This window comes from Cavia porcellus, unplaced genomic scaffold (genome assembly GCF_034190915.1).
Source record: "Cavia porcellus strain 051 isolate PalLab524CR breed Dunkin Hartley unplaced genomic scaffold, mCavPor4.1 scaffold_22, whole genome shotgun sequence".
Lineage (NCBI taxonomy): Eukaryota > Metazoa > Chordata > Mammalia > Rodentia > Caviidae > Cavia > Cavia porcellus.
Genome location: NW_026947505.1, coordinates 2,486,318 through 2,630,496, shown reverse-complemented (window position 1 = coordinate 2,630,496; position 144,179 = coordinate 2,486,318).

Genomic DNA, 144,179 nt, shown 5'->3' with positions numbered 1-144,179 from the left:
TGGTGCGCATTGTATGGGTGTGTGTTACATTACATTCACTAGTAGGATTGAGAAAAACATCACGGGGTGTTGCGCATTGTATGCGTGTGTGTTACATTACATTCACTAATAGGAGTGAGAAAAACATCACGGGGTTGTGCGCATTGTATGGGTGTGTGTTACATTACATTCACTAGTGGGAGTGAGAAAAACATCACGGGGTGGTGCGCATTGTATGGGTGTGTGTTACATTACATTCACTAGTAGGAGTGAGAAAAACATCACGGGGTGGTGCGCATTGTATCGGTGCGTGTTACATTACATTCACTAGTAGGAGTGAGAAAAATATCACGGGGTGGTGTGAATAGGAGGGTATGAATTAGGCTAGGCAGTGAGTCGCAATGTAGGATGGAGAAAAGCACCACGGGGTGGTCAGCATTGGGAGGTCAGCGAACATGCAGTGGCGATGTAGGATATGTTTCTGAAAAACGTCGTTGGGTGGTGCGCATTTTATGGGTGTGTGTTACATTACATTCACTAGTAGGAGTGAGAAAAACATCACGGGGTGGTGCGCATTGTACGGGTGTGTGTTACATTACATTCACTAGTAGGAGTGAGAAAAACATCACGTTGTGGTGCGCATTGTATGGGTGTGTGTTACATTACATTCACTAGTAGGAGTGAGAAAAACATCACGGGGTGGTGCGCATTGTATGGGTGTGTTTTACATTACATTCACTAGTAGGAGCGAGAAAAATATCACGGGGTGGTGTGAATAGGAGGGTCTGAATTAGGATAGGCAGTGAGTAGCAATGTAGGATGGAGAAAAACACCACGGGGTGGTCAGCATGGGGAGGTCAGGGAACATGCAGTGGCGATGTAGGATATGTTTCTGAAAAACGTCGCGGTGTGGTGCGCATTTTATGGGTGTGTGTTACATTACATTCACTAGTAGGAGTGAGAAAAACATCACGGGGTGGTGCGCATTGTATGGGTGTGTGTTACATTACATTCACTAGTAGGAGTGAGAAAAACATCACGTTGTGGTGCGCATTGTATGGGTGTGTGTTACATTACATTCACTAGTAGGAGAGAGAAAAACATCACGGGCTGGTGCGCATTGTATGGGTGCGTGTTACATTACATTCACTAGTAGGAGTGAGAATAACATCACGCCGTGGTGTGAATCGGAGGGTCTGAATTAGGATAGGCAGTGAGTGGCAATGTAGGATGGAGAAAAGCACCGCGGGGTGGTCCGCATGGGGAGGTCAGGGAACATGCAGTGGCAATGTAGGGTAGATTTCTGAAAAACATCGCGGGGTGGTGCGCATTTTATGGTTGTGTGTTACATTACATTCACTAGTAGGAGTGAGAAAAACATCACGGGGTGGTGCGCATTGTATGGGGGTGTGTTACATTACATTCACTAGTACGAGTGAGAAAAACATCACGGGGTGGTGTGAATAGTAGGGTCTGAATTAGGATAGGCAGTAAGTGGCAATGTAGGATGGAGAAAAGCACCGCGGGGTGGTCAACATGAGGAGGTCAAGAAACATGCAGTGGCAATGTAGGATAGGTTTCGGAAAAACATCGCGGCATGGTGCGCATTGTATGGGTGTGTGTTACATCACATTCACTAGTAGGAGTGAGAAAAACATCATGGGGTGGTGCGCATTTTATGGGTGTGTGTTACATTACATTCACTAGTAGGAGTGAGAAAAACATCACGGGGTGTTGTGCATTGTATGGGTGTGTGTTACATTACATTCACTAGTAAGAGTGAGAAAAACATCACGGGGTGGTGCGCATTGTATGGGTGTGTGTTACATTACATGCACTAGTAGGAGTGAGAAAATCATCACGGGGTGGTGTGAATCGGGGGGTCTGAATTAGGATAGGCAGTGAGTGGCAATGTAGGATGGAGAAAAACACCGCGGGGTGGTCAGCATGGGGAGGTCAGGGAACATGCAGTGGCAATGTAGGATAGGTTTCTGAAAAACATCGCAGGTTGGTGCGCATTGTATGGGTGTGTGTTACATTACATTCACTAGTAGGAGTGCGAAAAACATCACGGGGTGGTGCGCATTCTATGGGTGTGTGTTACATTACATTCACTAGTAGGTGTGAGAAAAACATCACGGGGTGGTGTGAATCAGAGGGTCTGAATTAGGATAGGCAGTGAGTGGCAATGTAGGATGGAGAAAAGCACCGCGGGGTGGTCAGCATGGGGAAGTCAGGGAACATGCAGTGGCAATGTAGGATAGGTTTCTGAAAAATATCGTGGGGTGGTGCGCATTGTATGGGTGTGTGTTACATTACATTCACTAGTAGGAGTGAGAATAACATCACGCGGTGGTGTGAATCGGAGGGTCTGAATTAGGATAGGCAGTGAGTGGCAATGTAGGATGGAGAGAAGCACCGCGGGGTGGTCCGCATGGGGAGGTCAGGGAACATGCAGTGGCAATGTAGGGTAGGTTTCTGAAAAACATCGCGGGGTGGTCGCATTGTATGGTTGTGTGTTACATTACATTCACTAGTAGGAGTGAGAAAAACATCACGGGGTGGTGCGCATTCTATGGGGGTATGTTACATTACATTCACTAGTACAAGTGAGAAAAACATCACGGGGTGGTGCGCATTGTATGGGGGTGTGTTACATTACATTCACTAGTAGGAGTGAGAAAAACATCATGGGGTGGTGCGCATTGTATGGGTGTGTGTTACATTACATTCACTAGTAGGAGTGAGAAAAACATCACGGGGTGTTGTGCATTGTATGGGTGTGTGTTACATTACATTCACTAGTAGCAGTGAGAAAAACATCACGGGGTGGTGCGCATTGTATGGGTGTGTGTTACATTACATTCACTAGTAGGAGTGAGAAAAACATCACGGGGTGGTGTGAATCGGAGGGTCTGAATTAGGATAGGCAGTGAGTGGCAATGTAGGATGGAGAAAAGCACCCGGGGTGGTCAGCATGGGGAAGTCAGGGAACATGCAGTGGCAATGTAGGATAGGTTTCTGAAAAATATCGCGGGGTGGTGCGCATTGTATGGGTGTGTGTTACATTACATTCACTAGTAGGAGTGAGAATAACATCACGCGGTGGTGTGAATCGGAGGGTCTGAATTAGGATAGGCAGTGAGTGGCAATGTAGGATGGAGAAAAGCACCGCGGGGTGGTCCGCATGAGGAGGTCAGGGAACATGCAGTGGCAATGTAGGGTAGGTTTCTGAAAAACATCGCGGGGTGGTGCGCATTGTATGGTTGTGTGTTACATTACATTCACTAGTAGGAGTGAGAAAAACATCACAGGGTGCTGCGCATTGTATGGGGGTGTGTTACATTACATTCACTAGTAGGAGTGAGAAAAACATCGCGGGGTGGTGCGCATTGTATGGGGGTGTGCTACATTACATTCACTAGTAGGAGTGAGAAAAACATCGCGGGGTGGTGCGCATTGTATGGGTGTGTGTCACATTACATTCACTAGTAGGAGTGAGAAAAACATCACGGGGTGGTGCGCATTGTATGGGTGTGTGTCACATTACATTCACTAGTAGGAGTGAGAAAAACATCGCGGGGTGATGCGCATTGTATGGGTGTGTGTTACATTACATTCACTAGTAGGATTGAGAAAAACACCACGGGGTGGTGCGCATTGTATGGGTGTGTGTTACATTACATTCACTAATAAGAGTGAGAAAAACATCACGGGGTGGTGCGCATTGTATGGGTGTGTGTTACATTACATTCACTAGTAGGAGTGAGATAAACATGACGGTGTGGTGCGCATTGTATTGGTGTGTGTTACATTACATTCACTAGTAGGAATGAGAAAAACATCACGGGTTGGTGCGCATTGTATGGGTGTGTGCTACATTACATTCACTAGTAGGAGTGAGAAAAACATCGCGGTGTGGTGCGCAATGTATGGGTGTGTGTTACATTACATTCACTAGTAGGAGTGAGAAAACCATCACGGGGTGGTGTGAATCGGAGGGTCTGAATTAGGATAGGCCGTGAGTGGCAATGTAGGATGGAGAAAAGCACCGCGGGGTGGTCAGCATGGGGAGGTCAGGGAACATGCAGTGGCAATGTAGGATAGGCTTCTGAAAAACATCGCGGGTTGGTGCGCATTGTATGGGTGTGTGTTACATTACATTCACTAGTAGGAGTGAGAAAAACATAACGGGTTGGTGCGCATTGTATGGGTGTGTGTTACATTACATTCACTAGTAGGAGTGCGAAAAACATCACAGGGTGGTGCGCATTGTATGGGTGTGTGTTACATTACATTCACTAATAGGAGTGAGAAGAACATCACAGGGTGTTGCGCATTGTATGGGTGTGTGTTACATTACATTCACTAGTAGGAGTGAGAAAAACATCACGGGGTGGTGCGCACTGTATGGGTGTGTGTTACATTACATTCACTAGTAGGAGTGAGAAAAACATCGCGGGGTGGTGCGCACTGTATGGGTGTGTGTTACATGACATTCACTAGTAGGAGTGAGAAAAACATCACGGGGTTGTGCGCATTGTATGGTTGTGTGTTACATTACATTCACTAGTAGGAGTGAGAAAAACATCACATGGTGGTGCGCATTGTATGGGTGTGTGTGACATTACATTCACTAGTAGGAGTGAGAAAAACATCACGGGGTGGTGCGCATTGTATGGGTGCGTGTTACATTACATTCACTAGTAGGAGTGAGAAAAATATCACGGGGTGGTGTGAATAGGAGGGTCTGAATTAGGATAGGCAGTGAGTCGCAATGTAGGATGGAGAAATCACCACGTGGTGGTCAGCATGGGGAGGTCAGGGAACATGCAGTGGCGATGTAGGATATGTTTCTGAAAAACGTCGCGGGGTGGTGCGCATTTTATGGGTGTGTGTTACATTACATTCACTAGTAGGAGTGAGAAAAACATCACGGGGTGGTGCGCATTGTATGGGTGTGTGTTACATTACATTCACTAGTAGGAGTGAGAAAAACATCACGTTGTGGTGCGCATTGTATGGGTGTGTGTTACATTACATTCACTAGTAGGAGTGAGAAAAACATCACGTTGTGGTGCGCATTGTATGGGTGTGTTTTACATTACATTCACTAGTAGGAGTGAGAAAACCATCACGGGGTGGTGTGAATCGGAGGGTCTGAATTAGGATAGGCAGTGAGTGGCAATGTAGGATGGAGAAAAGCACCGCGGGGTGGTCAGCATGGGGAGGTCAGGGAAAATGCAGTGGCAATGTAGGATAGTTTTCTGAAAAACATCACGGTGATGTGCGCATTGTATGGGTGTGTGTTACATTACATTCACTAGTAGGAGTGAGAGAAACATCACGGGGTGGTACGCATTGTATGGGTGTGTGTTACATTACATTCACTAGTAGCAGTGAGAAAAATATCACGGGGTGGTGTGAATAGGAGGGTCTGAATTAGGATAGGCAGTGAGTCGCAATGTAGGATGTAGAAAAGCACCACGGGTTGGTCAGCATGGGGAGGTCAGGGAACATGCAGTGGCGATGTAGGATAGGTTTCTGAAAAACGTCGCGGGGTGGTGCGCATTGTATGGGTGTGTGTTACATTACATTCACTAGTAGGAGTGAGAAAAACATCACGGGGTGGTGCGCATTGTATGGGTGTGTGTTACATTACATTCACTAGTAGGAGTGAGAAAAACATCATGGGGTGGTGCGCATTGTATGGGTGTGTGTTACATTACATTCACTAGTAGGAGTGAGAAAAACATCGCGGGGTGGTGCGCATTGTATTGGGTGTGTGTTACAATACATTCACTAGTAGGAGTGAGAAAAACATCACGGGGTGGTGCGCATTGTATGGGTGTGTGTTACATTACATGCACTAGTAGGAGTGAGAAAATCATCACGGCGTGGTGTGAATCGGAGTGTCTGAATTAGGATAGGCAGTGAGTGGCAATGTAGGATGGAGAAAAACACCGCGGGGTGGTCAGCATGGGGAGGTCAGGGAACATGCAGTGGCAATGTAGGATAGGCTTCTGAAAAACATCGCGGGGTGGTGCGCATTGTATGGGTGTGTGTTACATTACATTCACTAGTAGGAGTGAGAAAAACATCACGGGTTGGTGCGCATTGTATGGGTGTGTGTTACATTACATTCACTAGTAGGAGTGAGAAAAACATCACGGGGTTGTGCGCATTGTATAGGTGTGTGTTACATTACATTCACTAGTAGGAGTGAGAAAAACATCACGGGGTGGTGCGCATTGTATGGGTGTGTGTTACATTACATTCACTAGTAGGAGTGAGAAAAACATCACGGGGTGGTGCGCATTGTATGGGTGTGTGTTACATTACATTCACTAGTAGGATTGAGAAAAACATCACGGGGTGTTGCGCATTGTATGCGTGTGTGTTACATTACATTCACTAATAGGAGTGAGAAAAACATCACGGGGTTGTGCGCATTGTATGGGTGTGTGTTACATTACATTCACTAGTGGGAGTGAGAAAAACATCACGGGGTGGTGCGCATTGTATGGGTGTGTGTTACATTACATTCAGTAGTAGGAGTGAGAAAAACATCACGGGGTGGTGCGCATTGTATCGGTGCGTGTTACATTACATTCACTAGTAGGAGTGAGAAAAATATCACGGGGTGGTGTGAATAGGGGGTATGAATTAGGCTAGGCAGTGAGTCGCAATGTAGGATGGAGAAAAGCACCACGGGGTGGTCAGCATGGGGAGGTCAGCGAACATGCAGTGGCGATGTAGGATATGTTTCTGAAAAACGTCGTTGGGTGGTGCGCATTTTATGGGTGTGTGTTACATTACATTCACTAGTAGGAGTGAGAAAAACATCACGGGGTGGTGCGCATTGTACGGGTGTGTGTTACATTACATTCACTAGTAGGAGTGAGAAAAACATCACGTTGTGGTGCGCATTGTATGGGTGTGTGTTACATTACATTCACTAGTAGGAGTGAGAAAAACATCACGGGGTGGTGCGCATTGTATGGGTGTGTTTTACATTACATTCACTAGTAGGAGCGAGAAAAATATCACGGGGTGGTGTGAATAGGAGGGTCTGAATTAGGATAGGCAGTGAGTAGCAATGTAGGATGGAGAAAAACACCACGGGGTGGTCAGCATGGGGAGGTCAGGGAACATGCAGTGGCGATGTAGGATATGTTTCTGAAAAACGTCGCGGTGTGGTGCGCATTTTATGGGTGTGTGTTACATTACATTCACTAGTAGGAGTGAGAAAAACATCACGGGGTGGTGCGCATTGTATGGGTGTGTGTTACATTACATTCACTAGTAGGAGTGAGAAAAACATCACGTTGTGGTGCGCATTGTATGGGTGTGTGTTACATTACATTCACTAGTAGGAGAGAGAAAAACATCACGGGCTGGTGCGCATTGTATGGGTGCGTGTTACATTACATTCACTAGTAGGAGTGAGAATAACATCACGCCGTGGTGTGAATCGGAGGGTCTGAATTAGGATAGGCAGTGAGTGGCAATGTAGGATGGAGAAAAGCACCGCGGTGTGGTCCGCATGGGGAGGTCAGGGAACATGCAGTGGCAATGTAGGGTAGGTTTCTGAAAAACATCGCGGGGTGGTGCGCATTGTATGGTTGTGTGTTACATTACATTCACTAGTAGGAGTGAGAAAAACATCACGGGGTGGTGCGCATTGTATGGGGGTGTGTTACATTACATTCACTAGTACGAGTGAGAAAAACATCACGGGGTGGTGTGAATAGTAGGGTCTGAATTAGGATAGGCAGTAAGTGGCAATGTAGGATGGAGAAAAGCACCGCGGGGTGGTCAGCATGAGGAGGTCAAGAAACATGCAGTGGCAATGTAGGATAGGTTTCTGAAAAACATCGCGGCATGGTGCGCATTGTATGGGTGTGTGTTACATTACATTCACTAGTAGGAGTGAGAAAAACATCATGGGGTGGTGCGCATTTTATGGGTGTGTGTTACATTACATTCACTAGTAGGAGTGAGAAAAACATCATGGGGTGTTGTGCATTGTATGGGTGTGTGTTACATTACATTCACTAGTAGGAGTGAGAAAAACATCACGGGGTGGTGCGCATTGTATGGGTGTGTGTTACATTACATGCACTAGTAGGAGTGAGAAAATCATCACGGGGTGGTGTGAATCGGGGGGTCTGAATTAGGATAGGCAGTGAGTGTCAATGTAGGATGGAGAAAAACACCGCGGGGTGGTCAGCATGGGGAGGTCAGGGAACATGCAGTGGCAATGTAGGATAGGCTTCTGAAAAACATCGCATGTTGATGCGCATTGTATGGGTGTGTGTTACATTACATTCACTAGTAGGAGTGCGAAAAACATCACGGGGTGGTGCGCATTGTATGGGTGTGTGTTACATTACATTCACTAGTAGGTGTGAGAAAAACATCACGGGGTGGTGTGAATCGGAGGGTCTCAATTAGGATAGGCAGTGAGTGGCAATGTAGGATGGAGAAAAGCACCGCGGGGTGGTCAGCATGGGGAAGTCAGGGAACATGCAGTGGCAATGTAGGATAGGTTTCTGAAAAATATCGCGGGGTGGTGCGCATTGTATGGGTGTGTGTTACATTACATTCACTAGTAGGAGTGAGAATAACATCATGCGGTGGTGTGAATCGGAGGGTCTGAATTAGGATAGGCAGTGAGTGGCAATGTAGGATGGAGAAAAGCACCGCGGGGTGGTCCGCATGGGGAGGTCAGGGAACATGCAGTGGCAATGTAGGGTAGGTTTCTGAAAAACATCGCGGGGTGGTGCGCATTGTATGGTTGTGTGTTACATTACATTCACTAGTAGGAGTGAGAAAAACATCACGGGGTGGTGCGCATTCTATGGGGGTGTGTTACATTACATTCACTAGTACGAGTGAGAAAAACATCACGGGGTGGTGTGAATAGTAGGGTCTGAATGAGGATAGGCAGTAAGTGGCAATGTAAGATGGAGAAAAGCACCGCGGGGTGGTCAGCATGAGGAGGTCAAGAAACATGCAGTGGCAATGTAGGATAGGTTTCTGAAAAACATCGCGGCATGGTGCGCATTGTATGGGTGTGTGTTACATCACATTCACTAGTAGGAGTGAGAAAAACATCATGGGGTGGTGCGCATTTTATGGGTGTGTGTTACATTACATTCACTAGTAGGAGTGAGAAAAACATCACGGGGTGTTGTGCATTGTATGGGTGTGTGTTACATTACATTCACTAGTAGGAGTGAGAAAAACATCACGGGGTGGTGCGCATTGTATGGGTGTGTGTTACATTACATTCACTAGTAGGAGTGAGAAAAACATCACAGGGTGGTGCGCATTGTATGGGTGTGTGTTACATTACATTCACTAATAGGAGTGAGAAGAACATCACAGGGTGTTGCGCATTGTATGGGTCTGTGTTACATTACATTCACTAGTAGGAGTGAGAAAAACATCACGGGGTGGTGCGCACTGTATGGGTGTGTGTTACATTACATTCACTAGTAGGAGTGAGAAAAACATCGCGGGGTGGTGCGCACTGTATGGGTGTGTGTTACATTACATTCACTAGTAGAGTGAGAAAAACATCAAGGGGGGGTGCGCATTGTATGGGTGTGTGTTACATTACATTCACTAGTAGGAGTGAGAAAAACATCACTGGGTTGTGCGCATTGTATGGGTGTGTGTTACATTACATTCACTAGTAGGAGTGAGAAAAACATCACATGGTGGTGCGCATTGTATGGGTGTGTGTGACATTACATTCACTAGTAGGAGTGAGAAAAACATCACGGGGTGGTGCGCATTGTATGGGTGCGTGTTACATTACATTCACTAGTAGGAGTGAGAAAAATATCACGGGGTGGTGTGAATAGGAGGGTCTGAATTAGGATAGGCAGTGAGTCGCAATGTAGGATGGAGAAAAGCACCACGTGGTGGTCAGCATGGGGAGGTCAGGGAACATGCAGTGGCGATGTAGGATATGTTTCTGAAAAACGTCGCGGGGTGGTGCGCATTTTATGGGTGTGTGTTACATTACATTCACTAGTAGGAGTGAGAAAAACATCACGGGGTGGTGCGCATTGTATGGGTGTGTGTTACATTACATTCACTAGTAGGAGTGAGAAAAACATCACGTTGTGGTGCGCATTGTATGGGTGTGTGTTACATTACATTCACTAGTAGGAGTGAGAAAAACATCACGTTGTGGTGCGCATTGTATGGGTGTGTTTTACATTACATTCACTAGTAGGAGTGAGAAAACCATCACGGGGTGGTGTGAATCGGAGGGTCTGAATTAGGATAGGCAGTGAGTGGCAATGTAGGATGGAGAAAAGCACCGCGGGGTGGTCAGCATGGGGAGGTCAGGGAAAATGCAGTGGCAATGTAGGATAGTTTTCTGAAAAACATCACGGTGATGTGCGCATTGTATGGGTGTGTGTTACATTACATTCACTAGTAGGAGTGAGAAAAACATCACGGGGTGGTACGCATTGTATGGGTGTGTGTTACATTACATTCACTAGTAGCAGTGAGAAAAATATCACAGGGTGGTGTGAATATGAGGGTCTGAATTAGGATAGGCAGTGAGTCGCAATGTAGGATGTAGAAAAACACCACGGGGTGGTCAGCATGGGGAGGTCAGGGAACATGCAGTGGCGATGTAGGATAGGTTTCTGAAAAACGTCGCGGGGTGGTGCACATTGTATGGGTGTGTGTTACATTACATTCACTAGTAGGAGTGAGAAAAACATCACGGGGTGGTGCGCATTGTATGGGTGTGTGTTACATTACATTCACTAGTAGGAGTGAGAAAAACATCACGGGGTGGTGCGCATTGTATGGGTGTGTGGTACATTACATTCACTAGTAGGAGTGAGAAAAACATCGCGGGGTGGTGCGCATTGTATTGGGTGTGTGTTACATTACATTCACTAGTAGGAGTGAGAAAAACATCACGGGGTGGTGCGCATTGTATGGGTGTGTGTTACATTACATGCACTAGTAGGAGTGAGAAAATCATCACGGGGTGGTGTGAATCGGAGTGTCTGAATTAGGATAGGCAGTGAGTGGCAATGTAGGATGGAGAAAAACACCGCGGGGCGGTCAGCATGGGGAGGTCAGGGAACATGCAGTGGCAATGTAGGATAGGCTTCTGAAAAACATCGCGGGTTGGTGCGCATTGTATGGGTGTGTGTTACATTACATTCACTAGTAGGAGTGAGAAAAACATCACGGGTTGGTGCGCATTGTATGGGTGTGTGTTACATTACATTGACTAGGAGGAGTGCGATAAACATCACGGGGTGGTGCGCATTGTATGGGTGTGTGTTACATTACATTCACTAGTAGGTGTGAGAAAAACATCACGGGGTGGTGTGAATCGGAGGGTCTGAATTAGGATAGGCAGTGAGTGGCAATGTAGAATGGAGAAAACCACCGTGGGTTGGTCAGCATGGGGAGGTCAGGGCACATGCAGTGGCAATGTAGGATAGGTTTCTGAAAAACATCGCGGGGTGGTGCGCATTGTATGGGTGTGTGTTACATTACATTCACTAGTAGTAGTGAGAAAAACATCACGGGGTGGTGCGAATTGTATGGGTGTGTGTTACATTACATTCACTAGTAGGAGTGAGATAAACATGACGGTGTGGTGCGCATTGTATGGGTGTGTGTTACATTACATTCACTAGTAGGAGTGAGAAAAACATCACGGGGTGGTGCGCACTGTATGGGTGTGTGTTACATTACATTCACTAGTAGGAGTGAGAAAAACATCGCGGGGTGGTGCGCACTGTAGGTGTGTGTGTTAGATTACATTCACTAGTAGGATTGAGAAAAACATAACGATGTGTTGCGCATTGTATGGGTGTGTGTTACATTACATTCACTAGTAGGAGTGAGAAAAACATCACGGGGTTGTGCGCATTGTATGGGTGTGTGATACATTACATTCACTAGTAGGAGTGAGAAAAACATCACGGGGTGGTGCGCATTGTATGGGTGTGTGTTACATTACATTCACTAGTAGGAGTGAGAAAAACATCACGGGGTGGTGCGCATTGTATGGGTGTGTGTTACATTACATTCACTAGTAGGATTGAGAAAAACATCACGGGGTGTTGCGCATTGTATGGGTGTGTGTTACATTACATTCACTAATAGGAGTGAGAAAAACATCACGGGGTTGTGCGCATTGTATGGGTGTGTGTTACATTACATTCACTAGTGGGAGTGAGAAAAACATCACGGGGTGGTGCGCATTGTATGGGTGTGTGTTACATTACATTCACTAGTAGGAGTGAGAAAAACATCACGGGGTGGTGCGCATTGTATCGGTGCGTGTTACATTACATTCACTAGTAGGAGTGAGAAAAATATCACGGGGTGGTGTGAATAGGAGGGTCTGAATTAGGCTAGGCAGTGAGTCGCAATGTAGGATGGAGAAAAGCACCACGGGGTGGTCAGCATGGGGAGGTCAGGGAACATGCAGTGGCGATATAGGATATGTTTCTGAAAAACGTCGTGGGGTGGTGCGCATTTTATGGGTGTGTGTTACATTACATTCACTAGTAGGAGTGAGAAAAACATCACGGGGTGGTGCGCATTGTCTGGGTGTGTGTTACATTACATTCACTAGTAGGAGTGAGAAAAACATCACGTTGTGGTGCGCATTGTATGGGTGTGTGTTACATTACATTCACTAGTAGGAGTGAGAAAAACATCACGGGGTGGTGCGCATTGTATGGGTGTGTTTTACATTACATTCACTAGTAGGAGTGAGAAAAATATCACGGGGTGGTGTGAATAGGAGGGTCTGAATTAGGATAGGCAGTGAGTCGCAATGTAGGATGGAGAAAAACACCACGGGGTGGTCATCATGGGGAGGTCAGGGAACATGCAGTGGCGATGTAGGATATGTTTCTGAAAAACGTCGCGTTGTGGTGCACATTTTATGGGTGTGTGTTACATTACATTCACTAGTAGGAGTGAGAAAAATATCACGGGGTGGTGCGCATTGTATGGGTGTGTGTTACATTACATTCACAAGTAGGAGTGAGAAAAACATCACGTTGTGGTGCGCATTGTATGGGTGTGTGTTACATTACATTCACTAGTAGGAGAGAGAAAAACATCACGGGGTGGTGAGCATTGTATGGGTGCGTGTTACATTACATTCACTAGTAGGAGTGAGAATAACATCACGCCGTGGTGTGAATCGGAGGGTCTGAATTAGGATAGGCAGTGAGTGGCAATGTAGGATGGAGAAAAGCACCGCGGGGTGGTCCGCATGGGGAGGTCAGGGAACATGCAGTGGCAATGTAGGGTAGGTTTCTGAAAAACATCGTGGGGTGGTGCGCATTGTATGGTTGTGTGTTACATTACATTCACTAGTAGGAGTGAGAAAAACATCACGGGGTGGTGCGCATTGTATGGGGGTGTGTTACATTACATTCACTAGTACGAGTGAGAAAAACATCACGGGGTGGTGTGAATAGTAGGGTCTGAATTAGGATAGGCAGTAAGTGGCAATGTAGGATGGAGAAAAGCACCGCGGGGTGGTCAGCATGAGGAGGTCAAGAAACATGCAGTGGCAATGTAGGATAGGTTTCTGAAAAACATCGCGGCATGGTGCGCATTGTATGGGTGTGTGTTACATCACATTCATTAGTAGGAGTGAGAAAAACATCATGGGGTGGTGCGCATTTTATGGGTGTGTGTTACATTACATTCACTAGTAGGAGTGAGAAAAACATCACGGGGTGTTGTGCATTGTATGGGTGTGTGTTACATCACATTCACTAGTAGGAGTGAGAAAAACATCACGGGGTGGTGCGCATTGTATGGGGGTGTGTTACATTACATTCACTAGTACGAGTGAGAAAAACATCACGGGGTGGTGTGAATAGTAGGGTCTGAATTAGGATAGGCAGTAAGTGGCAATGTAGGATGGAGAAAAACACCGCGGGGTGGTCAGCATGGGGAGGTCAGGGAACATGCAGTGGCAATGTAGGATAGGCTTCTGAAAAACATCGCAGGTTGGTGCGCATTGTATGGGTGTGTGTTACATTACATTCACTAGTAGGAGTGCGAAAAACATCACGGGGTGGTGCGCATTGTATGGGTGTGTGTTACAATACATTCACTTGTAGGTGTGAGAAAAACATCACGGGGTGGTGTGAATCGGAGGGTCTGAATTAGGATAGGCAGTGAGTGGCAATGTAGGATGGAGAAAAGCACCGCGGGGTGGTCAGCATGGGGAAGTCAGGGAACATGCAGTGGCAATGTAGGATAGGTTTCTGAAAAATATCGCGGGGTGGTGCGCATTGTATGGGTGTGTGTTACATTACATTAACTAGTAGGAGTGAGAATAACATCACGCGGTGCTGTGAATCGGAGGGTCTGAATTAGGATAGGCAGTGAGTGGCAATGTAGGATGGAGAAAAGCACCGCGGGGTGGTCCGCATGGGGAGGTCAGGGAACATGCAGTGGCAATGTAGGGTGGGTTTCTGAAAAACATCGCGGGGTGGTGCGCATTGTATGGTTGTGTGTTACATTACATTCACTAGTAGGAGTGAGAAAAACATCACGGGGTGGTGCGCATTCTATGGGGGTGTGTTACATTACATTCACTAGTACGAGTGAGAAAAACATCACGGGGTGGTGTGAATAGTAGGGTCAGAATTAGGATAGGCAGTAAGTGGCAATGTAGGATGGAGAAAAGCACCGCGGGGTGGTCAGCATGAGGAGGTCAAGAAACATGCAGTGGCAATGTAGGATAGGTTTCTGAAAAACATCGCGGCATGGTGCGCATTGTATGGGTGTGTGTTACATCACATTCACTAGTAGGAGTGAGAAAAACATCATGGGGTGGTGCGCATTTTATGGGTGTGTGTTACATTACATTCACTAGTAGGAGTGAGAGAAACATCACGGGGTGTTGTGCATTGTATGGGTGTGTGTTACATTACATTCACTAGTAGGAGTGAGAAAAACATCACGGGGTGGTGCGCATTGTATGGGTGTGTGTTACATTACATTCACTAGTAGGAGTGAGAAAAACATCACAGGGTGGTGCGCATTGTATGGGTGTGTGTTACATTACATTCACTAATAGGAGTGAGAAGAACATCACAGGGTGTTGCGCATTGTATGGGTGTGTGTTACATTACGTTCACTAGTAGGAGTGAGAAAAACATCACGGGGTGGTGCGCACTGTATGGGTGTGTGTTATATTACATTCACTAGTAGGAGTGAGAAAAACATCGCGGGGTGGTGCGCACTGTATGGGTGTGTGTTACATTACATTCACTAGTAGAGTGAGAAAAACATCAAGGGGGGTGCGCATTGTATGGGTGTGTGTTACATTACATTCACTAGTAGGAGTGAGAAAAACATCACGGGGTTGTCCGCATTGTATGGGTGTGTGTTACATTACATTCACTAGTAGGAGTGAGAAAAACATCACGTTGTGGTGCGCATTGTATGGGTGTGTGTGACATTACATTCACTAGTAGGAGTGAGAAAAACATCACGGGGTGGTGCGCATTGTATGGGTGCGTGTTACATTACATTCACTAGTAGGAGTGAGAAAAATATCACGGGGTGGTGTGAATAGGAGGGTCTGAATTAGGATAGGCAGTGAGTCTCAATGTAGGATGGAGAAAAGCACCACGTGGTGGTCAGCATGGGGAGGTCAGGGAACATGCAGTGGCGATGTAGGATATGTTTCTGAAAAACGTCGCGGGGTGGTGCGCATTTTATGGGTGTGTGTTACATTACATTCACTAGTAGGAGTGAGAAAAACATCACGGGGTGGTGCGCATTGTATGGGTGTGTGTTACATTACATTCACTAGTAGGAGTGATAAAAACATCACGTTGTGGTGCGCATTGTATGGGTGTGTTTTACATTACATTCACTAGTAGGAGTGAGAAAAACATCACGTTGTGGTGCGCATTGTATGGGTGTGTTTTACATTACATTCACTAGTAGGAGTGAGAAAACCATCACGGGGTGGTGTGAATCGGAGGGTCTGAATTAGGATAGGCAGTGAGTGGCAATGTAGGATGGAGAAAAGCACCGCGGGGTGGTCAGCATGGGGAGGTCAGGGAAAATGCAGTGGCGATGTAGGATAGGTTTCGGGAAAACGTCGCGGGGTGGTGCGCATTGTATGGGTGTGTGTTACATTACATTCACTAGTAGGAGTGAGAAAAACATCACGGGGTGGTGCGCATTGTATGGGTGTGTGTTACATTACATTCACTATTAGGAGTGAGAAAAACATCGCGGGGCGGTGCGCATTGTATTGGGTGTGTGTTACATTACATTCACTAGTAGGAGTGAGAAAAACATCACGGGGTGGTGCGCATTGTATGGGTGTGTGTTACATTACATGCACTAGTAGGAGTGAGAAAATCATCACGGGGTGGTGTGAATCGGAATGTCTGAATTAGGAATGGCAGTGAGTGGCAATGTAGGATGGAGAAAAACACCGCGGGGTGGTCAGCATGGGGAGGTCAGGGAACATGCAGTGGCAATGTTGGATAGGCTTCTGAAAAACATCGCGGGTTGGTGCGCATTGTATGGGTGTGTGTTACATTACATTCACTAGTAGGAGTGAGAAAAACATCACGGGTTGGTGCGCATTGTATGGGTGTGTGTTACATTACATTCACTAGGAGGAGTGCGATAAACATCACGGGGTGGTGCGCATTGTATGGGTGTGTGTTACATTACATTCACTAGTAGGTGTGAGAAAAACATCACGGGGTGGTGTGAATCGGAGGGTCTGAATTAGGATAGGCAGTGAGTGGCAATGTAGGATGGAGAAAAGCACCGCGGGGTGGTCAGCATGGGGTGGTCAGGGAACATGCAGTGGCAATGTAGGATAGGTTTCTGAAAAACATCGCGGGGTGGTGCGCATTGTATGGGTGTGTGTTACAGTACATTCACTAGTAGGAGTGAGAAAAACATCACGGGGTGGTGTGAATCGGAGGGTCTGAATTAGGATAGGCAGTGAGTGGGAATGTAGAATGGAGAAAACCACCGCGGGGTCTTCAGCATGGGGAGGTCAGGGCACATGCAGTGGCAATGTAGGATAGGTTTCTGAAAAACATCGCGGGGTGGTGCGCATTGTATGGGTGTGTGTTACATTACATTCACTAGTAGTAGTGAGAAAAACATCACGGGGTGGTGCGCATTGTATGGGTGTGTGTTACATTACATTCACTAGTAGGAGTGAGATAAACATGACGGTGTGGTGCTCATTGTATGGGTGTGTGTTACATTACATTCACTAGTAGGAGTGAGAAAAACATCACGGGGTGGTGCGCACTGTATGGGTGTGTGTTACATTACATTCACTAGTAGGAGTGAGAAAAACATCGCGGGGTGGTGCGCACTGTATGGGTGTGTGTTAGATTACATTCACTAGTAGGATTGAGAAAAACATAACGGGGTGTTGCGCATTGTATGGGTGTGTGTTACATTACATTCACTAGTAGGAGTGAGAAAAACATCACGGGGTTGTGCGCATTGTATGGGTGTGTGTTACATTACATTCACTAGTAGGAGTGAGAAAAACATCACGGTGTGGTGCGCATTGTATGGGTGTGTGTTACATTACATTCACTAGTAGTAGTGAGAAAAACATCACGGGGTGGTGCGCATTGTATGGGTGTGTGTTACATTACATTCACTAGTAGGATTGAGAAAAACATCACGGGGTGTTGCGCATTGTATGGATGTGTGTTACACTACATTCACTAATAGGAGTGAGAAAAACATCACGGGGTTGTGCGCATTGTATGGGTGTGTGTTACATTACATTCACTAGTGGGAGTGAGAAAAACATCACGGGGTGGTGCGAATTGTATGGGTGTGTGTTACATTACATTCACTAGTAGGAGTGAGAAAATCATCACGGGGTGGTGTGAATCGGAGTGTCTGAATTAGGATAGGCAGTGAGTGGCAATTTAGGATGGAGAAAAACACCGCGGGGTGGTCCGCATGGGGAGGTCAGGGAACATGCAGTGGCAATGTAGGATAGGCTTCTGAAAAACATCGCGGGTTGGTGCGCATTGTATGGGTGTGTGTTACATTACATTCACTAGTAGGAGTGAGAAAAACATCACGGGTTGGTGCGCATTGTATGGGTGTGTGTTACATTACATTCACTAGGAGGAGTGCGATAAACATCACGGGGTGGTGCGCATTGTATGGGTGTGTGTTACATTACATTCACTAGTACGTGTGAGAAAAACATCACGGGGTGGTGTGATTCGGAGGGTCTGAATTAGGATAGGCAGTGAGTGGCAATGTAGGATGGAGAAAAGCACCGCGGGGTGGTCAGCATGGGGTGGTCAGGGAACATGCAGTGGCAATGTAGGATAGGTTTCTGAAAAACATCGCGGGGTGGTGCGCATTGTATGGGTGTGTGTTACATTACATTCACTAGTAGGAGTGAGAAAAACATCACGGGGTGGTGTGAATCGGAGGGTCTGAATTAGGATAGGCAGTGAGTGGGAATGTAGAATGGAGAAAACCACCGCGGGGTGGTCAGCATGGGGAGGTCAGGGCACATGCAGTGGCAATGTAGGATAGGATTCTGAAAAACATCGCGGGGTGGTGCGCATTGTATGGGTGTGTGTTACATTACATTCACTAGTAGTAGTGAGAAAAACATCACGGGGGGGTGCGCATTGTATGGGTGTGTGTTACATTACATTCACTAGTAGGAGTGAGATAAACATGACGGTGTGGTGCGCATTGTATGGGTGTGTGTTACATTACATTCACTAGTAGGAGTGAGAAATACATCACGGGGTGGTGCGCACTGTATGGGTGTGTGTCACATTACATTCACTAGTAGGAGTGAGAAAAACATCGCGGGGTGGTGCGCACTGTATGGGTGTGTGTTAGATTACATTCACTAGTAGGATTGAGAAAAACATAACGGGGTGTTGCGCATTGTATGGGTGTGTGTTACATTACATTCACTAGTAGGAGTGAGAAAAACATCACGGGGTTGTGCGCATTGTATGGGTGTGTGTTACATTACATTCACTAGTAGGAGTGAGAAAAACATCACGGGGTGGTGCGCATTGTATGGGTGTGTGTTACATTACATTCACTAGTAGTAGTGAGAAAAACATCACGGGGTGGTGCGCATTGTATGGGTGTGTGTTACATTACCTTCACTAGTAGGATTGAGAAAAACATCACGGGGTGTTGCGCATTGTATGGGTGTGTGTTACATTACATTCACTAATAGGAGTGAGAAAAACATCACGGGGTTGTGCGCATTGTATGGGTGTGTGTTACATTACATTCACTAGTGGGAGTGAGAAAAACATCACGGGGTGGTGCGCATTGTATGGGTGTGTGTTACATTACATTCACTAGTAGGAGTGAGAAAAATATCACGGGGTGGTGTGAATAGGAGGGTCCGAATTAGGCTAGGCAGTGAGTCGCAATGTAAGATGGAGAAAAGCACCACGGGGTGGTCAGCATGGGGAGGTCAGGGAACATGCAGTGGCGATGTAGGATATGTTTCTGAAAAACGTCGTGGGATGGTGCGCATTTTATGGGTGTGTGTTACATTACATTCAATAGTAGGAGTGAGAAAAACATCACGGGGTGGTGCGCATTGTATGGGTGTGTGTTACATTACATTCACTAGTAGGAGTGAGAAAAAGATCACGGGGTGGTGCGCATTGTATGGGTGTGTTTTACATTACATTCACTAGTAGGAGTGAGAAAAATATCACGGGGAGGTGTGAATAGGAGGGTCTGAATTAGGATAGGCAGTGAGTCGCAATGTAGGATGGAGAAAAACACCACGGGGTGGTCAGCATGGGGAGGTCAGGGAACATGCAGTGGCGATGTAGGATATGTTTCTGAAAAACGTCGCGGGGTGGTGCGCATTATATGGGTGTGTTACATTACATTCACTAGTAGGAGTGAGAAAAACATCACGGGGTGGTGCGCATTGTATGGGGGTGTGTTACATTACATTCACTAGTACGAGTGAGAAAAACATCACGGGGTGGTGTGAATAGTAGGGTCTGAATTACGATAGGCAGTAAGTGGCAATGTAGGATGGAGAAAAGCACCGCGGGGTGGTCAGCATGAGGAGGTCAAGAAACATGCAGTGGCAATGTAGGATAGGTTTCTGAAAAACATCGCGGCATGGTGCGCATTGTATGGGTGTGTGTTACATCACATTCACTAGTAGGAGTGAGAAAAACATCATGGGGTGGTGCGCATTTTATGGGTGTGTGTTACATTACATTCACTAGTAGGAGTGAGAAAAACATCACGGGGTGTTGTGCATTGTATGGGTGTGTGTTACATTACATTCACTAGTAGGAGTGAGAAAAACATCACGGGTGGTGCGCATTGTATGGGTGTGTGTTACATTACATGCACTAGTAGGAGTGAGAAAATCATCACGGTGTGGTGTGAATCGGGGGGTCTGAATTAGGATAGGCAGTGAGTGGCAATGTAGGATGGAGAAAAACACCGCGGGGTGGTCAGCATGGGGAGGTCAGGGAACATGCAGTGGCAATGTAGGATAGGCTTCTGAAAAACATCGCAGGTTGGTGCGCATTGTATGGGTGTGTGTTACATTACATTCACTAGTAGGAGTGCGAAAAACATCACGGGGTGGTGCGCATTGTATGGGTGTGTGTTACATTACATTCACTAGTAGGTGTGAGAAAAACATCACAGGGTGGTGTGAATCGGAGGGTCTGAATTAGGATAGGCAGTGAGTGGCAATGTAGGATGGAGAAAAGCACCGCGGGGTGGTCAGCATGGGGAAGTCAGGGAACAAGCAGTGGCAATGTAGGATAGGTTTCTGAAAAATATCGCGGGGTGGTGCGCATTGTATGGGTGTGTGTTACATTACATTCACTAGTAGGAGTGAGAATAACATCACGCGGTGGTGTGAATCGGAGGGTCTGAATTAGGATAGGCAGTGAGTGGCAATGTATTATGGAGAAAAGCACCGCGGGGTGGTCCGCATGGGGAGGTCAGGGAACATGCAGTGGCAATGTACGGTAGGTTTCTGAAAAACATCGCGGGGTGGTGCGCATTGTATGGTTGTGTGTTACATTACATTCACTAGTAGGAGTGAGAAAAACATCACGGGGTGGTGCGCATTCTATGGGGGTGTGTTACATTACATTCACTAGTACGAGTGAGAAAAACATCACGGGGTGGTGTGAATAGTAGGGTCTGAATTAGGATAGGCAGTAAGTGGCAATGTAGGATGGAGAAAAGCACCGCGGGGTGGTCAGCATGAGGAGGTCAAGAAACATGCAGTGGCAATGTAGGATAGGTTTCTGAAAAACATCGCGCCATGGTGCGCATTGTATGGGTGTGTGTTACATTACATTCACTAGTAGGAGTGAGAAAAACATCACGGGGTGTTGTGCATTGTATGGGTGTGTGTTACATTACATTCACTAGTAGGAGTGAGAAAAACATCACGGGGTGGTGCGCATTGTATGGGTGTGTGTTACATTACATTCACTAGTAGGAGTGAGAAAAACATTGCGGGGTGGTGCGCATTGTATTGGGTGTGGGTTACATTACATTCACTAGTAGGAGTGAGAAAAACATCACGGGGTGGTGCGCATTGTATGGGTGTGTGTTACATTACATGCACTAGTAGGAGTGAGAAAATCATCACGGGGTGGTGTGAATCGGGGGGTCTGAATTAGGATAGGCAGTGAGTGGCAATGTAGGATGGAGAAAAACACCGCGGGGTGGTCAGCATGGGGAGGTCAGGGAACATGCAGTGGCAATGTAGGATAGGCTTCTGAAAAACATCGCAGGTTGGTGCGCATTGTATGGTTGTGTGTTACATTACATTCACTAGTAGGAGTGAGAAAAACATCACGGGGTGTTGTGCATTGTATGGGTGTGTGTTACATTACATTCACTAGTAGGAGTGAGAAAAACATCACGGGTTGGTGCGCATTGTATGGGTGTGTGTTACATTACATTCACTAGTAGGAGTGAGAAAAATATCACGGGGTGGTGCGCATTGTATGGGTGTGTGTTACATTACATTCACTAGTAGGTGTGAGAAAAACATCACGGGGTGGTGTGAATCGGAGGCTCTGAATTAGGATAGGCAGTGAGTGGCAATGTAGGACGGAGAAAAGCACCGCGGGGTGGTCAGCATGGGGAAGTCAGGGAACATGCAGTGGCAATGTAGGATAGGTTTCTGAAAAATATCGCGCGGTGGTGCGCATTGTATGGGTGTGTGTTACATTACATTCACTAGTAGGAGTGAGAATAACATCACGCGGTGGTGTGAATCGGAGGGTCTGAATTAGGATAGGCAGTGAGTGGCAATGTAGGATGGAGAAAAGCACCGCGGGGTGGTTCGCATGGGGAGGTCAGGGAACATGCAGTGGCAATGTAGGGTAGGTTTCTGAACAACATCGCGGGGTGGTGCGCATTGTATGGTTGTGTGTTACATTACATTCACTAGTAGGAGTGAGAAAAACATCACGGGGTGGTGCGAATTGTATGGGGGTGTTTTACATTACATTCACTAGTAGGAGTGAGAAAAACATCGCGGGGTGGTGCGCATTGTATGGGGGTGTGCTACATTACATTCACTAGTAGGAGTGAGAAAATCATCGCGGGGTGGTGCGCATTGTATGGGTGTGTGTCACATTACATTCACTAGTAGGAGTGAGAAAAACATCGCGGGGTGGTGCTCATTGTATGGGTGTGTGTTACATTACATTCACTAGTAGGAGTGAGAAAAACATCGCGGGGTGATGTGCATTGTATGGGTGTGTGTTACATTACATACACTAGTAGGATTGAGAAAAACACCGCGGGGTGGTGCGCATTGTATGGGTGTGTGTTACATTACATTCACTAGTAGGAGTGAGATAAACATGACGGTGTGGTGCGCATTGTATGGGTGTGTGTTACATTACATTCACTAGTAGGAATGAGAAAAACATCACGGGGTGGTGCGCATTGTATGGGTGTGTGCTACATTACATTCACGAGTAGGAGTGAGAAAATCATCGCGGGGTGGTGCGCACTGTATGGGTGTGTGTTACATTACATTCACTAGTAGGAGTGAGAAAAACATCACGGGGTGGTGCGCATTGTATGGGTGTGTGTTACATTACATTCACTAGTAGAAGTGAGAAAAACATCACGGGGTGGTGCGCATTGTATGGGTGTGTGTTACATTACATTCACTAGTAGGAGTGAGAAAAACATCACAGGGTGGTGCGCATTGTATGGGTGTGTGTTACATTACATTCACTAAAAGAGTGAGAAGAACATCACAGGGTGTTGCGCATTGTATGGGTGTGTGTTACATTACATTCACTAGTAGGTGTGAGATAAACATGACGGTGTGGTGCGCATTGTATGGGTTTGTGTTACATTACATTCACTAGTAGGAGTGAGAAAAACATCACGGGGTGGTGCGCACTGTATGGGTGTGTGTTACATTACATTCACTAGTAGTAGTGAGAAAAACATCGCGGGGTGGTGCGCACTGTATGGGTGTGTGTTACATTACATTCACTAGTAGGAGTGAGAAAAACATCACGGGGTGGTGCGCATTGTATGGGTGTGTGTTACATTACATTCACTAGTAGGAGTGAGAAAAACATCACGGGGTTGTGCGCATTGTATGGGTGTGTGTTACATTACATTCACTAGTAGGAGTGAGAAAAACATCACAAGGTGGTGCGCATTGTATGGGTGTGTGTGACATTACATTCACTAGTAGGAGTGAGAAAAACATCACGGGGTGGTGCGCATTGTATGGGTGCGTGTTACATTACATTCACTAGTAGGAGTGAGAAAAATATCACGGGGTGGTGTGAATAGGAGGGTCGGAATTAGGATAGGCAGTGAGTCGCAATGTAGGATGGAGAAAAGCACCACGGGGTGGTCAGCATGGGGAGGTCAGAGAACATGCAGTGGCGATGTAGGATATGTTTCTGAAAAACGTCGCGGGGTGGTGCGCATTTTATGGGTGTGTGTTACATTACATTCACTAGTAGGAGTGAGAAAAACATCACGGGGTGGTGCGCATTGTATGGGTGTGTGTTACATTACATTCACTAGTAGGAGTGAGAAAAACATCACGTTGTGGTGCGCATTGTATGGGTGTGTGTTACATTACATTCACTAGTAGGAGAGAGAAAAACATCACGGGGTGGTTCGCATTGTATGGGTGTGTTTTACATTACATTCACTAGTAGGAGTGAGAAAACCATCACGGGGTGGTGTGAATCGGAGGGTCTGAATTAGGATAGGCAGTGAGTGGCAATGTAGGATGGAGAAAAGCACCGCGGGGTGGTCAGCATGGGGAGGTCAGGGAAAATGCAGTGACAATGTAGGATAGTTTTCTGAAAAACATCACGGTGTGGTGCGCATTGTATGGGTGTGTGTTACATTACATTCACTAGTAGGAGTGAGAAAAACATCACGGGGTGTTGCGCATTGTATGGGTGTGTGTTACATTACATTCACTAGTAGGAGTGAGAAAAACAACACGGGGTTGTGCGCATTGTATGGGTGTGTGTTACAATACATTCACAAGTAGGAGTGAGAAAAACATCACGGGGTGGTGCGCATTGTATGGGTGTGTGTTACATTACATTCACTAGTAGGAGTGAGAAAAACATCACGGGGTGGTGCGCATTGTATCGGTGCGTGTTACATTACATTCACTAGTAGGAGTGAGAAAAATATCGCGGGGTGGTGTGAATAGGAGGGTCTGAATTAGGCTAGGCAGTGAGTGGCAATGTAAGATGGAGAAAAGCACCGCGGGGTGGTCAGCATGGGGTGGTCAGGGAACATTCAGTGGCAATGTAGGATAGGTTTCTGAAAAACATCGCGGGGTGGTGCGCATTGTATGGGTGTGTGTTACATTACATTCACTAGTAGGAGTGAGAAAAACATCACGGGGTGGTGTGAATCGGAGGGTCTGAATTAGGATAGGCAGTGAGTGGGAATGTATAATGGAGAAAACCACCGCGGGGTGGTCAGCATGGGGAGGTCAGGGCACATGCAGTGGCAATGTAGGATAGGCTTCTGAAAAACATCGCGGGGTGGTGCGCATTGTATGGGTGTGTGTTACATTACATTCACTAGTAGGATTGAGAAAAACATCACGGGGTGGTGCGCATTGTATGGGTGTGTGTTACATTACATTCACTAGTAGGAGTGAGATAAACATGACGATGTGGTGCGCATTGTATGGGTGTGTGTTACATTACATTCACTACTAGGAGTGAGAAAAACATCACGGGGTGGTGCGCACTGTATGGGTGTGTGTTACATTATATTCACTAGTAGGAGTGAGAAAAACATCGCGGGGTGGTGCGCACTGTATGGGTGTGTGTTACATTACATTCACTAGTAGGAGTGAGAAAAACATCACGGGGTGGTGCGCATTGTATGGGTGTGTGTTACATTACATTCACTAGTAGGATTGAGAAAAACATCACGGGGTGTTGCGCATTGTATGGGTGTGTGTTACATTACATTCACTAGTAGGAGTGAGAAAAACATCACGGGGTTGTGCGCATTGTATGGGTGTGTGTTACATTACATTCACAAGTAGGAGTGAGAAAAACATCACGGGGTGGTGCGCATTGTATGGGTGTGTGTTACATTACATTCACTAGTAGGAGTGAGAAAAACATCACGGGGTGGTGCGCATTGTATCGGTGCGTGTTACATTACATTCACTAGTAGGAGTGAGAAAAATATCGCGGGGTGGTGTGAATAGGAGGGTCTGAATTAGGCTAGGCAGTGAGTCGCAATGTAGGATGGAGAAAAGCACCACGGGGTGGTCAGCATTGGGAGGTCAGGGAACATGCAGTGGCGATGTAGGATATGTTTCTGAAAAACGTCGTGGGGTGGTGCGCATTTTATGGGTGTGTGTTACATTACATTCACTAGTAGGAGTGAGAAAAACATCACGGGGTGGTGCGCATTGTATGGGTGTGTGTTACATTACATTCACTATTAGGAGTGAGAAAAACATCACGTTGTGGTGTGCATTGTATGGGTGTGTGTTACATTACATTCACTAGTAGGAGTAAGAAAAACATCACGGGGTGGTGCGCATTGTATGGGTGTGTTTTACATTACATTCACTAGTAGGAGTGAGAAAAACATCACGGGGTGGTGCGCATTGTATGGGTGCGTGTTACATTACATTCACTAGTAGGAGTGAGAAAAATATCACGGGGTGGTGTGAATAGGAGGGTCTGAATTAGGATAGGCAGTGAGTCGCAATGTAGGATGGAGAAAAGCACCACGGGGTGGTCAGCATGGGGAGGTCAGGGAACATGCAGTGGCGATGTAGGATATGTTTCTGAAAAACGTCGCGGGGTGGTGCTCATTTTATGGGTGTGTGTTACATTACATTCACTAGTAGGAGTGAGAAAAACATCACGGGGTGGTGCGCATTGTATGGGTGTGTGTTACATTACATTCACTAGTAGGAGTGAGAAAAACATCACGTTGTGGTGCGCATTGTATGGGTGTGTGTTACATTACATCACTAGTAGGAGTGAGAAAAACATCACGTGGTGGTGCGCATTGTATGGGTGTGTGTTACATTACATTCACTAGTAGGAGAAAGAAAACCATCACGGGGTGGTGTGAATCGGAGGGTCTGAATTAGGATAGGCAGTGAGTGGCAATCTAGGATGGAGAAAAGCACCGCGGGGTGGTCAGCATGGGGAGGTCAGGGAAAATGCAGTGGCAATGTAGGATAGTTTTCTGAAAAACATCACGGTGTGGTGCGCATTGTATGGGTGTGTGTTACATTACATTCACTAGTAGGAGTGAGAAAAACATCACGGGGTGGTGCGCACTGTATGGGTGTGTGTTACATTATATTCACTAGTAGGAGTGAGAAAAACATCGCGGGGTGGTGCGCACTGTATGGGTGTGTGTTACATTACATTCACTAGTAGGAGTGAGAAAAACATCACGGGGTGGTGCGCATTGTATGGGTGTGTGTTACATTACATTCACTAGTAGGATTGAGAAAAACATCACGGGGTGTTGCGCATTGTATGGGTGTGTGTTACATTACATTCACTAGTAGGAGTGAGAAAAACATCACGGGGTTGTGTGCATTGTATGGGTGTGTGTTACATTACATTCACAAGTAGGAGTGAGAAAAACATCACGGGGTGGTGCGCATTGTATGGGTGTGTGTTACATTACATTCACTAGTAGGAGTGAGAAAAACATCACGGGGTGGTGCGCATTGTATCGGTGCGTGTTACATTACATTCATTAGTAGGAGTGAGAAAAATATCGCGGGGTGGTGTGCATAGGAGGGTCTGAATTAGGCTAGGCAGTGAGTCACAATGTAGGATGGAGAAAAGCACCACGGGGTGGTCAGCATGGGGAGGTCAGGGAACATGCAGTGGCGATGTAGGATATGTTTCTGAAAAACGTCGTGGGGTGGTTCGCATTTTATGGGTGTGTGTTACATTACATTCACTAGTAGGAGTGAGAAAAACATCACGGGGTGGTGCGCATTGTATGGGTGTGTGTTACATTACATTCACTAGTAGGAGTGAGAAAAACATCACGGGGTGGTGCGCATTGTATGGGTGTGTTTTACATTACATTCACTAGTAGGAGTGAGAAAAACATCACGGGGTGGTGCGCATTGTATGGGTGCGTGTTACATTACATTCACTAGTAGGAGTGAGAAAAATATCACGGGGTGGTGTGAATAGGAGGGTCTGAATTAGGATAGGCAGTGAGTCGCAATGTAGGATGGAGAAAAGCACCACGGGGTGGTCAGCATGGGGAGGTCAGGGAACATGCAGTGGCGATGTAGGATATGTTTCTGAAAAACGTCTCGGGGTGGTGCGCATTTTATGGGTGTGTGTTACATTACATTCACTAGTAGGAGTGAGAAAAACATCACGGGGTGGTGCGCATTGTATGGGTGTGTGTTACATTACATTCACTAGTAGGAGTGAGAAAAACATCACGTTGTGGTGCGCATTGTATGGGTGTGTGTTACATTACATTCACTAGTAGGAGTGAGAAAAACATCACGTGGTGGTGCGCATTGTATGGGTGTGTGTTACATTACATTCACTAGTAGGAGAAAGAAAACCATCACGGGGTGGTGTGAATCGGTGGGTCTGAATTAGGATAGGCAGTGAGTGGCAATCTAGGATGGAGAAAAGCACCGCGGGGTGGTCAGCATGGGTAGGTCAGGGAAAATGCAGTGGCAATGTAGGATAGTTTTCTGAAAAACATCACGGTGTGGTGCGCATTGTATGGGTGTGTGTTACATTACATTCACTAGTAGGAGTGAGAAAAACATCACGTGGTGGTGCGCATTGTATGGGTGTGTGTTACATTACATTCACTAGTAGGAGAAAGAAAACCATCACGGGGTGGTGTGAATCGGAGGGTCTGAATTAGGATAGGCAGTGAGTGGCAATCTAGGATGGAGAAAAGCACCGCGGGGTGGTCAGCATGGGGAGGTCAGGGAAAATGCAGTGGCAATGTACGATAGTTTTCTGAAAAACATCACGGTGTGGTGCGCATTGTATGGGTGTGTGTTACATTACATTCACTAGTAGGAGTGAGAAAAACATCACGGGGTGGTGCGCATTGTATGGGTGTGTGTTACATTACATTCACTAGTAGGAGTGAGAAAAATATCACGGGGTGGTATAAATAGGAGGGTCTGAATTAGAATAGGCAGTGAGTCGCAATGTAGGATGTAGAAAAGTACCACGGGGTGGTCAGCATGGGGAGGTCAGGGAACATGAAGTGGCGATGTAGGATAGGTTTCTGAAAAACGTCGCGGGGTTTTGCGCATTGTATGGGTGTGTGTTACATTACATTCACTAGTAGGAGTAGAAAAACATCACGGGATGGTGCGCATTGTATGGGTGTGTGTTACATTACATTCACTAGTAGGAGTGAGAAAAACATCACGGGGTGGTGCGCATTGTATGGGTGTGTGTTACATTACATTCACTAGTAGGAGTGAGAAAAACATCGCGGGGTGGTGTGCATTGTATTGGGTGTGTGTTACATTACATTCCCTAGTAGGAGTGAGAAAAACATCACGGGGTGGTGCGCATTGTATGGGTGTGTGTTACATTACATGCACTAGTAGGAGTGAGAAAATCATCACGGGGTGGTGTGAATCGGAGGGTCTGAATTAGGATAGGCAGTGAGTGGCAATGTAGGATGGAGAAAAACACCGCGGGGTGGTCAGCATGGGGAGGTCAGGGAACATGCAGTGGCAATGTAGGATAGGCTTCTGAAAAACATCGCGGGTTGGTGCACATTGTATGGGTGTGTGTTACATTACATTCACTAGTAGGAGTGAGAAAAACATCACGGGTTGGTGCGCATTGTATGGGTGTGTGTTACATTACATTCACTAGTAGGTGTGAGAAAAACATCACGGGGTGGTGCGCATTGTATGGGTGTGTGTTACATTACATTCACTAGTAGGTGTGAGAAAAACATCACGGGGTGGTGTGAATCGGAGGGTCTGAATTAGGATAGGCAGTGAGTGGCAATGTAGGATGGATAAAAGCACCGCGGGGTGGTCAGCATGGGGTGGTCAGGGAATATGCAGTGGCAATGTAGGATAGGTTTCTGAAAAACATCGCGGGGTGGTGCGCATTGTATGGGTGTGTGTTACATTACATTCACTAGTAGGAGTGAGAAAAACATCATGGGGTGGTGTGAATCGGAGGGTCTGAATTAGGATAGGCAGTGAGTGGCAATGTAGGATGGAGAAAACCACCGGGGGGTGGTCAGCATGGGGAGGTCAGGGAACATGCAGTGGCAATGTAGGATAGGTTTATGAAAAACATCGCGGGGTGGTGCGAATTGTATGGGTGTGTGTTACATTACATTCACTAGTAGGAGTGAGAAAAACATCACGGGGTGGTGCGCATTGTATGGGTGTGTGTTACATTACATTCACTAGTAGGAGTGAGAAAAACATCACGGGGTGGTGTGAATCTGAGGGTCTGAATTAGGATAGGCAGTGATTGGCAATGTAGCATGGAGAATAGCACCGCGGGTTTGTCAGCATGGGGAAGTCAGGGAACATGCAGTGGCAATGAGGATAGGTTTCTGAGAAATATCGCACGGTGGTGCACATTGTATGGGTGTGTGTTACATTACATTCACTAGTAGGACTGAGAATAACATCACGCGGTGGTGTGAATCGGAGGGTCTGAATTAGGATAGGCAGTGAGTGGGAATGTAGAATGGAGAAAACCACCGCGGGGTGGTCAGCATGGGGAGGTCAGGGCACATGCAGTGGCAATGTAGGATAGGTTTCTGAAAAACATCGCTGGGTGGTGCGCATTGTATGGGTGTGTGTTACATTACATTCACTAGAAGGAGTGAGAAAAACATCACGCGGTGGTGTGAATCGGAGGGTCTGAATTAGGATAGGCAGTGAGTGGCAATGTAGGATGGAGAAAAGCACCGCGGGGTGGTCCACATGGGGAGGTCAGGGAACATGCAGTGGCAATGTAGGGTAGGTTTCTGAAAAACATCGCGGTGTGGTGTGCATTGTATGGGTGTGTTTTACATTACATTCACTAGTAGGAGTGAGAAAAACATCACGGGGCTGTGCGCATTGTATGGGGGTGTGTTACATTACATTCACTAGTAGGAGTGAAAAAAACATCACGGGGTGGTGCGCATTGTATGGGTGTGTGTTACATTACATTAACTAGTAGGAGTGAGAAAAACATCGCGGGGTGGTGCGCATTGTATGGGTGTGTGTTACATTACATTCACTAGTAGGAGTGAGAAAAACATCGCGGGGTGGTGTGCATTGTATGGGTGTGTGTTACATTACATTCACTAGTAGGAGTGAGAAAAACATCGCGGGGTGATGCGCATTGTATGGGTGTGTGTTACATTACATTCACTAGTAGGAATGCGAAAAACACCACGGGGTGGTGCGCATTGTATGGGTGTGTTACATTACATTCACTAATAGGATTGAGAAAAACATCACGGGGTGGTGCGCATTGTATGGGTGTGTGTTACATTACATTCACTAGTAGGAGTGAGATAAACATGACGGTGTGGTGCGCATTGTATGGGTGTGTGTTACATTACATTCACTAGTAGGAGTGAGAAAAACATCACGGGGTGGTGAGCACTGTATGGGTGTGTGTTACATTACATTCACTAGTAGGAGTGAGAAAAACATCGCGGGGTGGTGCGCACTGTATGGCTGTGTGTTACATTACATTCACTAGTAGGAGTGAGAAGAACATCACGGGGTGGTGCGCATTGTTTGGGTGTGTGTTACATTACATTCACTAGTAGGATTGAGAAAAACATCATGGGGTGTTGCGCATTGTATGGGTGTGTGTTACATTACATTCACTAGTAGGAGTGAGAAAAACATCACGGGGTTGTGCGCATTGTATGGGTGTGTGTTACATTACATTCACTAGGAGGAGTGAGAAAAACATCACGGGGTGGTGCGCATTGTATGGGTGTGTGTTACATTACATTCACTAGTAGGAGTGAGAAAAACATCACGGGGTTGTGCGCATTGTATGGGTGTGTGTTACATTACATTCACTAGGAGGAGTGAGAAAAACATCACGGGGTGGTGCGCATTGTATGGGTGTGTGTTACATTACATTCACTAGTAGGAGTGAGAAAAACATCACGGGGTGATGCGCATTGTATCGGTGCGTGTTACATTACATTCACTAGTAGGAGTGAGAAAAATATCACGTGGTGGTGTGAATAGGAGGGTCTGAATTAGGCTAGGCATTGAGTCGCAATGTAGGATGGAGAAAAGCACCACGGGGTGGTCAGCATGGGGAGGTCAGGGAACATGCAGTGGCGATGTAGGATATGTTTCTGAAAAACGTCGCGGGGTGGTGCGCATTTTATGGGTGTGTGTTACATTACATTCACTAGTAGGAGTGAGAAAAACATCACGGGGTGGTGCGCATTGTATGGGTGTGTATTACATTACATTCACTAGTAGGAGTGAGAAAAACATCACGGGGTGTTGCACATTGTTTGGGTGTGTGTTACATTACATTCACTAGTAGGAGTGAGAAAAACATCGCGGGGTGGTGCGCACTGTATGGGTGTGTGTTAAATTACATTCACTAGTAGGAGTGAGAAAAACATCACGGGGTGGTGCGCATTGTATGGGTGTGTGTTACATTACATTCACTAGTAGGAGTGAGAAAAATATCACGTTGTGGTGCGCATTGTATGGGTGTGTGTTACATTACATTCACTAGTAGGAGTGAGAAAAACATCACGGGGTGGTGCGCATTGTATGGGTGTGTGTTACATTACATTCACTAGTAGGAGTGAGAAAACCATCACGGGGTGGTGTGAATCGGAGGGTCTGAATTAGGATAGGCAGTGAGTGGCAATGTAGGATGGAGAAAAGCACCGCGGGGTGGTCAGCATGGGGAGGTCAGGGAACATGCAGTGGCAATGTAGGATAGGCTTCTGAAAAACATCGCGGGTTGGTGCGCATTGTATGGGTGTGTGTTACATTACATTCACTAGTAGGAGTGAGAAAAATATCACGGGTTGGTGCGCATTGTATGGGTGTGTGTTACATTACATTCACTAGTAGGAGTGCAAAAAACATCACAGGGTGGTGCGCATTGTATGGGTGTGTGTTACATTACATTTACTAATAGGAGTGAGAAGAACATCACAGGGTGTTGCGCATTGTATGGGTGCGTGTTACATTACATTCACTAGTAGGAGTGAGAAAAACATCACGGGGTTGTGCGCATTGTATGGGAGTGTGTTACATTACATTCACTAGTAGGAGTGAGAAAAACATCACATGGTGGTGCGCATTGTATGGGTGTGTGTGACATTACATTCACTAGTAGGAGTGAGAAAAACATCACGGGGTGATGCGCATTGTATCGGTGCGTGTTACATTACATTCACTAGTAGGAGTGAGAAAAATATCACGTGGTGGTGTGAATAGGAGGGTCTGAATTAGGCTAGGCATTGAGTCGCAATGTAGGATGGAGAAAAGCACCACGGGGTGGTCAGCATGGGGAGGTCAGGGAACATGCAGTGGCGATGTAGGATATGTTTCTGAAAAACGTCGCGGGGTGGTGCGCATTTTATGGGTGTGTGTTACATTACATTCACTAGTAGGAGTGAGAAAAACATCACGGGGTGGTGCGCATTGTATGGGTGTGTATTACATTACATTCACTAGTAGGAGTGAGAAAAACATCACGGGGTGTTGCACATTGTATGGGTGTGTGTTACATTACATTCACTAGTAGGAGTGAGAAAAACATCGCGGGGTGGTGCGCACTGTATGGGTGTGTGTTAAATTACATTCACTAGTAGGAGTGAGAAAAACATCACGGGGTGGTGCGCATTGTATGGGTGTGTGTTACATTACATTCACTAGTAGGAGTGAGAAAAATATCACGTTGTGGTGCGCATTGTATGGGTGTGTGTTACATTACATTCACTAGTAGGAGTGAGAAAAACATCACGGGGTGGTGCGCATTGTATGGGTGTGTGTTACATTACATTCACTAGTAGGAGTGAGAAAACCATCACGGGGTGGTGTGAATCGGAGGGTCTGAATTAGGATAGGCAGTGAGTCGCAATGTAGGATGGAGAAAAGCACCACGGGGTGGTCAGCATGGGGAGGTCAGGGAACATGCAGTGGCGATGTAGGATATGTTTCTGAAAAACGTCGCGGGGTGGTGCGCATTTTATGGGTGTGTGTTACATTACATTCACTAGTAGGAGTGAGAAAAACATCACGGGGTGGTGCGCATTGTATGGGTGTGTGTTACATTACATTCACTAGTAGGAGTGAGAAAAACATCACGTTGTGGTGCGCATTGTATGGGTGTGTGTTACATTACATTCACTAGTAGGAGAGAGAAAAACATCACCGGGTGGTGCGCATTTTATGGGTGTGTTTTACATTACATTCACTAGTAGGAGTGAGAAAACCATCACGGGGTGGTGTGAATCGGAGGGTCTGAATTAGGATAGGCAGTGAGTGGCAATGTAGGATGGAGAAAAGCACCGCGGGGTTGTCAGCATGGGGAGGTCAGGGAAAATGCAGTGGCAATGTAGGATAGTTTTCTGAAAAACATCACGGTGTGGTGCGCATTGTATGGGTGTGTGTTACATTACATTCACTAGTAGGAGTGAGAAAAACATCACGGGGTGGTGCGCATTGTATGGGTGTGTGTTACATTACATTCACTAGTAGCAGTGAGAAAAATATCACGGGGTGCTGTGAATAGGAGGGTCTGAATTAGGATAGGCAGTGAGTCGCAATGTAGGATGTAGGAAAGCACCACGGTGTGGTCAGCATGGGGAGGTCAGGGAACATGCAGTGGCGATGTAGGATAGGTTTCTGAAAAACGTCGCGGGGTGGTGCGCATTGTATGGGTGTGTGTTACATTACATTCACTAGTAGGAGTGAGAAAAACATCACGGGGTGGTGCGCATTGTATGGGTGTGTGTTACATTACATTCACAAGTAGGAGTGAGAAAAACATCACGGGGTGGTGCGCATTGTATGGGTGTGTGTTACATTACATTCACTAGTAGGAGTGAGAAAACCATCACGGGGTGGTGTGAATCGGAGGGTCTGAATTAGGATAGGCAGTGAGTGGCAATGTAGGATGGAGAAAAGCACCGCGGGGTGGTCAGAATGGGGAGGTCAGGGAACATGCAGTGGCAATGTAGGATAGGCTTCTGAAAAACATCGTGGGTTGGTGCGCATTGTATGGGTGTGTGTTACATTACATTCACTAGTAGGAGTGAGAAAAACATCACGGGTTGGTGCGCATTGTATGGGTGTGTGTTACATTGCATTCACTAGTAGGAGTGCAAAAAATATCACAGGGTGGTGCGCATTGTATGGGTGTGTGTTACATTACATTCACTAATAGGAGTGAGAAGAACATCACAGGGTGTTGCACGTTGTATGGGAGTGTGTTACATTACATTCACTAGTAGGAGTGTGATAAACATGACGGTGTGGTGTGAATCGGAGGGTCTGAATTAGGATAGGCAGTGAGTGGCAATGTAGTATGGAGAAAAGCACCGCGGGGTGGTCAGCATGGGGAGGTCAGGGAACATGCAGTGGCAATGTAGGATAGGCTTCTGAAAAACATCGCGGGTTGGTGCGCATTGTATGGGTGTGTGTTACATTACATTCACTAGTAGGAGTGAGAAAAACATCACGGGGTGGTGCGCATTGTATGGGTGTGTGTTACATTACATTCACTAGTAGGAGTGAGAAAAACATCACGGGTTGGTGCGCATTGTATGTTTGTGTGTTACATTGCATTCACTAGTAGGAGTGCGAAAAATATCACAGGGTGGTGCGCATTGTATGGGTGTGTGTTACATTACATTCACTAATAGGAGTGAGAAGAACATCACAGGGTGTTGCGCATTGTATGGGTGTGTGTTACATTACATTCACTAGTAGGAGTGAGAAAAACATCACGGGGTGGTGCGCACTGTATGGGTGTGTGTTACATTACATTCACTAGTAGGAGTGAGAAAAACATCGCGGGGTGGTGCGCACTGTATGGGTGTGTGTTACATTGCATTCACTAGTAGAGTGAGAAAAACATCACGGGGTGGTGCGCATTGTATGGGTGTGTGTTACATTACATTCACTAGTAGGAGTGAGAAAAACATCACGGGGTTGTGCGCATTGTATGTGTGTGTGTTACATTACATTCACTAGTAGGAGTGAGAAAAATATCACGGGGTGGTGTGAATAGGAGGGTTTGAATTAGGATAGGCAGTGAGTCGCAATGTAGGATGGAGAAAAGCACCACGGGGTGGTCAGCATGGGGAGGTCAGGGAACATGCAGTGGCGATGTAGGATATGTTTCTGAAAAACGTCGCGGGGTGGTGCGCATTTTATGGGTGTGTGTTACATTACATTCACTAGTAGGAGTGAGAAAAACATCACGGGGTGGTGCGCATTGTATGGGTGTGTGTTACATTACATTCACTAGTAGGAGTGAGAAAAACATCACGGGGTGGTGCGCATTGTATGGGTGTGTGTTACATTACATTCACTAGTAGGAGTGAGAAAACCATCACGGGGTGGTGTGAATCGGAGGGTCTGAATTAGGATAGGCAGTGAGTGGCAATGTAGGATGGAGAAAAGCACCGCGGGGTGGTCAGCATGGGGAGGTCAGGGAACATGCAGTGGCAATGTAGGATAGGCTTCTGAAAAACATCGTGGGTTGGTGCGCATTGTATGGGTGTGTGTTACATTACATTCACTAGTAGGAGTGAGAAAAACATCATGGGTTGGTGCGCATTGTATGGGTGTGTGTTACATTGCATTCACTAGTAGGAGTGCGAAAAATATCACAGGGTGGTGCGCATTGTATGGGTGTGTGTTACATTACATTCACTAATAGGAGTGAGAAGAACATCACAGGGTGTTGCACGTTGTATGGGTGTGTGTTACATTACATTCACTAGTAGGAGTGTGATAAACATGACGGTGTGGTGTGAATCGGAGGGTCTGAATTAGGATAGGCAGTGAGTGGCAATGTAGAATGGAGAAAAGCACCGCGGGGTGGTCAGCATGGGGAGGTCAGGGAACATGCAGTGGCAATGTAGGATAGGCTTCTGAAAAACATCGCGGGTTGGTGCGCATTGTATGGGTGTGTGTTACATTACATTCACTAGTAGGAGTGAGAAAAACATCACGGGTTGGTGCGCATTGTATGTTTGTGTGTTACATTGCATTCACTAGTAGGAGTGCGAAAAACATCACAGGGTGGTGCGCATTGTATGGGTGTGTGTTACATTACATTCACTAATAGGAGTGAGAAGAACATCACGGGGTGTTGCGCATTGTATGGGTGTGTGTTACATTACATTCACTAGTAGGAGTGAGAAAAACATCACGGGGTGGTGCGCACTGTATGGGTGTGTGTTACATTACATTCACTAGTAGGAGTGAGAAAAACATCACGGGGTGTTGCGCATTGTATGGGTGTGTGTTACATTACATTCACTAGTAGGAGTGAGAAAAACAACACGGGGTTGTGCGCATTGTATGGGTGTGTGTTACAATACATTCACAAGTAGGAGTGAGAAAAACATCACGGGGTGGTGCGCATTGTATGGGTGTGTGTTACATTACATTCACTAGTAGGAGTGAGAAAAACATCACGGGGTGGTGCGCATTGTATCGGTGCGTGTTACATTACATTCACTAGTAGGAGTGAGAAAAATATCGCGGGGTGGTGTGAATAGGAGGGTCTGAATTAGGCTAGGCAGTGAGTGGCAATGTAGGATGGAGAAAAGCACCGCGGGGTGGTCAGCATGGGGTGGTCAGGGAACATTCAGTGGCAATGTAGGATAGGTTTCTGAAAAACATCGCGGGGTGGTGCGCATTGTATGGGTGTGTGTTACATTACATTCACTAGTAGGAGTGAGAAAAACATCACGGGGTGGTGTGAATCGGAGGGTCTGAATTAGGATAGGCAGTGAGTGGGAATGTATAATGGAGAAAACCACCGCGGGGTGGTCAGCATGGGGAGGTCAGGGCACATGCAGTGGCAATGTAGGATAGGCTTCTGAAAAACATCGCGGGGTGGTGCGCATTGTATGGGTGTGTGTTACATTACATTCACTAGTAGGATTGAGAAAAACATCACGGGGTGGTGCGCATTGTATGGGTGTGTGTTACATTACATTCACTAGTAGGAGTGAGATAAACATGACGATGTGGTGCGCATTGTATGGGTGTGTGTTACATTACATTCACTACTAGGAGTGAGAAAAACATCACGGGGTGGTGCGCACTGTATGGGTGTGTGTTACATTATATTCACTAGTAGGAGTGAGAAAAACATCGCGGGGTGGTGCGCACTGTATGGGTGTGTGTTACATTACATTCACTAGTAGGAGTGAGAAAAACATCACGGGGTGGTGCGCATTGTATGGGTGTGTGTTACATTACATTCACTAGTAGGATTGAGAAAAACATCACGGGGTGTTGCGCATTGTATGGGTGTGTGTTACATTACATTCACTAGTAGGAGTGAGAAAAACATCACGGGGTTGTGCGCATTGTATGGGTGTGTGTTACATTACATTCACAAGTAGGAGTGAGAAAAACATCACGGGGTGGTGCGCATTGTATGGGTGTGTGTTACATTACATTCACTAGTAGGAGTGAGAAAAACATCACGGGGTGGTGCGCATTGTATCGGTGCGTGTTACATTACATTCACTAGTAGGAGTGAGAAAAATATCGCGGGGTGGTGTGAATAGGAGGGTCTGAATTAGGCTAGGCAGTGAGTCGCAATGTAGGATGGAGAAAAGCACCACGGGGTGGTCAGCATTGGGAGGTCAGGGAACATGCAGTGGCGATGTAGGATATGTTTCTGAAAAACGTCGTGGGGTGGTGCGCATTTTATGGGTGTGTGTTACATTACATTCACTAGTAGGAGTGAGAAAAACATCACGGGGTGGTGCGCATTGTATGGGTGTGTGTTACATTACATTCACTATTAGGAGTGAGAAAAACATCACGTTGTGGTGTGCATTGTATGGGTGTGTGTTACATTACATTCACTAGTAGGAGTAAGAAAAACATCACGGGGTGGTGCGCATTGTATGGGTGTGTTTTACATTACATTCACTAGTAGGAGTGAGAAAAACATCACGGGGTGGTGCGCATTGTATGGGTGCGTGTTACATTACATTCACTAGTAGGAGTGAGAAAAATATCACGGGGTGGTGTGAATAGGAGGGTCTGAATTAGGATAGGCAGTGAGTCGCAATGTAGGATGGAGAAAAGCACCACGGGGTGGTCAGCATGGGGAGGTCAGGGAACATGCAGTGGCGATGTAGGATATGTTTCTGAAAAACGTCGCGGGGTGGTGCTCATTTTATGGGTGTGTGTTACATTACATTCACTAGTAGGAGTGAGAAAAACATCACGGGGTGGTGCGCATTGTATGGGTGTGTGTTACATTACATTCACTAGTAGGAGTGAGAAAAACATCACGTTGTGGTGCGCATTGTATGGGTGTGTGTTACATTACATCACTAGTAGGAGTGAGAAAAATCTCACGGGGTGGTGCGCACTGTATGGGTGTGTGTTACATTATATTCACTAGTAGGAGTGAGAAAAACATCGCGGGGTGGTGCGCACTGTATGGGTGTGTGTTACATTACATTCACTAGTAGGAGTGAGAAAAACATCACGGGGTGGTGCGCATTGTATGGGTGTGTGTTACATTACATTCACTAGTAGGATTGAGAAAAACATCACGGGGTGTTGCGCATTGTATGGGTGTGTGTTACATTACATTCACTAGTAGGAGTGAGAAAAACATCACGGGGTTGTGTGCATTGTATGGGTGTGTGTTACATTACATTCACAAGTAGGAGTGAGAAAAACATCACGGGGTGGTGCGCATTGTATGGGTGTGTGTTACATTACATTCACTAGTAGGAGTGAGAAAAACATCACGGGGTGGTGCGCATTGTATCGGTGCGTGTTACATTACATTCATTAGTAGGAGTGAGAAAAATATCGCGGGGTGGTGTGCATAGGAGGGTCTGAATTAGGCTAGGCAGTGAGTCACAATGTAGGATGGAGAAAAGCACCACGGGGTGGTCAGCATGGGGAGGTCAGGGAACATGCAGTGGCGATGTAGGATATGTTTCTGAAAAACGTCGTGGGGTGGTTCGCATTTTATGGGTGTGTGTTACATTACATTCACTAGTAGGAGTGAGAAAAACATCACGGGGTGGTGCGCATTGTATGGGTGTGTGTTACATTACATTCACTAGTAGGAGTGAGAAAAACATCACGGGGTGGTGCGCATTGTATGGGTGTGTTTTACATTACATTCACTAGTAGGAGTGAGAAAAACATCACGGGGTGGTGCGCATTGTATGGGTGCGTGTTACATTACATTCACTAGTAGGAGTGAGAAAAATATCACGGGGTGGTGTGAATAGGAGGGTCTGAATTAGGATAGGCAGTGAGTCGCAATGTAGGATGGAGAAAAGCACCACGGGGTGGTCAGCATGGGGAGGTCAGGGAACATGCAGTGGCGATGTAGGATATGTTTCTGAAAAACGTCGCGGGGTGGTGCGCATTTTATGGGTGTGTGTTACATTACATTCACTAGTAGGAGTGAGAAAAACATCACGGGGTGGTGCGCATTGTATGGGTGTGTGTTACATTACATTCACTAGTAGGAGTGAGAAAAACATCACGTTGTGGTGCGCATTGTATGGGTGTGTGTTACATTACATTCACTAGTAGGAGTGAGAAAAACATCACGTGGTGGTGCGCATTGTATGGGTGTGTGTTACATTACATTCACTAGTAGGAGAAAGAAAACCATCACGGGGTGGTGTGAATCGGTGGGTCTGAATTAGGATAGGCAGTGAGTGGCAATCTAGGATGGAGAAAAGCACCGCGGGGTGGTCAGCATGGGTAGGTCAGGGAAAATGCAGTGGCAATGTAGGATAGTTTTCTGAAAAACATCACGGTGTGGTGCGCATTGTATGGGTGTGTGTTACATTACATTCACTAGTAGGAGTGAGAAAAACATCACGTGGTGGTGCGCATTGTATGGGTGTGTGTTACATTACATTCACTAGTAGGAGAAAGAAAACCATCACGGGGTGGTGTGAATCGGAGGGTCTGAATTAGGATAGGCAGTGAGTGGCAATCTAGGATGGAGAAAAGCACCGCGGGGTGGTCAGCATGGGGAGGTCAGGGAAAATGCAGTGGCAATGTACGATAGTTTTCTGAAAAACATCACGGTGTGGTGCGCATTGTATGGGTGTGTGTTACATTACATTCACTAGTAGGAGTGAGAAAAACATCACGGGGTGGTGCGCATTGTATGGGTGTGTGTTACATTACATTCACTAGTAGGAGTGAGAAAAATATCACGGGGTGGTATAAATAGGAGGGTCTGAATTAGAATAGGCAGTGAGTCGCAATGTAGGATGTAGAAAAGTACCACGGGGTGGTCAGCATGGGGAGGTCAGGGAACATGAAGTGGCGATGTAGGATAGGTTTCTGAAAAACGTCGCGGGGTTTTGCGCATTGTATGGGTGTGTGTTACATTACATTCACTAGTAGGAGTAGAAAAACATCACGGGATGGTGCGCATTGTATGGGTGTGTGTTACATTACATTCACTAGTAGGAGTGAGAAAAACATCACGGGGTGGTGCGCATTGTATGGGTGTGTGTTACATTACATTCACTAGTAGGAGTGAGAAAAACATCGCGGGGTGGTGCGCATTGTATTGGGTGTGTGTTACATTACATTCCCTAGTAGGAGTGAGAAAAACATCACGGGGTGGTGCGCATTGTATGGGTGTGTGTTACATTACATGCACTAGTAGGAGTGAGAAAATCATCAGGGGTGGTGTGAATCGGAGGGTCTGAATTAGGATAGGCAGTGAGTGGCAATGTAGGATGGAGAAAAACACCGCGGGGTGGTCAGCATGGGGAGGTCAGGGAACATGCAGTGGCAATGTAGGATAGGCTTCTGAAAAACATCGCGGGTTGGTGCACATTGTATGGGTGTGTGTTACATTACATTCACTAGTAGGAGTGAGAAAAACATCACGGGTTGGTGCGCATTGTATGGGTGTGTGTTACATTACATTCACTAGGAGGAGTGCGAAAAACATCACGGGGTGGTGCGCATTGTATGGGTGTGTGTTACATTACATTCACTAGTAGGTGTGAGAAAAACATCACGGGGTGGTGTGAATCGGAGGGTCTGAATTAGGATAGGCAGTGAGTGGCAATGTAGGATGGATAAAAGCACCGCGGGGTGGTCAGCATGGGGTGGTCAGGGAATATGCAGTGGCAATGTAGGATAGGTTTCTGAAAAACATCGCGGGGTGGTGCGCATTGTATGGGTGTGTGTTACATTACATTCACTAGTAGGAGTGAGAAAAACATCATGGGGTGGTGTGAATCGGAGGGTCTGAATTAGGATAGGCAGTGAGTGGCAATATAGGATGGAGAAAACCACCGGGGGGTGGTCAGCATGGGGAGGTCAGGGAACATGCAGTGGCAATGTAGGATAGGTTTATGAAAAACATCGCGGGGTGGTGCGAATTGTATGGGTGTGTGTTACATTACATTCACTAGTAGGAGTGAGAAAAACATCACGGGGTGGTGCGCATTGTATGGGTGTGTGTTACATTACATTCACTAGTAGGAGTGAGAAAAACATCACGGGGTGGTGTGAATCTGAGGGTCTGAATTAGGATAGGCAGTGAGTGGCAATGTAGCATGGAGAATAGCACCGCGGGTTTGTCAGCATGGGGAAGTCAGGGAACATGCAGTGGCAATGAGGATAGGTTTCTGAGAAATATCGCACGGTGGTGCACATTGTATGGGTGTGTGTTACATTACATTCACTAGTAGGACTGAGAATAACATCACGCGGTGGTGTGAATCGGAGGGTCTGAATTAGGATAGGCAGTGAGTGGGATTGTAGAATGGAGAAAACCACCGCGGTGTGGTCAGCATGGGGAGGTCAGGGCACATGCAGTGGCAATGTAGGATAGGTTTCTGAAAAACATCGCTGGGTGGTGCGCATTGTATGGGTGTGTGTTACATTACATTCACTAGTAGGAGTGAGAAAAACATCACGCGGTGGTGTGAATCGGAGGGTCTGAATTAGGATAGGCAGTGAGTGGCAATGTAGGATGGAGAAAAGCACCACGGGGTGGTCCACATGGGGAGGTCAGGGAACATGCAGTGGCAATGTAGGGTAGGTTTCTGAAAAACATCGCGGTGTGGTGTGCATTGTATGGGTGTGTTTTACATTACATTCACTAGTAGGAGTGAGAAAAACATCACGGGGTTGTGCGCATTGTATGGGGGTGTGTTACATTACATTCACTAGTAGGAGTGAGAAAAACATCACGGGGTGGTGCGCATTGTATGGGTGTGTGTTACATTACATTAACTAGTAGGAGTGAGAAAAACATCGCGGGGTGGTGCGCATTGTATGGGTGTGTGTTACATTACATTCACTAGTAGGAGTGAGAAAAACATCGCGGGGTGGTGTGCATTGTATGGGTGTGTGTTACATTACATTCACTAGTAGGAGTGAGAAACACATCGCGGGGTGATGCGCATTGTATGGGTGTGTGTTACATTACATTCACTAGTAGGAATGCGAAAAACACCACGGGGTGGTGCGCATTGTATGGGTGTGTTACATTACATTCACTAATAGGATTGAGAAAAACATCACGGGGTGGTGCGCATTGTATGGGTGTGTGTTACATTACATTCACTAGTAGGAGTGAGATAAACATGACGGTGTGGTGCGCATTGTATGGGTGTGTGTTACATTACATTCACTAGTAGGAGTGAGAAAAACATCACGGGGTGGTGAGCACTGTATGGGTGTGTGTTACATTACATTCACTAGTAGGAGTGAGAAAAACATCGCGGGGTGGTGCGCACTGTATGGGTGTGTGTTACATTACATTCACTAGTAGGAGTGAGAAGAACATCACGGGGTGGTGCGCATTGTTTGGGTGTGTGTTACATTACATTCACTAGTAGGATTGAGAAAAACATCATGGGGTGTTGCGCATTGTATGGGTGTGTGTTACATTACATTCACTAGTAGGAGTGAGAAAAACATCACGGGGTTGTGCGCATTGTATGGGTGTGTGTTACATTACATTCACTAGGAGGAGTGAGAAAAACATCACGGGGTGGTGCGCATTGTATGGGTGTGTGTTACATTACATTCACTAGTAGGAGTGAGAAAACCATCACGGGGTGGTGTGAATCGGAGGGTCTGAATTAGGATAGGCAGTGAGTGGCAATGTAGGATGGAGAAAAGCACCGCGGGGTGGTCAGCATGGGGAGGTCAGGGAACATGCAGTGGCAATGTAGGATAGGCTTCTGAAAAACATCGCGGGTTGTTGCGCATTGTATGGGTGTGTGTTACATTACATTCACTAGTAGGAGTGAGAAAAATATCACGGGTTGGTGCGCATTGTATGGGTGTGTGTTACATTACATTCACTAGTAGGAGTGCAAAAAACATCACAGGGTGGTGCGCATTGTATGGGTGTGTGTTACATTACATTTACTAATAGGAGTGAGAAGAACATCACAGGGTGTTGCGCATTGTATGGGTGCGTGTTACATTACATTCACTAGTAGGAGTGAGAAAAACATCACGGGGTTGTGCGCATTGTATGGGAGTGTGTTACATTACATTCACTAGTAGGAGTGAGAAAAACATCACATGGTGGTGCGCATTGTATGGGTGTGTGTGACATTACATTCACTAGTAGGAGTGAGAAAAACATCACGGGGTGGTGCGCATTGTATGGGTGCGTGTTACATTACATTCACTAGTAGGAGTGAGAAAAATATCACGGGGTGGTGTGAATAGGAGGGTCTGAATTATGATAGGCAGTGAGTCGCAATGTAGGATGGAGAAAAGCACCACGGGGTGGTCAGCATGGGGAGGTCAGGGAACATGCAGTGGCGATGTAGGATATGTTTCTGAAAAACGTCGCGGGGTGGTGCGCATTTTATGGGTGTGTGTTACATTACATTCACTAGTAGGAGTGAGAAAAACATCACGGGGTGGTGCGCATTGTATGGGTGTGTGTTACATTACATTCACTAGTAGGAGTGAGAAAAACATCACGTTGTGGTGCGCATTGTATGGGTGTGTGTTACATTACATTCACTAGTAGGAGAGAGAAAAACATCACCGGGTGGTGCGCATTTTATGGGTGTGTTTTACATTACATTCACTAGTAGGAGTGAGAAAACCATCACGGGGTGGTGTGAATCGGAGGGTCTGAATTAGGATAGGCAGTGAGTGGCAATGTAGGATGGAGAAAAGCACCGCGGGGTTGTCAGCATGGGGAGGTCAGGGAAAATGCAGTGGCAATGTAGGATAGTTTTCTGAAAAACATCACGGTGTGGTGCGCATTGTATGGGTGTGTGTTACATTACATTCACTAGTAGGAGTGAGAAAAACATCACGGGGTGGTGCGCATTGTATGGGTGTGTGTTACATTACATTCACTAGTAGCAGTGAGAAAAATATCACGGGGTGCTGTGAATAGGAGGGTCTGAATTAGGATAGGCAGTGAGTCGCAATGTAGGATGTAGGAAAGCACCACGGTGTGGTCAGCATGGGGAGGTCAGGGAACATGCAGTGGCGATGTAGGATAGGTTTCTGAAAAACGTCGCGGGGTGGTGCGCATTGTATGGGTGTGTGTTACATTACATTCACTAGTAGGAGTGAGAAAAACATCACGGGGTGGTGCGCATTGTATGGGTGTGTGTTACATTACATTCACAAGTAGGAGTGAGAAAAACATCACGGGGTGGTGCGCATTGTATGGGTGTGTGTTACATTACATTCACTAGTAGGAGTGAGAAAACCATCACGGGGTGGTGTGAATCGGAGGGTCTGAATTAGGATAGGCAGTGAGTGGCAATGTAGGATGGAGAAAAGCACCGCGGGGTGGTCAGAATGGGGAGGTCAGGGAACATGCAGTGGCAATGTAGGATAGGCTTCTGAAAAACATCGTGGGTTGGTGCGCATTGTATGGGTGTGTGTTACATTACATTCACTAGTAGGAGTGAGAAAAACATCACGGGTTGGTGCGCATTGTATGGGTGTGTGTCACATTGCATTCACTAGTAGGAGTGCAAAAAATATCACAGGGTGGTGCGCATTGTATGGGTGTGTGTTACATTACATTCACTAATAGGAGTGAGAAGAACATCACAGGGTGTTGCACGTTGTATGGGAGTGTGTTACATTACATTCACTAGTAGGAGTGTGATAAACATGACGGTGTGGTGTGAATCGGAGGGTCTGAATTAGGATAGGCAGTGAGTGGCAATGTAGTATGGAGAAAAGCACCGCGGGGTGGTCAGCATGGGGAGGTCAGGGAACATGCAGTGGCAATGTAGGATAGGCTTCTGAAAAACATCGCGGGTTGGTGCGCATTGTATGGGTGTGTGTTACATTACATTCACTAGTAGGAGTGAGAAAAACATCACGGGGTGGTGCGCATTGTATGGGTGTGTGTTACATTACATTCACTAGTAGGAGTGAGAAAAACATCACGGGTTGGTGCGCATTGTATGTTTGTGTGTTACATTGCATTCACTAGTAGGAGTGCGAAAAATATCACAGGGTGGTGCGCATTGTATGGGTGTGTGTTACATTACATTCACTAATAGGAGTGAGAAGAACATCACAGGGTGTTGCGCATTGTATGCGTGTGTGTTACATTACATTCACTAGTAGGAGTGAGAAAAACATCACGGGGTGGTGCGCACTGTATGGGTGTGTGTTACATTACATTCACTAGTAGGAGTGAGAAAAACATCGCGGGGTGGTGCGCACTGTATGGGTGTGTGTTACATTGCATTCACTAGTAGAGTGAGAAAAACATCACGGGGTGGTGCGCATTGTATGGGTGTGTGTTACATTACATTCACTAGTAGGAGTGAGAAAAACATCACGGGGTTGTGCGCATTGTATGTGTGTGTGTTATATTACATTCACTAGTAGGAGTGAGAAAAATATCACGGGGTGGTGTGAATAGGAGGGTTTGAATTAGGATAGGCAGTGAGTCGCAATGTAGGATGGAGAAAAGCACCACGGGGTGGTCAGCATGGGGAGGTCAGGGAACATGCAGTGGCGATGTAGGATATGTTTCTGAAAAACGTCGCGGGGTGGTGCGCATTTTATGGGTGTGTGTTACATTACATTCACTAGTAGGAGTGAGAAAAACATCACGGGGTGGTGCGCATTGTATGGGTGTGTGTTACATTACATTCACTAGTAGGAGTGAGAAAAACATCACGGGGTGGTGCGCATTGTATGGGAGTGTGTTACATTACATTCACTAGTAGGAGTGTGATAAACATGACGGTGTGGTGTGAATCGGAGGGTCTGAATTAGGATAGGCAGTGAGTGGCAATGTAGAATGGAGAAAAGCACCGCGGGGTGGTCAGCATGGGGAGGTCAGGGAACATGCAGTGGCAATGTAGGATAGGCTTCTGAAAAACATCGCGGGTTGGTGCGCATTGTATGGGTGTGTGTTACATTACATTCACTAGTAGGAGTGAGAAAAACATCACGGGTTGGTGCGCATTGTATGTTTGTGTGTTACATTGCATTCACTAGTAGGAGTGCGAAAAACATCACAGGGTGGTGCGCATTGTATGGGTGTGTGTTACATTACATTCACTAATAGGAGTGAGAAGAACATCACGGGGTGTTGCGCATTGTATGGGTGTGTGTTACATTACATTCACTAGTAGGAGTGAGAAAAACATCACGGGGTGGTGCGCACTGTATGGGTGTGTGTTACATTACATTCACTAGTAGGAGTGAGAAAAACATCGCGGGGTGGTGCGCACTGTATGGGTGTGTGTTACATTACATTCACTAGTAGAGTGAGAAAAACATCACGGGGTGGTGCGCATTGTATGGGTGTGTGTTACATTACATTCACTAGTAGGAATGAGAAAAACATCACGGGGTTGTGCGCATTGTATGGGTGTGTGTTACATTACATTCACTAGTAGGAGTGAGAAAAACATCACATGGTGGTGCGCATTGTATGGGTGTGTGGGACATTACATTCACTATTAGGAGTGAGAAAAACATCACGGGGTGGTGCGCATTGTATGGGTGCGAGTTACATTACATTCACTAGTAGGAGTGAGAAAAATATCACGGGGTGGTGTGAATAGGAGCGTTTGAATTAGGATAGGCAGTGAGTCGCAATGTAGGATGGAGAAAAGCACCACGGGGTGGTCAGCATGGGGAGGTCAGGGAACATGCAGTGGAGATGTAGGATATGTTTCTGAAAAACGTCGCGGGGTGGTGCGCATTTTATGGGTGTGTGTTACATTACATTCACTAGTAGGAGTGAGAAAAACATCACGGGGTGGTGCGCATTTATGGGTGTGTGTTACATTACATTCACTAGTAGGAGTGAGAAAAACATCACGTTGTGGTGCGCATTGTATGGGTGTGTGTTACATTACATTCACTAGTAGGAGAGAGAAAAACATCACGGGGTGGTGCGCATTGTATGGGTGTGTTTTACATTACATTCAATAGTAGGAGTGAGAAAACCATCACGGGGTGGTGTGAATCGGAGGGTCTGAATTAGGATAGGCAGTGAGTGGCAATGTAGGATGGAGAAAAGCACCGCGGGGTGGTCAGCATGGGGAGGTCAGGGAAAATGCAGTGGCAATGTAGGATAGTTTTCTGAAAAACAGCACGGTGTGGTGTGCATTGTATGGGTGTGTGTTACATTACATTCACTAGTAGGAGTGAGAAAAACATCACGGGGTGGTGCGCATTGTATGGGTGTGTGTTACATTACATTCACTAGTAGCAGTGAGAAAAATATCACGGGGTGGTGTGAATAGGAGGGTCTGAATTAGGATAGGCGGTGAGTCGCAATGTAGGATGTAGAAAAGCAAAACGGGGTGGTCAGCATGGGGAGGTCAGGGAACATGCAGTGGCGATGTAGGATATGTTTCTGAAAAACGTTGCGGGGTGGTGCGCATTGTATGGGTGTGTGTTACATTACAATCACTAGTAGCAGTGAGAAAAACATCACGGGGTGGTGCGCATTGTATGGGTGTGTGTTACATTACATTCACTAGTAGGAGTGAGAATAACATCACGGGGTGGTGCGCATTGTATGGGTGTGTGTTACATTACATTCACTAGTAGGAGTGAGAAAAACATCACGGGGTGGTGCGCATTGTATGGGTGTGTGTTACATTACATTCACTAGTAGGAGTGAGAAAAACATCACGGGGTGGTGCGCATTGTATGGGTGTGTGTTACATTACATTCACTAGTAGGAGTGAGAAAAACATCACGGGGTGGTGCGCATTGTATAGGTGTGTGTTACATTACATTCACTAGTAGGAGTGAGAAAAACATCACGGGGTGGTGCGCATTGTATGGGTGTGTGTTACATTACATTCACTAGTAGGAGTGACAAAAACATCACAGGGTGGTGCGCATTGTATGGGTGTATGTTACATTACATTCACTAGTAGGAGTGAGAAAAACATCGCGGGGTGGTGCGCATTGTATTGGGTGTGTGTTACATTACATTCACTAGTAGGAGTGAGAAAAACATCACGGGGTGGTGCGCATTGTATGGGTGTGTGTTACATTACATTCACTAGTATGAGTGAGAAAACCATCACGGGGTTGTGCGCATTTTGTGGGGGTGTGTTACATTACATTCACTAGTAGGAGTGAGAAAAACATCAAGGGGTGGTGCGCATTGTATGGGTGTGTGTTACATTACATTAACTAGTAGGAGTGAGAAAAACATCGCGGGTGGTGCGCATTGTATGGGTGTGTGTTACATTACATTCACTAGTAGGAGTGAGAAAAACATCGCGGGGTGGTGTGCATTGTATGGGTGTGTGTTACATTACATTCACTAGTAGGAGTGAGAAAAACATCGCGGGGTGATGGGCATTGTATGGGTGTGTGTTACATTACATTCACTAGTAGGATTGCGAAAAACACCACGGGGTGGTGCGCATTGTATCGGTGTGTTACATTACATTCACTAATAGGAGTGAGAAAAACATCACGGGGTGGTGCGCATTGTATGGTTGTGTGTTACATTACATTCACTAGTAGGAGTGAGATAAACATGACGGTGTGGTGCGCATTGTATGGGTGTGTGTTACATTACATTCACTAGTAGGAGTGCGAAAAACATCACAGGGTGGTGCGCATTGTATCGGTGTGTTACATTACATTCACTAGTAGGAGTGAGAAAAACATCGCGGGGTGTTGCGCACTGTATGGGTGTGTGTTACATTACATTCACTAGTAGGAGTGAGAAAAACATCACGGGGTGGTGCGCATTGTATGGGTGTGTGTTACATTACATTCACTAGTAGGATTGAGAAAAACATCACGGGGTGTTGCGCATTGTATGGGTGTGTGTTACATTACATTCACTAGTAGGAGTGAGAAAAACATCACGGGGTTCTGCGCATTGTATGGGTGTGTGTTACATTACATTCACTAGTAGGAGTGAGAAAAACATCACGGGGTGGTGCGCATTGTATGGGTGTGTGTTACATTACATTCACTAGTAGGAGTGAGAAAAACATCACGGGGTGGTGCGCATTGTATCGGTGCGTGTTACATTACATTCATTAGTAGGAGTGAGAAAAATATCGCGGGGTGGTGTGCATAGGAGGGTCTGAATTAGGCTAGGCAGTGAGTCACAATGTAGGATGGAGAAAAGCACCACGGGGTGGTCAGCATGGGGAGGTCAGGGAACATGCAGTGGCGATGTAGGATATGTTTCTGAAAAACGTCGTGGGGTGGTTCGCATTTTATGGGTGTGTGTTACATTACATTCACTAGTAGGAGTGAGAAAAACATCACGGGGTGGTGCGCATTGTATGGGTGTGTGTTACATTACATTCACTAGTAGGAGTGAGAAAAACATCACGGGGTGGTGCGCATTGTATGGGTGTGTTTTACATTACATTCACTAGTAGGAGTGAGAAAAACATCACGGGGTGGTGCGCATTGTATGGGTGCGTGTTACATTACATTCACTAGTAGGAGTGAGAAAAATATCACGGGGTGGTGTGAATAGGAGGGTCTGAATTAGGATAGGCAGTGAGTCGCAATGTAGGATGGAGAAAAGCACCACGGGGTGGTCAGCATGGGGAGGTCAGGGAACATGCAGTGGCGATGTAGGATATGTTTCTGAAAAACGTCGCGGGGTGGTGCGCATTTTATGGGTGTGTGTTACATTACATTCACTAGTAGGAGTGAGAAAAACATCACGGGGTGGTGCGCATTGTATGGGTGTGTGTTACATTACATTCACTAGTAGGAGTGAGAAAAACATCACGTTGTGGTGCGCATTGTATGGGTGTGTGTTACATTACATTCACTAGTAGGAGTGAGAAAAACATCACGTGGTGGTGCGCATTGTATGGGTGTGTGTTACATTACATTCACTAGTAGGAGAAAGAAAACCATCACGGGGTGGTGTGAATCGGTGGGTCTGAATTAGGATAGGCAGTGAGTGGCAATCTAGGATGGAGAAAAGCACCGCGGGGTGGTCAGCATGGGTAGGTCAGGGAAAATGCAGTGGCAATGTAGGATAGTTTTCTGAAAAACATCACGGTGTGGTGCGCATTGTATGGGTGTGTGTTACATTACATTCACTAGTAGGAGTGAGAAAAACATCACGTGGTGGTGCGCATTGTATGGGTGTGTGTTACATTACATTCACTAGTAGGAGAAAGAAAACCATCACGGGGTGGTGTGAATCGGAGGGTCTGAATTAGGATAGGCAGTGAGTGGCAATCTAGGATGGAGAAAAGCACCGCGGGGTGGTCAGCATGGGGAGGTCAGGGAAAATGCAGTGGCAATGTACGATAGTTTTCTGAAAAACATCACGGTGTGGTGCGCATTGTATGGGTGTGTGTTACATTACATTCACTAGTAGGAGTGAGAAAAACATCACGGGGTGGTGCGCATTGTATGGGTGTGTGTTACATTACATTCACTAGTAGGAGTGAGAAAAATATCACGGGGTGGTATAAATAGGAGGGTCTGAATTAGAATAGGCAGTGAGTCGCAATGTAGGATGTAGAAAAGTACCACGGGGTGGTCAGCATGGGGAGGTCAGGGAACATGAAGTGGCGATGTAGGATAGGTTTCTGAAAAACGTCGCGGGGTTTTGCGCATTGTATGGGTGTGTGTTACATTACATTCACTAGTAGGAGTAGAAAAACATCACGGGATGGTGCGCATTGTATGGGTGTGTGTTACATTACATTCACTAGTAGGAGTGAGAAAAACATCACGGGGTGGTGCGCATTGTATGGGTGTGTGTTACATTACATTCACTAGTAGGAGTGAGAAAAACATCGCGGGGTGGTGCGCATTGTATTGGGTGTGTGTTACATTACATTCCCTAGTAGGAGTGAGAAAAACATCACGGGGTGGTGCGCATTGTATGGGTGTGTGTTACATTACATGCACTAGTAGGAGTGAGAAAATCATCACGGGGTGGTGTGAATCGGAGGGTCTGAATTAGGATAGGCAGTGAGTGGCAATGTAGGATGGAGAAAAACACCGCGGGGTGGTCAGCATGGGGAGGTCAGGGAACATGCAGTGGCAATGTAGGATAGGCTTCTGAAAAACATCGCGGGTTGGTGCACATTGTATGGGTGTGTGTTACATTACATTCACTAGTAGGAGTGAGAAAAACATCACGGGTTGGTGCGCATTGTATGGGTGTGTGTTACATTACATTCACTAGGAGGAGTGCGAAAAACATCACGGGGTGGTGCGCATTGTATGGGTGTGTGTTACATTACATTCACTAGTAGGTGTGAGAAAAACATCACGGGGTGGTGTGAATCGGAGGGTCTGAATTAGGATAGGCAGTGAGTGGCAATGTAGGATGGATAAAAGCACCGCGGGGTGGTCAGCATGGGGTGGTCAGGGAATATGCAGTGGCAATGTAGGATAGGTTTCTGAAAAACATCGCGGGGTGGTGCGCATTGTATGGGTGTGTGTTACAATACATTCACTAGTAGGAGTGAGAAAAACATCATGGGGTGGTGTGAATCGGAGGGTCTGAATTAGGATAGGCAGTGAGTGGCAATATAGGATGGAGAAAACCACCGGGGGGTGGTCAGCATGGGGAGGTCAGGGAACATGCAGTGGCAATGTAGGATAGGTTTATGAAAAACATCGCGGGGTGGTGCGAATTGTATGGGTGTGTGTTACATTACATTCACTAGTAGGAGTGAGAAAAACATCACGGGGTGGTGCGCATTGTATGGGTGTGTGTTACATTACATTCACTAGTAGGAGTGAGAAAAACATCACGGGGTGGTGTGAATCTGAGGGTCTGAATTAGGATAGGCAGTGAGTGGCAATGTAGCATGGAGAATAGCACCGCGGGTTTGTCAGCATGGGGAAGTCAGGGAACATGCAGTGGCAATGAGGATAGGTTTCTGAGAAATATCGCACGGTGGTGCACATTGTATGGGTGTGTGTTACATTACATTCACTAGTAGGACTGAGAATAACATCACGCGGTGGTGTGAATCGGAGGGTCTGAATTAGGATAGGCAGTGAGTGGGATTGTAGAATGGAGAAAACCACCGCGGGGTGGTCAGCATGGGGAGGTCAGGGCACATGCAGTGGCAATGTAGGATAGGTTTCTGAAAAACATCGCTGGGTGGTGCGCATTGTATGGGTGTGTGTTACATTACATTCACTAGTAGGAGTGAGAAAAACATCACGCGGTGGTGTGAATCGGAGGGTCTGAATTAGGATAGGCAGTGAGTGGCAATGTAGGATGGAGAAAAGCACCGCGGGGTGGTCCACATGGGGAGGTCAGGGAACATGCAGTGGCAATGTAGGGTAGGTTTCTGAAAAACATCGCGGTGTGGTGTGCATTGTATGGGTGTGTTTTACATTACATTCACTAGTAGGAGTGAGAAAAACATCACGGGGTTGTGCGCATTGTATGGGGGTGTGTTACATTACATTCACTAGTAGGAGTGAGAAAAACATCACGGGGTGGTGCGCATTGTATGGGTGTGTGTTACATTACATTAACTAGTAGGAGTGAGAAAAACATCGCGGGGTGGTGCGCATTGTATGGGTGTGTGTTACATTACATTCACTAGTAGGAGTGAGAAAAACATCGCGGGGTGGTGTGCATTGTATGGGTGTGTGTTACATTACATTCACTAGTAGGAGTGAGAAACACATCGCGGGGTGATGCGCATTGTATGGGTGTGTGTTACATTACATTCACTAGTAGGAATGCGAAAAACACCACGGGGTGGTGCGCATTGTATGGGTGTGTTACATTACATTCACTAATAGGATTGAGAAAAACATCACGGGGTGGTGCGCATTGTATGGGTGTGTGTTACATTACATTCACTAGTAGGAGTGAGATAAACATGACGGTGTGGTGCGCATTGTATGGGTGTGTGTTACATTACATTCACTAGTAGGAGTGAGAAAAACATCACGGGGTGGTGAGCACTGTATGGGTGTGTGTTACATTACATTCACTAGTAGGAGTGAGAAAAACATCGCGGGGTGGTGCGCACTGTATGGGTGTGTGTTACATTACATTCACTAATAGGAGTGAGAAGAACATCACGGGGTGGTGCGCATTGTTTGGGTGTGTGTTACATTACATTCACTAGTAGGATTGAGAAAAACATCATGGGGTGTTGCGCATTGTATGGGTGTGTGTTACATTACATTCACTAGTAGGAGTGAGAAAAACATCACGGGGTTGTGCGCATTGTATGGGTGTGTGTTACATTACATTCACTAGGAGGAGTGAGAAAAACATCACGGGGTGGTGCGCATTGTATGGGTGTGTGTTACATTACATTCACTAGTAGGAGTGAGAAAACCATCACGGGGTGGTGTGAATCGGAGGGTCTGAATTAGGATAGGCAGTGAGTGGCAATGTAGGATGGAGAAAAGCACCGCGGGGTGGTCAGCATGGGGAGGTCAGGGAACATGCAGTGGCAATGTAGGATAGGCTTCTGAAAAACATCGCGGGTTGTTGCGCATTGTATGGGTGTGTGTTACATTACATTCACTAGTAGGAGTGAGAAAAATATCACGGGTTGGTGCGCATTGTATGGGTGTGTGTTACATTACATTCACTAGTAGGAGTGCAAAAAACATCACAGGGTGGTGCGCATTGTATGGGTGTGTGTTACATTACATTTACTAATAGGAGTGAGAAGAACATCACAGGGTGTTGCGCATTGTATGGGTGCGTGTTACATTACATTCACTAGTAGGAGTGAGAAAAACATCACGGGGTTGTGCGCATTGTATGGGAGTGTGTTACATTACATTCACTAGTAGGAGTGAGAAAAACATCACATGGTGGTGCGCATTGTATGGGTGTGTGTGACATTACATTCACTAGTAGGAGTGAGAAAAACATCACGGGGTGGTGCGCATTGTATGGGTGCGTGTTACATTACATTCACTAGTAGGAGTGAGAAAAATATCACGGGGTGGTGTGAATAGGAGGGTCTGAATTATGATAGGCAGTGAGTCGCAATGTAGGATGGAGAAAAGCACCACGGGGTGGTCAGCATGGGGAGGTCAGGGAACATGCAGTGGCGATGTAGGATATGTTTCTGAAAAACGTCGCGGGGTGGTGCGCATTTTATGGGTGTGTGTTACATTACATTCACTAGTAGGAGTGAGAAAAACATCACGGGGTGGTGCGCATTGTATGGGTGTGTGTTACATTACATTCACTAGTAGGAGTGAGAAAAACATCACGTTGTGGTGCGCATTGTATGGGTGTGTGTTACATTACATTCACTAGTAGGAGAGAGAAAAACATCACCGGGTGGTGCGCATTTTATGGGTGTGTTTTACATTACATTCACTAGTAGGAGTGAGAAAACCATCACGGGGTGGTGTGAATCGGAGGGTCTGAATTAGGATAGGCAGTGAGTGGCAATGTAGGATGGAGAAAAGCACCGCGGGGTTGTCAGCATGGGGAGGTCAGGGAAAATGCAGTGGCAATGTAGGATAGTTTTCTGAAAAACATCACGGTGTGGTGCGCATTGTATGGGTGTGTGTTACATTACATTCACTAGTAGGAGTGAGAAAAACATCACGGGGTGGTGCGCATTGTATGGGTGTGTGTTACATTACATTCACTAGTAGCAGTGAGAAAAATATCACGGGGTGCTGTGAATAGGAGGGTCTGAATTAGGATAGGCAGTGAGTCGCAATGTAGGATGTAGGAAAGCACCACGGTGTGGTCAGCATGGGGAGGTCAGGGAACATGCAGTGGCGATGTAGGATAGGTTTCTGAAAAACGTCGCGGGGTGGTGCGCATTGTATGGGTGTGTGTTACATTACATTCACTAGTAGGAGTGAGAAAAACATCACGGGGTGGTGCGCATTGTATGGGTGTGTGTTACATTACATTCACAAGTAGGAGTGAGAAAAACATCACGGGGTGGTGCGCATTGTATGGGTGTGTGTTACATTACATTCACTAGTAGGAGTGAGAAAACCATCACGGGGTGGTGTGAATCGGAGGGTCTGAATTAGGATAGGCAGTGAGTGGCAATGTAGGATGGAGAAAAGCACCGCGGGGTGGTCAGAATGGGGAGGTCAGGGAACATGCAGTGGCAATGTAGGATAGGCTTCTGAAAAACATCGTGGGTTGGTGCGCATTGTATGGGTGTGTGTTACATTACATTCACTAGTAGGAGTGAGAAAAACATCACGGGTTGGTGCGCATTGTATGGGTGTGTGTCACATTGCATTCACTAGTAGGAGTGCAAAAAATATCACAGGGTGGTGCGCATTGTATGGGTGTGTGTTACATTACATTCACTAATAGGAGTGAGAAGAACATCACAGGGTGTTGCACGTTGTATGGGAGTGTGTTACATTACATTCACTAGTAGGAGTGTGATAAACATGACGGTGTGGTGTGAATCGGAGGGTCTGAATTAGGATAGGCAGTGAGTGGCAATGTAGTATGGAGAAAAGCACCGCGGGGTGGTCAGCATGGGGAGGTCAGGGAACATGCAGTGGCAATGTAGGATAGGCTTCTGAAAAACATCGCGGGTTGGTGCGCATTGTATGGGTGTGTGTTACATTACATTCACTAGTAGGAGTGAGAAAAACATCACGGGGTGGTGCGCATTGTATGGGTGTGTGTTACATTACATTCACTAGTAGGAGTGAGAAAAACATCACGGGTTGGTGCGCATTGTATGTTTGTGTGTTACATTGCATTCACTAGTAGGAGTGCGAAAAATATCACAGGGTGGTGCGCATTGTATGGGTGTGTGTTACATTACATTCACTAATAGGAGTGAGAAGAACATCACAGGGTGTTGCGCATTGTATGCGTGTGTGTTACATTACATTCACTAGTAGGAGTGAGAAAAACATCACGGGGTGGTGCGCACTGTATGGGTGTGTGTTACATTACATTCACTAGTAGGAGTGAGAAAAACATCGCGGGGTGGTGCGCACTGTATGGGTGTGTGTTACATTGCATTCACTAGTAGAGTGAGAAAAACATCACGGGGTGGTGCGCATTGTATGGGTGTGTGTTACATTACATTCACTAGTAGGAGTGAGAAAAACATCACGGGGTTGTGCGCATTGTATGTGTGTGTGTTATATTACATTCACTAGTAGGAGTGAGAAAAATATCACGGGGTGGTGTGAATAGGAGGGTTTGAATTAGGATAGGCAGTGAGTCGCAATGTAGGATGGAGAAAAGCACCACGGGGTGGTCAGCATGGGGAGGTCAGGGAACATGCAGTGGCGATGTAGGATATGTTTCTGAAAAACGTCGCGGGGTGGTGCGCATTTTATGGGTGTGTGTTACATTACATTCACTAGTAGGAGTGAGAAAAACATCACGGGGTGGTGCGCATTGTATGGGTGTGTGTTACATTACATTCACTAGTAGGAGTGAGAAAAACATCACGGGGTGGTGCGCATTGTATGGGAGTGTGTTACATTACATTCACTAGTAGGAGTGTGATAAACATGACGGTGTGGTGTGAATCGGAGGGTCTGAATTAGGATAGGCAGTGAGTGGCAATGTAGAATGGAGAAAAGCACCGCGGGGTGGTCAGCATGGGGAGGTCAGGGAACATGCAGTGGCAATGTAGGATAGGCTTCTGAAAAACATCGCGGGTTGGTGCGCATTGTATGGGTGTGTGTTACATTACATTCACTAGTAGGAGTGAGAAAAACATCACGGGTTGGTGCGCATTGTATGTTTGTGTGTTACATTGCATTCACTAGTAGGAGTGCGAAAAACATCACAGGGTGGTGCGCATTGTATGGGTGTGTGTTACATTACATTCACTAATAGGAGTGAGAAGAACATCACGGGGTGTTGCGCATTGTATGGGTGTGTGTTACATTACATTCACTAGTAGGAGTGAGAAAAACATCACGGGGTGGTGCGCACTGTATGGGTGTGTGTTACATTACATTCACTAGTAGGAGTGAGAAAAACATCGCGGGGTGGTGCGCACTGTATGGGTGTGTGTTACATTACATTCACTAGTAGAGTGAGAAAAACATCACGGGGTGGTGCGCATTGTATGGGTGTGTGTTACATTACATTCACTAGTAGGAGTGAGAAAAACATCACGGGGTTGTGCGCATTGTATGGGTGTGTGTTACATTACATTCACTAGTAGGAGTGAGAAAAACATCACATGGTGGTGCGCATTGTATGGGTGTGTGGGACATTACATTCACTATTAGGAGTGAGAAAAACATCACGGGGTGGTGCGCATTGTATGGGTGCGAGTTACATTACATTCACTAGTAGGAGTGAGAAAAATATCACGGGGTGGTGTGAATAGGAGCGTTTGAATTAGGATAGGCAGTGAGTCGCAATGTAGGATGGAGAAAAGCACCACGGGGTGGTCAGCATGGGGAGGTCAGGGAACATGCAGTGGAGATGTAGGATATGTTTCTGAAAAACGTCGCGGGGTGGTGCGCATTTTATGGGTGTGTGTTACATTACATTCACTAGTAGGAGTGAGAAAAACATCACGGGGTGGTGCGCATTTATGGGTGTGTGTTACATTACATTCACTAGTAGGAGTGAGAAAAACATCACGTTGTGGTGCGCATTGTATGGGTGTGTGTTACATTACATTCACTAGTAGGAGAGAGAAAAACATCACGGGGTGGTGCGCATTGTATGGGTGTGTTTTACATTACATTCAATAGTAGGAGTGAGAAAACCATCACGGGGTGGTGTGAATCGGAGGGTCTGAATTAGGATAGGCAGTGAGTGGCAATGTAGGATGGAGAAAAGCACCGCGGGGTGGTCAGCATGGGGAGGTCAGGGAAAATGCAGTGGCAATGTAGGATAGTTTTCTGAAAAACAGCACGGTGTGGTGTGCATTGTATGGGTGTGTGTTACATTACATTCACTAGTAGGAGTGAGAAAAACATCACGGGGTGGTGCGCATTGTATGGGTGTGTGTTACATTACATTCACTAGTAGCAGTGAGAAAAATATCACGGGGTGGTGTGAATAGGAGGGTCTGAATTAGGATAGGCGGTGAGTCGCAATGTAGGATGTAGAAAAGCAAAACGGGGTGGTCAGCATGGGGAGGTCAGGGAACATGCAGTGGCGATGTAGGATATGTTTCTGAAAAACGTTGCGGGGTGGTGCGCATTGTATGGGTGTGTGTTACATTACAATCACTAGTAGCAGTGAGAAAAACATCACGGGGTGGTGCGCATTGTATGGGTGTGTGTTACATTACATTCACTAGTAGGAGTGAGAATAACATCACGGGGTGGTGCGCATTGTATGGGTGTGTGTTACATTACATTCACTAGTAGGAGTGAGAAAAACATCACGGGGTGGTGCGCATTGTATGGGTGTGTGTTACATTACATTCACTAGTAGGAGTGAGAAAAACATCACGGGGTGGTGCGCATTGTATGGGTGTGTGTTACATTACATTCACTAGTAGGAGTGAGAAAAACATCACGGGGTGGTGCGCATTGTATAGGTGTGTGTTACATTACATTCACTAGTAGGAGTGAGAAAAACATCACGGGGTGGTGCGCATTGTATGGGTGTGTGTTACATTACATTCACTAGTAGGAGTGACAAAAACATCACAGGGTGGTGCGCATTGTATGGGTGTATGTTACATTACATTCACTAGTAGGAGTGAGAAAAACATCGCGGGGTGGTGCGCATTGTATTGGGTGTGTGTTACATTACATTCACTAGTAGGAGTGAGAAAAACATCACGGGGTGGTGCGCATTGTATGGGTGTGTGTTACATTACATTCACTAGTATGAGTGAGAAAACCATCACGGGGTTGTGCGCATTTTGTGGGGGTGTGTTACATTACATTCACTAGTAGGAGTGAGAAAAACATCAAGGGGTGGTGCGCATTGTATGGGTGTGTGTTACATTACATTAACTAGTAGGAGTGAGAAAAACATCACGGGGTGTTGCGCATTGTATGGGTGTGTGTTACATTACATTCACTAGTAGGAGTGAGAAAAACATCACGGGGTGGTGCGCACTGTATGGGTGTGTGTTACATTACATTCACTAGTAGGAGTGAGAAAAACATCGCGGGGTGGTGCGCACTGTATGGGTGTGTGTTACATTACATTCACTAGTAGAGTGAGAAAAACATCACGGGGTGGTGCGCATTGTATGGGTGTGTGTTACATTACATTCACTAGTAGGAGTGAGAAAAACATCACGGGGTTGTGCGCATTGTATGGGTGTGTGTTACATTACATTCACTAGTAGGAGTGAGAAAAACATCACATGGTGGTGCGCATTGTATGGGTGTGTGGGACATTACATTCACTATTAGGAGTGAGAAAAACATCACGGGGTGGTGCGCATTGTATGGGTGCGAGTTACATTACATTCACTAGTAGGAGTGAGAAAAATATCACGGGGTGGTGTGAATAGGAGCGTTTGAATTAGGATAGGCAGTGAGTCGCAATGTAGGATGGAGAAAAGCACCACGGGGTGGTCAGCATGGGGAGGTCAGGGAACATGCAGTGGAGATGTAGGATATGTTTCTGAAAAACGTCGCGGGGTGGTGCGCATTTTATGGGTGTGTGTTACATTACATTCACTAGTAGGAGTGAGAAAAACATCACGGGGTGGTGCGCATTTATGGGTGTGTGTTACATTACATTCACTAGTAGGAGTGAGAAAAACATCACGTTGTGGTGCGCATTGTATGGGTGTGTGTTACATTACATTCACTAGTAGGAGAGAGAAAAACATCACGGGGTGGTGCGCATTGTATGGGTGTGTTTTACATTACATTCAATAGTAGGAGTGAGAAAACCATCACGGGGTGGTGTGAATCGGAGGGTCTGAATTAGGATAGGCAGTGAGTGGCAATGTAGGATGGAGAAAAGCACCGCGGGGTGGTCAGCATGGGGAGGTCAGGGAAAATGCAGTGGCAATGTAGGATAGTTTTCTGAAAAACAGCACGGTGTGGTGTGCATTGTATGGGTGTGTGTTACATTACATTCACTAGTAGGAGTGAGAAAAACATCACGGGGTGGTGCGCATTGTATGGGTGTGTGTTACATTACATTCACTAGTAGCAGTGAGAAAAATATCACGGGGTGGTGTGAATAGGAGGGTCTGAATTAGGATAGGCGGTGAGTCGCAATGTAGGATGTAGAAAAGCAAAACGGGGTGGTCAGCATGGGGAGGTCAGGGAACATGCAGTGGCGATGTAGGATATGTTTCTGAAAAACGTTGCGGGGTGGTGCGCATTGTATGGGTGTGTGTTACATTACAATCACTAGTAGCAGTGAGAAAAACATCACGGGGTGGTGCGCATTGTATGGGTGTGTGTTACATTACATTCACTAGTAGGAGTGAGAATAACATCACGGGGTGGTGCGCATTGTATGGGTGTGTGTTACATTACATTCACTAGTAGGAGTGAGAAAAACATCACGGGGTGGTGCGCATTGTATGGGTGTGTGTTACATTACATTCACTAGTAGGAGTGAGAAAAACATCACGGGGTGGTGCGCATTGTATGGGTGTGTGTTACATTACATTCACTAGTAGGAGTGAGAAAAACATCACGGGGTGGTGCGCATTGTATAGGTGTGTGTTACATTACATTCACTAGTAGGAGTGAGAAAAACATCACGGGGTGGTGCGCATTGTATGGGTGTGTGTTACATTACATTCACTAGTAGGAGTGACAAAAACATCACAGGGTGGTGCGCATTGTATGGGTGTATGTTACATTACATTCACTAGTAGGAGTGAGAAAAACATCGCGGGGTGGTGCGCATTGTATTGGGTGTGTGTTACATTACATTCACTAGTAGGAGTGAGAAAAACATCACGGGGTGGTGCGCATTGTATGGGTGTGTGTTACATTACATTCACTAGTATGAGTGAGAAAACCATCACGGGGTTGTGCGCATTTTGTGGGGGTGTGTTACATTACATTCACTAGTAGGAGTGAGAAAAACATCAAGGGGTGGTGCGCATTGTATGGGTGTGTGTTACATTACATTAACTAGTAGGAGTGAGAAAAACATCGCGGGTGGTGCGCATTGTATGGGTGTGTGTTACATTACATTCACTAGTAGGAGTGAGAAAAACATCGCGGGGTGGTGTGCATTGTATGGGTGTGTGTTACATTACATTCACTAGTAGGAGTGAGAAAAACATCGCGGGGTGATGGGCATTGTATGGGTGTGTGTTACATTACATTCACTAGTAGGATTGCGAAAAACACCACGGGGTGGTGCGCATTGTATCGGTGTGTTACATTACATTCACTAATAGGAGTGAGAAAAACATCACGGGGTGGTGCGCATTGTATGGTTGTGTGTTACATTACATTCACTAGTAGGAGTGAGATAAACATGACGGTGTGGTGCGCATTGTATGGGTGTGTGTTACATTACATTCACTAGTAGGAGTGCGAAAAACATCACAGGGTGGTGCGCATTGTATCGGTGTGTTACATTACATTCACTAGTAGGAGTGAGAAAAACATCGCGGGGTGTTGCGCACTGTATGGGTGTGTGTTACATTACATTCACTAGTAGGAGTGAGAAAAACATCACGGGGTGGTGCGCATTGTATGGGTGTGTGTTACATTACATTCACTAGTAGGATTGAGAAAAACATCACGGGGTGTTGCGCATTGTATGGGTGTGTGTTACATTACATTCACTAGTAGGAGTGAGAAAAACATCACGGGGTTCTGCGCATTGTATGGGTGTGTGTTACATTACATTCACTAGTAGGAGTGAGAAAAACATCACGGGGTGGTGCGCATTGTATGGGTGTGTGTTACATTACATTCACTAGTAGGAGTGAGAAAAACATCACGGGGTTGTGCGCATTGTATGTGTGTGTGTTACATTACATTCACTAGTAGGAGTGAGAAAAATATCACGGGGTGGTGTGAATAGGAGGGTTTGAATTAGGATAGGCAGTGAGTCGCAATGTAGGATGGAGAAAAGCACCACGGGGTGGTCAGCATGGGGAGGTCAGGGAACATGCAGTGGCGATGTAGGATATGTTTCTGAAAAACGTCGCGGGGTGGTGCGCATTTTATGGGTGTGTGTTACATTACATTCACTAGTAGGAGTGAGAAAAACATCACGGGGTGGTGCGCATTGTATGGGTGTGTGTTACATTACATTCACTAGTAGGAGTGAGAAAAACATCACGGGGTGGTGCGCATTGTATGGGTGTGTGTTACATTACATTCACTAGTAGGAGTGAGAAAACCATCACGGGGTGGTGTGAATCGGAGGGTCTGAATTAGGATAGGCAGTGAGTGGCAATGTAGGATGGAGAAAAGCACCGCGGGGTGGTCAGCATGGGGAGGTCAGGGAACATGCAGTGGCAATGTAGGATAGGCTTCTGAAAAACATCGTGGGTTGGTGCGCATTGTATGGGTGTGTGTTACATTACATTCACTAGTAGGAGTGAGAAAAACATCATGGGTTGGTGCGCATTGTATGGGTGTGTGTTACATTGCATTCACTAGTAGGAGTGCGAAAAATATCACAGGGTGGTGCGCATTGTATGGGTGTGTGTTACATTACATTCACTAATAGGAGTGAGAAGAACATCACAGGGTGTTGCACGTTGTATGGGTGTGTGTTACATTACATTCACTAGTAGGAGTGTGATAAACATGACGGTGTGGTGTGAATCGGAGGGTCTGAATTAGGATAGGCAGTGAGTGGCAATGTAGAATGGAGAAAAGCACCGCGGGGTGGTCAGCATGGGGAGGTCAGGGAACATGCAGTGGCAATGTAGGATAGGCTTCTGAAAAACATCGCGGGTTGGTGCGCATTGTATGGGTGTGTGTTACATTACATTCACTAGTAGGAGTGAGAAAAACATCACGGGTTGGTGCGCATTGTATGTTTGTGTGTTACATTGCATTCACTAGTAGGAGTGCGAAAAACATCACAGGGTGGTGCGCATTGTATGGGTGTGTGTTACATTACATTCACTAATAGGAGTGAGAAGAACATCACGGGGTGTTGCGCATTGTATGGGTGTGTGTTACATTACATTCACTAGTAGGAGTGAGAAAAACATCACGGGGTGGTGCGCACTGTATGGGTGTGTGTTACATTACATTCACTAGTAGGAGTGAGAAAAACATCGCGGGGTGGTGCGCACTGTATGGGTGTGTGTTACATTACATTCACTAGTAGAGTGAGAAAAACATCACGGGGTGGTGCGCATTGTATGGGTGTGTGTTACATTACATTCACTAGTAGGAGTGAGAAAAACATCACGGGGTTGTGCGCATTGTATGGGTGTGTGTTACATTACATTCACTAGTAGGAGTGAGAAAAACATCACATGGTGGTGCGCATTGTATGGGTGTGTGGGACATTACATTCACTATTAGGAGTGAGAAAAACATCACGGGGTGGTGCGCATTGTATGGGTGCGAGTTACATTACATTCACTAGTAGGAGTGAGAAAAATATCACGGGGTGGTGTGAATAGGAGCGTTTGAATTAGGATAGGCAGTGAGTCGCAATGTAGGATGGAGAAAAGCACCACGGGCTGGTCAGCATGGGGAGGTCAGGGAACATGCAGTGGCGATGTAGGATATGTTTCTGAAAAACGTCGCGGGGTGGTGCGCATTTTATGGGTGTGTGTTACATTACATTCACTAGTAGGAGTGAGAAAAACATCACGGGGTGGTGCGCATTTATGGGTGTGTGTTACATTACATTCACTAGTAGGAGTGAGAAAAACATCACGTTGTGGTGCGCATTGTATGGGTGTGTGTTACATTACATTCACTAGTAGGAGAGAGAAAAACATCACGGGGTGGTGCGCATTGTATGGGTGTGTTTTACATTACATTCACTAGTAGGAGTGAGAAAACCATCACGGGGTGGTGTGAATCGGAGGGTCTGAATTAGGATAGGCAGTGAGTGGCAATGTAGGATGGAGAAAAGCACCGCGGGGTGGTCAGCATGGGGAGGTCAGGGAAAATGCAGTGGCAATGTAGGATAGTTTTCTGAAAAACAGCACGGTGTGGTGTGCATTGTATGGGTGTGTGTTACATTACATTCACTAGTAGGAGTGAGAAAAACATCACGGGGTGGTGCGCATTGTATGGGTGTGTGTTACATTACATTCACTAGTAGCAGTGAGAAAAATATCACGGGGTGGTGTGAATAGGAGGGTCTGAATTAGGATAGGCGGTGAGTCGCAATGTAGGATGTAGAAAAGCACCACGGGGTGGTCAGCATGGGGAGGTCAGGGAACATGCAGTGGCGATGTAGGATATGTTTCTGAAAAACGTTGCGGGGTGGTGCGCATTGTATGGGTGTGTGTTACATTACAATCACTAGTAGCAGTGAGAAAAACATCACGGGGTGGTGCGCATTGTATGGGTGTGTGTTACATTACATTGACTAGTAGGAGTGAGAATAACATCACGGGGTGGTGCGCATTGTATGGGTGTGTGTTACATTACATTCACTAGTAGGACTGAGAAAAACATCACGGGGTGGTGCGCATTGTATGGGTGTGTGTTACATTACATTCACTAGTAGGAGTGAGAAAAACATCACGGGGTGGTGCGCATTGTATGGGTGTGTGTTACATTACATTCACTAGTAGGAGTGAGAAAAACATCACGGGGTGGTGCGCATTGTATAGGTGTGTGTTACATTACATTCACTAGTAGGAGTGAGAAAAACATCACGGGGTGGTGCGCATTGTATGGGTGTGTGTTACATTACATTCACTAGTAGGAGTGACAAAAACATCACAGGGTGGTGCGCATTGTATGGGTGTATGTTACATTACATTCACTAGTAGGAGTGAGAAAAACATCGCGGGGTGGTGCGCATTGTATTGGGTGTGTGTTACATTACATTCACTAGTAGTAGTGAGAAAAACATCACGGGGTGGTGCGCATTGTATGGGTGTGTGTTACATTACATTCACTAGTATGAGTGAGAAAACCATCACGGGGTTGTGCGCATTGTGTGGGGGTGTGTTACATTACATTCACTAGTAGGAGTGAGAAAAACATCAAGGGGTGGTGCGCATTGTATGGGTGTGTGTTACATTACATTAACTAGTAGGAGTGAGAAAAACATCGCGGGTGGTGCGCATTGTATGGGTGTGTGTTACATTACATTCACTAGTAGGAGTGAGAAAAACATCGCGGGGTGGTGTGCATTGTATGGGTGTGTGTTACATTACATTCACTAGTAGGAGTGAGAAAAACATCGCGGGGTGATGGGCATTGTATGGGTGTGTGTTACATTACATTCACTAGTAGGATTGCGAAAAACACCACGGGGTGGTGCGCATTGTATCGGTGTGTTACATTACATTCACTAATAGGAGTGAGAAAAACATCACGGGGTGGTGCGCATTGTATGGTTGTGTGTTACATTACATTCACTAGTAGGAGTGAGATAAACATGACGGTGTGGTGCGCATTGTATGGGTGTGTGTTACATTACATTCACTAGTAGGAGTGCGAAAAACCTCACAGGGTGGTGCGCATTGTATCGGTGTGTTACATTACATTCACTAGTAGGAGTGAGAAAAACATCGCGGGGTGTTGCGCACTGTATGGGTGTGTGTTACATTACATTCACTAGTAGGAGTGAGAAAAACATCACGGGGTGGTGCGCATTGTATGGGTGTGTGTTACATTACATTCACTAGTAGGATTGAGAAAAACATCACGGGGTGTTGCGCATTGTATGGGTGTGTGTTACATTACATTCACTAGTAGGAGTGAGAAAAACATCACGGGGTTCTGCGCATTGTATGGGTGTGTGTTACATTACATTCACTAGTAGGAGTGAGAAAAACATCACGGGGTGGTGCGCATTGTATGGGTGTGTGTTACATTACATTCACTAGTAGGAGTGAGAAAAACATCACGGGGTGGTGCGCATTGTATGGGTGTGTGTTACATTACATTCACTAGTAGGATTGAGAAAAACATCACGCGGTGGTGCGCATTGTATGGGTGTGTGTTACATTACATTCACTAGTAGGAGTGAGAAAAACATCACGGGGTTGTGGGCATTTTATGGGTGTGTGTTACATTACATTCACTAGTAGGAGTGAGAAATACATCACGGGTTGGTGCGCATTGTATGGGTGTGTGTTACATTACATTCACTAGTAGGAGTGCGAAAAACATCACAGGGTGGTGCGCATTGTATGGGTGTGTGTTACATTACATTCACTAATAGTAGTGAGAAGAACATCACAGGGTGTTGCGCATTGTATGGGTGTGTGTTATATTACATTCACTAGTAGGAGTGAGATAAACATGACGGTGTGGTGCGCATTGTATGGGTGTGTGTTACATTACATTCACTAGGAGGAGTGCGAAAAACATCACGGGGTGGTGCGCATTGTATGGGTGTGTGTTACATTAGATTCACTAGTAGGAGTGAGAAAAACATCACGGGGTGGTGTGAATCGGAGGGTCTGAATTAGGATAGGCAGTGAGTGGCAATTTAGGATGGAGAAAACCACCGCGGGGTGGTCAGCATGGGGAGGTCAGGGAACATGCAGTGGCAATGTAGGATAGGTTTCTGAAAAACATCGCAGGGTGGTGCGCATTGTATGGGTGTGTGTTACATTACATTCACTAGTAGGAGTGAGAAAAACATCACGGGGTGGTGCGCATTGTATGGGTGTGTGTTACATTACATTCACTAGTAGGAGAGAGAAAAACATCACGGGGTGGTTTGAATCGGAGGGTCTGAATTAGGATAGGCAGTGAGTGGCAATGTAGGATGGAGAATAGCACCGCGGGGTGGTCAGCATGGGGAAGTCAGGGAACATGCAGTGGCAATGTAGGATAGGTTTCTGAGAAATATCGCGCGGTGGTGCACATTGTATGGGTGTGTGTTGCATTACATTCACTAGTAGGAGTGAGAATAACATCACGCGGTGGTGTGAATCGGAGGGTCTGAATTAGGATAGGCAGTGAGTGGCAATGTAGGATGGAGAAAAGCACCGCGGGGTGGTCCGCATGGGGAGGTCAGGGAACATGCAGTGGCAATGTAGGGTAGGTTACGGAAAAACATCGCGGGGTGGTGCGCATTGTATGGGTGTGTGTTACATTACATTCACTAGTAGGAGTGAGAAAAACATCATGGGGTTGTGCGCATTGTATGGGGGTGTGTTACATTACCTTCACTAGTAGGAGTGAGAAAAACATCGCGGGTTGGTGCGCATTGTATGGGTGTGTGTTACATTACATTCACTATTAGGATTGAGAAAAACATCACGGGTTGGTGCGCATTGTATGGGTGTGTGTTACATTACATTCACTAGGAGGAGTGCGATAAACATCACGGGGTGGTGCGCATTGTATGGGTGTGTGTTACATTACATTCACTAGTAGGTGTGAGAAAAACATCACGGGGTGGTGTGAATCGGAGGGTCTGAATTAGGATAGGCAGTGATTGGCAATGTAGGATGGAGAAAAACACCGCGGGGTGGTCAGCATGGGGTGGTCAGGGAACATGCATTGGCAATGTAGGATAGGTTTCTGAAAAACATCGCGGGGTGGTGCGCATTGTTTGGGTGTGTGTTACATTACATTCACTAGTAGGAGTGAGAAAAACATCACGGGGTGGTGCGCATTGTATGGGTGTGTGTTACATTACATTCACTAGTAGGAGTGAGAAAAACATCGCGGGGTGGTGCGCATTGTATTGGGTGTGTGTTACATTACATTCACTAGTAGGAGTGAGAAAAACATCACGGGGTGGTGCGCATTGTATGGGTGTGTGTTACATTACATGCACTAGTAGGAGTGAGAAAATCATCACGGGGTGGTGTGAATCGGAGGGTCTGAATTAGGATAGGCAGTGAGTGGCAATGTAGGATGGAGAAAAGCACCGCGGGGTGGTCAGCATGGGGTGGTCAGGGAATATGCAGTGGCAATGTAGGATAGGTTTCTGAAAAACATCGCGGGGTGGTGCGTATTGTATGGGTGTGTGTTACATTACATTCACTAGTAGGAGTGAGAAAAACATCACGGGGTGGTGTGAATCGGAGGGTCTGAATTAGGATAGGCAGTGAGTGGCAATGTAGGATGGAGAAAACCACCGCGGGGTGGTCAGCATGGGGAGGTCAGGGAACATGCAGTGGCAATGTAGGATAGGTTTCTGAAAAACATCGCGGGGTGGTGCGCATTGTATGGGTGTGTGTTACATTACATTCACTAGTAGGAGTGAGAAAAACATCACGGGGTGGTGCGCCTTGTATGGGTGTGTGTTACATTACATTCACTAGTAGGAGTGAGAAAAACATCACGGGGTGGTGTGAATCGGAGGGTCTGAATTAGGATAGGCAGTGAGTGGCAATGTAGGATGGAGAATAGCACCGCGGGGTGGTCAGCATGGGGAAGTCAGGGAACATGCAGTGGCAATGTAGGATAGGTTTCTGAGAAATATCGCGCGGTGGTGCACATTGTATGGGTGTGTGTTACATTACATTCACTAGTAGGAGTGAGAATAACATCACGCGGTGGTGTGAATCGGAGGGTCTGAATTAGGATAGGCAGTGAGTGGCAATGTAGGATGGAGAAAAGCACCGCGGGGTGGTCCGCATGGGGAGGTCAGGGAACATGCAGTGGCAATGTAGGGTAGGTTTCGGAAAAACATCGCGGGGTGGTGCGCATTGTATGGGTGTGTGTTACATTACATTCACTAGTAGGAGTGAGAAAAACATCATGGGGTTGTGCGCATTGTATGGGGGTGTGTTACATTACATTCACTAGTAGGAGTGAGAAAAACATCGCGGGTTGGTGCGCATTGTATGGGTGTGTGTTACATTACATTCACTAGTAGGAGTGAGAAAAACATCACGGGTTGGTGCGCATTGTATGGGTGTGTGTTACATTACATTCACTAGGAGGAGTGCGATAAACATCACGGGGTGGTGCGCATTGTATGGGTGTGTGTTACATTACATTCACTAGTAGGTGTGAGAAAAACATCACGGGGTGGTGTGAATCGGAGGGTCTGAATTAGGATAGGCAGTGATTGGCAATGTAGGATGGAGAAAAGCACCGCGGGGTGGTCAGCATGGGGTGGTCAGGGAACATGCAGTGGCAATGTAGGATAGGTTTCTGAAAAACATCGCGGGGTGGTGCGCATTGTTTGGGTGTGTGTTACATTACATTCACTAGTAGGAGTGAGAAAAACATCACGGGGTGGTGCGCATTGTATGGGTGTGTGTTACATTACATTCACTAGTAGGAGTGAGAAAAACATCGCGGGGTGGTGCGCATTGTATTGGGTGTGTGTTACATTACATTCACTAGTAGGAGTGAGAAAAACATCACGGGGTGGTGCGCATTGTATGGGTGTGTGTTACATTACATGCACTAGTAGGAGTGAGAAAATCATCACGGGGTGGTGTGAATCGGAGGGTCTGAATTAGGATAGGCAGTGAGTGGCAATGTAGGATGGAGAAAAACACCGCGGGGTGGTCAGCATGGTGAGGTCAGGGAACATGCAGTGGCAATGTAGGATAGGCTTCTGAAAAACACCGCGGGTTGGTGCGCATTGTATGGGTGTGTGTTACATTACATTCACTAGTAGGAGTGAGAAAAACATCACGGGTTGGTGCGCATTGTATGGGTGTGTGTTACATTACATTCACTAGGAGGAGTGCGAAAAACATCACGTGGTGGTGCGGATTGTATGGGTGTGTGTTACATTACATTCACTAGTAGGTTTGAGAAAAACATCACGGGGTGGTTTGAATCGGAGGGTCTGAATTAGGATAGGCTGTGAGTGGCAATGTAGGATGGAGAAAAGCACCGCGGGGTGGTCAGCATGGGGTGGTCAGGGAATATGCAGTGGCAATGTAGGATAGGTTTCTGAAAAACATCGCGGGGTGGTGCGCATTGTATGGGTGTGTGTTACATTACATTCACTAGTAGGAGTGAGAAAAACATCACGGGGTGGTGTGAATCGGAGGGTCTGAATTAGGATAGGCAGTGAGTGGCAATGTAGGATGGAGAAAACCACCGCGGGGTGGTCAGCATGGGGAGGTCAGGGAACATGCAGTGGCAATGTAGGATAGGTTTCTGAAAAACATCGCGGGGTGGTGCGCATTGTATGGGTGTGTGTTACATTACATTCACTAGTAGGAGTGAGAAAAACATCACGGGGTGGTGCGCATTGTATGGGTGTGTGTTACATTACATTCACTAGTAGGAGTGAGAAAAACATCACGGGGTGGTGTGAATCGGAGGGTCTGAATTAGGATAGGCAGTGAGTGGCAATGTAGGATGGAGAATAGCACCGCGGGGTGGTCAGCATGGGGAAGTCAGGGAACATGCAGTGGCAATGTAGGATAGGTTTCTGAGAAATATCGCGCGGTGGTGCACATTGTATGGGTGTGTGTTACATTACATTCACTAGTAGGAGTGAGAATAACATCACGCGGTGGTGTGAATCGGAGGGTCTGAATTAGGATAGGCAGTGAGTGGCAATGTAGGATGGAGAAAAGCACCGCGGGGTGGTCCGCATGGGGAGGTCAGGGAACATGCAGTGGCAATGTAGGGTAGGTTTCTGAAAAACATCGCGGGGTGGTGCGCATTTTAAGGGTGTGTGTTACATTACATTCACTAGTAGGAGTGAGAAAAACATCATGGGGTTGTGCGCATTGTATGGGTGTGTGTTACATTACATTCACTAGTAGGAGTGAGAAAAACATCACGAGTTGGTGCGCATTGTATGGGTGTGTGTTACATTACATTCACTAGGAGGAGTGCGATAAACATCACGGGGTGGTGCGCATTGTATGGGTGTGTGTTACATTTCATTCACTAGTAGGTGTGAGAAAAACATCACGGGGTGGTGTGAATCGGAGGGTCTGAATTAGGATAGGCAGTGATTGGCAATGTAGGATGGAGAAAAGCACCGCGGGGTGGTCAGCATGGGGTGGTCAGGGAACATGCAGTGGCAATGTAGGATAGGTTTCTGAAAAACATCGCGGGGTGGTGCGCATTGTTTGGGTGTGTGTTACATTACATTCACTAGTAGGAGTGAGAAAAACATCACGGGGTGGTGCGCATTGTATGGGTGTGTGTTACATTACATTCACTAGTAGGAGTGAGAAAAACATCGCGGGGTGGTGCGCATTGTATTGGGTGTGTGTTACATTACATTCACTAGTAGGAGTGAGAAAAACATCACGGGGTGGTGCGCATTGTATGGGTGTGTGTTACATTACATGCACTAGTAGGAGTGAGAAAATCATCACGGGGTGGTGTGAATCGGAGGGTCTGAATTAGGATAGGCAGTGAGTGGCAATGTAGGATGGAGAAAAACACCGCGGGGTGGTCAGCATGGTGAGGTCAGGGAACATGCAGTGGCAATGTAGGATAGGCTTCTGAAAAACATCGCGGGTTGGTGCGCATTGTATGGGTGTGTGTTACATTACATTCACTAGTAGGAGTGAGAAAAACATCACGGGTTGGTGCGCATTGTATGGGTGTGTGTTACATTACATTCACTAGGAGGAGTGCGAAAAACATCACGTGGTGGTGCGGATTGTATGGGTGTGTGTTACATTACATTCACTAGTAGGTTTGAGAAAAACATCACGGGGTGGTGTGAATCGGAGGGTCTGAATTAGGATAGGCTGTGAGTGGCAATGTAGGATGGAGAAAAGCACCGCGGGGTGGTCAGCATGGGGTGGTCAGGGAATATGCAGTGGCAATGTAGGATAGGTTTCTGAAAAACATCGCAGGGTGGTGCGCATTGTATGGGTGTGTGTTACATTACATTCACTAGTAGGAGTGAGAAAAACATCACGGGGTGGTGTGAATCGGAGGGTCTGAATTAGGATAGGCAGTGAGTGGCAATGTAGGATGGAGAAAACCACCGCGGGGTGGTCAGCATGGGGAGGTCAGGGAACATGCAGTGGCAATGTAGGATAGGTTTCTGAAAAACATCGCGGGGTGGTGCGCATTGTATGGGTGTGTGTTACATTACATTCACTAGTAGGAGTGAGAAAAACATCACGGGGTGGTGCGCATTGTATGGGTGTGTGTTACATTACATTCACTAGTAGGAGTGAGAAAAACATCACGGGGTGGTGTGAATCGGAGGGTCTGAATTAGGATAGGCAGTGAGTGGCAATGTAGGATGGAGAATAGCACCGCGGGGTGGTCAGCATGGGGAAGTCAGGGAACATGCAGTGGCAATGTAGGATAGGTTTCTGAGAAATATCGCGCGGTGGTGCACATTGTATGGGTGTGTGTTACATTACATTCACTAGTAGGAGTGAGAATAACATCACGCGGTGGTGTGAATCGGAGGGTCTGAATTAGGATAGGCAGTGAGTGGCAATGTAGGATGGAGAAAAGCACCGCGGGGTGGTCCGCATGGGGAGGTCAGGGAACATGCAGTGGCAATGTAGGGTAGGTTTCGGAAAAACATCGCGGGGTGGTGCGCATTGTATGGGTGTGTGTTACATTACATTCACTAGTAGGAGTGAGAAAAACATCATGGGGTTGTGCGCATTGTATGGGGGTGTGTTACATTACATTCACTAGTAGGAGTGAGAAAAACATCGCGGGTTGGTGCGCATTGTATGGGTGTGTGTTACATTACATTCACTAGTAGGAGTGAGAAAAACATCACGAGTTGGTGCGCATTGTATGGGTGTGTGTTACATTACATTCACTAGGAGGAGTGCGATAAACATCACGGGGTGGTGCGCATTGTATGGGTGTGTGTTACATTACATTCACTAGTAGGTGTGAGAAAAACATCACGGGGTGGTGTGAATCGGAGGGTCTGAATTAGGATAGGCAGTGATTGGCAATGTAGGATGGAGAAAAGCACCGCGGGGTGGTCAGCATGGGGTGGTCAGGGAACATGCAGTGGCAATGTAGGATAGGTTTCTGAAAAACATCGCGGGGTGGTGCGCATTGTTTGGGTGTGTGTTACATTACATTCACTAGTAGGAGTGAGAAAAACATCACAGGGTGGTGCGCATTGTATGGGTGTGTGTTACATTACATTCACTAGTAGGAGTGAGAAAAACATCGCGGGGTGGTGCGCATTGTATTGGGTGTGTGTTACATTACATTCACTAGTAGGAGTGAGAAAAACATCACGGGGTGGTGCGCATTGTATGGGTGTGTGTTACATTACATGCACTAGTAGGAGTGAGAAAATCATCACGGGGTGGTGTGAATCGGAGGGTCTGAATTAGGATAGGCAGTGAGTGGCAATGTAGGATGGAGAAAAACACCGCGGGGTGGTCAGCATGGGGAGGTCAGGGAACATGCAGTGGCAATGTAGGATAGGCTTCTTAAAAACATCGCGGGTTGGTGCGCATTGTATGGGTGTGTGTTACATTACATTCACTAGTAGGAGTGAGAAAAACATCACGGGTTGGTGCGCATTGTATGGGTGTGTGTTACATTACATTCACTAGGAGGAGTGCGAAAAACATCACGTGGTGGTGCGGATTGTATGGGTGTGTGTTACATTACATTCACTAGTAGGTTTGAGAAAAACATCACAGGGTGGTGTGAATCGGAGGGTCTGAATTAGGATAGGCAGTGAGTGGCAATGTAGGATGGAGAAAAGCACCGCGGGGTGGTCAGCATGGGGTGGTCAGGGAATATGCAGTGGCAATGTAGGATAGGTTTCTGAAAAACATCGCGGGGTGGTGCGCATTGTATGGGTGTGTGTTACATTACATTCACTAGTAGGAGTGAGAAAAACATCACGGGGTGGTGTGAATCGGAGGGTCTGAATTAGGATAGGCAGTGAGTGGCAATGTAGGATGGAGAAAAGCACCGCGGGGTGGTCAGCATGGGGAGGTCAGGGAACATGCAGTGGCAATGTAGGATAGGTTTCTGAAAAACATCGCGGGGTGGTGCGCATTGTATGGGTGTGTGTTACATTACATTCACTAGTAGGAGTGAGAAAAACATCACGGGGTGGTGCGCATTGTATGGGTGTGTGTTACATTACATTCACTAGTAGGAGTGAGAAAAACATCACGGGGTGGTGTGAATCGGAGGGTCTGAATTAGGATAGGCAGTGAGTGGCAATGTAGGATGGAGAATAGCACCGCGGGGTGGTCAGCATGGGGAAGTCAGGGAACATGCAGTGGCAATGAAGGATAGGTTTCTGAGAAATATCGCGCGGTGGTGCACATTGTATGGGTGTGTGTTACATTACATTCACTAGTAGCAGTGAGAATAACATCACGCGGTGGTGTGAATCGGAGGGTCTGAATTAGGATAGGCAGTGAGTGACAATGTAGGATGGAGAAAAGCACCGCGGGGTGGTCCGCATGGGGAGGTCAGGGAACATGCAGTAGCAATGTAGGGTAGGTTTCGGAAAAACATCGCGGGGTGGTGCGCATTGTATGGGTGTGTGTTACATTACATTCACTAGTAGGAGTGAGAAAAACATCATGGGGTTGTGCGCATTGTATGGGGGTGTGTTACATTACATTCACTAGTAGGAGTGAGAAAAACATCGCGGGTTGGTGCGCATTGTATGGGTGTGTGTTACATTACATTCACTAGGAGGAGTGCGATAAACATCACGGGGTGGTGCGCATTGTATGGGTGTGTGTTACATTACATTCACTAGTAGGAGTGAGAAAAACATCACGGGGTGGTGTGAATCGGAGGGTCTGAATTAGGATAGGCAGTGAGTGGCAATGTAGGATGGAGAAAAGCACCGCGGGGTGGTCCGCATGGGGAGGTCAGGGAACATGCAGTGGCAATGTAGGGTAGGTTTCGGAAAAACATCGCGGGGTGGTGCGCATTGTATGGGTGTGTGTTACATTACATTCACTAGTAGGAGTGAGAAAAACATCATGGGGTTGTGCGCATTGTATGGGGGTGTGTTACATTACATTCACTAGTAGGAGTGAGAAAAACATCGCGGGTTGGTGCGCATTGTATGGGTGTGTGTTACATTACATTCACTAGTAGGAGTGAGAAAAACATCACGAGTTGGTGCGCATTGTATGGGTGTGTGTTACATTACATTCACTAGGAGGAGTGCGATAAACATCACGGGGTGGTGCGCATTGTATGGGTGTGTGTTACATTACATTCACTAGTAGGTGTGAGAAAAACCTCACGGGGTGGTGTGAATCGGAGGGTCTGAATTAGGATAGGCAGTGATTGGCAATGTAGGATGGAGAAAAGCACCGCGGGGTGGTCAGCATGGGGTGGTCAGGGAACATGCAGTGGCAATGTAGGATAGGTTTCTGAAAAACATCGCGGGGTGGTGCGCATTGTTTGGGTGTGTGTTACATTACATTCACTAGTAGGAGTGAGAAAAACATCACAGCGTGGTGCGCATTGTATGGGTGTGTGTTACATTACATTCACTAGTAGGAGTGAGAAAAACATCGCGGGGTGGTGCGCATTGTATTGGGTGTGTGTTACATTACATTCACTAGTAGGAGTGAGAAAAACATCACGGGGTGGTGCGCATTGTATGGGTGTGTGTTACATTACATGCACTAGTAGGAGTGAGAAAATCATCACGGGGTGGTGTGAATCGGAGGGTCTGAATTAGGATAGGCAGTGAGTGGCAATGTAGGATGGAGAAAAACACCGCGGGGTGGTCAGCATGGGGAGGTCAGGGAACATGCAGTGGCAATGTAGGATAGGCTTCTTAAAAACATCGCGGGTTGGTGCGCATTGTATGGGTGTGTGTTACATTACATTCACTAGTAGGAGTGAGAAAAACATCACGGGTTGGTGCGCATTGTATGGGTGTGTGTTACATTACATTCACTAGGAGGAGTGCGAAAAACATCACGTGGTGGTGCGGATTGTATGGGTGTGTGTTACATTACATTCACTAGTAGGTTTGAGAAAAACATCACAGGGTGGTGTGAATCGGAGGGTCTGAATTAGGATAGGCAGTGAGTGGCAATGTAGGATGGAGAAAAGCACCGCGGGGTGGTCAGCATGGGGTGGTCAGGGAATATGCAGTGGCAATGTAGGATAGGTTTCTGAAAAACATCGCGGGGTGGTGCGCATTGTATGGGTGTGTGTTACATTACATTCACTAGTAGGAGTGAGAAAAACATCACGGGGTGGTGTGAATCGGAGGGTCTGAATTAGGATAGGCAGTGAGTGGCAATGGAGGATGGAAAAAGCACCGCGGGGTGGTCAGCATGGGGAGGTCAGGGAACATGCAGTGGCAATGTAGGATAGGTTTCTGAAAAACATCGCGGGGTGGTGCGCATTGTATGGGTGTGTGTTACATTACATTCACTAGTAGGAGTGAGAAAAACATCACGGGGTGGTGCGCATTGTATGGGTGTGTGTTACATTACATTCACTAGTAGGAGTGAGAAAAACATCACGGGGTGGTGTGAATCGGAGGGTCTGAATTAGGATAGGCAGTGAGTGGCAATGTAGGATGGATAATAGCACCGCGGGGTGGTCAGCATGGGGAAGTCAGGGAACATGCAGTGGCAATGAAGGATAGGTTTCTGAGAAATATCGCGCGGTGGTGCACATTGTATGGGTGTGTGTTACATTACATTCACTAGTAGCAGTGAGAATAACATCACGCGGTGGTGTGAATCGGAGGGTCTGAATTAGGATAGGCAGTGAGTGGCAATGTAGGATGGAGAAAAGCACCGCGGGGTGGTCCGCATGGGGAGGTCAGGGAACATGCAGTGGCAATGTAGGGTAGGTTTCGGAAAAACATCGCGGGGTGGTGCGCATTGTATGGGTGTGTGTTACATTACATTCACTAGTAGGAGTGAGAAAAACATCATGGGGTTGTGCGCATTGTATGGGGGTGTGTTACATTACATTCACTAGTAGGAGTGAGAAAAACATCGCGGGTTGGTGCGCATTGTATGGGTGTGTGTTACATTACATTCAATAGTAGGAGTGAGAAAAACATCGCGGGTTGGTGCGCATTGTATGGGTGTGTGTTACATTACATTCACTAGGAGGAGTGCGATAAACATCACGGGGTGGTGCGCATTGTATGGGTGTGTGTTACATTACATTCACTAGTAGGTGTGAGAAAAACATCACGTGGTGGTGTGAATCGGAGGGTTTGAATTAGTATAGGGAGTGATTGGCAATGTAGGATGGAGAAAAGCACCGCGGGGTGGTCAGCATGGGGTGGTCAGGGAACATGCAGTGGCAATGTAGGATAGGTTTCTGAAAAACATCGCGGGGTGGTGCGCATTGTTTGGGTGTGTGTTACATTACATTCACTCGTAGGAGTGAGAAAAACATCACGGGGTGGTGCGCATTGTATGGGTGTGTGTTACATTACATTCACTAGTAGGAGTGAGAAAAACATCGCGGGGTGGTGCGCATTGTATTGGGTGTGTGTTACATTACATTCACTAGTAGGAGTGAGAAAAACATCACGGGGTGGTGCGCATTGTATGGGTGTGTGTTACATTACATGAACTAGTAGGAGTGAGAAAATCATCACGGGGTGGTGTGAATCGGAGGGTCTGAATTAGGATAGGCAGTGAGTGGCAATGTAGGATGGAGAAAAACACCGCGGGGTGGTCAGCATGGGGAGGTCAGGGAACATGCAGTGGCAATGTAGGATAGGTTTCTGAAAAACATCGCGGGGTGGTGCGCATTGTATGGGTGTGTGTTACATTACATTCACTAATAGGAGTGAGAAAAACATCACGGGGTGGTGTGAATCGGAGGGTCTGAATTAAGATAGGCAGTGAGTGGCAATGTAGGATGGAGAAAACCACCGCCGGGTGGTCAGCATGGGGAGGTCAGGGAACATGCATTGGCAATGTAGGATAGGTTTCTGAAAAACATCGCGGGGTGGTGCGCATTGTATGGGTGTGTGTTACATTACATTCACTAGTAGGAGTGAGAAAAACATCACGGGGTGGTGCGCATTGTATGGGTGTGTGTTACATTACATTCACAAGTAGGAGTGAGAAAAACATCACGGGGTGGTGTGAATCGGAGGGTCTGAATTAGGATAGGCAGTGAGTGGCAATGTAGAATGGATAAAACCACCGCGGGGTGGTCAGCATGGGGAGGTCAGGGCACATGCAGTGGCAATGTAGGATAGGTTTCTGAAAAACATCGCGGTGTGGTGCGCATTGTATGGGTGTGTGTTACATTACATTCACTAGTAGGAGTGAGAAAAACATCACGGGGTTGTGCGCATTGTATGGGGGTGTGTTACATTACATTCACTAGTAGGAGTGAGAAAAACATCACGGGGTGGTGCGCATTGTATGGGTGTGTGTTACATTACATTAACTAGTAGGAGTGAGAAAAACATCGCGGGGTGGTGCGCATTGTATGGGTGTGTGTTACATTACATTCACTAGTAGGAGTGAGAAAAACATCGCGGGGTGGTGTGCATTGTATGGGTGTGTGTTACAATACATTCACTAGTAGGAGTGAGAAAAAAATCGCGGGGTGATGCGCATTGTATGGGTGTGTGTTACATTACGTTCACTAGGAGGATTGCGAAAAACACCACGGGGTGGTGCGCATTGTATGGGTGTGTTACATTACATTCACTAATAGGAGTGAGAAAAACATCACGGGGTGGTGCGCATTGTATGGGTGTGTGTTACATTACATTCACTAGTAGGAGTGAGATAAACATGACGGTGTGGTGAGCATTGTATGGGTGTGTGTTACATTACATTCACTAGTAGGAGTGAGAAAAACATCACGGGGTGGTGCGCACTTTATAGGTGTGTGTTACATTAGATTCACTAGTAGGAGTGGGAAAAACATCGCGGGGTGGTGCGCACTGTATGGGTGTGTGTTACATTACATTCACTAGTAGGAGTGAGAAAAACATCACGGGGTGGTGCGCATTTTATGGGTGTGTGTTACATTACATTCACTAGTAGGATTGAGAAAAACATCACGGGGTGTTGCGCATTGTATGGGTGTGTGTTACATTACATTCACTAGTAGGAGTGAGAAAAACATCACGGGGTTGTGCGCATTGTATGGGTGTGTGTTACATTACATTCACTAGTAGGAGTGAGAAAAACATCACGGGGTGGTGCGCATTGTATGGGTGTGTGTTACATTACATTCACTAGTAGGAGTGAGAAAAACATCACGGGGTGGTGCGCATTGTATCGGTGCGTGTTACATTACATTCACTAGTAGGAGTGAGAAAAATATCACGGGGTGGTGTGAATAGGAGGGTCTGAATTAGGCTAGGCAGTGAGTCGCAATGTAAGATGGAGAAAAGCACCACGGGGTGGTCAGCATGGGGAGGTCAGGGAACATGCAGTGGCGATGTACGATATGTTTCTGAAAAACGTCGTGTGGTGGTGCGCATTTTATGGGTGTGTGTTACATTACATTCACTAGTAGGAGTGAGAAAAACATCACGGGGTGGTGCGCATTGTATGGGTGTGTGTTACATTACATTCACTAGTAGGAGTGAGAAAAACATCACGTTGTGGTGCGCATTGTATGGGTGTGTGTTACATTACATTCACTAGTAGGAGTGAGAAAAACATCACGGGGTGGTGCGCATTGTATGGGTGTGTGTTACATTACATTCACTAGTAGGAGTGAGAAAAACATCACGGTGTGGTGCGCATTGTATGGGTGCGTGTTACATTACATTCACTAGTAGGAGTGAGAAAAACATCACGAGATGGTGCGCATTGTATGGGTGCGTGTTACATTACATTCACTAGTAGGAGTGAGAAAAACATCACGGGGTGGTGCGCATTGTATGGGTGTGTGTTACATTACATGCACTAGTAGGAGTGAGAAAATCATCACGGGGTGGTGTGAATCGGAGGGTCTGAATTAGGATAGGCAGTGAGTGGCAATGTAGGATGGAGAAAAACACCGCGGGGTGGTCAGCATGGGGAGGTCAGGGAACATGCAGTGGCAATGTAGGATAGGCTTCTGAAAAACATCGCGGGTTGGTGCGCATTGTATGGGTGTGTGTTACATTACATTCACTAGTATGAGTGAGAAAAACATCACGGGGTGGTGCGCATTGTATGGGTGTGTGTTACATTACATTCACTAGTAGGAGTGAGAAAAACATCACGGGGTGGTGCGCATTGTATGGGTGCGTGTTACATTACATTCACTAGTAGGAGTGAGAAAAATATCACGGGGTGGTGTGAATAGGAGGGTCTGAATTAGGCTAGGCAGTGAGTCGCAATGTAGGATGGAGAAAAGCACCACGGGGTGGTCAGCATGGGGAGGTCAGGGAACATGCAGTGGCGATATAGGATATGTTTCTGAAAAACGTCGCAGGGTGGTGCGCATTTTATGGGTGTGTGTTACATTACATTCACTAGTAGGAGTGAGAAAAACATCACGGTGTGGTGCGCATTGTATGGGTGTGTGTTACATTACATTCACTAGTAGGAGTGAGAAAAACATCACGTTGTGGTGCGCATTGTATGGGTGTGTGTTACATTACATTCACTAGTAGGAGTGAGAAAAACATCACGGGGTGGTGCGCATTGTATGGGTGTGTGTTACATTACATTCACTAGTAGGAGAGAGAAAACCATCACGGGGTGGTGTGAATCGGAGGGTCTGAATTAGGATAGGCAGTGAGTGGCAATGTAGGATGGAGAAAAGAACCGCGGGGTGGTCAGCATGGGGAGGTCAGGGAAAATGCAGTGGCAATGTAGGATAGTTTTTTGAAAAACATCACGGTGTGGTGCGCATTGTATGGGTGTGTGTTACATTACATTCACTAGTAGGAGTGAGAAAAACATCACGGGATGGTGCGCATTGTATGGGTGTGTGTTACATTACATTCACTAGTAGGAGTGAGAAAAACATCGCGGGGTGGTGCGCATTGTATTGGGTGTGTGTTACATTACATTCACTAGTAGGAGTGAGAAAAACATCACGGTGTGGTGCGCATTGTATGGGTGTGTGTTACATTACATGCACTAGTAGGAGTGAGAAAATCATCACGGGGTGGTGTGAATCGGAGGGTCTGAATTAGGATAGGCAGTGAGTGGCAATGTAGGATGGAGAAAAACACCGCGGGGTGGTCAGCATGGGGAGGTCAGGGAACATGCAGTGGCAATGTAGGATAGGCTTCTGAAAAACATTGCGGGTTCATGCGCATTGTATGGGTGTGTGTTACATTACATTCACTAGTAGGAGTGAGAAAAACATCACGGGTTGGTGCGCATTGTATGGGTGTGTGTTACATTACATTCACTAGGAGGAGTGCGAAAAACATCACGGGGTGGTGCGCATTTTATGGGTGTGTGTCACATTACATTCACTAGTAGGACTGAGAAAAACATCACGGGGTGGTGTGAATCGGAGTGTCTGAATTAGGATAGGCAGTGAGTGGCAATGTAGGATGGAGAAAACCACCGCGGGGTGGTCAGCATGGGGAGGTCAGGGAACATGCAGTGGCAATGTAGGATAGGTTTCTGAAAAACATCGAAGGGTGGTGCGCATTGTATGGGTGTGTGTTACATTACATTCACTAGTAGGAGTGAGAAAAACATCACGGTGTGGTGCGCATTGTATGGGTGTGTGTTACATTACATTCACTAGTAGGAGTGAGAAAAACATCACGGGGTGGTGTGAATCGGAGGGTCTGAATTAGGATAGGCAGTGAGTGGCAATGTAGGATGGAGAAAAGCACCGCGGGGTGGTCAGCATGGGGAGGTCAGGGAACATGCAGTGGCAATGTAGGATAGGTTTCTGAAAAACATCGCGGGGTGGTGCGCATTGTATGGGTGTGTGTTACATTACATTCACTAGTAGGAGTGAGAAAAACATCACGGGGTGGTGCGCATTGTATGGGTGTGTGTTACATTACATTCACTAGTAGGAGTGAGAAAAACATCACGGGGTGGTGTGAATCGGAGGTTCTGAATTAGGATAGGCAGTGAGTGGCAATGTAGGATGGAGAATAGCACCGCGGGGTGGTCAGCATGGGGAAGTCAGGGAACATGCAGTGGCAATGTAGTATAGGTTTCTGAGAAATATCGCGCGGTGGTGCACATTGTATGGGTGTGTGTTACATTACATTCACTAGTAGGAGTGAGAATAACATCACGCGGTGGTGTGAATCAGAGGGTCTGAATTAGGATAGGCAGTGAGTGGCAATGTAGGATGGAGAAAAGCACCGCGGGGTGGTCCGCATGGGGAAGTCAGGGAACATGCAGTGGCAATGTAGGGTAGGTTTCGGAAAAACATCGCGGGGTGGTGCGCATTGTATGGGTGTGTGTTACATTACATTCACTAGTAGGAGTGAGAAAAACATCATGGGGTTGTGCGCATTGTATGGGGGTGTGTTACATTACATTCACTAGTAGGAGTGAGAAAAACATCGCGGGTTGGTGCGCATTGTATGGGTGTGTGTTACATTACATTCAATAGTAGGAGTGAGAAAAACATCACGGGTTGGTGCGCATTGTATGGGTGTGTGTTACATTACATTCACTAGGAGGAGTGCGATAAACATCACGGGGTGGTGCGCATTGTATGGGTGTGTGTTACATTACATTCACTAGTAGGTGTGAGAAAAACATCAGGGGGTGGTGTGAATCAGAGGGTCTGAATTAGGATAGGCAGTGATTGGCAATGTAGGATGGAGAAAAGCACCGCGGGGTTGTCAGCATGGGGTGGTCAGGGAACATGCAGTGGCAATGTAGGATAGGTTTCTGAAAAACATCGCGGGGTGGTGCGCATTGTTTGGGTGTGTGTTACATTACATTCACTAGTAGGAGTGAGAAAAACATCACGGGGTGGTGCGCATTGTATGGTTGTGTGTTACATTACATTCACTAGTAGGAGTGAGAAAAACATCGCGGGGTGGTGCGCATTGTATTGGGTGTGTGTTACATTACATTCACTAGTAGGAGTGAGAAAAACATCACGGGGTGGTGCGCATTGTATGGGTGTGTGTTACATTACATGAACTAGTAGGAGTGATAAAATCATCACGGGGTGGTGTGAATCGGAGGGTCTGAATTAGGATAGGCAGTGAGTGGCAATGTAGGATGGAGAAAAACACCGCGGGGTGGTCAGCATGCGGAGGTCAGGGAACATGCAGTGGCAATGTAGGATAGGTTTCTGAAAAACATCGCGGGGTGGTGCGCATTGTATGGGTGTGTGTTACATTACATTCACTAATAGGAGTGAGAAAAACATCACGGGGTGGTGTGAATCGGAGGGTCTGAATTAAGATAGGCAGTGAGTGGCAAAGTAGGATGGAGAAAACCACCGCGGGGTGGTCAGCATGGGGAGGTCAGGGAACATGCAGTGGCAATGTAGGATAGGTTTCTGAAAAACATCGCGGTGTGGTGCGCTTTGAATGGGTGTGTGTTACATTACATTCACTAGTAGGAGTGAGAAAAACATCACGGGGTTGTGCGCATTGTATGGGGGTGTGTTACATTACATTCACTAGTAGGAGTGAGAAAAACATCACGGGGTGGTGCGCATTGTATGGGTGTGTGTTACATTACATTAACTAGTAGGAGTGAGAAAAGCATCGTGGGGTGGTGCGCATTGTTTGGGTGTGTGTTACATTGCATTCACTAGTAGGAGTGAGAAAAACATCGCGGGGTGGTGTGCATTGTATGGGTGTGTGTTACATTACATTCACTAGTAGGAGTGAGAAAAAAATCGCGGGGTGATGCGCATTGTATGGGTGTGTGTTACATTACATTCACTAGTAGGAGTGAGAAAAACATCACGGGGTTGTGCGCATTGTATGGGTGTGTGTTACATTACATTCACTAGTAGGAGTGAGAAAAACATCACGGGGTGGTGCGCATTGTAAGGGTGTGTGTTACATTACATTCACTAGTAGGAGTGAGAAAAACATCACGGGGTGGTGCGCATTGTATGGGTGCGTGTTACATTACATTCACTAGTAGGAGTGAGAAAAACATCACGGGATGGTGCGCATTGTATGGGTGTGTGTTACATTACATTCACTAGTAGGAGTGAGAACAACATCGCGGGGTGGTGCGCATTGTATTGGGTGTGTGTTACATTATATTCACTAGTAGGAGTGAGAAAAACATCACGGGGTGGTGCGCATTGTATGGGTGTGTGTTACATTACATGCACTAGTAGGAGTGAGAAAATCATCACGGGGTGGTGTGAATCGGAGGGTCTGAATTAGGATAGGCAGTGAGTGGCAATGTAGGATGGAGAAAAACACCGCGGGGTGGTCAGCATGGGGAGGTCAGGGAACATGCAGTGGCAATGTAGGATAGGCTTCTGAAAAACATCGCGGGTTGGTGCGCATTGTATGGGTGTGTGTTACATTACATTCACTAGTAGGAGTGAGAAAAACATCACGGGTTGGTGCGCATTGTATGGGTGTGTGTTACATTACATTCAATAGGAGGAGTGCGAAAAACATCACGGGGTGGTGCGGATTGTATGGGTGTGTGTTACATTACATTCACTAGTAGGTGTGAGAAAAAGATCACGGGGTGGTGTGAATCGGAGGGTCTGAATTAGGATAGGCAGTGAGTGGCAATGTAGGATGGAGAAAAGCACCGCGGGGTGGTCAGCATGGGGTGGTCAGGGAATATGCAGTGGCAATGTAGGATAGGTTTCTGAAAAACATCGCGGGGTGGTGCGCATTGTATGGGTGTGTGTTACATTACATTCACTAGTAGGAGTGAGAAAAACATCACGGGGTGGTGTGAATCGGAGGGTCTGAATTAGGATAGGCAGTGAGTGGCAATGTAGGATGGAGAAAACCACCGCGGGGTGGTCAGCATTGGGAGGTCAGGGAACATGCAGTGGCAATGTAGGATAGGTTTCTGAAAAACATCGCGGGGTGGTGCGCATTGTATGGGTGTGTGTTACATTACATTCACTAGTAGGAATGAGAAAAACATCGCGGGGTGGTGCGCATTGTTTGGGTGTGTGTTACATTACATTCACTAGTAGGAGTGAGAAAAACATCACGGGGTGGTGCGCATTGTATGGGTGTGTGTTACATTACATTCACTAGTAGGAGTGAGAAAAACATCGCGGGGTGGTGCGCATTGTATTGGGTGTGTGTTACATTACATTCACTAGTAGGAGTGAGAAAAACATCACGGGGTGGTGCGCATTGTATGGGTGTGTGTTACATTACATGAACTAGTAGGAGTGAGAAAATCATCACGGGGTGGTGTGAATCGGAGGGTCTGAATTAGGATAGGCAGTGAGTGGCAATGTAGGATGGAGAATAGCACCGCGGGGTGGTCAGCATGGGGAAGTCAGGGAACATGCAGTGGCAATGTAGGATATGTTTCTGAGAAATAACGCGCGGTGGTGCACATTGTATGGGTGTGTGTTACATTACATTCACTAGTAGGAGTGAGAATAACATCACGCGGTGGTGTGAATCGGAGGGTCTGAATTAGGATAGGCAGTGAGTGGCAATGTAGGATGGAGAAAAGCACCGCGGGGTGGTCCGCTTGGGGAGGTCAGGGAACATGCAGTGGCAATGTAGGGTAGGTTTCGGAAAAACATCGCGGGGTGGTGCGCATTGTATGGGTGTGTGTTACATTACATTCACTAGTAGGAGTGAGAAAAACATCATGGGGTTGTGCGCATTGTATGGGTGTGTGTTACATTACATTCACTAGTAGGTGTGAGAAAAACATCACGGGGTGGTGTGAATCGGAGGGTTTGAATTAGTATAGGCAGTGATTGGCAATGTAGGATGGAGAAAAGCACCGCGGGGTGGTCAGCATGGGGTGGTCAGGGAACATGCAGTGGCAATGTAGGATAGGTTTCTGAAAAACATCGCGGGGTGGTGCGCATTGTTTGGGTGTGTGTTACATTACATTCACTAGTAGGAGTGAGAAAAACATCACGGGGTGGTGCGCATTGTATGGGTGTGTGTTACATTACATTCACTAGTAGGAGTGAGAAAAACATCGCGGGGTGGTGCGCATTGTATTGGGTGTGTGTTACATTACATTCACTAGTAGGAGTGAGAAAAACATCACGGGGTGGTGCGCATTGTATGGGTGTGTGTTACATTACATGAACTAGTAGGAGTGAGAAAATCATCACGGGGTGGTGTGAATCGGAGGGTCTGAATTAGGATAGGCAGTGAGTGGCAATGTAGGATGGAGAAAAACACCGCGGGGTGGTCAGCATGGGGAGGTCAGGGAACATGCAGTGGCAATGTAGGATAGGTTTCTGAAAAACATCGCGGGGTGGTGCGCATTGTATGGGTGTGTGTTACATTACATTCACTAATAGGAGTGAGAAAAACATCACGGGGTGGTGTGAATCGGAGGGTCTGAATTAAGATAGGCAGTGAGTGGCAATGTAGGATGGAGAAAACCACCGCCGGGTGGTCAGCATGGGGAGGTCAGGGAACATGCATTGGCAATGTAGGATAGGTTTCTGAAAAACATCGCGGGGTGGTGCGCATTGTATGGGTGTGTGTTACATTACATTCACTAGTAGGAGTGAGAAAAACATCACGGGGTGGTGCGCATTGTATGGGTGTGTGTTACATTACATTCACAAGTAGGAGTGAGAAAAACATCACGGGGTGGTGTGAATCGGAGGGTCTGAATTAGGATAGGCAGTGAGTGGCAATGTAGAATGGATAAAACCACCGCGGGGTGGTCAGCATGGGGAGGTCAGGGCACATGCAGTGGCAATGTAGGATAGGTTTCTGAAAAACATCGCGGTGTGGTGCGCATTGTATGGGTGTGTGTTACATTACATTCACTAGTAGGAGTGAGAAAAACATCACGGGGTTGTGCGCATTGTATGGGGGTGTGTTACATTACATTCACTAGTAGGAGTGAGAAAAACATCACGGGGTGGTGCGCATTGTATGGGTGTGTGTTACATTACATTAACTAGTAGGAGTGAGAAAAACATCGCGGGGTGGTGCGCATTGTATGGGTGTGTGTTACATTACATTCACTAGTAGGAGTGAGAAAAACATCGCGGGGTGGTGTGCATTGTATGGGTGTGTGTTACAATACATTCACTAGTAGGAGTGAGAAAAAAATCGCGGGGTGATGCGCATTGTATGGGTGTGTGTTACATTACGTTCACTAGGAGGATTGCGAAAAACACCACGGGGTGGTGCGCATTGTATGGGTGTGTTACATTACATTCACTAATAGGAGTGAGAAAAACATCACGGGGTGGTGCGCATTGTATGGGTGTGTGTTACATTACATTCACTAGTAGGAGTGAGATAAACATGACGGTGTGGTGAGCATTGTATGGGTGTGTGTTACATTACATTCACTAGTAGGAGTGAGAAAAACATCACGGGGTGGTGCGCACTTTATAGGTGTGTGTTACATTAGATTCACTAGTAGGAGTGGGAAAAACATCGCGGGGTGGTGCGCACTGTATGGGTGTGTGTTACATTACATTCACTAGTAGGAGTGAGAAAAACATCACGGGGTGGTGCGCATTTTATGGGTGTGTGTTACATTACATTCACTAGTAGGATTGAGAAAAACATCACGGGGTGTTGCGCATTGTATGGGTGTGTGTTACATTACATTCACTAGTAGGAGTGAGAAAAACATCACGGGGTTGTGCGCATTGTATGGGTGTGTGTTACATTACATTCACTAGTAGGAGTGAGAAAAACATCACGGGGTGGTGCGCATTGTATGGGTGTGTGTTACATTACATTCACTAGTAGGAGTGAGAAAAACATCACGGGGTGGTGCGCATTGTATCGGTGCGTGTTACATTACATTCACTAGTAGGAGTGAGAAAAATATCACGGGGTGGTGTGAATAGGAGGGTCTGAATTAGGCTAGGCAGTGAGTCGCAATGTAAGATGGAGAAAAGCACCACGGGGTGGTCAGCATGGGGAGGTCAGGGAACATGCAGTGGCGATGTACGATATGTTTCTGAAAAACGTCGTGTGGTGGTGCGCATTTTATGGGTGTGTGTTACATTACATTCACTAGTAGGAGTGAGAAAAACATCACGGGGTGGTGCGCATTGTATGGGTGTGTGTTACATTACATTCACTAGTAGGAGTGAGAAAAACATCACGTTGTGGTGCGCATTGTATGGGTGTGTGTTACATTACATTCACTAGTAGGAGTGAGAAAAACATCACGGGGTGGTGCGCATTGTATGGGTGTGTGTTACATTACATTCACTAGTAGGAGTGAGAAAAACATCACGGGGTGGTGCGCATTGTATGGGTGCGTGTTACATTACATTCACTAGTAGGAGTGAGAAAAACATCACGAGATGGTGCGCATTGTATGGGTGCGTGTTACATTACATTCACTAGTAGGAGTGAGAAAAACATCGCGGGGTGGTGCACATTGTATTGGGTGTGTGTTACATTACATTCACTAGTAGGAGTGAGAAAAACATCACGGGGTGGTGCGCATTGTATGGGTGTGTGTTACATTACATGCACTAGTAGGAGTGAGAAAATCATCACGGGGTGGTGTGAATCGGAGGGTCTGAATTAGGATAGGCAGTGAGTGGCAATGTAGGATGGAGAAAAACACCGCGGGGTGGTCAGCATGGGGAGGTCAGGGAACATGCAGTGGCAATGTAGGATAGGCTTCTGAAAAACATCGCGGGTTGGTGCGCATTGTATGGGTGTGTGTTACATTACATTCACTAGTATGAGTGAGAAAAACATCACGGGGTGGTGCGCATTGTATGGGTGCGTGTTACATTACATTCACTAGTAGGAGTGAGAAAAATATCACGGGGTGGTGTGAATAGGAGGGTCTGAATTAGGCTAGGCAGTGAGTCGCAATGTAGGATGGAGAAAAGCACCACGGGGTGGTCAGCATGGGGAGGTCAGGGAACATGCAGTGGCGATATAGGATATGTTTCTGAAAAACGTCGCAGGGTGGTGCGCATTTTATGGGTGTGTGTTACATTACATTCACTAGTAGGAGTGAGAAAAACATCACGGTGTGGTGCGCATTGTATGGGTGTGTGTTACATTACATTCACTAGTAGGAGTGAGAAAAACATCACGTTGTGGTGCGCATTGTATGGGTGTGTGTTACATTACATTCACTAGTAGGAGTGAGAAAAACATCACGGGGTGGTGCGCATTGTATGGGTGTGTGTTACATTACATTCACTAGTAGGAGAGAGAAAACCATCACGGGGTGGTGTGAATCGGAGGGTCTGAATTAGGATAGGCAGTGAGTGGCAATGTAGGATGGAGAAAAGAACCGCGGGGTGGTCAGCATGGGGAGGTCAGGGAAAATGCAGTGGCAATGTAGGATAGTTTTTTGAAAAACATCACGGTGTGGTGCGCATTGTATGGGTGTGTGTTACATTACATTCACTAGTAGGAGTGAGAAAAACATCACGGGATGGTGCGCATTGTATGGGTGTGTGTTACATTACATTCACTAGTAGGAGTGAGAAAAACATCGCGGGGTGGTGCGCATTGTATTGGGTGTGTGTTACATTACATTCACTAGTAGGAGTGAGAAAAACATCACGGTGTGGTGCGCATTGTATGGGTGTGTGTTACATTACATGCACTAGTAGGAGTGAGAAAATCATCACGGGGTGGTGTGAATCGGAGGGTCTGAATTAGGATAGGCAGTGAGTGGCAATGTAGGATGGAGAAAAACACCGCGGGGTGGTCAGCATGGGGAGGTCAGGGAACATGCAGTGGCAATGTAGGATAGGCTTCTGAAAAACATTGCGGGTTCATGCGCATTGTATGGGTGTGTGTTACATTACATTCACTAGTAGGAGTGAGAAAAACATCACGGGTTGGTGCGCATTGTATGGGTGTGTGTTACATTACATTCACTAGGAGGAGTGCGAAAAACATCACGGGGTGGTGCGCATTTTATGGGTGTGTGTTACATTACATTCACTAGTAGGACTGAGAAAAACATCACGGGGTGGTGTGAATCGGAGTGTCTGAATTAGGATAGGCAGTGAGTGGCAATGTAGGATGGAGAAAACCACCGCGGGGTGGTCAGCATGGGGAGGTCAGGGAACATGCAGTGGCAATGTAGGATAGGTTTCTGAAAAACATCGAAGGGTGGTGCGCATTGTATGGGTGTGTGTTACATTACATTCACTAGTAGGAGTGAGAAAAACATCACGGTGTGGTGCGCATTGTATGGGTGTGTGTTACATTACATTCACTAGTAGGAGTGAGAAAAACATCACGGGGTGGTGTGAATCGGAGGGTCTGAATTAGGATAGGCAGTGAGTGGCAATGTAGGATGGAGAAAAGCACCGCGGGGTGGTCAGCATGGGGAGGTCAGGGAACATGCAGTGGCAATGTAGGATAGGTTTCTGAAAAACATCGCGGGGTGGTGCGCATTGTATGGGTGTGTGTTACATTACATTCACTAGTAGGAGTGAGAAAAACATCACGGGGTGGTGCGCATTGTATGGGTGTGTGTTACATTACATTCACTAGTAGGAGTGAGAAAAACATCACGGGGTGGTGTGAATCGGAGGTTCTGAATTAGGATAGGCAGTGAGTGGCAATGTAGGATGGAGAATAGCACCGCGGGGTGGTCAGCATGGGGAAGTCAGGGAACATGCAGTGGCAATGTAGGATAGGTTTCTGAGAAATATCGCGCGGTGGTGCACATTGTATGGGTGTGTGTTACATTACATTCACTAGTAGGAGTGAGAATAACATCACGCGGTGGTGTGAATCAGAGGGTCTGAATTAGGATAGGCAGTGAGTGGCAATGTAGGATGGAGAAAAGCACCGCGGGGTGGTCCGCATGGGGAAGTCAGGGAACATGCAGTGGCAATGTAGGGTAGGTTTCGGAAAAACATCGCGGGGTGGTGCGCATTGTATGGGTGTGTGTTACATTACATTCACTAGTAGGAGTGAGAAAAACATCATGGGGTTGTGCGCATTGTATGGGGGTGTGTTACATTACATTCACTAGTAGGAGTGAGAAAAACATCGCGGGTTGGTGCGCATTGTATGGGTGTGTGTTACATTACATTCAATAGTAGGAGTGAGAAAAACATCACGGGTTGGTGCGCATTGTATGGGTGTGTGTTACATTACATTCACTAGGAGGAGTGCGATAAACATCACGGGGTGGTGCGCATTGTATGGGTGTGTGTTACATTACATTCACTAGTAGGTGTGAGAAAAACATCAGGGGGTGGTGTGAATCGGAGGGTCTGAATTAGGATAGGCAGTGATTGGCAATGTAGGATGGAGAAAAGCACCTCGGGGTTGTCAGCATGGGGTGGTCAGGGAACATGCAGTGGCAATGTAGGATAGGTTTCTGAAAAACATCGCGGGGTGGTGCGCATTGTTTGGGTGTGTGTTACATTACATTCACTAGTAGGAGTGAGAAAAACATCACGGGGTGGTGCGCATTGTATGGTTGTGTGTTACATTACATTCACTAGTAGGAGTGAGAAAAACATCGCGGGGTGGTGCGCATTGTATTGGGTGTGTGTTACATTACATTCACTAGTAGGAGTGAGAAAAACATCACGGGGTGGTGCGCATTGTATGGGTGTGTGTTACATTACATGAACTAGTAGGAGTGATAAAATCATCACGGGGTGGTGTGAATCGGAGGGTCTGAATTAGGATAGGCAGTGAGTGGCAATGTAGGATGGAGAAAAACACCGCGGGGTGGTCAGCATGCGGAGGTCAGGGAACATGCAGTGGCAATGTAGGATAGGTTTCTGAAAAACATCGCGGGGTGGTGCGCATTGTATGGGTGTGTGTTACATTACATTCACTAATAGGAGTGAGAAAAACATCACGGGGTGGTGTGAATCGGAGGGTCTGAATTAAGATAGGCAGTGAGTGGCAAAGTAGGATGGAGAAAACCACCGCGGGGTGGTCAGCATGGGGAGGTCAGGGAACATGCAGTGGCAATGTAGGATAGGTTTCTGAAAAACATCGCGGTGTGGTGCGCTTTGAATGGGTGTGTGTTACATTACATTCACTAGTAGGAGTGAGAAAAACATCACGGGGTTGTGCGCATTGTATGGGGGTGTGTTACATTACATTCACTAGTAGGAGTGAGAAAAACATCACGGGGTGGTGCGCATTGTATGGGTGTGTGTTACATTACATTAACTAGTAGGAGTGAGAAAAACATCGTGGGGTGGTGCGCATTGTTTAGGTGTGTGTTACATTGCATTCACTAGTAGGAGTGAGAAAAACATCGCGGGGTGGTGTGCATTGTATGGGTGTGTGTTACATTACATTCACTAGTAGGAGTGAGAAAAAAATCGCGGGGTGATGCGCATTGTATGGGTGTGTGTTACATTACATTCACTAGTAGGAGTGAGAAAAACATCACGGGGTTGTGCGCATTGTATGGGTGTGTGTTACATTACATTCACTAGTAGGAGTGAGAAAAACATCACGGGGTGGTGCGCATTGTAAGGGTGTGTGTTACATTACATTCACTAGTAGGAGTGAGAAAAACATCACGGGGTGGTGCGCATTGTATGGGTGCGTGTTACATTACATTCACTAGTAGGAGTGAGAAAAACATCACGGGATGGTGCGCATTGTATGGGTGTGTGTTACATTACATTCACTAGTAGGAGTGAGAAAAACATCGCGGGGTGGTGCGCATTGTATTGGGTGTGTGTTACATTATATTCACTAGTAGGAGTGAGAAAAACATCACGGGGTGGTGCGCATTGTATGGGTGTGTGTTACATTACATGCACTAGTAGGAGTGAGAAAATCATCACGGGGTGGTGTGAATCGGAGGGTCTGAATTAGGATAGGCAGTGAGTGGCAATGTAGGATGGAGAAAAACACCGCGGGGTGGTCAGCATGGGGAGGTCAGGGAACATGCAGTGGCAATGTAGGATAGGCTTCTGAAAAACATCGCGGGTTGGTGCGCATTGTATGGGTGTGTGTTACATTACATTCACTAGTAGGAGTGAGAAAAACATCACGGGTTGGTGCGCATTGTATGGGTGTGTGTTACATTACATTCAATAGGAGGAGTGCGAAAAACATCACGGGGTGGTGCGGATTGTATGGGTGTGTGTTACATTACATTCACTAGTAGGTGTGAGAAAAAGATCACGGGGTGGTGTGAATCGGAGGGTCTGAATTAGGATAGGCAGTGAGTGGCAATGTAGGATGGAGAAAAGCACCGCGGGGTGGTCAGCATGGGGTGGTCAGGGAATATGCAGTGGCAATGTAGGATAGGTTTCTGAAAAACATCGCGGGGTGGTGCGCATTGTATGGGTGTGTGTTACATTACATTCACTAGTAGGAGTGAGAAAAACATCACGGGGTGGTGTGAATCAGAGGGTCTGAATTAGGATAGGCAGTGAGTGGCAATGTAGGATGGAGAAAACCACCGCGGGGTGGTCAGCATTGGGAGGTCAGGGAACATGCAGTGGCAATGTAGGATAGGTTTCTGAAAAACATCGCGGGGTGGTGCGCATTGTATGGGTGTGTGTTACATTACATTCACTAGTAGGAATGAGAAAAACATCGCGGGGTGGTGCGCATTGTTTGGGTGTGTGTTACATTACATTCACTAGTAGGAGTGAGAAAAACATCACGGGGTGGTGCGCATTGTATGGGTGTGTGTTACATTACATTCACTAGTAGGAGTGAGAAAAACATCGCGGGGTGGTGCGCATTGTATTGGGTGTGTGTTACATTACATTCACTAGTAGGAGTGAGAAAAACATCACGGGGTGGTGCGCATTGTATGGGTGTGTGTTACATTACATGAACTAGTAGGAGTGAGAAAATCATCACGGGGTGGTGTGAATCGGAGGGTCTGAATTAGGATAGGCAGTGAGTGGCAATGTAGGATGGAGAATAGCACCGCGGGGTGGTCAGCATGGGGAAGTCAGGGAACATGCAGTGGCAATGTAGGATATGTTTCTGAGAAATAACGCGCGGTGGTGCACATTGTATGGGTGTGTGTTACATTACATTCACTAGTAGGAGTGAGAATAACATCACGCGGTGGTGTGAATCGGAGGGTCTGAATTAGGATAGGCAGTGAGTGGCAATGTAGGATGGAGAAAAGCACCGCGGGGTGGTCCGCTTGGGGAGGTCAGGGAACATGCAGTGGCAATGTAGGGTAGGTTTCGGAAAAACATCGCGGGGTGGTGCGCATTGTATGGGTGTGTGTTACATTACATTCACTAGTAGGAGTGAGAAAAGCATCATGGGGTTGTGCGCATTGTATGGGGGTGTGTTACATTACATTCACTAGTAGGAGTGAGAAAAACATCGCGGGTTGGTGCGCATTGTATGGGTGTGTGTTACATTACATTCACTAGTAGGAGTGAGAAAAACATCACGGGTTGGTGCGCATTGTATGGGTGTGTGTTACATTACATTCACTAGTAGGTGTGAGAAAAACATCACGGGGTGGTGTGAATCGGAGGGTCTCAATTAGGATAGGCAGTGATTGGCAATGTAGGATGGAGAAAAGCACCGCGGGGTGGTCAGCATGGGGTGGTCAGGGAATATGCAGTGGCAATGTAGGATAGGTTTCTGAAAAACATCGCGGGGTGGTGCGCATTGTATGGGTGTGTGTTACATTACATTCACTAGTAGGAGTGAGAAAAACATCACGGGGTGGTGTGAATCGGAGGGTCTGAATTAGAATAGGCAGTGAGTGGCAATGTAGGATGGAGAAAACCACCGCGGGGTGGTCAGCATGGGGAGGTCAGGGAACATGCAGTGGCAATGTAGGATAGGTTTCTGAAAAACATCACGGGGTGGTGCGCATTGTATGGGTGTGTGTTACATTACATTCACTAGTAGGAATGAGAAAAACATCACGGTGTGGTGTGCATTGTATGGGTGTGTGTTACATTACATTCACTAGTAGGAGTGAGAAAAACATCACGGGGTGGTGTGAATCGGAGGGTCTGAATTAGGATAGGCAGTGAGTGGCAATGTAGGATGGAGAAAACCACCGCGGGGTGGTCAGCATGGGGAGGTCGGGGAACATGCAGTGGCAATGTAGGATAGGTTTCTGAAAAACATCGCGGGGTGGTGCGCATTGTATGGGTGTGTGTTACATTACATTCACTAGTAGGAATGAGAAAAACATCGCGGGGTGGTGCGCATTGTTTGGGTGTGTGTTACATTACATTCACTAGTAGGAGTGAGAAAAACATCACGGGGTGGTGCGCATTGTATGGGTGTGTGTTACATTACATTCACTAGTAGGAGTGAGAAAAACATCGCGGGGTGGTGCGCATTGTATTGGGTGTGTGTTACATTACATTCACTAGTAGGAGTGAGAAAAACATCACGGGGTGGTGCGCATTGTATGGGTGTGTGTTACATTACATGAACTAGTAGGAGTGAGAAAATCATCACGGGGTGGTGTGAATCGGAGGGTCTGAATTAGGATAGGCAGTGAGTGGCAATGTAGGATGGAGAATAGCACCGCGGGGTGGTCAGCATGGGGAAGTCAGGGAACATGCAGTGGCAATGTAGGATATGTTTCTGAGAAATAACGCGCGGTGGTGCACATTGTATGGGTGTGTGTTACATTACATTCACTAGTAGGAGTGAGAATAACATCACGCGGTGGTGTGAATCGGAGGGTCTGAATTAGGATAGGCAGTGAGTGGCAATGTAGGATGGAGAGAAGCACCGCGGGGTGGTCCGCATGGGGAGGTCAGGGAACATGCAGTGGCAATGTAGGGTAGGTTTCGGAAAAACATCGCGGGGTGGTGCGCATTGTATGGGTGTGTGTTACATTACATTCACTAGTAGGAGTGAGAAAAACATCATGGGGTTGTGCGCATTGTATGGTGGTGTGTTACATTACATTCACTAGTAGGAGTGAGAAAAACATCGCGGGTTGGTGCGCATTGTATGGGTGTGTGTTACATTACATTCACTAGTAGGAGTGAGAAAAACATCACGGGTTGGTGCGCATTGTATGGGTGTGTGTTACATTACATTCACTAGGAGGAGTGCGATAAACATCACGGGGTGGTGCACATTGTATGGGTGTGTGTTACATTACATTCACTAGTAGGTGTGAGAAAAACATCACGGGGTGGTGTGAATCGGAGGGTCTGAATTAGGATAGGCAGTGATTGGCAATGTAGGATGGAGAAAAGCACCGCGAGGTGGTCAGCATGGGGTGGTCAGGGAACATGCAGTGGCAATGTAGGATAGGTTTCTGAAAAACATCACGGGGTGGTGCGCATTGTTTGGGTGTGTGTTACATTACATTCACTAGTAGGAGTGAGAAAAACATCATGGGATGGTGTGAATCGGAGGGTCTGAATTAGGATAGGCAGTGAGTGGGAATGTAGAATGGAGAAAACCACCGCGGGGTGGTCAGCATGGGGAGGTCAGGGCACATGCAGTGGCAATGTAGGATAGGTTTCTGGAAAACATCGCGGGGTGGTGCGCATTGTATGGGTGTGTGTTACATTACATTCACTAGTAGGAGTGAGAAAAACATCACGCGGTGGTGTGAATCGGAGGGTTTGAATTAGGATAGGCAGTGAGTGGCAATGTAGGATGGAGAAAAGCACCGCGGGGTGGTCCACATGGGGAGGTCAGGGAACATGCAGTGGCAATGTAGGGTAGGTTTCTGAAAAACATCGCGGTGTGGTGCGCATTGTATGGGTGTGTGTTACATTACATTCACTAGTAGGAGTGAGAAAAACATCACGGGGTTGTGCGCATTGTATGGGGGTGTGTTACATTACATTCACTAGTAGAAGTGAGAAAAACATCACGGGGTGGTGCGCATTGTATGGGTGTGTGTTACATTACATTAACTAGTAGGAGTGAGAAAAACATCGCGGGTTGGTGCGCATTGTATGGGTGTGTGTTACATTACATTCACTAGTAGGAGTGAGAAAAACATCGCGGGGTGGTGTGCATTGTATGGGTGTGTGTTACATTACATTCACTAGTAGGAGTGAGAAAAACATCGCTGGGTGATGCGCATTGTATGGGTGAGTGTTACATTACATTCACTAGGAGGATTGCGAAAAACACCACGGGGTGGTGCGCATTGTATGGGTGTGTTACATTACATTCACTAATAGGAGTGAGAAAAACATCACGGGGTGGTGCGCATTGTATGGGTGTGTGTTGCATTACATTCACTAGTAGGAGTGAGATAAACATGACGGTGTGGTGCGCACTGTATGGGTGTTTGTTACATTACATTCACTAGTAGGAGTGAGAAAAACATCACAGGGTGGTGCGCACTGTATAGGTGTGTGTTACATTAGATTCACTAGTAGGAGTGAGAAAAACATCGCGGGGTGGTGCGCACTGTATGGGTGTGTGTTACATTACATTCACTAGTAGGAGTGAGAAAAACATCACGGGGTGGTGCGCATTGTATGGGTGTGTGTTACATTACATTCACTAGTACGATTGAGAAAAACATCACGGGGTGTTGCGCATTGTATGGGTGTGTGTTACATTACATTCACTAGTAGGAGTGAGAAAAACATCACGGGGTTGTGCGCATTGTATGGGTGTGTGTTACATTACATTCAGTAGTAGGAGTGAGAAAAACATCACGGGGTGGTGCGCATTGTATGGGTGTGTGTTACATTACATTCACTAGTAGGAGTGAGAAAAACATCACGGGGTGGTGCGCATTGTATCGGTGCGTGTTACATTACATTCACTAGTAGGAGTGAGAAAAATATCACGGGGTGGTGTGAATAGGAGGGTCTGAATTAGGCTAGGCAGTGAGTCGCAATGTAGGATGGAGAAAAGCACCACGGGGTGGTCAGCATGGGGAGGTCAGGGAACATGCAGTGGCGATGTATGATATGTTTCTGAAAAACGTCGTGTGGTGGTGCGCATTTTATGGGTGTGTGTTACATTACATTCACTAGTAGGAGTGAGAAAAACATCACGGGGTGGTGGGCATTGTATGGGTGTGTGTTACATTACATTCACTAGTAGGAGTGAGAAAAACATCACGTTGTGGTGCGCATTGTATGGGTGTGTGTTACATTACATTCACTAGTAGGAGTGAGAAAAACATCACGGGGTGGTGCGCATTGTATGGGTGTGTGTTACATTACATTCACTAGTAGGAGTGAGAAAAACATCACGGGGTGGTGCGCATTGTATGGGTGCGTGTTACATTACATTCACTAGTAGGAGTGAGAAAAACATCACGGGATGGTGCGCATTGTATGGGTGTGTGTTACATTAGATTCACTAGTAGGAGTGAGAAAAACATCGCGGGGTGGTGCGCATTGTATTGGGTGTGTGTTACATTACATTCACTAGTAGGAGTGAGAAAAACATCACGGGGTGGTGCGCATTGTATGGGTGTGTGTTACATTACATGCACTAGTAGGAGTGAGAAAATCATCACGGGGTGGTGTGAATTGGAGGGTCTGAATTAGGATAGGCAGTGAGTGGCAATGTAGGATGGAGAAAAACACCGCGGGGTGGTCAGCATGAGGAGGTCAGGGAACATGCAGTGGCAATGTAGGATAGGCTTCTGAAAAACATCGCGGGTTGGTGCGCATTGTATGGGTGTGTGTTACATTACATTCACTAGTAGGAGTGACAAAAACATCACGGGTTGGTGCGCATTGTATGGGTGTGTGTTACATTACATTCACTAGGAGGAGTGCGAAAAACATCACGGGGTGGTGCGGATTGTATGGGTGTGTGTTACATTACATTCACTAGTAGGTGTGAGAAAAACATCACGGGGTGGTGTGAATCGGAGGGTCTGAATTAGGATAGGCAGTGATTGGCAATGTAGGATGGAGAAAAGCACTGCGGGGTGGTCAGCATGGGGTGGTCAGGGAATATGCAGTGGCAATGTAGGATAGGTTTCTGAAAAACATCGCGGGGTGGTGCGCATTGTATGGGTGTGTGTTACATTACATTCACTAGTAGGAGTGAGAAAAACATCACGGGGTGGTGTGAATCGGAGGGTCTGAATTAGGATAGGCAGTGAGTGGCAATGTAGGATGGAGAAAACCACCACGGGGTGGTCAGCATGGGGAGGTCAGGGAACATGCAGTGGCAATGTAGGATAGGTTTCTGAAAAACATCACGGGGTGGTGCGCATTGTATGGGTGTGTGTTACATTACATTCACTAGTAGGAATGAGAAAAACATCACGGGGTGGTGCGCATTGTATGGGTGTGTGTTACATTACATTCACTAGTAGGAGTGAGAAAAACATCACGGGGTGGTGTGAATCGGAGGGTCTGAATTAGGATAGGCAGTGAGTGGCAATGTAGGATTGAGAATAGCACCGCGGGGTGGTCAGCATGGGGAAGTCAGGGAACATGCAGTGGCAATGTAGGATAGGTTTCTGAGAAATATCGCGCGGTGGTGCACATTGTATGGGTGTGTGTTACATTACATTCACTAGTAGGAGTGAGAATAACATCACGCGGTGGTGTGAATCGGAGGGTCTGAATTAGGATAGGCAGTGAGTGGCAATGTAGGATGGAGAAAAGCACCGCGGGGTGGTCCGCATGGGGAAGTCAGGGAACATGCAGTGGCAATGTAGGGTAGGTTTCGGAAAAACATCGCGGGGTGGTGCGCATTGTATGGGTGTGTGTTACATTACATTCACTAGTAGGAGTGAGAAAAACATCATGGGGTTGTGCGCATTGTATGGGGGTGTGTTACATTACATTCACTAGTAGGAGTGAGAAAAACATCGCGGGTTGGTGCGCATTGTATGGGTGTGTGTTACATTACATTCACTAGTAGGAGTGATAAAAACATCACGGCTTGGTGCGCATTGTATGGGTGTGTGTTACATTACATTCACTAGGAGGAGTGCAATAAACATCACGGGGTGGTGCGCATTGTATGGGTGTGTGTTACATTACATTCACTAGTAGGTGTGAGAAAAACATCACGGGGTGGTGTGAATCGGAGGGTCTGAATTAGGATAGGCAGTGATTGGCAATGTAGGATGGAGAAAAGCACCGCGGGGTGGTCAGCATGGGGTGGTCAGGGAACATGCAGTGGCAATGTAGCATAGGTTTCTGAAAAACATCGCGGGGTGGTGCGCATTGTTTGGGTGTGTGTTACATTACATTCACTAGTAGGAGTGAGAAAAACATCATGGGGTGGTGTGAATCGGAGGGTCTGAATTAGGATAGGCAGTGAGTGGGAATGTAGAATGGAGAAAACCACCGCGGGGTGGTCAGCATGGGGAGGTCAGGGCACATGCAGTGGCAATGTAGGATAGGTTTCTGAAAAACATCGCGGGGTGGTGCGCATTGTATGGGTGTGTGTTACATTACATTCACTAGTAGGAGTGAGAAAAACATCACGCGGTGGTGTGAATCGGAGGGTCTGAATTAGGATAGGCAGTGAGTGGCAATGTATGATGGAGAAAAGCACCGCGGGGTGGTCCACATGGGGAGGTCAGGGAACATGCAGTGGCAATGTAGGGTAGGTTTCTGAAAAACATCGCGGTGTGGTGCGCATTGTATGGGTGTGTGTTACATTACATTCACTAGTAGGAGTGAGAAAAACATCACGGGGTTGTGCGCATTGTATGGGGGTGTGTTACATTACATTCACTAGTAGGAGTGAGAAAAACATCACGGGGTGGTGCGCATTGTATGGGTGTGTGTTACATTACATTAACTAGTAGGAGTGAGAAAAACATCGCGGGGTGGTGCGCATTTTATGGGTGTGTGTTACATTACATTCACTAGTAGGAGTGAGAAAAACATCGCGGGGCGGTGTGCATTGTATGGGTGTGTGTTACATTACATTCACTAGTAGGAGTGAGAAAAACATCGCTGGGTGATGCGCATTGTATGGGTGTGTGTTACATTACATTCACTAGGAGGATTGCGAAAAACACCACGGGGTGGTGCGCATTGTATGGGTGTGTTACATTACATTCACTAATAGGAGTGAGAAAAACATCACGGGGTGGTGCGCATTGTATGGGTGTGTGTTACATTACATTCACTAGTAAGAGTGAGATAAACATGACGGTGTGGTGCGCATTGTATGGGTGTTTGTTACATTACATTCACTAGTAGGAGTGAGAAAAACATCACGGGGTGGTGCGCACTGTATAGGTGTGTGTTACATTAGATTCACTAGTAGGAGTGAGAAAAACATCGCGGGGTGGTGCGCACTGTATGGGTGTGTGTTACATTACATTCACTAGTAGGAGTGAGAAAAACATCACGGGGTGGTGCGCATTGTATGGGTGTGTGTTACATTACATTCACTAGTAGGAGTGAGAAAAACATCACGTTGTGGTGCGCATTGTATGGGTGTGTGTTACATTACATTCACTAGTAGGAGTGAGAAAAACATCACGGGGTGGTGCGCATTGTATGGGTGTGTGTTACATTACATTCACTAGTAGGAGTGAGAAAAATATCACGGGGTAGTGCGCATTGTATGGGTGCGTGTTACATTACATTCACTAGTAGGAGTGAGAAAAATATCACGGGGTGGTGTGAATAGGAGGGTCTGAATTAGGATAGGCAGTGAGTCGCAATGTAGGATGGAGAAAAGCACCATGGTGTGGTCAGCATGGGGAGGTCAGGGAACATGCAGTGGCGATGTAGGATATGTTTCTGAAAAACGTCGCGGGGTGGTGCGCATTTTATGGGTGTGTGTTACATTACATTCACTAGTAGGAGTGAGAAAAACATCACGGATTGGTGCGCATTGTATGGGTGTGTGTTACATTACATTCACTAGGAGGAGTGCGATAAACATCACGGGGTGGTGCGCATTGTATGGGTGTGTGTTACATTACATTCACTAGTAGGTGTGAGAAAAACATCACGGGGTGGTGTGAATCGGAGGGTCTGAATTAGGATAGGCAGTGATTGGCAATGTAGGATGGAGAAAAGAACCGCGGGGTGGTCAGCATGGGGTGGTCAGGGAACATGCAGTGGCAATGTAGGATAGGTTTCTGAAAAACATCGCGGGGTGGTGCGCATTGTTTGGGTGTGTGTTACATTACATTCACTAGTAGGAGTGAGAAAAACATCACGGGGTTGTGCGCATTGTATGGGTGTGTGTTACATTACATTCACTAGTAGGAGTGAGAAAAACATCACGGGGTGGTGCGCATTGTATGGGTGTGTGTTACATTACATTCACTAGTAGGCGTGAGAAAAACATCACGGGGTGGTGCGCATTGTATCGGTGCGTGTTACATTACATTCACTAGTAGGAGTGAGAAAAATATCACGGGGTGGTGTGAATAGGAGGGTCTGAATTAGGCTAGGCAGTGAGTCGCAATGTAGGATGGAGAAAAGCACCACGGGGTGGTCAGCATGGGGAGGTCAGGGAACATGCAGTGGCGATGTAGGATATGTTTCTGAAAAACGTCGTGGGGTGGTGCGCATTTTATGGGTGTGTGTTACATTACATTCACTAGTAGGCGTGAGAAAAACATCACGGGGTGATGCGCATTGTATGGGTGTGTGTTACATTACATTCACTAGTAGGAGTGAGAAAAACATCACGTTGTGGTGCGCATTGTATGGGTGTGTGTTACATTACATTCAATAGTAGGAGTGAGAAAAACATCACGGGGTGGTGCGCATTGTATGGGTGTGTGTTACATTACATTCACTAGTAGGAGTGAGAAAAACATCACGGGGTAGTGCGCATTGTATGGGTGCGTGTTACATTACATTCACTAGTAGGAGTGAGAAAAATATCACGGGGTGGTGTGAATAGGAGGGTCTGAATTAGGATAGGCAGTGAGTCGCAATGTAGGATGGAGAAAAGCACCACGGGGTGGTCAGCATGGGGAGGTCAGGGAACATGCAGTGGCGATGTAGGATATGTTTCTGAAAAACGTCGCGGGGTGGTACACATTTTATGGGTGTGTGTTACATTACATTCACTAGTAGGAGTGAGAAAAACATCACGGGGTGGTGCGCATTGTATGGGTGTGTGTTACATTACATTCACTAGTAGGAGTGAGAAAAACATCACGTTGTGGTGCGCATTGTATGGGTGTGTGTTACATTACATTCACTAGTAGGAGTGAGAAAAACATCACGGGGTGGTGCGCATTGTATGGGTGTGTGTTACATTGCATTCACTAGTAGGAGAGAGAAAACCATCACGGGGTGGTGTGAATCGGAGGGTCTGAATTAGGATAGGCAGTGAGTGGCAATGTAGGATGGAGAAAAGAACCGCGGGGTGGTCAGCATGGGGAGGTCAGGGAAAATGCAGTGGCAATGTAGGATAGTTTTCTGAAAAACATCACGGTGTGGTGCGCATTGTATGGGTGTGTGTTACATTACATTCACTAGTAGGAGTGAGAAAAACATCATGGGGTGGTGCGCATTGTATGGGTGTGTGTTACATTACATTCACTAGTAGGAGTGAGAAAAACATCACGGGGTGGTGCGCATTGTATGGGTGTGTGTTACATTACATGCACTAGTAGGAGTGAGAACATCATCACGGGGTGGTGTGAATCGGAGGGTCTGAATTACGATAGGCAGTGAGTGGCAATGTAGGATGGAGAAAAACACCGCGGGGTGGTCAGCATGGGGAGGTCAGGGAACATGCAGTGGCAATGTAGGATAGGCTTCTGAAAAACATCGCGGGTTGGTGCGCATTGTATGGGTGTGTGTTACATTACATTCACTAGTAGGAGTGAGAAAAACATCACGGGTTGGTGCGCATTGTATGGGTGTGTGTTACATTACATTCACTAGGAGGAGTTCGATAAACATCACGGGGTGGTGCGCATTGTATGGGTGTGTGTTACATTACATTCACTAGTAGGTGTGAGAAAAACATCACGGGGTGGTGTGAATCGGAGTGTCTGAATTAGGATAGGCAGTGAGTGGCAATGTAGAATGGAGAAAAGCACCGCGGCGTGGTCAGCATGGGGTGGTCAGGAAATATGCAGTGGCAATGTAGGATAGGTTTCTGAAAAACATCGCGGGGTGGTGCGCATTGTATGGGTGTGTATTACATTCACTAGTAGGAGTGAGAAAAACATCACGGGGTGGTGCGCATTTTATGGGTGTGTGTTACATTACATTCACTAGTAGGAGTGAGAAAAACATCACGGGGTGGTGTGAATCGGAGGGTCTGAATTAGGATAGGCAGTGAGTCTGAATGTAGGATGGAGAAAACCACCGCGGGGTGGTCAGCATGGGGAGGTCAGGGCACATGCAGTGGCAATGTAGGATAGGTTTCTGAAAAACATCGCGGGGTGGTGCGCATTGTATGGGTGTGTGTTACATTACATTCACTAGTAGGAGTGAGAAAAACATCACGGGATGGTGCGCATTGTATGGGTGTGTGTTACATTACATTCACTAATAGGAGTGAGAAAAACATCACGGGGTGGTGTGAATCGGAGGGTCTGAATTAGGATAGGCAGTGAGTGACAATGTAGGATGGAGAATAGCACCGCGGGGTCGTCAGCATGGGGAAGTCAGGGAACAAGCAGTGGCAATGTAGGATAGGTTTCTGAAAAAAATCGCGCGGTGGTGCACATTGTTTGGGTGTGTGTTACATTAAATTCACTAGTAGGAGTGAGAATAACACCACGCGGTGGTGTGAATCGGAGGGTCTGAATTAGGATAGGCAGTGAGTGGCAATGTAGGATGGAGAAAAGCACCGCGGGGTGGTCGACATGGGGAGGTCATGGAACATGCAGTGGCAATGTAGGGTAGGTTTCTAAAAAACATCGCGGTGTGGTGCGCATTGTATGGGTGTGTGTTACATTACATTCACTAGTAGGAGTGAGAAAAACATCACGGGGTTGTGCGCATTGTATGGAGGTGTGTTACATTACATTCACTAGTAGGAGTGAGAAAAACATGACGGTGTGGTGCGCATTGTATGGGTGTGTGTTACATTACATTAACTAGTAGGAGTGAGAAAAACATCGCGGGGTGGTGCGCACTGTATGGGTGTGTGTTACATTACATTCACTAGTAGGAGTCAGAAAAACATCGCGGGGTGGTGCGCATTTTATGGGTGTGTGTTACATTACATTCACTAGTAGGCGTGAGAAAAACATCACGGGGTGGTGCGCATTGTATGGGTGTGTGTTACATTACATTCACTAGTAGGAGTGAGAAAAACATCACGTTGTGGTGCGCATTTTATGGGTGTGTGTTACATTACATTCACTAGTAGGAGTGAGAAAAACATCACGGGGTGGTGCGCATTGTATGGGTGTGTGTTACATTACATTCACTAGTAGGAGTGAGAAAAACATCACGGGTAGTGCGCATTGTATGGGTGCGTGTTACATTACATTCACTAGTAGGAGTGAGAAAAATATCACGGGGTGGTGTGAATAGGAGGGTCTGAATTAGGATAGGCAGTGAGTCGCAATGTAGGATGGAGAAAAGCACCACGGGGTGGTCAGCATGGGGAGGTCAGGGAACATGCAGTGGCGATGTAGGATATGTTTCTGAAAAACGTCGCTGGGTGGTGCACATTTTATGGGTGTGTGTTACATTACATTCACTAGTAGGAGTGAGAAAAACATCACGGGGTGGTGCGCATTGTATGGGTGTGTGTTACATTACATTCACTAGTAGGAGTGAGAAAAACATCACGTTGTGGTGCGCATTGTATGGGTGTGTGTTACATTACATTCACTAGTAGGAGTGAGAAAAACATCACGGGGTGGTGCGCATTGTATGGGTGTGTGTTACATTACATTCACTAGTAGGAGAGAGAAATCCATCACGGGGTGGTGTGAATCGGAGGGTCTGAATTAGGATAGGCAGTGAGTGGCAATGTAGGATGGAGAAAAGAACCGCGGGGTGGTCAGCATGGGGAGGTCAGGGAAAATGCAGTGGCAATGTAGGATAGTTTTCTGAAAAACATCACGGTGTGGTGCGCATTGTATGGGTGTGTGTTACATTACATTCACTAGTAGGAGTGAGAAAAACATCATGGGGTGGTGCGCATTGTATGGGTGTGTGTTACATTACATTCACTAGTAGGAGTGAGAAAAATATCACGGGGTGGTGTGAATAGGAGGGTCTGAATTAGGATAGGCAGTGAGTCGCAATGTAGGATGTAGAAAAGCACCACGGGGTGATCAGCATGGGGAGGTCAGGGAACATGAAGTGGCGATGTAGGATAGGTTTCTGAAAAACGTCGCGGGGTGGTGTGCATTGTATGGGTGTGTGTTACATTACATTCACTAGTAGGAGTGAGAAAAACATCACGGGATGGTGCGCATTGTATGGGTGTGTGTTACATTACATTCACTAGTAGGAGTGAGAAAAACATCACGGGGTGGTGCGCATTGTATGGGTGTGTGTTACATTACATTCACTAGTAGGAGTGAGAAAAACATCGCGGGGTGGTGCGCATTGTATTGGGTGTGTGTTACATTACATTCACTAGTAGGAGTGAGAAAAACATCACGGGGTGGTGCGCATTGTATGGGTGTGTGTTACATTACATGCACTAGTAGGAGTGAGAAAATCATCACGGGGTGGTGTGAATCGAGGGTCTGAATTAGGATAGGCAGTGAGTGGCAATGTAGGATGGAGAAAAACACCGCGGGGTGGTCAGCATGGGGAGGTCAGGGAACATGCAGTGGCAATGTAGAATAGGCTTCTGAAAAACATCGCGGGTTGGTGCGCATTGTATGGGTGTGTGTTACATTACATTCACTAGTAGGAGTGAGAAAAACATCACGGGTTGGTGCGCATTGTATGGGTGTGTGTTACATTACATTCACTAGGAGGAGTGCGATAAACATCACGGGGTGGTGCGCATTGTATGGGTGTGTGTTACATTACATTCACTAGTAGGTGTGAGAAAAACATCACGGGGTGGTGTGAATCGGAGTGTCTGAATTAGGATAGGCAGTGATTGGCAATGTAGGATGGAGAAAAGCACCGCGGCGTGGTCAGCATGGGGTGGTCAGGAAATATGCAGTGGCAATGTAGGATAGGTTTCTGAAAAACATCGCGGGGTGGTGAGCATTGTATGGGTGTGTATTACATTCACTAGTAGGAGTGAGAAAAACATCACGGGGTGGTGCGCATTGTATGGGTGTGTGTTACATTACATTCACTAGTAGGAGTGAGAAAAACATCACGGGGTGGTGTGAATCGGAGGGTCTGAATTAGGATAGGCAGTGAGTCTGAATGTAGGATGGAGAAAACCACCGTGGGGTGGTCAGCATGGGGAGGTCAGGGCACATGCAGTGGCAATGTAGGATAGGTTTCTGAAAAACATCGCGGGGTGGTGCGCATTGTATGGGTGTGTGTTACATTACATTCACTAGTAGGAGTGAGAAAAACATCACGGGATGGTGCGCATTGTATGGGTGTGTGTTACATTACATTCACTAATAGGAGTGAGAAAAACATCACGGGGTGGTGTGAATCGGAGGGTCTGAATTAGGATAGGCAGTGAGTGACAATGTAGGATGGAGAATAGCACCGCGGGGTCGTCAGCATCGGGAAGTCAGGGAACAAGCAGTGGCAATGTAGGATAGGTTTCTGAAAAAAATCGCGCGGTGGTGCACATTGTATGGGTGTGTGTTACATTACATTCACTAGTAGGAGTGAGAATAACATCATGCGGTGGTGTGAATCGGAGGGTCTGAATTAGGATAGGCAGTGAGTGGCAATGTAGGATGGAGAAAAGCACCGCGGGGTGGTCGACATGGGGAGGTCATGGAACATGCAGTGGCAATGTAGGGTAGGTTTCTAAAAAACATCGCGGTGTGGTGCGCATTGTATGGGTGTGTGTTACATTACATTCACTAGTAGGAGTGAGAAAAACATCACGGGGTAGTGCGCATTGTATGGAGGTGTGTTACATTACATTCACTAGTAGGAGTGAGAAAAACATCACGGTGTGGTGCGCATTGTATGGGTGTGTGTTACATTACATTCACTAGTAGGAGTGAGAAAAACATCACGGGGTGGTGCGCATTGTATAGGTGCGTGTTACATTACATTCACTAGTAGGAGTGAGAAAAATATCACGGGGTGGTGTGAATAGGAGGGTCTGAATTAGGATAGGCAGTGAGTCGCAATGTAGGTTGGAGAAAAGCACCACGGGGTGGTCAGCATGGGGAGGTCAGGGAACATGCAGTGGCGATGTAGGATATGTTTCTGAAAAACGTCGTGGGGTGGTGCGCATTTTATGGGTGTGTGTTACATTACATTCACTAGTAGGAGTGAGAAAAACATCACAGGGTTGTGCGCATTGTATGGGTGTGTGTTACATTACATTCACTAGTAGGAGTGAGAAAAACATCACGTTGTGGTGCGCATTGTATGGGTGTGTGTTACATTACATTCACTAGTAGGAGTGAGAAAAACTTCACGGGTTGGTGCGCATTGTATGGGTGTGTGTTACATTACATTCACTAGTAGGAGTGAGAAAAACATCACGGGGTGGTGCGCATTGTATAGGTGCGTGTTACATTACATTCACTAGTAGGAGTGAGAAAAATATCACGGGGTGATGTGAATAGGAGGGTCTGAATTAGGATAGGCAGTGAGTCGCAATGTAGGATGGAGAAAAGCACCACGGGGTGGTCAGCATGGGGAGGTCAGGGAACATGCAGTGGAGATGTAGGATATGTTTCTGAAAAACGTCGCGGGGTGGTGCGCATTTTATGGGTGTGTGTTACGTTACATTCACTAGTAGGAGTGAGAAAAACATCACGGGGTGGTGCGCATTGTATGGGTGTGTGTTACATTACATTCACTAGTAGGAGTGAGAAAAACATCACGTTGTGGTGCGCATTGTATGGGTGTGTGTTACATTACATTCAGTAGTAGGAGTGAGAAAAACATCACGGGGTGGTACGCATTGTATGGGTGTGTGTTACATTACATTCACTAGTAGGAGAGAGAAAACCATCACGGGGTGGTGTGAATCGGAGGGTCTGAATTAGGATAGGCAGTGAGTGGCAATGTAGGATGGAGACAAGCACCGCGGGGTGGTCAGCATGGGGAGGTCAGGGAAAATGCAGTGGCAATGTAGGATAGTTTTCTGAAAAACATCACGGTGTGGTGCGCATTGTATGGGTGTGTGTTACATTACATTCACTAGTAGGAGTGAGAAAAACATCACGGGGTGGTGCGCATTGTATGGGTGTGTGTTACATTACATTCACTAGTAGGAGTGAGAAAAATATCACGGGGTGGTGTGAATAGGAGGGTCTGAATTAGGATAGGCAGTGAGTCGCAATGTAGGATGTAGAAAAGCACCACGGGGTGGTCAGCATGGGGAGGTCAGGGAACATGAAGTGGCGATGTAGGATAGGTTTCTGAAAAACGTCGCGGGGTGGTGCGCATTGTATGGGTGTGTGTTACATTACATTCACTAGTAGGAGTGAGAAAAACATCACGGGGTGGTGCGCATTGTATGGGTGTGTGTTACATTACATTCACTAGTAGGAGTGAGAAAAACATCACGGGGTGGTGCGCATTGTATGGGTGTGTGTTACATTACATTAACTAGTAGGAGTGAGAAAAACATCACGGGGTGGTGTGAATCGGAGGGTCTGAATTAGGATAGGCAGTGAGTGGCAATGTAGGATGGAGAATAGCACCGCGGGGTGGTCAGCATGGGGAAGTCAGGGAACATTCAGTGGCAATGTAGGATAGGTTTCTGAGAAATATCGCGCGGTGGTGCACATTGTATGGGTGTGTGTTACATTACATTCACTAGTAGGAGTGAGAATAACATCACGCGGTGGTGTGAATCGGAGGGTCTGAATTAGGATAGGCAGTGCGTGGCAATGTAGGATGGAGAAAAGCACCGCGGGGTGGTCCGCATGGGGAGGTCAGGGAACATGCAGTGGCAATGTAGGGTAGGTTTCGGAAAAACATCGCGGGGTGGTGCGCATTGTATGGGTGTGTGTTACATTACATTCACTAGTAGGAGTGAGAAAAACATCACGGGGTTGTGCGCATTGTATGGGGGTGTGTTACATTACATTCACTAGTAGGAGTGAGAAAAACATCAAGGGGTGGTGCGCATTGTATGGGTGTGTGTTACATTACATTCACTAGTAGGAGTGAGAAAAACATCGCGGGGTGGTGCGCATTGTATGGGTGTGTGTTACATTACATTCACTAGTAGGAGTGAGAAAAACATCGCGGGGTGGTGCGCATTGTATGGGTGTGTGTTACATTACATTCACTACTAGGAGTGACAAAAACATCGCGGGGTAATGCGCATTGTATGGGTGTGTGTTACATTACATTCACTAGTAGGATTGCGAAAAACACCACGGGTTGGTGCGCATTGTATGGGTGTGTGTTACATTACATTCACTAATAGGAGTGAGAAAAACATCACGGGGTGGTGCGCATTGTATGAGTGTGTGTTACATTACATTCACTAGTAGGAGTGAGATAAACATGACGGTGTGGTGCGCATTGTATGGGTGTGTGTTACATTACATTCACTAGTAGGAGTGAGAAAAACATCACGGGGTGGTGCGCACTGTATGGGTGTGTGTTACATTACATTCACTAGTAGGAGTGAGAAAAACATCGCGGGGTGGTGCGCACTGTATGGGTGTGTGTTACATTACATTCACTAGTAGGAGTGAGAAAAACATCACGGGGTGGTGCGCATTGTATGGGTGTGTGTTACATTACATTCACTAGTAGGATTGAGAAAAACATCACGGGGTGGTGCGCATTGTATGGGTGTGTGTTACATTACATTCACTAGTAGGAGTGAGAAAAATATCACGGGGTGGTGCGCATTGTATGGGTGTGTGTTACATTACATTCACTAGTAGGAGTGAGAAAAACATCACGAGGTGGTGCGCATTGTATGGGTGCGTGTTACATTACATTCACTAGTAGGAGTGAGGAAAATATCACGGGGTGGTTTGAATAGGAGGGTCTGAATTAGGATAGGCAGTGAGTCGCAATGTAGGATGGAGAAAAGCACCACGGGTTGGTCAGCATGGGGAGGTCAGGGAACATGCAGTGGCGATGTAGGATATGTTTCTGAAAAACGTCGCGGGGTGGTGCGCATTTTATGGGTGTGTTTTACATTACATTCACTAGTAGGAGTGAGAAAAACATCACGGGGTGGTGCGCATTGTATGGGTGTGTGTTACATTACATTCACTAGTAGGAGTGAGAAATACATCACGTTGTGATGCGCATTGTATGGGTGTGTGTTACATTACATTAACTAATAGGAGTGAGAAAAACATGACGGGGTGGTGCGCATTGTATGGGTGTGTTTTACATTACATTCACTAGTAGGAGTGAGAAAAACATCACGGGTTGGTGCGCATTGTATGGGTGTGTGTTACATTACATTCACTAGTAGGAGTGAGAAAATCATCACGGGGTGGTGTGAATCGGAGGGTCTGAATTAGGATAGGCAGTGAGTGGCAATGTAGGATGGAGAAAAACACCGCGGTGTGGTCAGCATGGGGAGGTCAGGGAACATGCAGTGGCAATGTAGGATAGGCTTCTGAAAAACATCGCGGGTTGGTGCGCATTGTATGGGTGTGTGTTACATTACATTCACTAGTAGGAGTGAGAAAAACATCACGGGTTGGTGCGCATTGTAGGGGTGTGTGTTACATTTCATTCACTAGTATGAGTGCGAAAAACATCACGGGGAGGTGCGCATTGTATGGGTGTGTGTTACATTACATTCACTAGTACGAGTGAGAATAACATCACGGGGTGGTGCGCATTGTATGGGTGTGTGTTACATTACATTCACTAGTAGGAGTGAGAAAAACATCACGTGGTGGTGCGCATTGTATGGGTGTGTGTTACTTTACATTCACTAGTAGGATTGCGAAAAACACCACGGAGTGGTGCGCATTGTATGGGTGTGTGTTACATTACATTCACTAATAGGAGTGAGAAAAACATCACGGGGTGGTGCGCATTGTATGGGTGTGTGTTACATTACATTCACTAGTAGGAGTGAGAATAACATCACGCGGTGGTGTGAATCGGAGGGTCTGAATTAGGATAGGCAGTGAGTGGCAATGTAGGATGGAGAAAAGCACCGCGGGGTGGTCCGCATGGGGAGGTCAGGGAACATGCAGTGGCAATGTAGGGTAGGTTTCTGAAATACATCGCAGGGTGGTGCGCATTGTATGGGTGTGTGTTACATTACATTCACTAGTAGGAGTGAGAAAAACATCACGGGGTTGTGCGCATTGTATGGGGGTGTGTTACATTACATTCACTAGTAGGAGTGAGAATAACATCACGCGGTGATATGAATCGGAGGGTCTGAATTAGGATAGGCAGTGAGTGGCAATGTAGGATGGAGAAAAGCACCGCGGGATGGTCTGCATGGGGAGGTCAGGGAACATGCAGTGGCAATGTAGGGTAGGTTTCTGAAAAACATCGCGGGGTGGTGCGCATTGTATGGGTGTGTGTTACATTACATTCACTAGTAGGAGTGAGAAAAACATCACGGGGTTGTGCGCATTGTATGGGTGTGTGTTACATTACATTCACTAGTAGGAGTGAGAAAAACATCACGGGGTGGTGCGCATTGTATGGGTGTGTGTTACATTACATTCACTAATAGGAGTGAGAAAAAGATCGCGGGGTGGTGTGCATTGTATGGGTGTGTGTTACATTACATTCACTAGTAGGATTGAGAAAAACATCACGGGGTGATGCGCATTGTATGGGTGTGTGTTACTTTACATTCACTAGTAGGATTGCGAAAAACACCACGGAGTGGTGCGCATTGTATGGGTGTGTGTTACATTACATTCACTAATAGGAGTGAGAAAAACATCACGGGGTGGTGCGCATTGTATGGGTGTGTGTTACATTACATTCACTAGTAGGAGTGAGATAAACATGACGGTGTGGTGCGCATTGTATGGGTGTGTGTTACATTACATTCACTAGTAGGAGTGAGAAAAACATCACGGTGTGGTGCGCACTGTATGGGTGTGTGTTACATTACATTCACTAGTAGGAGTGAGAAAAACATCGCGGGGTGGTGCGCACTGTATGTGTGTGTGTTACATTACATTCACTAGTAGGAGTGAGAAAAACATCACGGGGTGGTGCGCATTGTATGGGTGTGTGTTACATTACATTCACTAGTAGAATTGAGAAAAACATCACGGGGTGGTGCGCATTGTATGGGTGTGTGTTACATTACATTCACTAGTAGGAGTGAGAAAAACATCACGGGGTGGTGCGCATTGTATGGGTGTGTGTTACATTACATTCACTAGTAGGAGTGAGAAAAACATCACGGGGTGGTGCGCATTGTATGGGTGCGTGTTACATTACATTCACTAGTAGGAGTGAGGAAAATATCACGGGGTGGTGTGAATAGGAGGGTCTGAATTAGGATAGGCAGTGAGTCGCAATGTAGGATGGAGAAAAGCACCACGGGGTGGTCAGCATGGGGAGGTCAGGGAACATGCAGTGGCGATGTAGGATATGTTTCTGAAAAACGTCGCGGGGTGGTGCGCATTTTATGTGTGTGTTTTACATTACATTCACTAGTAGGAGTGAGAAAAACATCACGGGGTGGTGCGCATTGTATGGGTGTGTTTTACATTACATTCACTAGTAGGAGTGAGAATAACATCACGCGGTGGTATGAATCGGAGGGTCTGAATTAGGATAGGCAGTGAGTGGCAATGTAGGATGGAGAAAAGCACCGCGGGATGGTCCGCATGGGGAGGTCAGGGAACATGCAGTGGCAATGTAGGGTAGGTTTCTGAAAAACATCGCGGGGTGTTGCACATTGTATGGGTGTGTGTTACATTACATTCACTAGTAGGAGTGAGAAAAACATCACGGGGTTGTGCGCATTGTATGGGGGTGTGTTACATTACATTCACTAGTAGGAGTGAGAAAAACATCACGGGGTGGTGCGCATTGTATGGGTGTGTGTTACATTACATTAACTAGTAGGAGTGAGAAAAACATCGCGGGGTGGTGCACATTGTATGGGTGTGTGTTACATTACATTCACTAGTAGGAGTGAGAAAAACATCGCCGGGTGGTGCGCATTGTATGGGTGTGTGTTACATTACATTCACTAGTAGGAGTGAGAAAAACATCGCGGGGTGATGCGCATTGTATGGGTGTGTGTTACATTACATTCACTAGTAGGATTGCGAAAAACACCACGGAGTGGTGCGTATTGTATGGGTGTGTGTTACATTACATTCACTAATAGGAGTGAGAAAAACATCACGGGGTGGTGCGCATTGTATGGGTGTGTGTTACATTACATTCACTAGTAGTAGTGAGATAACCATGACGTTGTGGTGCGCATTGAATGGGTGTTTGTTACATTACATTCACTAGTAGGAGTGAGAAAAACATCACGGGGTGGTGCGCACTGTATGGGTGTGTGTTACATTACATTCACTAGTAGGAGTGAGAAAAACATCGCGGGGTGGTGCGCACTGTATGGGTGTGTGTTACATTACATTCACTAGTAGGAGTGAGAAAAACATCACGGGGTGGTGCGCATTGTATGGGTGTGTGTTACATTACATTCACTAGTAGGATTGAGAAAAACATCACGGGGTGGTGCGCATTGTATGGGTGTGTGTTACATTACATTCACTAGTAGGAGTGAGAAAAACATCACGGGGTTGTGGGCATTTTATGGGTGTGTGTTACATTACATTCACTAGTAGGAGTGAGAAAAACATCACGGGGTGGTGCGCATTGTATGGGTGTGTGTTACATTACATTCACTAGTAGGAGTGAGAAAAACATCACGGGGTGGTGCGCATTGTATGGGTGCGTGTTACATTACATTCACTAGTAGGAGTGAGAAAAATATCACGGGGTGGTGTGAATAGGAGCGTCTGAATTAGGATAGGCAGTGAGTGGCAATGTAGGATGGAGAAAAGCACCGCGGTGTGTTCAGCATGGGGTGGACAGGGAGCATGCAGTGGCAATGTAGGATAGGTTTCTGAAAAACATCGCGGGGTGGTGTGCATTGTATGGGTGTGTGTTACATTACATTCACTAGTAGGAGTGAGAAAAACATCACGGGGTGGTGTGAATCGGAGGGTCTGAATTAGCATAGGCAGTGAGTGGCAATGTAGGATGGAGAAAACCACCGCGGGGTGGTCAGCATGGGGAGGTCAGGGAACATGCAGTGGCAATGTAGGATAGGTTTCTGAAAAACATCGCGGGGTGGTGCGCATTGTATGGGTGTGTGTTACATTACATTCACTAGTAGGAGTGAGAAAAACATCACGGGGTGGTGCGCATTGTATGGGTGTGTGTTACATTACATTCACTAGTAGGAGTGAGAAAAACATCACGGGTTGGTGCGCATTGTATGGGTGTGTGTTACATTACATTCACTAGTATGAGTGCGAAAAACATCACAGGGAGGTGCGCATTGTATGGGTGTGTGTTACATTACATTCACTAGTAGGTGTGAGAAAAACATCACGGGGTGGTGTGAATCGGAGGGTCTGAATTACGATAGGCAGTGAGTGGCAATGTAGGATGGAGAAAAGCACCGCGGTGTGGTCAGCATGGGGTGGTCAGGGAGCATGCAGTGGCAATGTAGGATAGGTTTCTGAAAAACATCGCGGGGTGGTGTGCATTGTATGGGTGTGTGTTACATTACATTCACTAGTAGGAGTGAGAAAAACATCACGGGGTGGTGTGAATCGGAGGGTCTGAATTAGCATAGGCAGTGAGTGGCAATGTAGGATTGAGAAAACCACCGCGGGGTGGTCAGCATGGGGAGGTCAGGGAACATGCAGTGGCAATGTAGGATAGGTTTCTGAAAAACATCGCGGGGTGGTGCGCATTGTATGGGTGTGTGTTACATTACATTCACTAGTAGGAGTGAGAAAAACATCACGGGGTGGTGCGCATTGTATGGGTGTGTGTTACATTATATTCACTAGTAGGAGTGAGAAAAATATCACGGGTTGGTGTGCATTGTATGGGTGTGTGTTACATTACATTCACTAGTATGAGTGCGACAAACATCACGGGGAGGTGCGCATTGTATGGGTGTGTGTTACATTACATTCACTAGTAGGTGTGAGAAAAACATCACGGGGTGGTGTGAATCGCAGGGTCTGAATTAGGATAGGCAGTGAGTGGCAATGTAGGATGGAGAAAAGTACCGCGGGGTGGTCAGCATGGGGTGGTCAGGGAACATGCAGTGGCAATGTAGGATAGGTTTCTGAAAAACATCGCCGGGTGGTGCGCATTGTATGGGTGTGTGTTACATTACATTCACTAGTAGGAGTGAGAAAAACATCACGGGGTGGTGCGCATTGTATGGGTGTGTGTTACATTACATTCACTAGTAGGAGTGAGAAAAACATCACAGGGTGGTGCGCATTGTATGGGTGTGTGTTACATTACGTTCACTAGTAGGAGTGAGAAAAACATCACGGGGTGGTGTGAATCGGAGGGTCTGAATTAGAATACGCAGTGAGTGGCAATGTAGGATGGAGAATAGCACCGCGGGGTGGTCAGCATGTGGAAGTCAGGGAACATGCAGTGACAATGTAGGATAGGTTTCTGAAAAATATCGCGCGGTGGTGCACATTGTATGGGTGTGTGTTACATTACATTCACTAGTAGGAGTGAGAATAACATCACGCGGTGGTATGAATCGGAGGGTCTGAATTAGGATAGGCAGTGAGTGGCAATGTAGGATGGAGAAAAGCACCGCGGGATGGTCCGCATGGGGAGGTCAGGGAACATGCAGTGGCAATGTAGGGTAGGTTTCTGAAAAACATTGCGGGGTGGTGCGCATTGTATGGGTGTGTGTTACATTACATTCACTAGTAGGAGTGAGAAAAACATCACGGGGTTGTGCGCATTGTATGGGGGTGTGTTACATTACTTTCACTAGTAGGAGTGAGAAAAACATCGCGGGGTGGTGCGCATTGTATGGGTGTGTGTTACATTACATTCACTAGTAGGATTGAGAAAAACATCACGGGGTGATGCGCATTGTATGGGTGTGTGTTACATTACATTCACTAGTAGGATTGCGAAAAACACCACGGAGTGGTGCGCATTGTATGGGTGTGTGTTACATTACATTCACTAATAGGAGTGAGAAAAACATCACGGGGTGGTGCGCATTGTATGGGTGTGTGTTACATTACATTCACTAGTAGGAGTGAGATAAACATGACGGTGTGGTGCGCATTGTATGGGTGTGTGTTACATTACATTCACTAGTAGGAGTGAGAAAAACATCACGGGGTGGTGCGCACTGTATGGGTGTGTGTTACATTACATTCACTAGTAGGAGTGAGAAAAACATCGCGAGGTGGTGCGCACTGTATGTGTGTGTGTTACATTACATTCATTAGTAGGAGTGAGAAAAACATCACGGGGTGGTGCGCATTGTATGGGTGTGTGTTACATTACATTCACTAGTAGGATTGAGAAAAACATCACGGGGTGGTGCGCATTGTATGGGTGTGTGTTACATTACATTCACTAGTAGGAGTGAGAAAAACATCACGGGGTGGTGCGCATTGTATGGGTGTGTGTTACATTACTTTCACTAGTAGGAGTGAGAAAAACATCACGGGGTGGTGCGCATTGTATGGGTGCGTATTACATTACATTCACTAGTAGGAGTGAGGAAAATATCACGGGGTGGTGTGAATAGGAGGGTCTGAATTAGGATAGGCAGTGAGTCGCAATGTAGGATGGAGAAAAGCACCACGGGGTGGTCAGCATGGGGAGGTCAGGGAACATGCAGTGGCGATGTAGGATATGTTTCTGAAAAACGTCGCGGGGTGGTGCGCATTTTATGTGTGTGTTTTACATTACATTCACTAGTAGGAGTGAGAAAAACATCACGGTGTGGTGCGCATTGTATGGGTGTGTTTTACATTACATTCACTAGTAGGAGTGAGAATAACATCACGCGGTGGTATGAATCGGAGGGTCTGAATTAGGATAGGCAGTGAGTGGCAATGTAGGATGGAGAAAAGCACCGCGGGATGGTCCGCATGGGGAGGTCAGGGAACATGCAGTGGCAATGTAGGGTAGGTTTCTGAAAAACATCGCGGGGTGGTGCGCATTGTATGGGTGTGTGTTACATTACATTCACTAGTAGGAGTGAGAAAAACATCACGGGGTTGTGCGCATTGTATGGGGGTGTGTTACATTACATTCACTAGTAGGAGTGAGAAAAACATCACGGGGTGGTGCGCATTGTATGGGTGTGTGTTACATTACATTAACTAGTAGGAGTGAGAAAAACATCGCGGGGTGATGCGCATTTTATGGGTGTGTGTTACATTACATTCACTAGTAGGAGTGAGAAAAACATCGCCGGGTGGTGCGCATTGTATGGGTGTGTGTTACATTACATTCACTAGTAGGAGTGAGAAAAACACCGCGGGGTGATGCGCATTGTATGGGTGTGTGTTACATTACATTCACTAGTAGGATTGCGAAAAACACCACGGAGTGGTGCGTATTGTATGGGTGTGTGTTACATTACATTCACTAATAGGAGTGAGAAAAACATCACGGGGTGGTGCGCATTGTATGGGTGTGTGTTACATTACATTCACTAGTAGTAGTGAGATAACCATGACGTTGTGGTGCGCATTGAATGGGTGTTTGTTACATTACATTCACTAGTAGGAGTGAGAAAAACATCACGGGGTGGTGCGCACTGTATGGGTGTGTGTTACATTACATTCACTAGTAGGAGTGAGAAAAACATCGCGGGGTGGTGCGCACTGTATGGGTGTGTGTTACATTACATTCACTAGTAGGAGTGAGAAAAACATCACGGGGTGGTGCGCATTGTATGGGTGTGTGTTACATTACATTCACTAGTAGGATTGAGAAAAACATCACGGGGTGGTGCGCATTGTATGGGTGTGTGTTACATTACATTCACTAGTAGGAGTGAGAAAAACATCACGGGGTTGTGGGCATTTTATGGGTGTGTGTTACATTACATTCACTAGTAGGAGTGAGAAAAACATCACGGGGTGGTGCGCATTGTATGGGTGTGTGTTACATTACATTCACTAGTAGGAGTGAGAAAAACATCACGGGGTGGTGCGCATTGTATGGGTGCGTGTTACATTACATTCACTAGTAGGAGTGAGAAAAATATCACGGGGTGGTGTGAATAGGAGCGTCTGAATTAGGATAGGCAGTGAGTGGCAATGTAGGATGGAGAAAAGCACCGCGGTGTGTTCAGCATGGGGTGGACAGGGAGCATGCAGTGGCAATGTAGGATAGGTTTCTGAAAAACATCGCGGGGTGGTGTGCATTGTATGGGTGTGTGTTACATTACATTCACTAGTAGGAGTGAGAAAAACATCACGGGGTGGTGTGAATCGGAGGGTCTGTATTAGCATAGGCAGTGAGTGGCAATGTAGGATGGAGAAAAGCACCGCGGGGTGGTCAGCATGGGGAGGTCAGGGAACATGCAGTGGCAATGTAGGATAGGTTTCTGAAAAACATCGCGGGGTGGTGCGCATTGTATGGGTGTGTGTTACATTACATTCACTAGTAGGAGTGAGAAAAACATCACGGGGTGGTGCGCATTGTATGGGTGTGTGTTACATTACATTCACTAGTAGGAGTGAGAAAAACATCACGGGTTGGTGCGCATTGTATGGGTGTGTGTTACATTACATTCACTAGTATGAGTGCGAAAAACATCACAGGGAGGTGCGCATTGTATGGGTGTGTGTTACATTACATTCACTAGTAGGTGTGAGAAAAACATCACGGGGTGGTGTGAATCGGAGGGTCTGAATTAGGATAGGCAGTGAGTGGCAATGTAGGATGGAGAAAAGCACCGCGGTGTGGTCAGCATGGGGTGGTCAGGGAGCATGCAGTGGCAATGTAGGATAGGTTTCTGAAAAACATCGCGGGGTGGTGTGCATTGTATGGGTGTGTGTTACATTACATTCACTAGTAGGAGTGAGAAAAACATCACGGGGTGGTGTGAATCGGAGGGTCTGAATTAGCATAGGCAGTGAGTGGCAATGTAGGATGGAGAAAACCACCGCGGGGTGGTCAGCATGGGGAGGTCAGGGAACATGCAGTGGCAATGCAGGATAGGTTTCTGAAAAACATCGCGGGGTGGTGCGCATTGTATGGGTGTGTGTTACATTACATTCACTAGTAGGAGTGAGAAAAACATCACGGGGTGGTGCGCATTGTATGGGTGTGTGTTACATTATATTCACTAGTAGGAGTGAGAAAAATATCACGGGTTGGTGTGCATTGTATGGGTGTGTGTTACATTACATTCACTAGTATGAGTGCGACAAACATCACGGGGAGGTGCGCATTGTATGGGTGTGTGTTACATTACATTCACTAGTAGGTGTGAGAAAAACATCACGGGGTGGTGTGAATCGCAGGGTCTGAATTAGGATAGGCAGTGAGTGGCAATGTAGGATGGAGAAAAGTACCGCGGGGTGGTCAGCATGGGGTGGTCAGGGAACATGCAGTGGCAATGTAGGATAGGTTTCTGAAAAACATCGCCGGGTTGTGCGCATTGTATGGGTGTGTGTTACATTACATTCACTAGTAGGAGTGAGAAAAACATCACGGGGTGGTGCGCATTGTATGGGTGTGTGTTACATTACATTCACTAGTTGTAGTGGGAATAACATCACGGGGTGGTGCGCATTGTATGGGTGTGTGTTACATTACATTCACTAGTAGGAGTGAGAAAAACATCACAGGGTGGTGCGCATTGTATGGGTGTGTGTTACATTACGTTCACTAGTAGGAGTGAGAAAAACATCACGGGGTGGTGTGAATCGGAGGGTCTGAATTAGAATACGCAGTGAGTGGCAATGTAGGATGGAGAATAGCACCGCGGGGTGGTCAGCATGTGGAAGTCAGGGTACATGCAGTGACAATGTAGGATAGGTTTCTGAAAAATATCGCGCGGTGGTGCACATTGTATGGGTGTGTGTTACATTACATTCACTAGTAGGAGTGAGAATAACATCACGCGGTGGTATGAATCGGAGGGTCTGAATTAGGATAGGCAGTGAGTGGCAATGTAGGATGGAGAAAAGCACCGCGGGATGGTCCGCATGGGGAGGTCAGGGAACATGCAGTGGCAATGTAGGGTAGGTTTCTCAAAAACATCGCGGGGTGGTGCGCATTGTATGGGTGTGTGTTACATTACATTCACTAGTAGGAGTGAGAAAAACATCACGGGGTTGTGCGCATTGTATGGGGGTGTGTTACATTACTTTCACTAGTAGGAGTGAGAAAAACATCACGGGGTGGTGCGCATTGTATGGGTGTGTGTTACATTACATTCACTAATAGGAGTGAGAAAAACATCGCGGGGTGGTGCGCATTGTATGGGTGTGTGTTACATTACATTCACTAGTAGGATTGAGAAAAACATCACGGGGTGATGCGCATTGTATGGGTGTGTGTTACATTACATTCACTAGTAGGATTGCGAAAAACACCACGGAGTGGTGCGCATTGTATGGGTGTGTGTTACATTACATTCACTAATAGGAGTGAGAAAAACATCACGGGGTGGTGCGCATTGTATGGGTGTGTGTTACATTACATTCACTAGTAGGAGTGAGAAAAACATCACGGGGTGGTGCGCACTGTATGGGTGTGTGTTACATTACATTCACTAGTAGGAGTGAGAAAAACATCGCGGGGTGGTGCGCACTGTATGTGTGTGTGTTACATTACATTCACTAGTAGGAGTGAGAAAAACATCACGGGGTGGTGCGCATTGTATGGGTGTGTGTTACATTACATTCACCAGTAGGATTGAGAAAAACATCACGGGGTGGTGCGCATTGTATGGGTGTGTGTTACATTACATTCACTAGTAGGAGTGAGAAAAACATCACGGGGTGGTGCGCATTGTATGGGTGTGTGTTACATTACATTCACTAGTAGGAGTTAGAAAAACATCACGGGGTGGTGCGCATTGTATGGGTGCGTGTTACATTACATTCACTAGTAGGAGTGAGGAAAATATCACGGGGTGGTGTGAATAGGAGGGTCTGAATTAGGATAGGCAGTGAGTCGCAATGTAGGATGGAGAAAAGCACCACGGGGTGGTCAGCATGGGGAGGTCAGGGAACATGCAGTGGCGATGTAGGATATGTTTCTGAAAAAGGTCGCGGGGTGGTGCGCATTTTATGTGTGTGTTTTACATTACATTCACTAGTAGGAGTGAGAAAAACATCACGGGGTGGTGCGCATTGTATGGGTGTGTGTTACATTACATTCACTAGTAGGAGTGAGAAATACATCACGTTGTGATGCGCATTGTATGGGTGTGTGTTACATTACATTCACTAGTAGGAGTGAGAAAAACATCACGGAGTGGTGCACATTGTATGGGTGTGTGTTACATTACATTCACTAGTAGGAGTGAGAAAACCATCACGGGGTGGTGTGAATCGGAGGGTCTGAATTAGGATAGGCAGTGAGTGGCAATGTAGGATGGAGAAAAGCACCGCGGGATGGTCCGCATGGGGAGGTCAGGGAACATGCAGTGGCAATGTAGGGTAGGTTTCTGAAAAACATTGCGGGGTGGTGCGCATTGTATGGGTGTGTGTTACATTACATTCACTAGTAGGAGTGAGAAAAACATCACGGGGTTGTGCGCATTGTATGGGGGTGTGTTACATTACTTTCACTAGTAGGAGTGAGAAAAACATCGCGGGGTGGTGCGCATTGTATGGGTGTGTGTTACATTACATTCACTAGTAGGATTGAGAAAAACATCACGGGGTGATGCGCATTGTATGGGTGTGTGTTACATTACATTCACTAGTAGGATTGCGAAAAACACCACGGAGTGGTGCGCATTGTATGGGTGTGTGTTACATTACATTCACTAATAGGAGTGAGAAAAACATCACGGGGTGGTGCGCATTGTATGGGTGTGTGTTACATTACATTCACTAGTAGGAGTGAGATAAACATGACGGTGTGGTGCGCATTGTATGGGTGTGTGTTACATTACATTCACTAGTAGGAGTGAGAAAAACATCACGGGGTGGTGCGCACTGTATGGGTGTGTGTTACATTACATTCACTAGTAGGAGTGAGAAAAACATCGCGAGGTGGTGCGCACTGTATGTGTGTGTGTTACATTACATTCATTAGTAGGAGTGAGAAAAACATCACGGGGTGGTGCGCATTGTATGGGTGTGTGTTACATTACATTCACTAGTAGGATTGAGAAAAACATCACGGGGTGGTGCGCATTGTATGGGTGTGTGTTACATTACATTCACTAGTAGGAGTGAGAAAAACATCACGGGGTGGTGCGCATTGTATGGGTGTGTGTTACATTACTTTCACTAGTAGGAGTGAGAAAAACATCACGGGGTGGTGCGCATTGTATGGGTGCGTGTTACATTACATTCACTAGTAGGAGTGAGGAAAATATCACGGGGTGGTGTGAATAGGAGGGTCTGAATTAGGATAGGCAGTGAGTCGCAATGTAGGATGGAGAAAAGCACCACGGGGTGGTCAGCATGGGGAGGTCAGGGAACATGCAGTGGCGATGTAGGATATGTTTCTGAAAAACGTCGCGGGGTGGTGCGCATTTTATGTGTGTGTTTTACATTACATTCACTAGTAGGAGTGAGAAAAACATCACGGTGTGGTGCGCATTGTATGGGTGTGTTTTACATTACATTCACTAGTAGGAGTGAGAATAACATCACGCGGTGGTATGAATCGGAGGGTCTGAATTAGGATAGGCAGTGAGTGGCAATGTAGGATGGAGAAAAGCACCGCGGGATGGTCCGCATGGGGAGGTCAGGGAACATGCAGTGGCAATGTAGGGTAGGTTTCTGAAAAACATCGCGGGGTGGTGCGCATTGTATGGGTGTGTGTTACATTACATTCACTAGTAGGAGTGAGAAAAACATCACGGGGTTGTGCGCATTGTATGGGGGTGTGTTACATTACATTCACTAGTAGGAGTGAGAAAAACATCACGGGGTGGTGCGCATTGTATGGGTGTGTGTTACATTACATTAACTAGTAGGAGTGAGAAAAACATCGCGGGGTGATGCGCATTTTATGGGTGTGTGTTACATTACATTCACTAGTAGGAGTGAGAAAAACATCGCCGGGTGGTGCGCATTGTATGGGTGTGTGTTACATTACATTCACTAGTAGGAGTGAGAAAAACACCGCGGGGTGATGCGCATTGTATGGGTGTGTGTTACATTACATTCACTAGTAGGATTGCGAAAAACACCACGGAGTGGTGCGTATTGTATGGGTGTGTGTTACATTACATTCACTAATAGGAGTGAGAAAAACATCACGGGGTGGTGCGCATTGTATGGGTGTGTGTTACATTACATTCACTAGTAGTAGTGAGATAACCATGACGTTGTGGTGCGCATTGAATGGGTGTTTGTTACATTACATTCACTAGTAGGAGTGAGAAAAACATCACGGGGTGGTGCGCACTGTATGGGTGTGTGTTACATTACATTCACTAGTAGGAGTGAGAAAAACATCGCGGGGTGGTGCGCACTGTATGGGTGTGTGTTACATTACATTCACTAGTAGGAGTGAGAAAAACATCACGGGGTGGTGCGCATTGTATGGGTGTGTGTTACATTACATTCACTAGTAGGATTGAGAAAAACATCACGGGGTGGTGCGCATTGTATGGGTGTGTGTTACATTACATTCACTAGTAGGAGTGAGAAAAACATCACGGGGTTGTGGGCATTTTATGGGTGTGTGTTACATTACATTCACTAGTAGGAGTGAGAAAAACATCACGGGGTGGTGCGCATTGTATGGGTGTGTGTTACATTACATTCACTAGTAGGAGTGAGAAAAACATCACGGGGTGGTGCGCATTGTATGGGTGCGTGTTACATTACATTCACTAGTAGGAGTGAGAAAAATATCACGGGGTGGTGTGAATAGGAGCGTCTGAATTAGGATAGGCAGTGAGTGGCAATGTAGGATGGAGAAAAGCACCGCGGTGTGTTCAGCATGGGGTGGACAGGGAGCATGCAGTGGCAATGTAGGATAGGTTTCTGAAAAACATCGCGGGGTGGTGTGCATTGTATGGGTGTGTGTTACATTACATTCACTAGTAGGAGTGAGAAAAACATCACGGGGTGGTGTGAATCGGAGGGTCTGTATTAGCATAGGCAGTGAGTGGCAATGTAGGATGGAGAAAAGCACCGCGGGGTGGTCAGCATGGGGAGGTCAGGGAACATGCAGTGGCAATGTAGGATAGGTTTCTGAAAAACATCGCGGGGTGGTGCGCATTGTATGGGTGTGTGTTACATTACATTCACTAGTAGGAGTGAGAAAAACATCACGGGGTGGTGCGCATTGTATGGGTGTGTGTTACATTACATTCACTAGTAGGAGTGAGAAAAACATCACGGGTTGGTGCGCATTGTATGGGTGTGTGTTACATTACATTCACTAGTATGAGTGCGAAAAACATCACAGGGAGGTGCGCATTGTATGGGTGTGTGTTACATTACATTCACTAGTAGGTGTGAGAAAAACATCACGGGGTGGTGTGAATCGGAGGGTCTGAATTAGGATAGGCAGTGAGTGGCAATGTAGGATGGAGAAAAGCACCGCGGTGTGGTCAGCATGGGGTGGTCAGGGAGCATGCAGTGGCAATGTAGGATAGGTTTCTGAAAAACATCGCGGGGTGGTGTGCATTGTATGGGTGTGTGTTACATTACATTCACTAGTAGGAGTGAGAAAAACATCACGGGGTGGTGTGAATCGGAGGGTCTGAATTAGCATAGGCAGTGAGTGGCAATGTAGGATGGAGAAAACCACCGCGGGGTGGTCAGCATGGGGAGGTCAGGGAACATGCAGTGGCAATGCAGGATAGGTTTCTGAAAAACATCGCGGGGTGGTGCGCATTGTATGGGTGTGTGTTACATTACATTCACTAGTAGGAGTGAGAAAAACATCACGGGGTGGTGCGCATTGTATGGGTGTGTGTTACATTATATTCACTAGTAGGAGTGAGAAAAATATCACGGGTTGGTGTGCATTGTATGGGTGTGTGTTACATTACATTCACTAGTATGAGTGCGACAAACATCACGGGGAGGTGCGCATTGTATGGGTGTGTGTTACATTACATTCACTAGTAGGTGTGAGAAAAACATCACGGGGTGGTGTGAATCGCAGGGTCTGAATTAGGATAGGCAGTGAGTGGCAATGTAGGATGGAGAAAAGTACCGCGGGGTGGTCAGCATGGGGTGGTCAGGGAACATGCAGTGGCAATGTAGGATAGGTTTCTGAAAAACATCGCCGGGTGGTGCGCATTGTATGGGTGTGTGTTACATTACATTCACTAGTAGGAGTGAGAAAAACATCACGGGGTGGTGCGCATTGTATGGGTGTGTGTTACATTACATTCACTAGTTGTAGTGGGAATAACATCACGGGGTGGTGCGCATTGTATGGGTGTGTGTTACATTACATTCACTAGTAGGAGTGAGAAAAACATCACAGGGTGGTGCGCATTGTATGGGTGTGTGTTACATTACGTTCACTAGTAGGAGTGAGAAAAACATCACGGGGTGGTGTGAATCGGAGGGTCTGAATTAGAATACGCAGTGAGTGGCAATGTAGGATGGAGAATAGCACCGCGGGGTGGTCAGCATGTGGAAGTCAGGGTACATGCAGTGACAATGTAGGATAGGTTTCTGAAAAATATCGCGCGGTGGTGCACATTGTATGGGTGTGTGTTACATTACATTCACTAGTAGGAGTGAGAATAACATCACGCGGTGGTATGAATCGGAGGGTCTGAATTAGGATAGGCAGTGAGTGGCAATGTAGGATGGAGAAAAGCACCGCGGGATGGTCCGCATGGGGAGGTCAGGGAACATGCAGTGGCAATGTAGGGTAGGTTTCTCAAAAACATCGCGGGGTGGTGCGCATTGTATGGGTGTGTGTTACATTACATTCACTAGTAGGAGTGAGAAAAACATCACGGGGTTGTGCGCATTGTATGGGGGTGTGTTACATTACTTTCACTAGTAGGAGTGAGAAAAACATCACGGGGTGGTGCGCATTGTATGGGTGTGTGTTACATTACATTCACTAATAGGAGTGAGAAAAACATCGCGGGGTGGTGCGCATTGTATGGGTGTGTGTTACATTACATTCACTAGTAGGATTGAGAAAAACATCACGGGGTGATGCGCATTGTATGGGTGTGTGTTACATTACATTCACTAGTAGGATTGCGAAAAACACCACGGAGTGGTGCGCATTGTATGGGTGTGTGTTACATTACATTCACTAATAGGAGTGAGAAAAACATCACGGGGTGGTGCGCATTGTATGGGTGTGTGTTACATTACATTCACTAGTAGGAGTGAGAAAAACATCACGGGGTGGTGCGCACTGTATGGGTGTGTGTTACATTACATTCACTAGTAGGAGTGAGAAAAACATCGCGGGGTGGTGCGCACTGTATGTGTGTGTGTTACATTACATTCACTAGTAGGAGTGAGAAAAACATCACGGGGTGGTGCGCATTGTATGGGTGTGTGTTACATTACATTCACCAGTAGGATTGAGAAAAACATCACGGGGTGGTGCGCATTGTATGGGTGTGTGTTACATTACATTCACTAGTAGGAGTGAGAAAAACATCACGGGGTGGTGCGCATTGTATGGGTGTGTGTTACATTACATTCACTAGTAGGAGTTAGAAAAACATCACGGGGTGGTGCGCATTGTATGGGTGCGTGTTACATTACATTCACTAGTAGGAGTGAGGAAAATATCACGGGGTGGTGTGAATAGGAGGGTCTGAATTAGGATAGGCAGTGAGTCGCAATGTAGGATGGAGAAAAGCACCACGGGGTGGTCAGCATGGGGAGGTCAGGGAACATGCAGTGGCGATGTAGGATATGTTTCTGAAAAAGGTCGCGGGGTGGTGCGCATTTTATGTGTGTGTTTTACATTACATTCACTAGTAGGAGTGAGAAAAACATCACGGGGTGGTGCGCATTGTATGGGTGTGTGTTACATTACATTCACTAGTAGGAGTGAGAAATACATCACGTTGTGATGCGCATTGTATGGGTGTGTGTTACATTACATTCACTAGTAGGAGTGAGAAAAACATCACGGAGTGGTGCACATTGTATGGGTGTGTGTTACATTACATTCACTAGTAGGAGTGAGAAAACCATCACGGGGTGGTGTGAATCGGAGGGTCTGAATTAGGATAGGCAGTGAGTGGCAATGTAGGATGGAGAAAAGCACCGCGGGGTGGTCAGCACGGGGAGGTCAGGGAAAATGCAGTGGCAATGTAGGATAGTTTTCTGAAAAACATCGCGGGTTGATGCGCATTGTATGGGTGTGTGTTACATTACATTCACTAGTAGGAGTGAGAAAAACATCACGGGTTGGTGCGCATTGTATGGGTGTGTGTTACATTACATTCACTAGTAGGAGTGAGAAAAACATCACGGGTTGGTGCGCATTGTATGGGTGTGTGTTACATTACATTCACTAGTATGAGTGCGAAAAACATCACGGGGAGGTGCGCATTGTATGGGTGTGTGTTACATTACATTCAGTAGTACGAGTGAGAATAACATCACGGGGTGGTGCGCATTGTATGGGTGTGTGTTACATTACATTCACTAGTAGGAGTGAGAAAAACATCACGGGGTGGTGCGCATTGTATGGGTGTGTGTTACATTACATTCACTAGTAGGAGTGAGAAAAACATCACGGGGTGGTGTGAATCGGAGGGTCTGAATTAGAATAGGCAGTGAGTGGCAATGTAGGACGGAGAATAGCACCGCGGGGTGGTCAGCATGGGGAAGTCAGGGAACATGCAGTGACAATGTAGGATAGGTTTCTGAAAAATATCGCGCAGTGGTGCACATTGTATGGGTGTGTGTTACATTACATTCACTAGTAGGAGTAAGAATAACATCACGCGGTGGTGTGAATCGGAGGGTCTGAATTAGGATAGGCAGTGAGTGGCAATGTAGGATGGAGAAAAGCACCGCGGGGTGGTCCGCATGGGGAGGTCAGGGAACATGCAGTGGCAATGTAGGGTAGGTTTCTGAAAAACATCGCAGGGTGGTGCGCATTGTATGGGTGTGTGTTACATTACATTCACTAGTAGGAGTGAGAAAACCATTACGGGGTGGTGCGCATTTTATGGGTGTGTGTTACATTACATTAACTAGTAGGAGTGAGAAAAACATCGCGGGGTGGTGCGCATTGTATGGGTGTGTGTTACATTCATTCACTAGTAGGAGTGAGAAAAACATCGCGGGGTGGTGCGCATTGTATGGGAGTGTGTTACATTACATTCACTAGTAGGAGTGAGAAAACCATTACGGGGTGGTGCGCATTTTATGGGTGTGTGTTACATTACATTAACTAGTAGGAGTGAGAAAAACATCGCGGGGTGGTGCGCATTGTATGGGTGTGTGTTACATTCATTCACTAGTAGGAGTGAGAAAAACATCGCGGGGTGGTGCGCATTGTATGGGAGTGTGTTACATTACATTCACTAGTAGGAGTGAGAAAAACATCGCGGGGTGATGCGCATTGTATGGGTGTGTGTTACATTACATTCACTAGTAGGATTGCGAAAAACACCACGGAGTGGTGCGCATTGTATGGGTGTGTGTTACATTACATTCACTAATAGGAGTGAGAAAAACATCACGGGGTGGTGCGCATTGTATGGGTGTGTGTTACATTACATTCACTAGTAGGAGTGAGATAAACATGACGGTGTGGTGCGCATTGTATGGGTGTGTGTTACATTACATTCATTAGTAGGAGAGAGAAAAACATCACGGGGTGGTGCGCACTGTATGGGTGTGTGTTACATTACATTCACTAGTAGGAGTGAGAAAAACATCGCGGGGTGGTGCGCACTGTATGGGTGTGTGTTACATTACATTCACTAGTAGGAGTGAGGAAAACATCACGCGGTGGTGCGCATTGTATGGCTGTGTGTTACATTACATTCACTAGTAGGATTGAGAAAAACATCGCGGGGTGGTGCGCATTGTATGGGTGTGTGTTACATTACATTCACTAGTAGGAGTGAGAAAAACATCACGGGGTTGTGCGCATTGTATGGGTGTGTGTTACATTACATTCACTAGTAGGAGTGAGAAAAACATCACGGGGTGGTGCGCATTGTATGGGTGTGTGTTACATTACATTCACTAGTAGGAGTGAGAAAAACATCACGGGGTGGTGCGCATTGTATGGGTGCGTGTTACATTACATTCACTAGTAGGAGTGAGAAAAATATCACGGGGTGGTGTGAATAGGAGGGTCTGAATTAGGATAGGCAGTGAGTCGCAATGTAGGATGGAGAAAAGCACCACGGGGTGGTCAGCATGGGGAGGTCAGGGAACATGCAGTGGCGATGTAGGATATGTTTCTGAAAAACGTCGCGGGGTGGTGCGCATTTTATGGGTGTGTGTTACATTACATTCACTAGTAGGAGTGAGAAAAACATCACGGGGTGGTGCGCATTGTATGGGTGTGTGTTACATTACATTCACTAGTAGGAGTGAGAAAAACATCACGGGGTGGTGTGAATCGGAGGGTCTGAATTAGGATAGGCAGTGAGTGGCAATGTAGGATGGAGAAAAGCACCGCGGTGTGGTCAGCATGGGGTGGTCAGGGAGCATGCAGTGGCAATGTAGGATAGGTTTCTGAAAAACATCGCGGGGTGGTGTGCATTGTATGGGTGTGTGTTACATTACATTCACTAGTAGGAGTGAGAAAAACATCACGGGGTGGTGTGAATCGGAGGGTCTGAATTAGCATAGGTAGTGAGTGGCAATGTAGGATGGAGAAAACCACCGCGGGGTGGTCAGCATGGGGAGGTTAGGGAACATGCAGTGGCAATGTAGGATAGGTTTCTGAAAAACATCGCGGGATGGTGCGCATTGTATGGGTGTGTGTTACATTACATTCACTAGTAGGAGTGAGAAAAACATCACGGGGTGGTGTGAATCGGAGGGTCTGAATTAGGATAGGCAGTGAGTGGCAATGTAGGATGGAGAATAGCACCGCGGGGTGGTCAGCATGGGGAAGTCAGGGAACATGCAGTGGCAATGTAGGATAGGTTTCTGAAAAATATCGCGCGGTCGTGCACATTGTATGGGTGTGTGTTACATTATATTCACTAGTAGGAGTGAGAATAACATCACGCGGTGGTGTGATTCGGAGGGTCTGATTTAGGATAGGCAGTGAGTGGCAATGTAGGATGGAGACAAGCACCGCGGGGTGGTCCACATGGGGAGGTCAGGGAACATGCAGTGGCAATGTAGGGTAGGTTTCTGAAAAACATCGCGGGGTGGTGCGCATTGTATGGGTGTGTGTTACATTACATTCACTAGTAGGAGTGAGAAATACATCACGTTGTGATGCGCATTGTATGGGTGTGTGTTACATTACATTCACTAGTAGGAGTGAGAAAGACATCACGGAGTGGTGCGCATTGTATGGGTGTGGTTTACATTACATTCACTAGTAGGAGTGAGAAATACATCACGTTGTGATGCGCATTGTATGGGTGTGTGTTACATTACATTCACTAGTAGGAGTGAGAAAGACATCACGGAGTGGTGCGCATTGTATGGGTGTGTGTTACATTACATTCACTAGTATGAGTGCGAAAAACATCACAGGGAGGTGCGCATTGTATGGGTGTGTGTTACATTACATTCACTAGTAGGTGTGAGAAAAACATCACGGGGTGGTGTCAATCGGAGGGTCTGAATTAGGATAGGCAGTGAGTGGCAATGTAGGATGGAGAAAAGCACTGTGGTGTGGTCAGCATGGGGTGGTCAGGGAGCATGCAGTGGCAATGTAGGATAGGTTTCTGAAAACCATCGCGGGGTGGTGTGCATTGTATGGGTGTGTGTTACATTACATTCACTAGTAGGAGTGAGAAAAACATCACGGGGTGGTGTGAATCGGAGGGTCTGAATTAGCATAGGCAGTGAGTGGCAATGTAGGATGGAGAAAACCACCGCGGGGTGGTCAGCATGGGGAGGTCAGGGAACATGCAGTGGCAATGCAGGATAGGTTTCTGAAAAACATCGCGGGGTGGTGCGCATTGTATGGGTGTGTGTTACATTACATTCACTAGTAGGAGTGAGAAAAACATCACGGAGTGGTGCACATTGTATGGGTGTGTGTTACATTACATTCACTAGTAGGAGTGAGAAAACCATCACGGGGTGGTGTGAATCGGAGGGTCTGAATTAGGATAGGCAGTGAGTGGCAATGTAGGATGGAGAAAAGCACCGCGGGGTGGTCAGCACGGGGAGGTCAGGGAAAATGCAGTGGCAATGTAGGATAGTTTTCTGAAAAACATCGCGGGTTGATGCGCATTGTATGGGTGTGTGTTACATTACATTCACTAGTATGAGTGCGAAAAACATCACGGGGAGGTGCGCATTGTATGGGTGTGTGTTACATTACATTCAGTAGTACGAGTGAGAATAACATCACGGGGTGGTGCGCATTGTATGGGTGTGTGTTACATTACATTCACTAGTAGGAGTGAGAAAAACATCACGGGGTGGTGCGCATTGTATGGGTGTGTGTTACATTACATTCACTAGTAGGAGTGAGAAAAACATCACGGGGTGGTGTGAATCGGAGGGTCTGAATTAGAATAGGCAGTGAGTGGCAATGTAGGATGGAGAAAACCACCGCGGGGTGGTCAGCATGGGGAGGTCAGGGAACATGCAGTGGCAATGCAGGATAGGTTTCTGAAAAACATCGCGGGGTGGTGCGCATTGTATGGGTGTGTGTTACATTACATTCACTAGTAGGAGTGAGAAAAACATCACGGGGTGGTGCGCATTGTATGGGTGTGTGTTACATTATATTCACTAGTAGGAGTGAGAAAAATATCACGGGTTGGTGTGCATTGTATGGGTGTGTGTTACATTACATTCACTAGTATGAGTGCGACAAACATCACGGCGAGGTGCGCATTGTATGGGTGTGTGTTACATTACATTCACTAGTAGGTGTGAGAAAAACATCACGGGGTGGTGTGAATCGCAGGGTCTGAATTAGGATAGGCAGTGAGTGGCAATGTAGGATGGAGAAAAGTACCGCGGGGTGGTCAGCATGGGGTGGTCAGGGAACATGCAGTGGCAATGTAGGATAGGTTTCTGAAAAACATCACCGGGTGGTGCGCATTGTATGGGTGTGTGTTACATTACATTCACTAGTAGGAGTGAGAAAAACATCACGGGGTGGTGCGCATTGTATGGGTGTGTGTTACATTACATTCACTAGTTGTAGTGGGAATAACATCACGGGGTGGTGCGCATTGTATGGGTGTGTGTTACATTACATTCACTAGTAGGAGTGAGAAAAACATCACAGGGTGGTGCGCATTGTATGGGTGTGTGTTACATTACGTTCACTAGTAGGAGTGAGAAAAACATCACGGGGTGGTGTGAATCGGAGGGTCTGAATTAGAATACGCAGTGAGTGGCAATGTAGGATGGAGAATAGCACCGCGGGGTGGTCAGCATGTGGAAGTCAGGGAACATGCAGTGACAATGTAGGATAGGTTTCTGAAAAATATCGCGCGGTGGTGCACATTGTATGGGTGTGTGTTACATTACATTCACTAGTAGGAGTGAGAATAACATCACGCGGTGGTATGAATCGGAGGGTCTGAATTAGGATAGGCAGTGAGTGGCAATGTAGGATGGAGAAAAGCACCGCGGGATGGTCCGCATGGGGAGGTCAGGGAACATGCAGTGGCAATGTAGGGTAGGTTTCTCAAAAACATCGCGGGGTGGTGCGCATTGTATGGGTGTGTGTTACATTACATTCACTAGTAGGAGTGAGAAAAACATCACGGGGTTGTGCGCATTGTATGGGGGTGTGTTACATTACTTTCACTAGTAGGAGTGAGAAAAACATCACGGGGTGGTGCGCATTGTATGGGTGTGTGTTACATTACATTCACTAATAGGAGTGAGAAAAACATCGCGGGGTGGTGCGCATTGTATGGGTGTGTGTTACATTACATTCACTAGTAGGATTGAGAAAAACATCACGGGGTGATGCGCATTGTATGGGTGTGTGTTACATTACATTCACTAGTAGGATTGCGAAAAACACCACGGAGTGGTGCGCATTGTATGGGTGTGTGTTACATTACATTCACTAATAGGAGTGAGAAAAACATCACGGGGTGGTGCGCATTGTATGGGTGTGTGTTACATTACATTCACTAGTAGGAGTGAGAAAAACATCACGGGGTGGTGCGCACTGTATGGGTGTGTGTTACATTACATTCACTAGTAGGAGTGAGAAAAACATCGCGGGGTGGTGCGCACTGTATGTGTGTGTGTTACATTACATTCACTAGTAGGAGTGAGAAAAACATCACGGGGTGGTGCGCATTGTATGGGTGTGTGTTACATTACATTCACTAGTAGGATTGAGAAAAACATCACGGGGTGGTGCGCATTGTATGGGTGTGTGTTACATTACATTCACTAGTAGGAGTGAGAAAAACATCACGGGGTGGTGCGCATTGTATGGGTGTGTGTTACATTACATTCACTAGTAGGAGTTAGAAAAACATCACGGGGTGGTGCGCATTGTATGGGTGCGTGTTACATTACATTCACTATTAGGAGTGAGGAAAATATCACGGGGTGGTGTGAATAGGAGGGTCTGAATTAGGATAGGCAGTGAGTCGCAATGTAGGATGGAGAAAAGCACCACGGGGTGGTCAGCATGGGGAGGTCAGGGAACATGCAGTGGCGATGTAGGATATGTTTCTGAAAAAGGTCGCGGGGTGGTGCGCATTTTATGTGTGTGTTTTACATTACATTCACTAGTAGGAGTGAGAAAAACATCACGGGGTGGTGCGCATTGTATGGGTGTGTGTTACATTACATTCACTAGTAGGAGTGAGAAATACATCACGTTGTGATGCGCATTGTATGGGTGTGTGTTACATTACATTCACTAGTAGGAGTGAGAAAAACATCACGGAGTGGTGCACATTGTATGGGTGTGTGTTACATTACATTCACTAGTAGGAGTGAGAAAACCATCACGGGGTGGTGTGAATCGGAGGGTCTGAATTAGGATAGGCAGTGAGTGGCAATGTAGGATGGAGAAAAGCACCGCGGGGTGGTCAGCACGGGGAGGTCAGGGAAAATGCAGTGGCAATGTAGGATAGTTTTCTGAAAAATATCGCGGGTTGATGCGCATTGTATGGGTGTGTGTTACATTACATTCACTAGTAGGAGTGAGAAAAACATCACGGGTTGGTGCGCATTGTATGGGTGTGTGTTACATTACATTCACTAGTAGGAGTGAGAAAAACATCACGGGTTGGTGCGCATTGTATGGGTGTGTGTTACATTACATTCACTAGTATGAGTGCGAAAAACATCACGGGGAGGTGCGCATTGTATGGGTGTGTGTTACATTACATTCAGTAGTACGAGTGAGAATAACATCACGGGGTGGTGCGCATTGTATGGGTGTGTGTTACATTACATTCACTAGTAGGAGTGAGAAAAACATCACGGGGTGGTGCGCATTGTATGGGTGTGTGTTACATTACATTCACTAGTAGGAGTGAGAAAAACATCACGGGGTGGTGTGAATCGGAGGGTCTGAATTAGAATAGGCAGTGAGTGGCAATGTAGGACGGAGAATAGCACCGCGGGGTGGTCAGCATGGGGAAGTCAGGGAACATGCAGTGACAATGTAGGATAGGTTTCTGAAAAATATCGCGCAGTGGTGCACATTGTATGGGTGTGTGTTACATTACATTCACTAGTAGGAGTGAGAATAACATCACGCGGTGGTGTGAATCGGAGGGTCTGAATTAGGATAGGCAGTGAGTGGCAATGTAGGATGGAGAAAAGCACCGCGGGGTGGTCCGCATGGGGAGGTCAGGGAACATGCAGTGGCAATGTAGGGTAGGTTTCTGAAAAACATCGCAGGGTGGTGCGCATTGTATGGGTGTGTGTTACATTACATTCACTAGTAGGAGTGAGAAAAACATCACGGGGTTGTGCGCATTGTATGGGGGTGTGTTACATTACATTCACTAGTAGGAGTGAGAAAACCATTACGGGGTGGTGCGCATTTTATGGGTGTGTGTTACATTACATTAACTAGTAGGAGTGAGAAAAACATCGCGGGGTGGTGCGCATTGTATGGGTGTGTGTTACATTCATTCACTAGTAGGAGTGAGAAAAACATCGCGGGGTGGTGCGCATTGTATGGGAGTGTGTTACATTACATTCACTAGTAGGAGTGAGAAAAACATCGCGGGGTGATGCGCATTGTATGGGTGTGTGTTACATTACATTCACTAGTAGGATTGCGAAAAACACCACGGAGTGGTGCGCATTGTATGGGTGTGTGTTACATTACATTCACTAATAGGAGTGAGAAAAACATCACGGGGTGGTGCGCATTGTATGGGTGTGAGTTACATTACATTCACTAGTAGGAGTGAGATAAACATGACGGTGTGGTGCGCATTGTATGGGTGTGTGTTACATTACATTCATTAGTAGGAGAGAGAAAAACATCACGGGGTGGTGCGCACTGTATGGGTGTGTGTTACATTACATTCACTAGTAGGAGTGAGAAAAATATCGCGGGGTGGTGCGCACTGTATGGGTGTGTGTTACATTACATTCACTAGTAGGAGTGAGAAAAACATCACGCGGTGGTGCGCATTGTATGGCTGTGTGTTACATTACATTCACTAGTAGGATTGAGAAAAACATCGCGGGGTGGTGCGCATTGTATGGGTGTGTGTTACATTACATTCACTAGTAGGAGTGAGAAAAACATCACGGGGTTGTGCGCATTGTATGGGTGTGTGTTACATTACATTCACTAGTAGGAGTGAGAAAAACATCACGGGGTGGTGCGCATTGTATGGGTGTGTGTTACATTACATTCACTAGTAGGAGTGAGAAAAACATCACGGGGTGGTGTGCATTGTATGGGTGCGTGTTACATTACATTCACTAGTAGGAGTGAGAAAAATATCACGGGGTGGTGTGAATAGGAGGGTCTGAATTAGGATAGGCAGTGAGTCGCAATGTAGGATGGAGAAAAGCACCACGGGGTGGTCAGCATGGGGAGGTCAGGGAACATGCAGTGGCGATGTAGGATATGTTTCTGAAAAACGTCGCGGGGTGGTGCGCATTTTATGGGTGTGTGTTACATTACATTCACTAGTAGGAGTGAGAAAAACATCACGGGGTGGTGCGCATTGTATGGGTGTGTGTTACATTACATTCACTAGTAGGAGTGAGAAAAACATCACGGGGTGGTGTGAATCGGAGGGTCTGAATTAGGATAGGCAGTGAGTGGCAATGTAGGATGGAGAAAAGCACCGCGGTGTGGTCAGCATGGGGTGGTCAGGGAGCATGCAGTGGCAATGTAGGATAGGTTTCTGAAAAACATCGCGGGGTGGTGTGCATTGTATGGGTGTGTGTTACATTACATTCACTAGTAGGAGTGAGAAAAACATCACGGGGTGGTGTGAATCGGAGGGTCTGAATTAGCATAGGTAGTGAGTGGCAATGTAGGATGGAGAAAACCACCGCGGGGTGGTCAGCATGGGGAGGTTAGGGAACATGCAGTGGCAATGTAGGATAGGTTTCTGAAAAACATCGCGGGATGGTGCGCATTGTATGGGTGTGTGTTACATTACATTCACTAGTAGGAGTGAGAAAAACATCACGGGGTGGTGTGAATCGGAGGGTCGAAATTAGGATAGGCAGTGAGTGGCAATGTAGGATGGAGAATAGCACCGCGGGGTGGTCAGCATGGGGAAGTCAGGGAACATGCAGTTGCAATGTAGGATAGGTTTCTGAAAAATATCGCGCGGTCGTGCACATTGTATGGGTGTGTGTTACATTATATTCACTAGTAGGAGTGAGAATAACATCACGCGGTTTGTGTGATTCGGAGGGTCTGATTTAGGATAGGCAGTGAGTGGCAATGTAGGATGGAGACAAGCACCGCGGGGTGGTCCACATGGGGAGGTCAGGGAACATGCAGTGGCAATGTAGGGTAGGTTTCTGAAAAACATCGCGGGGTGGTGCGCATTGTATGGGTGTGTGTTACATTACATTCACTAGTAGGAGTGAGAAATACATCACGTTGTGATGCGCATTGTATGGGTGTGTGTTACATTACATTCACTAGTAGGAGTGAGAAAGACATCACGGAGTGGTGCGCATTGTATGGGTGTGGTTTACATTACATTCACTAGTAGGAGTGAGAAATACATCACGTTGTGATGCGCATTGTATGGGTGTGTGTTACATTACATTCACTAGTAGGAGTGAGAAAGACATCACGGAGTGGTGCGCATTGTATGGGTGTGTGTTACATTACATTCACTAGTATGAGTGCGAAAAACATCACAGGGAGGTGCGCATTGTATGGGTGTGTGTTACATTACATTCACTAGTAGGTGTGAGAAAAACATCACGGGGTGGTGTCAATCGGAGGGTCTGAATTAGGATAGGCAGTGAGTGGCAATGTAGGATGGAGAAAAGCACTGTGGTGTGGTCAGCATGGGGTGGTCAGGGAGCATGCAGTGGCAATGTAGGATAGGTTTCTGAAAACCATCGCGGGGTGGTGTGCATTGTATGGGTGTGTGTTACATTACATTCACTAGTAGGAGTGAGAAAAACATCACGGGGTGGTGTGAATCGGAGGGTCTGAATTAGCATAGGCAGTGAGTGGCAATGTAGGATGGAGAAAAGTACCGCGGGGTGGTCAGCATGGGGTGGTCAGGGAACATGCAGTGGCAATGTAGGATAGGTTTCTGAAAAACATCGCCGGGTGGTGCGCATTGTATGGGTGTGTGTTACATTACATTCACTAGTAGGAGTGAGAAAAACATCACGGGGTGGTGCGCATTGTATGGGTGTGTGTTACATTACATTCACTAGTTGTAGTGGGAATAACATCACGGGGTGGTGCGCATTGTATGGGTGTGTGTTACATTACATTCACTAGTAGGAGTGAGAAAAACATCACAGGGTGGTGCGCATTGTATGGGTGTGTGTTACATTACGTTCACTAGTAGGAGTGAGAAAAACATCACGGGGTGGTGTGAATCGGAGGGTCTGAATTAGAATACGCAGTGAGTGGCAATGTAGGATGGAGAATAGCACCGCGGGGTGGTCAGCATGTGGAAGTCAGGGAACATGCAGTGACAATGTAGGATAGGTTTCTGAAAAATATCGCGCGGTGGTGCACATTGTATGGGTGTGTGTTACATTACATTCACTAGTAGGAGTGAGAATAACATCACGCGGTGGTATGAATCGGAGGGTCTGAATTAGGATAGGCAGTGAGTGGCAATGTAGGATGGAGAAAAGCACCGCGGGATGGTCCGCATGGGGAGGTCAGGGAACATGCAGTGGCAATGTAGGGTAGGTTTCTGAAAAACATCGCGGGGTGGTGCGCATTGTATGGGTGTGTGTTACATTACATTCACTAGTAGGAGTGAGAAAAACATCACGGGGTTGTGCGCATTGTATGGGGGTGTGTTACATTACTTTCACTAGTAGGAGTGAGAAAAACATCACGGGGTGGTGCGCATTGTATGGGTGTGTGTTACATTACATTCACTAATAGGAGTGAGAAAAACATCGCGGGGTGGTGTGCATTGTATGGGTGTGTGTTACATTACATTCACTAGTAGGATTGAGAAAAATATCACGGGGTGATGCGCAATGTATGGGTGTGTGTTACATTACATTCACTAGTAGGATTGCGAAAAACACCACGGAGTGGTGCGCATTGAATGGGTGTGTGTTACATTACATTCACTAATAGGAGTGAGAAAAACATCACGGGGTGGTGCGCATTGTATGGGTGTGTGTTACATTACATTCACTAGTAGGAGTGAGATAAACATGACGGTGTGGTGCGCATTGTATGGGTGTGTGTTACATTACATTCACTAGTAGGAGTGAGAAAAACATCACGGGGTGGTGCGCACTGTATGGGTGTGTGTTACATTACATTCACTAGTAGGAGTGAGAAAAACATCGCGGGGTGGTGCGCACTGTATGTGTGTGTGTTACATTACATTCACTAGTAGGAGTGAGAAAAACATCACGGGGTGGTGCGCATTGTATGGGTGTGTGTTACATTACATTCACTAGTAGAATTGAGAAAAACATCACGGGGTGGTGCGCATTGTATGGGTGTGTGTTACATTACATTCACTAGTAGGAGTGAGAAAAACATCACGGGGTGGTGCGCATTGTATGGGTGTGTGTTACATTACATTCACTAGTAGGAGTGAGAAAAACATCACGGGGTGGTGCGCATTGTATGGGTGCGTGTTACATTACATTCACTAGTAGGAGTGAGGAAAATATCACGGGGTGGTGTGAATAGGAGGGTCTGAATTAGGATAGGCAGTGAGTCGCAATGTAGGATGGAGAAAAGCACCACGGGGTGGTCAGCATGGGGAGGTCAGGGAACATGCAGTGGCGATGTAGGATATGTTTCTGAAAAACGTGGCGGGGTGGTGCGCATTTTATGTGTGTGTTTTACCTTACATTCACTAGTAGGAGTGAGAAAAACATCACGGGGTGGTGCGCATTGTATGGGTGTGTGTTACATTACATTCACTAGTAGGAGTGAGAAATACATCACGTTGTGATGCGCATTGTATGGGTGTGTGTTACATTACATTCACTAGTAGGAGTGAGAAAAACATCACGGAGTGGTGCACATTGTATGGGTGTGTGTTACATTACATTCACTAGTAGGAGTGAGAAAACCATCACGGGGTGGTGTGAATCGGAGGGTCTGAATTAGGATAGGCAGTGAGTGGCAATGTAGGATGGAGAAAAGCACCGCGGGGTGGTCAGCACGGGGAGGTCAGGGAAAATGCAGTGGCAATGTAGGATAGTTTTCTGAAAAACATCGCGGGTTGATGCGCATTGTATGGGTGTGTGTTACATTACATTCACTAGTAGGAGTGAGAAAAACATCACGGGTTGGTGCGCATTGTATGGGTGTGTGTTACATTACATTCACTAGTAGGAGTGAGAAAAACATCACGGGTTGGTGCGCATTGTATGGGTGTGTGTTACATTACATTCACTAGTATGAGTGCGAAAAACATCACGGGGAGGTGCGCATTGTATGGGTGTGTGTTACATTACATTCAGTAGTACGAGTGAGAATAACATCACGGGGTGGTGCGCATTGTATGGGTGTGTGTTACATTACATTCACTAGTAGGAGTGAGAAAAACATCACGGGGTGGTGCGCATTGTATGGGTGTGTGTTACATTACATTCACTAGTAGGAGTGAGAAAAACATCACGGGGTGGTGTGAATCGGAGGGTCTGAATTAGAATAGGCAGTGAGTGGCAATGTAGGATGGAGAATAGCACCGCGGGGTGGTCAGCATGGGGAAGTCAGGGAACATGCAGTGACAATGTAGGATAGGTTTCTGAAAAATATCGCGCGGTGGTGCACATTGTATGGGTGTGTGTTACATTACATTCACTAGTAGGAGTGAGAATAACATCACGCGGTGGTGTGAATCGGAGGGTCTGAATTAGGATAGGCAGTGAGTGGCAATGTAGGATGGAGAAAAGCACCGCGGGGTGGTCCGCATGGGGAGGTCAGGGAACATGCAGTGGCAATGTAGGGTAGGTTTCTGAAAAACATCGCAGGGTGGTGCGCATTGTATGGGTGTGTGTTACATTACATTCACTAGTAGGAGTGAGAAAAACATCACGGGGTTGTGCGCATTGTATGGGGGTGTGTTACATTACATTCACTAGTAGGAGTGAGAAAACCATTACGGGGTGGTGCGCATTTTATGGGTGTGTGTTACATTACATTAACTAGTAGGAGTGAGAAAAACATCGCGGGGTGGTGCGCATTGTATGGGTGTGTGTTACATTACATTCACTAGTAGGAATGAGAAAAACATCGCGGGGTGGTGCGCATTGTATGGGAGTGTGTTACATTACATTCACTAGTAGGAGTGAGAAAAACATCGCGGGGTGATGCGCATTGTATGGGTGTGTGTTACATTACATTCACTAGTAGGATTGCGAAAAACACCACGGAGTGGTGCGCATTGTATGGGTGTGTGTTACATTACATTCACTAATAGGAGTGAGAAAAACATCACGGGGTGGTGCGCATTGTATGGGTGTGTGTTACATTACATTCACTAGTAGGAGTGAGATAAACATGACGGTGTGGTGCGCCTTGTATGGGTGTGTGTTACATTACATTCATTAGTAGGAGAGAGAAAAACATCACGGGGTGGTGCGGACTGTATGGGTGTGTGTTACATTACATTCACTAGTAGGAGTGAGAAAAACATCGCGGGGTGGTGCGCACTGTATGGGTGTGTGTTACATTACATTCACTAGTAGGAGTGAGAAAAACATCACGCGGTGGTGCGCATTGTATGGCTGTGTGTTACATTACATTCACTAGTAGGATTGAGAAAAACATCGCGGGGTGGTGCGCATTGTATGGGTGTGTGTTACATTACATTCACTAGTACGAGTGAGAAAAACATCACGGGGTTGTGCGCATTGTATGGGTGTGTGTTACATTACATTCACTAGTAGGAGTGAGAAAAACATCACGGGGTGGTGCGCATTGTATGGGTGTGTGTTACATTACATTCACTAGTAGGAGTGAGAAAAACATCACGGGGTGGTGCGCACTGTATGGGTGCGTGTTACATTACATTCACTAGTAGGAGTGAGAAAAATATCACGGGGTGGTGTGAATAGGAGGGTCTGAATTAGGCTAGGCAGTGAGTCGCAATGTAGGATGGAGAAAAGCACCACGGGGTGGTCAGCATGGGGAGGTCAGGGAACATGCAGTGGCCATGTAGGATATGTTTCTGAAAAACGTCGCGGGGTGGTGCGCATTTTATGGGTGTTTGTTACATTACATTCACTAGTAGGAGTGAGAAAAACATCACGGGGTGGTGCGCATTGTATGGGTGTGT